Genomic DNA, 144,179 nt, shown 5'->3' on the forward strand with positions numbered 1-144,179 from the left:
TATTCATTAGGCCACTCCCCACCATAGTGGGTAAACTGGGGGTCAGGCAGGAAGTTAGAGGAGAAGGCTGACTGGATTGAACGAAGCAACACCTTGTGGCAGAGGGTGTTGTGGAGGAAGAGACAGTAGGGTCTCTGTCAGGGGTGGGATCCTGGCAGAGGCTTGGCATTGGAAAGAACGTAACGGGTCCGCGCCAGCTCCGGGAAGCGGCGGGATCCAAGAAAGGACTAGAAGCGAGATAGATTGTGCTGAGTGAGAAACGAGATCAAGCGATAGGAGAATTCCAGCAGGGGTCGTGCTGTAAGACCGAAGCAACACCCTACTGAGGCGCACTACCGGTGGCCGGAACGCCGAGGGAGTATTATAACATTCAGCTTCAAGCAATACTCTAAACAGCGGCAGGACAGTCAGTTTAAGGCGGGCTGTCTAACACATATCACCTATGAAGTCTTGGGAGGCAATTGCGGGAGAGGGGCGTCTCTAGGGTCCCGGAAGAACTCCAGGCCTACCCGACAAACGGGTGCCGTTCTAACCGTAACATCAGGGAGGGACAGACGATTAGAAGAACATCATTTAATCGAGTTGTGAGGGAACTTAAGAAACAGACACAACAGTTGTGGGGTACTTTCCGTAAGCACAGCAGGGGAGGACTACAACACATAGCGCTAAGAAGGAAGGCACCGATTTCCACCTGTGAGGAGGACTCTGGAGGTGCCATTGGACCGGCCGGACTTGCGCAGCCTGGTGAGCCGTGCTCTGGACTGAGGACTCAGAGATCTCCAGTAAAGAGGTAAAGAGACTGCAACCTGGTGTCCTCGTTATTTACCGCGACCTGCACCCCACAACTGCACCGTTACAACACCACTTATTGCACCGGACGTCCCCCACTGACAGACAGGGCCACGGACCGGGTCTAGCCACCGTGACAACCCCAGAACTGAGACCCAGAGGCCCGGCTCCGGGTACCCCTCGGCCCTGCGGCAGTGTGGGGGCGCTCCATTAGGTCTAATGCACAGCGAACGGTGCACAGCTGTGCATAGACCTCCATTGCTAACGCATGCTGATGCAATGGTATCATGCGTTAGCGCACTCGTAGAAAAAAGAGATTTTGTGCATCGGCGTTAGCGCATCCATTTAACGGATCCGTTACACGGATGGCACTAACGCGATGTGAACCTAGCCTTAGCCCATCATCTGAAAGGGGTAGAAAATTGAGTGCCACATTTTCTAAGTCAACACCATCTGAGCCAGGGGGAGTGGATTTTCAGCCAGTCAGTGTTCAACCAGATTGTTTGTTTATCTTTCTGGGGCAAGCCAGTGATAGACCTATTTGCTACCCACAAAAAAGTGAAAGGTATTCATTAGTTTCCCTAAATCCAAGGAAATTCCCTTGTGGAATGGATGCTCTGAACCAGAAATGAGATTTCGGTCTGGCTTATGCCTTTCCCTCTTTTTTTAATCCCTGCAGAACTAAAGAAGATTTGGATAGGGCCAGGGTGATAGCGTTAGCCCTTGTCAGGCCAAGAGCTGCCTGGTTCACCTGACTCAGAGTCCTGTCAGTGTCCATCTGAAGGTTCAGGCTCTACACCTGGTGACTTCAAATTTGAAGAGTAGTTCCTGAGATCTAGACGTTTTTATTCCAAATTAGTCTTCACTCTCATGAAAAGTTGGAAATCAGTCACTACCCGAATAAATGCCAGAACTTGGAATTTCTTCAGGTTCCTTATGATACGTATGATCCCTTGTGATATACTTCCTTTAACTTCTATCCTTGAGTTTTTGCAAAAAAGGGCTAGGAAAAGGTCTCTCCACCAGCAAAGTCAAAGTCCAGATTGCAGCTCTGGGAGCCTTGTTTGACAATAAAATAACTGACCACACCTCAATTGTGAGATTTGTTAGAATAATAAAATAACAATAAATAACAATAAAATAAATAATAAATACCGACCCATTGCAGGGCCAAGAGTAGTGCCATGGGAGCTTAACCAAGTCTTGAGGGTTATTATAACATATCAATATATCTTCTCCTTTGCATAAAAGTAAAGACCCTTCAAACAGTTCTTTTAATAGCTGTCTGCCAGGAATATTAGTGATTTACACTCTATGTCACAACTATGTTGTTGGGTGTCCCGGGACCAGGGGCTCCTTTCCTGTCCCTAACGCTAGGGGTGCCCTAGCTCACCCTGTTCCCTGGATTACTTCTGTTGGTGAAGATGCCGGTTGCACATACCTTGCCTTAGCTCCTGAGTGTGTCCTCAGTCTGTACCCTTCTCCCACCCAGGGAAGAGGGGAGTAGTAGTGTACTGTAATACACCAACATAACAAGGTAATACGAACAGGAGTAACGAAAAATTCCGAACATACAAATATACACACATAAACAACAGGGGTATGCACCGCGGAGTGGCGGATGGGGTTAAACTAAAGTAGGAGAAGAAAGGAAATTATCACACACTCAAAACCTAGCAACAGTCACAGATAAATCCACCAAATTCCTTCTCCAATAACAGCCACCAACAACCACCAGCTATGTAGCATAAGCTATGTGCTATCAAGTGCCCAGATTATATAGCAGATGGGAGTGGCTAACAGTGCACAGCTGAAAGCCTTAGCGCAGGAAAGCCTCCAGGAGCTCTCAACTGAGCAGATTAACCCCTGCACTACTAAAAGAAACTTACACCATTTAATATGAAGGTGAAGTGCTTCTAATCACTGTAGGAGTAGCAGAAATCAGAACTTGCGTCTGGCCATTTTGGAGCTGCTGGGGTCAGTGAGCAGGTCTGCAATTGAGCGGCTTACCGGCTGTCTTTATTTTGTTTTGCTCAATGATTGGACCACAGTTTTAAAATCATATATATCACATATATTTCTTGTTTTATTCTTTTTGTGTTTACATCACTAATACTGTCTTTGCAGTTGTTATTTCACACAATAATGTATTTTTATATCTTTTTTTTAATTTATATCACGATACACAGTCCATACATTTGTTCAGCATAACTTTACCATGCACATGTATATATCCTGAAGATTTGATGTATATACAGTACAGACCAAAAGTTTGGACACACCTTCTCATTTAAAGATTTTTCTGTATTTTCATGACTATGAAAATTGTATATTCACACTGAAGGCATCAAAACTATGAATTAACACATGTGGAATTATATACTTATATACTTGCTGCTTTTTTCTTGCCATAGTACAAATTCTAAGTCTATTCAGTAGGACTATCAGCTGTGTATCCACCAGACTTCTGCACAACACCACTGATGGCCCCAACCCCATTTATAAGGCAAGAAATCCCACTTATTAAACCTTACAGGGCACAAGTGAAAACCATTCCCGGTGACTACCTCTTGAAGCTCATCAAGAGAATGCCAAAAGTGTGCAAAGAAAAGGTGGCTACTTTGAAGAACCTGGAATATAAGACATATTTACAATTGTTTCACACTTTTTTTTGTTAAGTATATAATTCCACATGTGTTAATTCATAATTTTGATGCCTTCAGTGTGAATGTACAATTTTCATAGACATGAAAATACAGAAAAATATTTAAATGAGGTGTGTCCAAACTTTTGGTCTGTACTGTATATGTTAGAGAAGGGCCAGAAGATCGCAGCGTCTGATTGATCCTACTCCTGCGCTGAAAAGAAGCACTTCACTTTGTTTTTAAATGGTGTTAATTTATTATGGCAAAACAGGGGTTAATCGGCCATGTTGAGAGCTCTGGGATTCTGAGCTCTCAGCTGAGCCAAGTTAGCTACTAACATCCCTTTATAATCTGGGTCCTGATTCAGATCCAGGTCAGAGTTAGCATTTGCTGCATGGCTAAGGAGGAGTGGTGTTTATATGATGAGTCTGGAGGAGTTATCTGTGACTGTTGTGTGGTTTGTAAGTGTGATAATTCCCTTCCCTCCTCTATTTTTTTTCTCCGTCCTCCACTCCCTGATGCATTACTGTTATATGTGAGTGAATATGTGTATGACTGGAGGTTTCAGTTACACTTGTTTGTGTTGCCTTGTTCGCCGGCATCTTCACCTTCAGAAGTGTCCCGGGGAAAAGTGCGAGCTAGGGCACAGATGGATACCTAGATTTTTACATGCAAATTGTCTCTTCAGAGAGAAAGAGTACTTGAACTCTATAGTGCCACCTGTTGGAAGTAGCGATCCTACAAGCCACAATCAACCCTTTAACGAGTTTTGCAATATGACTTAGGATAAAAGGATAGGATAGATTTTTATACATATTCAATGAGATGCAGAAAATAACTTGCCATGTTTCATTTCACATACATACTCCTACCGAAGCATTAACCATAGAGGCATAATCTAGCAGCATACACATATAGTTCTGTAGTCAAAGCTGCCATACAGCGCCAGCTTTATTATATTATCTGTTAATCATAAAATTACGTTTTCAAAATTTGGACCTCTGTGGCTGTCATATGTAGTGGTAAACTTGATGAGAAGTATTGCTTATTTACATGTTCATATGTATGGCATCTGCAGGGGGATGTCACAATTTGGCTTTCTGGAACCATCATAATAATAGTTTATTGATAAGATGATATTCTATGGATAGACATACCTCAATATTTTGGACATTTTCCTGATAATTTAAAAACACCACTTGCATATTCCATTCATTAAAAATTGGCCATTTGCCCAATTTGATGCCAGTATTTATGCCCGGAGCCAATATGGACAAGTCAAGAGTGGAATTAATTCGATGCTGGACATCCCTATCTGTGTCGATTGTGTGGGATCAGTGGCCCAAAGTGTTTAACCCTTTAAAAACATGATTTACTTATTTGAATCTGTTAAAATTGATGCCTAAGGCTGGTTTCACATTTTTGGTTGTGTCTGCAGTGTTTATGCCGCAATTTTCCGCATGCGTTCTGTATTCCTATCTTTAACATTAGGGACGCAGGTGCCTGCGATTGTGTGCGTTTTGCCACGTTTGATGACGCATGCGTCATTTCGTTGTCTGCGGCTTGGCGCGGTAAACACTACATGTTGTAATTTCAGGGGCGTGAATTTGCCACCTCGAAACGTATGCGGTTGTTAGCGAAAGGAATGCAGCGAAAAAAAGCATTACAGTCTATGAGAACGCATGCGTTTGTGAGCGCATGCGTTTTACCACAGGAAAACATGTCTAGACACTGATTAGCCACCCCCCACATACAAACTGATAAAAGGAGGGAGTGGGCATTTGCAGGTCACAACTCTGCAGACTGGACGAAGCTCTGAGACTGGAAAGAATCTTGAGGAATCTCCACTTTGGACAATGTGAGTATCATAGCCAATGTCTTTATTTTCTTTTTTCTCTCTCTATATGTCCTAATAATTTCAGTCTCTTTTTTCTTGCTGCATGTGCAGCGCCCCAGAGTCCTGGTCGTTGCAGTACTGTGGCTCCGCCACTAAGGGGAGCTATGGTACGTCTGATGGCACTGAAGGAGTTCATCTGACCAGGTATCACATACACCAATACATTTCACAGTCGGGCCTCCAGGGGGAGCTAAGGGTGCTATTTATTAGGCCACTCCTCACCACTGTGGGTAAAACTGGGGGTCAGGCAGGAAGTTAGAACAGAAAGCTGACTGGGTTGAAACCAGGCAACACCTTGTGGCAGAGGGTGTTGTGGGAGAAGATTCGGTAGGGTCCCTGTCAGGGGTGGGATCCTGACAGAGGCCTGGCAACTTGAGAGAACGTAACGGGACCGTGCCTGCTCAGCATAGCGGCGGTGCCCAAGGAGGGATTGGAAGCGAGTTAGATTGTGCTGAGTGAGAAACGAGATCGAAGCAAGAAGGAGAATACCAGTAGGAGTCGTGCTGTGAGACCGAGGCAACATCCTACTGAGGCGCACAACCGGAACGCCGAGGAAGTATTCATACACCTAGCTTCAAGCAATACTTCAAACCAACGGCAGGACAGTCAGTCATAGGCGGGCTGTCTCACCTAAATCACCTACGAAGACATAGGGGGCAACTTGTGGAGAGGGGCGACTCTAGGGTCCCGGAAGAGCTCCGAGCCTACCCGTCATACGGGTGCCGTCCTAACCGTAACATCAGGGAGGGACGGAAGATTAGCAGAACATCATCTAATCGAGTTGTGAGGGAACTTAAGAAACGGACACAACAGTTGTGGGGACTTTCCGTAAGCACAGCAGGGAAGGATCGCAACACATAGCGCTAGCAGGAAGGCACAGATTTCCACCTGTAAGGAGAACTCTGGAGGTGCCATTAGACCGGCCGGACTTGCGCAGCCTGGTAAACCGTATTCCGGATTGAGGACCCAGAGATCTTCAGTAAAGAGGTAAAGAGACTGCAACTTGGTGTCCTCGTTATTTACTGCACCGCACCACCACCACCATCCACATCTATCATTCACTGTACGCCCCTCAGCAGGGTCATGGACCGGGCCTAGCCACCGTGACAACCCCAGAGCAGAGACTCAGAGGCCCGGTACCGGGTACCCCTCGGCCCTGCGGCAGTGGGGGCGCTACAACTTGGCGTCACGAACAGGATCTACTTAAGCCTGAGGAATCGGGTCATGTGTGCCTTGGAATTGTGATTTATTTTGCTTGAACTGTGACTTATTGCAAAGACTGTGTATTGCCACTTGCCGACAGAAGTTCCCGCCAAAACCGCCGCCATTACAGAGCTAAGGAGAGCGCAGGAGAAGAAGAAGGGCGTGGAGTGGGCGTAGACGAGCTGGAGAGCGCGAAAGACAATGGCCGCCCAGTCTAAATATTTCTGCACCTTGAGGACGTGTCCGTCAGCAGCCGAGATCCGCCTCCTGATTCTCAATGGTGGGCGGAGACAGAGAAAACGAAACCGCCCACGAAGGAGAGAGCGGGAAAAGGACCAGGAAGAAGAAGTGAGTGACATGGAGGACGCCATGGCCAGCCGCCCGGAGCCGGAGCGTGGGGTCGGAGCCGAGGACTCCCCCAGCTACCCGGAGAGGCACTGCAGCCAGACCTTCATAGTTGACGATGACCTCCTGCAGACCGGAGCGGACGAGCTGATCCACCAACTCCCGCAGACGCAGCTGAGCACTGAGGCCGGGTGGAAGAAGACCATCATCGGGAGCCTCACCAGACATCTGTCGGCAGTCTCGTCTGGTCCGGAGCAAGGAAGAAGTTCCAGCGCTCCGAAGCCAGAAAGCAAGGCCCTGCCGGAAAGCGAGATGCTGCGAGCAGAGATGACAACGTCGCAGCACGAGGCCCTGCAGCCAGCATTCCAGACCCCAGCGGAGGCAGAGCAGACCGGCACCGGAGGGACCGCATCTGAAGCAGGTATGAAGGACGACCCTGCCCTGATGACTGACACCACTCCCGCGACTGCTAGTGCCACAGCTGCTGACTCCGTTCCAGTGACTGATCTTGCAGCAGCCGCTACCTCTGCTGCAGCAAATGCCCCTACTCAAGCTGTGCAGACCTCCATCGCTGTGCATGACCTAACCGTACATGAAAGACGGATTAACGGCGTTTGTCCAGCACTGGGTGCAACCCTGGACTTCACCCTTCCCGGGCCAAGAGGGGTTAAGTGCCAGGTGCAGCCCTGGAAGCCATCCAACTACACCTCAGAAACCTTAAACTGTAAATAGTTAACTGTTTGTTTTCCCTGCTTTTTGCTGCTTTATACCCGTTCAGGGTTAACTCTTAAAGGGATCCCTTTGTTGACCCGGGATCCCTATTGCTCTTTGTTTGTTTTTCTACTTTTTGCTCCGTTACTAAGAAACTGCTGAATCATGAACAATGCATGATACAAACTTCTTGTAAATAGTTTGCACCTTCTTAAAGGTGCTCCCTACTGGTTTTACTTAAAGAAGGACTCTTTGTGAAGATACCGCACCGGAGCCTTTGCTGGGTATGGACTGGTAGCTTGAGAAGATGTGCTACCTCGTAAAGACTTGGTCCCCTCTTAAAGGGGATGTTCACTTGTTGCACTTAAAGAATGGTATTGCTTTAAGACTGATAGATAGCAATAATGTCTTGACAAAAAGAAAGTGATGATGATGCTTACATGAAAAGTTATATGTATCCAACCAGTTGATTGTAAGAAATGACTGATAATGTTGATAGAAAAATGAGGACAGAGAGTGAACCCGTACGGGGTTAGTCAGTGAGTCCTCTTGGGAGCTATGTAAGGATGGCTGTTGTGAAATTGGATTTTGGGCTCCCCCGGTGGCCACTGGTGGAATTGAACTGGTGTGCATCATCCTCTCTGTTCACCTGTTTCCATCAGGATGTGGGAGTCGCTATTTAGCCTTGCTCCTCTGTCACTTCCATGCCGGTCAACATTGTAATCAGAAGCCTTTCTGTGCATGTTCCTGCTGCTAGACAACTCCCAGCTAAGTTGGACTTTAGTCCTTGTTTGTTTTTGCATTTTGTTCCAGTTCACAGCTGTAGTTTCGTTTCTGTGTCTGGAAAGCTCTTGTGATCTGAAATTGCCACTCTGATGTTATGAGTTAATACTAGAGTCTTAAAGTAATTTCAAGATGGTGTTTGGATAGGGTTTTCAGCTGACCATGAAAGTGTCCTTTCTGTCTTCCTGCTATCTAGTAAGCGGACCTCAATTTTGCTAAACCTATTTTCATACTACGTTTGTCATTTCATCTAAAATCACCGCCAATATTTGTGGGGGCCTCTGTCTGCCTTTCGGGAAAATTTCTCTAGAGGTGAGCCAGGACTATATTTTCCTCTGCCAGGATTAGTTAGTCCTCCGGCCGGCGCTGGGCGTCTAGGGATAAAACGCAGGCTACGCTACCCGGCTACTGTTAGTTGTGCGGCAGGTTTAGTTCATGGTCAGTTTAGTTTCCATCCTTCCAAGAGCTAGTTCTTATGTTTGCTGGGCTATGTTCTCTTGCCATTGAGAACCATAACAGTTTGACCGGCCCAAAAGGGTTAAATTAATTGACAGAGAAAGGAGAGAAAAGAGAAGTCTGCTGAAGTTTTTTTTTTTTTTTTCCCTTCAGTTCTGAGTGTGCTTGTAATTGAATCTCTTGCAAGTCTGCCTATATTGCAGCCTTTCTATCTCTCTCTCCTTCTAATCCTGGAATGGCTCTGTGTTCACCTGTTTAAAATGGATATTCAGAGTTTAGCTGCAGGTTTGAATAATCTCACCACGAAAGTTCAAAATTTACAAGATTTTGTTGTTCATGTTCCTATATCTGAACCTAGAATTCCTTTGCCTGAATTTTTCTCGGGGAATAGATCTTGCTTTCAAAATTTCAAAAATAATTGCAAGTTGTTTTTGTCCCTGAAATCTCGCTCTGCTGGAGATCCTGCTCAGCAGGTCAGGATTGTGATTTCCTTGCTCCGGGGCGACCCTCAGGATTGGGCTTTTGCATTGGCTCCAGGGGATCCTGCGTTGCTCAATGTGGATACGTTTTTTCTGGCCTTGGGGTTGCTTTATGAGGAACCTCAGTTAGAACTTCAGGCGGAAAAGGCCTTGATGTCCCTATCTCAGGGGCAAGACGAAGCTGAAATATACTGCCAGAAATTCCGTAAATGGGCTGTGCTTACTCAGTGGAATGAGTGCGCCCTGGCGGCGAATTTCAGAGAGGGTCTCTCTGATGCCATTAAGGATGTTATGGTGGGGTTCCCTGTGCCTGCGGGTCTGAATGAGTCCATGACAATGGCTATCCAGATCGATAGGCGTCTGCGGGAGCGCAAACCTGTGCACCATTTGGCGGTTCTACTGAGAAGACGCCAGAGAATATGCAATGTGATAGAATTCTGTCTAGAAGTGAACGGCAGAATTTTAGACGAAAAAATGGGTTGTGCTTCTATTGCGGTGATTCAACTCATGTTATATCAGCATGCTCTAAGCGTACTAAGAAGCTTGATAAGTCTGTTTCAATGGGCACTTTACAGTCTAAGTTTATTCTATCTGTGACCCTGATTTGTTCTTTATCATCTATTACCGCGGATGCCTATGTCGACTCTGGCGCCGCTTTGAGTCTTATGGATTGGTCCTTTGCCAAACGCTGTGGGTATGATTTGGAGCCTCTTGAAACTCCTATACCCCTGAAGGGGATTGACTCCACCCCATTGGCTAGCAATAAACCACAATACTGGACACAAGTAACTATGCGGATTAATCCGGATCACCAGGAGATTATTCGCTTTCTTGTGCTGTATAACCTACATGATGTGTTGGTGCTTGGATTGCCATGGCTGCAATCTCATAACCCAGTCCTTGACTGGAAAGCTATGTCTGTGTTAAGCTGGGGATGTAAGGGGACGCATGGGGACGTACCTGTGGTTTCCATTTCATCATCTATTCCCTCTGAGATTCCTGAATTCTTGACTGAATATCGTGACGTTTTTGAAGAACCTAAGCTTGGTTCATTACCTCCGCACCGGGAGTGTGATTGTGCCATAGATTTGATTCCGGGTAGTAAATACCCTAAGGGTCGTTTATTTAATCTGTCTGTGCCTGAACATGCGGCTATGCGAGAATATATAAAGGAGTCCTTGGAAAAGGGACATATTCGTCCTTCGTCATCTCCCTTAGGAGCCGGTTTTTTCTTTGTGGCTAAGAAAGATGGCTCTTTGAGGCCGTGCATTGATTATCGGCTTTTGAATAAAATCACGGTTAAATATCAATATCCGTTGCCACTGCTGACTGATTTGTTTGCTCGCATAAAGGGGGCCAAGTGGTTCTCTAAGATAGATCTCCGTGGGGCGTATAATTTGGTGCGAATTAAGCAGGGGGATGAGTGGAAAACCGCATTTAATACGCCCGAGGGCCACTTTGAGTATTTGGTGATGCCTTTTGGTCTTTCAAATGCCCCTTCAGTCTTTCAGTCCTTTATGCATGACATTTTCCGTGATTATTTGGATAAATTTATGATTGTGTATCTGGATGATATTTTGATTTTTTCGGATGACTGGGACTCTCATGTCCAGCAGGTCAGGAGGGTTTTTCAGGTTTTGCGGTCTAATTCCTTGTGTGTGAAGGGTTCTAAGTGCGTTTTTGGGGTTCAAAAGATTTCCTTTTTGGGATATATTTTTTCCCCCTCTTCCATCGAGATGGATCCTGTCAAGGTTCAGGCTATTTGTGATTGGACGCAACCCTCTTCTCTTAAGAGTCTTCAGAAATTTTTGGGCTTTGCTAACTTTTATCGTCGATTTATTGCTGGTTTTTCTGATGTTGTTAAACCATTGACTGATTTGACTAAGAAGGGTGCTGATGTTGCTGATTGGTCCCCTGCTGCTGTGGAGGCCTTTCGGGAGCTTAAGCGCCGCTTTTCTTCCGCCCCTGTGTTGCGTCAGCCTGATGTTGCTCTTCCTTTTCAGGTTGAGGTCGACGCTTCTGAAATCGGAGCTGGGGCGGTTTTGTCGCAGAGAAGTTCCGATTGCTCCGTGATGAGACCTTGTGCTTTTTTCTCGCGTAAATTTTCGCCCGCCGAGCGGAATTATGATGTTGGGAATCGGGAGCTTTTGGCCATGAAGTGGGCTTTTGAGGAGTGGCGTCATTGGCTTGAGGGGGCTAGACATCAGGTGGTGGTATTGACTGACCACAAAAATCTAATTTATCTTGAGTCCGCCAGACGCCTGAATCCTAGACAGGCGCGCTGGTCGTTGTTTTTCTCTCGGTTTAATTTTGTGGTGTCCTACCTGCCGGGTTCTAAGAATGTTAAGGCGGATGCCCTTTCTAGGAGTTTTGAGCCTGACTCCCCTGGTAATTCTGAACCTACAGGTATCCTTAAGGATGGAGTGATATTGTCTGCCGTTTCTCCAGACCTGCGGCGGGCCTTGCAGGAGTTTCAGGCGGATAGACCTGATCGTTGCCCACCTGGTAGACTGTTTGTTCCTGATGATTGGACCAGTAAAGTCATTTCTGAGGTTCATTCTTCTGCGTTGGCAGGTCATCCTGGAATCTTTGGTACCAGGGATTTGGTGGCAAGGTCCTTCTGGTGGCCTTCCCTGTCTCGAGATGTGCGAGGCTTCGTGCAGTCTTGTGACGTTTGTGCTCGGGCCAAGCCTTGTTGTTCTCGGGCTAGTGGATTGTTGTTGCCCTTGCCTATCCCGAAGAGGCCCTGGACGCACATCTCGATGGATTTTATTTCGGATCTTCCTGTTTCTCAGAAGATGTCTGTCATCTGGGTGGTGTGTGATCGTTTCTCTAAGATGGTCCATTTGGTTCCCCTGCCTAAGTTGCCTTCTTCTTCCGAGTTGGTTCCTCTGTTTTTTCAAAATGTGGTCCGTTTGCATGGTATTCCGGAGAATATCGTTTCTGACAGAGGTACCCAATTCGTGTCTAGATTTTGGCGAGCATTCTGTGCTAGGATGGGCATAGATTTGTCTTTCTCGTCTGCTTTCCATCCTCAGACTAATGGCCAGACCGAGCGGACGAATCAGACCTTGGAGACATATTTGAGGTGTTTTGTGTCTGCAGATCAGGATGATTGGGTTGCTTTTTTGCCTTTAGCGGAGTTTGCCCTCAATAATCGGGCCAGCTCTGCCACCTTGGTGTCTCCCTTTTTCTGTAATTCGGGGTTTCATCCTCGATTTTCTTCTGGTCAGGTGGAATCTTCGGATTGTCCTGGAGTGGATGCTGTGGTGGAGAGGTTGCATCAGATTTGGGGGCAGGTAGTGGACAATTTGAAGTTGTCCCAGGAGAAGACTCAGCTTTTTGCCAACCACCGGCGTCGGGTTGGTCCTCGGCTTTGTGTTGGGGACTTGGTGTGGTTGTCTTCTCGTTTCGTCCCTATGAGGGTTTCTTCTCCCAAGTTTAAGCCTCGGTTCATCGGCCCGTACAAGATATTGGAGATTCTTAACCCTGTGTCCTTCCGTTTGGACCTCCCTGCATCTTTTTCTATTCATAATGTTTTTCATCGGTCATTATTGCGCAGGTATGAGGTACCGGTTGTGCCTTCCGTTGAGCCTCCTGCTCCGGTGTTGGTTGAGGGCGAGTTGGAGTACGTTGTGGAAAAAATCTTGGACTCCCGTGTTTCCAGACGGAAACTCCAGTATCTGGTCAAATGGAAGGGATACGGTCAGGAGGATAATTCTTGGGTGACTGCCTCTGATGTCCATGCCTCCGATTTGGTCCGTGCCTTTCATAGGGCTCATCCTGATCGCCCTGGTGGTTCTGGTGAGGGTTCGGTGCCCCCTCCTTGAGGGGGGGGTACTGTTGTGAAATTGGATTTTGGGCTCCCCCGGTGGCCACTGGTGGAATTGAACTGGTGTGCATCATCCTCTCTGTTCACCTGTTTCCATCAGGATGTGGGAGTCGCTATTTAGCCCTCTCCTCTGTCACTTCCATGCCGGTCAACATTGTAATCAGAAGCCTTTCTGTGCATGTTCCTGCTGCTAGACAACTCCCAGCTAAGTTGGACTTTAGTCCTTGTTTGTTTTTGCATTTTGTTCCAGTTCACAGCTGTAGTTTCGTTTCTGTGTCTGGAAAGCTCTTGTGATCTGAAATTGCCACTCTGATGTTATGAGTTAATACTAGAGTCTTAAAGTAATTTCAAGATGGTGTTTGGATAGGGTTTTCAGCTGACCATGAAAGTGTCCTTTCTGTCTTCCTGCTATCTAGTAAGCGGACCTCAATTTTGCTAAACCTATTTTCATACTACGTTTGTCATTTCATCTAAAATCACCGCCAATATTTGTGGGGGCCTCTGTCTGCCTTTCGGGAAAATTTCTCTAGAGGTGAGCCAGGACTATATTTTCCTCTGCCAGGATTAGTTAGTCCTCCGGCCGGCGCTGGGCGTCTAGGGATAAAACGCAGGCTACGCTACCCGGCTACTGTTAGTTGTGCGGCAGGTTTAGTTCATGGTCAGTTTAGTTTCCATCCTTCCAAGAGCTAGTTCTTATGTTTGCTGGGCTATGTTCTCTTGCCATTGAGAACCATAACAGATGGCTCAGTGATTTCAAACTGAAAGTAAATGTTATGTTCTATACTGTGTATAGTAGTTGAAAAGGCAGAAGGCCCGGGCTGAAAGGGGCGGTCCTGTAAAGAAAGGAGAGGCAGTAGGCCTGGAGCAGTTAGGACAGGCGGTCCTGCAGATCTAACGAAGGAGAATGAAAGAGAAAGAGTTAATTAATATTATAATGTTTTATAGTAAAGTCTTTACTGGATAGGGAGTATACGTCCTTAAAGGCAATGTTAACTTAATATTCAAAAGTTTGCACTAAGTAGAATACCCGGTTGGGTAACAGGAGTTATTTATAGCCTGTAATTTATAATGTTTAACCATGTTTGTAACGTTCAAGTGTCCTCACCTCCCATAAAGGGAAGCTCTGTTCAAGCTTACTTATTGTTAATGTATTTTCAAAATTGTATGTCTTTTTGCTAACCTGTATTGTTGTTTTCTTCCCAGTCCAGGAGTACTGGATTTAACCGGGGGGGAGTGCAGCGCCCCAGAGTCCTGGTCGTTGCAGTACTGTGGCTCCGCCACTAAGGGGAGCTATGGTACGTCTGATGGCACTGAAGGAGTTCATCTGACCAGGTATCACATACACCAATACATTTCACAGTCGGGCCTCCAGGGGGAGCTAAGGGTGCTATTTATTAGGCCACTCCTCACCACTGTGGGTAAAACTGGGGGTCAGGCAGGAAGTTAGAACAGAAAGCTGACTGGGTTGAAACCAGGCAACACCTTGTGGCAGAGGGTGTTGTGGGAGAAGATTCGGTAGGGTCCCTGTCAGGGGTGGGATCCTGACAGAGGCCTGGCAACTTGAGAGAACGTAACGGGACCGTGCCTGCTCAGCATAGCGGCGGTGCCCAAGGAGGGATTGGAAGCGAGATAGATTGTGCTGAGTGAGAAACGAGATCGAAGCAAGAAGGAGAATACCAGTAGGAGTCATGCTGTGAGACCGAGGCAACATCCCACTGAGGCGCACAACCGGCGGCCGGAACGCCGAGGAAGTATTCATACACCTAGCTTCAAGCAATACTTCAAACCAACGGCAGGACAGTCAGTCATAGGCGGGCTGTCTCACCTAAATCACCTACGAAGACATAGGGGGCAACTTGTGGAGAGGGGCGACTCTAGGGTCCCGGAAGAGCTCCGAGCCTACCCGTCATACGGGTGCCGTCCTAACCGTAACATCAGGGAGGGATGGAAGATTAGCAGAACATCATCTAATCGAGTTGTGAGGGAACTTAAGAAACGGACACAACAGTTGTGGGGACTTTCCGTAAGCACAGCAGGGAAGGATCGCAACACATAGCGCTAGCAGGAAGGCACAGATTTCCACCTGTAAGGAGAACTCTGGAGGTGCCATTAGACCGGCTGGACTTGCGCAGCCTGGTTAACCGTATTCCGGATTGAGGACCCAGAGATCTTCAGTAAAGAGGTAAAGAGACTGCAACTTGGTGTCCTCGTTATTTACTGCACCGCACCACCACCACCATCCACATCTATCATTCACTGTACGCCCCTCAGCAGGGTCACGGACCGGGCCTAGCCACCGTGACAACCCCAGAGCAGAGACTCAGAGGCCCGGTACCGGGTACCCCTCGGCCCTGCGGCAGTGGGGGCGCTACACATGCATCACAATGTTGTCGTTGTCTTCTTTTGAGGAGCAACGTCCTGGGCCTGAACAAGGTGGAAATTACAGTGAAGTGAGTACTCATCTCTTCAGATTGGTAAGTATTCTCTGTCACATCTACACATGTGACAATTTTTTTTTTCTTTTTCAGAACAGTTCTTCAACTGCAGCAGAGGCCGAGCAGGAGCAGCGTGGACACGGTCGTGTGGCAAGGTGGCGTGTAAGTATACCTGACTGATTGTACTCTGCTTATTGTATCCTGACTTTACTATTCTTGACTGTTTTCTCTTTCTTTACCTTTTTCCTCTTGACTCCTTTTTTTTCTTGACTTTGAATATTCTTGCCTGTTTTCTGTCTCTGTTTTTTCTTTCTTTTCCTTATGTTAATGTCTCCAAAATTAATGTATTTTTTTATTTTCTAGGTTCCAGAACGGGATGAAGACCTCATTGATAACGATATCCTCATCTCCCTGGTCCATGAGCGAGTCCCGTTGTGGTACACCCGGGTTCCGCAGCACTTGGACAACGTGATAATCCGGTGGCTATGGAATGAGGTGGCCCAAGCGATGTGGGATGGCTGGGACAACGCCCCGGCTTGGGTCCGCAAGGCATTTCGTAAATATTGCAATGCGATGTGATGCAGCAGTGACATTGGCCGGGATCACACAACTGTGTGTGATGAGAGAAACTCCTAAGAGTTTCTCTCATCACACACAGTTGTGTGATCCCGGCTAAAGTGCATTGTCTAACCATTATTTTTATTTTTCAACAGTGCTCAATGTCAGAACACTGTGATGCAGTGACCCCTGTTACAGCTAAGGGGCACTGCATGTGCTCCTCAGGATATGCATGGAGGCATATCTGTAGTTGTAATGGTTGAACTAGCCACACACACCTCCCACCTATGGGTGTGGCTACAAGTATATAATGTGACCATGTGGATCACATGGGAAAGATGGATGGATGGACCTGAGTAGTCTGTGTGCCAGGTCCTGGAGGGCCTCTGTGTTGGGAGGTCCTGGGAGTAGGACTAGATCCCTGAAGAGCACATGGGGGAGGCCTTGGACCTGTGTGTGTTGGACGGTCCCAGGTGGGGATGGACATCCTGAATAGTGCACAGAGAGGACGCATGTGCAGAGTCCGTGATGGCACTGTGTTTGGGAAAGCTACAGCCCGTCTGAGGATCTGGACTGTCAGGTGGCCTGGTGAGCAAGGCATTGCCCGGGACAGTGATCCCAGTTCGGCAGCTTCCCTGAGAGTACTGACAGGTGTCAGCGTATGGAGCAGGAGCTCCTGGAAGGTAACCCAGCGTATGGGTTACCGTGCAGTCACCCATGGTAACTGGACGGAGTAAGGTCCAGCATGATTAATGACTAAACAAAAAAGCAAGGAGCCAGCACACCGAGGAAATGCAGGAAGCACGGATCTCCATCCTGACGTGACGTGAAAAGTATCCAAAAAGAAGAGATGATCCAGCTTCCAAATAAAATGTAAAAGTTTAATCCAACATATTAAAATGAGGAGACAACTCCTGGGACGGCATCATACACATAGTAAGGCGAGCGACGCGTTTCGACCAAGCGGTCTTTATCACAGCTGATCTGCTAAATGACATATCCGGTATATATACAATATAACACCAATCAAATGTTAAAGAAATGTCATGTGATACAAAGGCTCAATAGATTCAAAACAATAATGTGCAGAAAAATATATATACAATAAATAGTGAAATGCACAATATATAGAATTAAAACCATGAAAAAATTAAATAAAGAAATGAAAAACACATGAAAAATCAAAAAGAAAAGAAAAGAAGGGACATTGCTAGTAATGGAACATTAATTCATTTAGTTTGTTCAGACCACCTGGAAACCTTGTACCTAGATTAAAGATCCAGAAAGCTTCTCTAGTGAGAAGCGCTCTATGAATATCTCCACCGCGCGGAGGTTTTTTAATTTTCTCAATACCTGTTACCTTTAAAAAAGCTGTATTGCGAGAATGAAGATCTATAAAGTGCCTTGCTACCGAAGAAATGGTGCGGCTATTATTTATAGTAGATTTAATGTCATATAAATGTTCCGATATGCGGTTTTTTAATTTACGGGTAGTACACCCGATATATGATTTATCGCAAATTGTACAGTCAATTTTATAAACCACAAATCGTGTATTACAGTTTATAAATGTTTGAATTTTATATTGATTTTTATTTTCTCCGGTACCAAAAGACTTGACAGTGGTAAGATGTCCACACGTAGTGCAATTAGTTATATTGCATTTATAGCAACCTACACAATGCAGCCAGGTGTTAGTAGAATATTCAGAAGAAAAATGATTAGGAGATATTATGTTGCCTAAAGTAGGCGCTTTCCTAGCTACTATATTACATCCTTCAGACAAAATTTGAGCAAGAGTGGGATCTTCACGTAAAATATGCAAAGCTCTATTAATAATAATAGTTTTAATTTGGTTAAATTGTGGACTGAATTGAAAACACACGTATGGTTTATTGCCTATATTATTTCTGTTCTTCATTTTCTTTTTTTTATTATATATATCGCTTGTTCCACTACCGATAACTAAAGGAATAAGACTAGACTGCTCCTTCCGATTTACTATGTGTGTTGCTCTATCTAACATCCAATGCGAATAACCACGTTTTAAAAATTTATTTCGTGATTGAACTAGATCTTTAAATAAATCATTATTATTATTGCAGTTTCTCTTCAGTCTCGTGAATTCGCCCACAGGAATTGCTTTAACTGTGTGCCTGGGATGACTACTTTTGGCATGAAGCAATCCATTGCCTGCCATTGGTTTTACAAAAGTTCATGTGGAAATAAGTTCATTAGGAACACCTGTTAGCTCAGGATCCAGAAAAGCAATTTTAGACACAGCCTGAACATATGTAAATTTTAAATTAAGATTATTGTCATTGATATAATTTACAAAATCTTGTATGGCAGATACATCTCCACGCCAAATAAACAGCGTATCATCGATGTATCTGCCATACCAATAAATGCATGCAGAAAACGGATTGGAAACTGCAAAGAGGTGTGAATACTCCCAATAAGACATGACCAAATTTGCTAGGGAAGGTGAAAATTTAGCCCCCATGGCCACACCTGTACATTGTAAAAAATATTCAGAATCAAAAGAAAAAAAATTATGCGTCAAAAGAAAATAAGTTACCTGTAACATAAAATTAATTAAATCACCTGAATAAGAACTATACTTGTTTAGATGGAATTGTAGCGCTTGTATTGCAACATCGTGAGGGATGCAGGTATATAAAGAAACAACGTCGCAACTTAACCAAGTATATTCTGATTTCCATTTTTTGTTCGTTATAATGCCCAATAAATCTTTGGTGTCTTTAATATGACCTGGGGTCCTGCATACCAATGGCTGTAATAACGAATCTAGCCACTGACCAAGAAATTCATTGAGAGATCCTACACTAGAGACTATCGGTCTCATAGGTGGAAAAGTGGCTTGTTTATGAATTTTGGGGAGCCCATTAGTGTTGAGCATTCCGATACCGCAAGTATCGGGTATCGGCCGATACTTGCGGGTATCGGAATTCCGATACCGAGATCCGATATTTTTGTGGTATCGGGTATCGGTATCGAAACAACATTAATGTGTAAAATAAAGAATTAAAATAAAAAATATTGCTATACTCACCTCTCCGACGCAGCCTGGACCTCACCGAGGGAACCGGCAGCGTTCTTTGCTTAAAATGCGCGCGTTTACTTCCTTCCATGACGTCACGGCTTGTGATTGGTCGCGTGCCGCCCATGTGGCCGCGACGCGATCAATCACAGCAAGCCGTGACGTAATTTTCAGGTCCTGAATGCCTAATTCTAGGCATTCAGGATTTTAAAATTACTTTCCGGCTTGTGATTGGTCGCGTCGCGGTCACATGGGCGACGCGACCAATCACAAGCCGTGACGTCACGGGAGGCAGGAAACGCGCGCATTTTAAAATTACGTAACGGCTTGTGATTGGTTGCGTGCCGCCCATGTGACCGCGACGCGACCAATCACAGCAAGCCGTGACGTAATTTCAGGTCCTGAATGCAGAATTAGGCATACAGGACCTGAAATTACGTCACGGCTTGCTGTGATTGGTCGCGTCGCGGTCACATGGGCGGCACCCAACCAATCACAAGCCGTGACGTAATTTTAAAATGCGTGCGTTTCCTGCCTCCCGTGACGTCACGGCTTGTGATTGGTCGCGTCGCCCATGTGACCGCGACGCGACCAATCACAAGCCGGAACGTAATTTTAAAATCCTGAATGCCTAGAATTAGGCATTCAGGACCTGAAAATTACGTCACGGCTTGCTGTGATTGGTCGCGTCGTGGCCACATGGGCGGCACGCGACCAATCACAAGCCGTGACGTCACGGAAGGAAGTAAACGCGCGCATTTTAAGCAAAGAAGGCTGCCGGTTCCCTCGGTGAGGTCCAGGCTGCGTCAGAGAGGTGAGTATAGCAATATTTTTTATTTTAATTCTTTATTTTACACATTAATATGGATCCCAGGGCCTGAAGGAGAGTTTCCTCTCCTTCAGACCCTGGGAACCATCAGGGATACCGTCCGATACTTGAGTCCCATTGACTTGTATTGGTATCGGGTATCGGTATCGGATTAGATCCGATACTTTGCCGGTATTGGCCGATACTTTCCGATACCGATACTTTCAAGTATCGGACGGTATCGCTCAACACTAGAGCCCATATAAAATGGGCATCACTGGATGAGAAACTCGTAAAAAATCAGCCTGTTTAATGGTGATTTAGCAGATCAGCTGTGATAAAGACCGCTTGGTCGAAACTCGTCGCTCGCCTTACTATGTGTATGATGCCATCCCAGGAGTTGTCTCCTCATTTTAATATGTTGGATTAAACTTTTACATTTTATTTGGAAGCTGGATCATCTCTTCTTTTTGGATACTTTTCACGTCACGTCAGGACGGAGATCCGTGCTTCCTGCATTTCCTCGGTGTGCTGGCTCCTTGCTTTTTGTTTATACTCTGCTGATTACCGTGCACCCGTGATTTAACTCCTTAATTTTGGGACTGGCTACATATCATCACAAGTAAGTGCTTTTTCTGCTTTTAATATAATAAGTTTTTTCCTATCGCCACGACAGCACCCACAACGAGAGAGGGGATCCGCCCACCTTCCGGACAGGAACCTACAGGTTAAAAAGGGGCGGTCCCCCTCGCCCTCCAGTTTGGGTTCCTGTCCGGACGGCGGGAGCCTACAGGTTTTTCGTTCGTCTTACCCGGGTCCGCCAAGCCTCTGTGCAGTGTCCAGGTGAGAACGGCAGAATCGGGGGCCCGGAAGCAGCGTCGGGGGAAGTCCTGTGTTCAGCTTTCCCCCTCGTCTGGCAAGGAGCGGCATGACCGAGCGGTCGAGGGTGGCGTTCCCGGGGGAAGGCACGCCGCCCCGGGTCGTCCACGCGTGCGCGACGCTGCAGGAGCAGGTCTGCGCTTATGACCCGGAAGTGACCTAATGACTTCCGGAGGAGACCGGGAGGAGGAGCGCGGGACCTTTGAAAAGATGGCAGCGCTTGGTGAGTGGTGTGCGGCAACATGTCTTCCACAGGAGACGCCGAACACCGACAGTTAGGAGAACAGAGGAGCAGCAGCAGATCTCGTAGTGGAGATGTGGCACGCGGGCAGCAGGATCCTGGCAACCCGACGTCACGTCACACCTCACCCCCTCATAATCCGGTACTCTAATTTCATCAGCAGTGGTGAGTTTAATATCTGAGCCTTTGGCTGATTCAACTGTCTTCTATACTGTGCTTTGTTATAGGGGAAGAAAGTCTCAAAGTCTAAACATAAGCAGTGTGCGTTATGCACGGAGCCACTACCTGACACCTATTTAAAGAAATTATGTCAGTTGTGTATATGCCGTACGTTAGAGGAAGAGGCCCCCCTCCGTGTATCAGATTTGAGAGAAGTAATAAGGGAAGAAATAAAATCGTCCCTTAAAACTAGACGGCATGAGAAAACTACTATGGAGATGGTATCCGATTCCAGCCCTTCGTTACAGGAGGGTGAGTGCTCGGAGAGTTCATCACCATCCTCCTCAGATGAGGAAGGAAGGCCTTGCTTTTCCACCGACAATATGGAGGCTTTAATTAAGGCAGTCCGTGCAACTATGGGTGTTACAGAGAGTAAAGAACCGAAAACAACCCAGGAGATCATGTTCGCAGGGCTGAGTCAGAAAAGTCGCAAAGCTTTCCCGGTGGTAGATACCATTAAAGATCTGGTCAGACGGGAGTGGGACAAGCTGGATAAAGGGTTCTCACCTTCGGCCGCAAAAAGAAGGTACCCCTTTGAGGATGACACCTTATCCCAGTGGATGAAAATCCCGAAAGTAGACGCGGCAGTAGCTTCTACCTCGAAAACAGCCTCGCTACCATTAGAAGATGTAGGACTCCTTAAGGATCCTTCAGACAGAAAGGCTGACATGCTCCTTAAAAAGGTGTGGGAAGCATCGTCTGGAGCCTTTAAGCCCGCAATCGCAGGCACCTGTATGGCAAGATCGGTTATGGTCTGGGTAACCCAGCTGGAAGAACAACTTAAAGCTAAAGGACCAAGGGATAAATTGTTTAACTCCCTGTCTCAAGTCAGAGAAGGAGCAGCTTATCTAGCGGATGCCTCGATTGATTCCCTGAAATTGGCTGCAAGATCGGCGGGTCTTTCAAACGCAGCCCGACGGGCACTTTGGCTAAAGACCTGGAAGGGGGATGCTCAGGCAAAAGCCAAATTGTGCTCCATTCCGTGTAGGGGTGAGTACCTATTCGGCCCGGTGCTGGATGACATCCTTGCAAAGGCAGAAGACAGAAAGAAGGGATTTCCTAAAACTTTTAATCCCACTTTTAGGAATGCCTTCCGGAGACGCATGCCCTTCAGAAAATTTCAGTCAGATCAGCAGGGATACAATCGTGACTGGGAGACGTTGGATCAAAAGAAGAAAGGTGGATACTATAAAAACCCTTCATCTTTCTCAAGATGTAGACGTAATTACAAATAAAACAGATCTACCAGTAGGGGGAAGACTAAGGTTCTTCTCAGCGGAATGGAAAAGAATAACTTCTAGTGCCTGGATAATGGGGGTAGTTGAGTCAGGATTAAAATTGGAATTTTTGAGAACTCCCCCAGATCATTTTGTTATCACATCACTGGACACTCCGGCCCAACAACAGGCCTTAGAATTAGAGATTCAACAATTGCTTACAAAGCGAGTTATTGAAGAAGTACCAGAACATCAGGAGAAGACAGGGTTTTATTCCCCGCTATTCTTAATCTCTAAACCTGATGGGTCCTTTAGGACTATCATAAATTTACGTAAATTGAATAAATATCTTCAATACCACGCTTTTAAGATGGAGTCTATTAAATCAACAACTAAGCTTTTATTTCCTAGGTGCTACATGTCGGTTTTGGATCTAAAAGATGCGTACTACCATCTTCCAGTTCACAGAAATCACCAGCAATTCCTCAGGATGGCAGTATGGGTAAACCATCAAATTAAACATTTCCAATTTTTAGCAATGCCCTTTGGCCTGTCCATGGCACCTAGAGTTTTTACAAAAGTTGTGTCGGAAGTAATGGCCCATATCAGGGAAAAAGAAACCCTTGTAGTGCCCTATCTGGACGATTTTTTAATAGTTGGAAATTCAATTGCTCAGTGTACGTCTAGGGTAAATGCCATAATATCATCCCTACAGGAACTCGGATGGATAATCAACTGGGAAAAGTCAAAACTGGAACCCACAAGACGTCAATTGTTCCTGGGAGTTCTTCTAGACTCCGAAGATCAGTCATCCTTCCTACCAGAAGAGAAGAAGCAGAAGATCATTCAAAGGATCACGGCCGTAAGAAAAGCTCCAAACTTAAGTTTAAGAGACGCAATGTCTCTACTAGGATCTTTGACTGCGTGTATTTCGGCGGTGAGATGGGCTCAGGCTCATACCCGAATGCTTCAATACGAAGTTCTTCAAGCAGAAAAAGATCTTCACGGTGCTCTGAGCAGAAAGTTCAGCCTATCACCTGCCACTCTTCACGATCTGAGATGGTGGCTCAATCCTGCACATTTATCAAAAGGAGTTCTCTGGACCATCACTCCGGGCAACGTAGTTACAACAGATGCCAGTCCGTTCGGTTGGGGAGCCCATATGGGAAACATTCTAATCCAGGGGTGTTGGTCGATTCAAGAGTCCCAGAATTCCTCAAATCTAAGAGAGCTGGCTGCAGTCAATCAGGCTCTTCTTTGCTTACTACCTTCCCTGAGGAACTCGCATGTGCAGATACAATCAGACAATATGACTGTAGTAGCCTACATCAATCATCAGGGGGGGACAAGATCACGATCCCTAATGACCACTACAGCACAAATATTGTCTCTGGCCGAGAATCACTTACAATCCCTGTCGGCAGTTCATATAAAAGGGGAACTCAATACAGAGGCGGACTACCTCAGTCGCCATTCCCTTCGTCAGGGAGAGTGGTCCTTAAACCGACACATATTCGATCAGATAGTCAAGCTGTGGGGATTGCCGATAATAGATCTGTTTGCTACGAGGGAGAACAGGAAGGTCAGGAGGTTCGCATCCTTAGACATAGCAGACCAACCATTCATAGTGGATTCCCTTCGTGTCCGTTGGGACTTCCAGCTGGCATACACCTTTCCCCCTATGTGTCTAATTCCGATAGTTCTCAGGAAGATCCGGGAGGAAAGAGCCAGGGTGATTTTAATCGCCCCCTTCTGGCCCAGGAGGCCTTGGTTTTCTCTCCTCAGGACAATGTCTGTGACCGATCCCTGGATATTGCCAGTGGTTCCGGAACTCCTTTCTCAAGGTCCATTTCGTCATCCAAATTTGGAGACTCTTCACTTAACGGCTTGGAACTTGAGAGGGAGCTTCTGAGGGAGAGGGGGTTCTCTGATGCTTTAATAGCTACCTTATTGAAAAGCAGGAAGGAAGTTACTACAAAGATCTATACGAAAATTTGGAAAAAATTCCTTATGTTTTATCAGCAACCGTTAGAAGATAATGCTCCGATTTCAGCTATTTTAGAATTCCTTCAAAAGGGCTGGAAATTGGGTTTAGCAGTCAACACTCTAAGAGTTCATGTTTCAGCCTTGGGAGCTCTATATAACAGGAATATAGCTGGTAATAGATGGGTTGCTAGGTTTATTAAGGCTTGTCAGCGTTCTAACCCAATCCATATTGTAAGAATACCTCCTTGGGATCTAAATTTGGTGCTTGAGGCGTTGACCGAGCCTCCTTTTGAGCCATTAGACGCTATTTCGATAAAAAATTTAACCTTAAAGACAGCTCTACTTTTAGCATTAACGTCTGCCAGGAGGGTCAGTGATATACATGCGTTATCAGTAGATCCCCCCTATCTAATAATTCTCCAGGATAAGATTGTCTTAAAACCTGATTCTGCATACTTGCCGAAAGTAGCAACTAAATTTCATAGAAGTCAGGAGATTTATTTACCGTCTTTTTATGAAAATCCAGGTTCAGAAGAGGAGAAAAAATATCATACCCTAGATGTAAAGAGGGCAATATTAGAATACCTGGATAGGACACAAAGCTGGAGACAGAGTAGGGCTCTGTTTATTTCTTTCCAGAATCGGAAAAAGGGTTCTGGTGTCACGAAGAACTCTATCGCTAGATGGATTAGAGAAGCGATATGTCTTGCCTACTCTGCCAAGGGAGTAACACCACCAGAAGGCATCAGGGCGCACTCCACTCGGGCCATGGCATCATCCTGGGCGGAGAAGGCAGATGTCCCCATTGAAATGATATGTAAGGCGGCAACGTGGTCATCACCTTCCACCTTTTATAAGCACTATCGCCTTGATCTATCTGCTAATTCCAGCTTACAGTTTGGCCGTTCAGTACTTAGTGCTGTGGTCCCTCCCAGTTAAATAGTCTTTGAAAGTCTCTCGTTGTGGGTGCTGTCGTGGCGATAGGAAAACCGGTTTTTACGTACCGGTAATAGGATTTTACAGAGTCCACGACAGCACCCATACATTCCCCCCCGTATTTAGTTACTTATTCCTGCACTCTGTTGGAAGGTGTGCCTTAGAGATCACTCTATAGAGGTGGTGGTATTTAGTAGTGTTTAAGATAATATTGTCATGTACTGATTCATTGGCGGTATCCCTTGTACTCTGGAACACAAACTGGAGGGCGAGGGGGACCGCCCCTTTTTAACCTGTAGGTTCCTGTCCGGAAGGTGGGCGGATCCCCTCTCTCGTTGTGGGTGCTGTCGTGGACTCTGTAAAATCCTATTACCGGTACGTAAAAACCGTTTTTTGGGGACATTGCACCATGTCAGACATCACTACAAACTGCATGCAAAAAGCAGCCAAGGTTTTTTCTGGCACTCCTGAAGGCAATGTTGTCACATCCGAAATCTCCAATTCATGGTCTGCATTGAAAAAACTCATGATTCAAGAAACTAAAGCTTGGTGGGATTTGACCACACTTCAGAATTATATCTCCAGAAGCATGGTGCCAAGAGGTCTGCGAATAAAGAAAAAAGCTACCACTGATTTAGGCACTTCATTTTCAGAGGAGTGGAATGAAATATTAAGCACCTGTTCACTTAATCTCATGCGTTTAATTGTGAAATACGAGGATACAAAACTTAATGATATACAAAAAGAAATTGATGTATCCAAAGCAAATTTGCGGAGTATGGACATTGTTTTAGATAATAACGTCACATATAAGAAAATTCAGGAAGATGTTACAATATTAGAAGAAGAAATTATACAACGGAAAAAACGCAAATTTCAACGAGATCTGGATGATTATGCAACCAACAAAGTGTTCAATTGGAATGAAGATATAGATTCCACTAAAACACCCAGATCTATTCTGCGGTTTTCTAATCGCCGCAAGAAACGGAATAAGCGTTTTGTTAGTTTTAGCTCAAGAGAGGGGGATTCTGACGACAATGGTTGCAGTACATCGGATGCCTTCCTCAATGAGCTTACAGACAACAGCTCCATTGGACATGTGAATAAGGCAAAAAACGCAAAAGGCGCGGTGGGAGGAAGCACAGAAAGTCTCTATGGTGTGCAGACCCGCCGCAGGAAGGGTGCAATGAAATAAATAACAATGTTTTGAATCTATCATCTAGATCCTTCACACAAGATCAATTGGAAGTATTGTCTTTTGGTTTAAATTTTGCACCAGATCAAGACTTTAATCTTTTTGCAACAATCTTGGACATAAACAAATTTATTCGGAATCTCACAATTAAAAAACATTTTTTTTCAGCTGAAAAACAAGAATATGTGTCTGAAGAGAATTATGGAACAATAAATGCTTTCCATTCTTTGGATTTCCATGAACAAGTGTCCCTATTGATTCTGCAGGATTTACAAGATCAGGATATTGAATCTGATAAATTTGTCAATCAATCTTTAAATTTAGTAACAAAGAATCCCTTTTTTTATCCTTTGCAGTCTCGGGCTGAATGTATGAATAAATTTCAAGAAATAGTGGAGCGAGATCTCAAAACTCTGCAGAATCAAAGGGTTCCAGTTAAATATAATTTATCTATAAATCAAAAACGAGCTATTCAGGAGATAAAAGATATGAATGATGTAGTTATAAAAACTAGTGATAAAGGAAGCTTGTCATCATGAATTCCTCTGACTACAAAAATTAAATTTTAAAATCTTTAATGGACACTAATATTTACAAAAAATTAACTTCTGATCCCACTTGTTCATTTAAATCTGAAATTGACAAAATTATTGAAGAGGGAATATCTTTGGGGGTCCTGACCATTAAACAGGCTGATTTTTTACGAGTTTCTCATCCAGTGATGCCCATTTTATATGGGCTCCCCAAAATTCATAAACAAGCCACTTTTCCACCTATGAGACCGATAGTCTCTAGTGTAGGATCTCTCAATGAATTTCTTGGTCAGTGGCTAGATTCGTTATTACAGTCATTGGTATGCAGGACCCCAGGTCATATTAAAGACACCAAAGATTTATTGGGCATTATAACGAACAAAAAATGGAAATCAGAATATACTTGGTTAAGTTGCGACGTTGTTTCTTTATATACCTGCATCCCTCACAATGTTGCAATACAAGCGCTACAATTCCATCTAAACAAGTATAGTTCTTATTCAGGTGATTTAATTAATTTTATGTTACAGGTAACTTATTTTCTTTTGACGCATAATTTTTTTTCTTTTGATTCTGAATATTTTTTACAATGTACAGGTGTGGCCATGGGGGCTAAATTTTCACCTTCCCTAGCAAATTTGGTCATGTCTTATTGGGAGTATTCACACCTCTTTGCAGTTTGCAATCCGTTTTCTGCATGCATTTATTGGTATAGCATATACATCGATGATACGCTGTTTATTTGGCGTGGAGATGTATCTGCCATACAAGATTTTGTAAATTATATCAATGACAATAATCTTAATTTAAAATTTACATATGTTCAGGCTGTGTCTAAAATTGCTTTTCTGGATCTTGAGCTAACAGGTGTTCCTAATGAACTTATTTCCACGCGAACTTTTGTAAAACCAATGGCAGGCAATGGATTGCTTCATGCCAAAAGTAGTCATCCCAGGCACACAGTTAAAGCAATTCCTGTGGGCGAATTCACGAGACTGAAGAGAAACTGCAATAATAATAATGATTTATTTAAAGATCTAGTTCAATCACGAAATAAATTTTTAAAACGTGGTTATTCGCATTGGATGTTAGATAGAGCAACACACATAGTAAATCGGAAGGAGCAGTCTAGTCTTATTCCTTTAGTTATCGGTAGTGGAACAAGCGATATGTATAATAAAAAAAAGAAAATGAAGAACAGAAATAATATAGGCAATAAACCATACGTGTGTTTTCAATTCAGTCCACAATTTAACCAAATTAAAACTATTATTAATAGAGCTTTGCCTATTTTACGTGAAGATCCCACTCTTGCTCAAATTTTGTCTGAAGGATGTAATATAGTAGCTAGGAAAGGCTACGTTCACATTTGCGGTCGGCGCCGCAGCGTCGGGCGCCGCAGCGTCGCCGCATGCGTCATGCGCCCCTATATTTAACATGGGGGCGCATGGACATGCGTCGCACTTGTGTTTTGCGCCGCATGCGTCCCTGCGGCGCACGCGTCCGGGCACATTGGACGCAGCAAGTTGCATTTTTGCTGCGTCCAAAATCAATAAAAAAAAGGACGCATGCGGCGCAAAACGCAGCGTTGTGCATGCGTTTTGCTGCGTTTTTGTTTGCGTTGTGCGTTGCGGCGCCGACGCTGCGGCGCACAACGCAAATGTGAACGTAGCCAAAGCGCCTACTTTAGGCAACATAATATCTCCTAATCATTTTTCTTCTGAATATTCTACTAACACCTGGCTGCATTGTGTAGGTTGCTATAAATGCAATATAACTAATTGCACTACGTGTGGACATCTTACCACTGTCAAGTCTTTTGGTACCGGAGAAAATAAAAATCAATATAAAATTCCAACATTTATAAACTGTAATACACGATTTGTGGTTTATAAAATTGACTGTACAATTTGCGATAAATCATATATCGGGTGTACTACCCGCAAATTAAAAAACCGCATATCGGAACATTTATATGACATTAAATCTACTATAAATAATAGCCGCACCATTTCTTCGGTGGCGAGGCACTTTATAGATCTTCATTCTCGCAATACAGCTTTTTTAAAGGTAACAGGTATTGAGAAAATTAAAAAACCTCCGCGCGGTGGAGATATTCATAGAGCGCTTCTCACTAGAGAAGCTTTCTGGATCTTTAATCTAGGTACAAGGTTTCCAGGTGGTCTGAACAAACTAAATGAATTAATGTTCCATTACTAGCAATGTCCCTTCTTTTCTTTTCTTTTTGATTTTTCATGTGTTTTTCATTTCTTTATTTAATTTTTTCATGGTTTTAATTCTATATATTGTGCATTTCACTATTTATTGTATATATATTTTTCTGCACATTATTGTTTTGAATCTATTGAGCCTTTGTATCACATGACATTTCTTTAACATTTGATTGGTGTTATATTGTATATATACCGGATATGTCATTTAGCAGATCAGCTGTGATAAAGACCGCTTGGTCGAAACGCGTCGCTCGCCTTACTATGTGTATGATGCCGTCCCAGGAGTTGTCTCCTCATTTTAATATGTTGGATTAAACTTTTACATTTTATTTGGAAGCTGGATCATCTCTTCTTTTTGGATGATTAATGACTGCAGCACTAATGTCGTGTGTTGGTGCCTGTTGTGCTCCATGTATATTAATGAACTTTATGGCATGCGGTCACCCATGATAACTGGACACAGAGGTTCAGCGTGTTTAGTGACCGCGTTTCAAAGCCATATACTATGATGTGAAGATTGATGTAAAGACTGTTTGCTTGTTGTTCATATTTCTGTGGCTTATGACTCCATAATAAACCACATGGACTGTTAAATTGAAAACCCGTGCCTGACTACATTAATCCGCTGCCAAATGAGTGTCCCCCAATACACTCAGTAAGTGCAATCTTACAACACGTTGACGTTCGATGAAGGATCGCTTCAACAAGGACCTTCGTCAAGAGAGCCGGGTTCCCAGTGGTTCTGGAGCAAGGATCAGAAAATATAAGTGGATCGCCCCCACGTTAAGGGCAATGGGGTACTCGGTACCGGATCCTTCGGTTCGGGGGATGTCACGGTGGCCCGACCCGGTCCGTGGCCCTTTGAGGGGCGCCCAATAAAAGGTGTAGCTTGTATAATGTTCCTGACGCCACCTGTGGTATTCGGTCAGGGTGACCGACGCTGCTTAGGGGTCCGCTGGGGTGATGTTATGGCAGCTAGATGGTATACCTTCCCACGGGTGAAGTGTGTCCCCAGGGCTTCCCAAAGTGTAGATGGTGGATGGTGAGAGGCGCAGTAAAGAATGAGGACACAAGGTTGCAGTCTCTTTACCTTTACTGAAGGCTTCAGTGTCCACAGTCCAGGGCACCGGATCACAGGGTAGGCAGAGTCTGGCCGGTCTGAAGGCAAATCCAGAGTCTCCTTGTCCAGGTGGAATGCAATAGCCTTCCTATGCGCACAGTAACACAGTAGGTCCTCACTTGCTTAAGCTCTAATAAGGTCATCACTGTTATTACTCTTCTCTCTCTGTTCCCCGTGGTCAGATAGAACAAAACCCGTATGACTGATGGCCTGAGGCTTGTTTATAGGGAACCTAGAGACACCCCGACCCCCACAAGTTGCCACCGTGTCTTCTTAGGTATTAAGGTCGGGCAGCCAACTTGGAATTGACTGTCCTGCCAGTCTCTGAAGCAATGGCATAGAGCACTTTACTCCCTCGGTATTCTGGCTACCGGATCGCGCACCAGAAGGATGCCGCTTCTCTCAGCCACTATTCTCTCTGGTATCCACTTGTTGCTATGCCTTCGTTTCTCACTCACTACAACACGCTTTCTTTCAATGTCTCTTTCCTAGGATGCTGCCGCACGTGGGGCAGGCGCAGCTCCGTGGACCCTCGTCCTCCTCAGACCGTAGTCTGGATCTGACTGGAATTCCCTCCAGCCAGCTCGATCTGGAGACCTTTCTCTCTCGGTCTCCAGCCAGGAACTCTCTAACTTTCCCTCCAACTACCAGTTTTACCTAACTGTGAGGAGTGGCCTAATAGATAGAACCTTTGCTCCCCCTGGTGGCTGGAGTGTGAAGTGTGTGGTGTGGTTGTGATACCTGGACAGAAGATCTCCTTTATTACGTTCAGACGTAATATCACTCCCCCTGGTGGAAGAATGACACTACTGCAACGACCAGGACTCTGGGGCGCTGCATAAGCAACAACGCATGCTGGCATTTTTGAGACCGGTCCTTGCCCAGAGAACGTAAGTATTTTTGTATTGCATTGGATTGTGTTGTATTCCCTAATCTATATTTTTAAATTCCACAGGAGTTGGCGCTTTTACTATTATAAATGTTTTGTACTAATGTTTTTTTGTTTGTTTTGTTCACAGCACCTGGAGAAGCACTCTTGACCCTGGTTCTGGAGCGGTCCTTCATCAATCAGCCACGGACCCATCCCAGCCATCCAGCAGTGCAGCAGCAAGTGGGCTTGCAACACAGACTGGAGACCAGGAAGCTGGTTCATCAGGTGTTCCCCTGTCCCAGTCCTCTGCCTCTTTTTTTTGGACTCCTCCCAGCAGCGGCAGAGGGCCTCGGACAGGTCACTCATGCCCGAGTTTTTGCACTTGAGCTCGATCTTTCATGATGGACTCAAGGCGATGGGAGACAGACTGGATCGTGGCTTAAACCATATGAATACACTTATCCAGGATGTCACGAGAAGCCTTGTCCAAGTGAAAGCCGACCTCCAGAGGCCAGCACATAATTTTTTCAATCAAATTGAACAGGGCATGTCAGAACACCTTAGTTCTGATATCCAGCTTAGTGTCATGCAGGCCTGCAATGCTGCTTACGTGCAGGCTATACAGCAGACTCGGTATTTTCAGCAGCCAGTGGTGGCATTTCCACCTGTGCCAACACTGTCACGCTTGACCTCAATGCCGAGCTCTTCTGCATACCACTGCACGGCCACCACCATTCCAAGCACTGCCGGACTCCACTACAGCACTACCACCATGCCGAGTGCTGTTGGACAGCCCACCGCCACCACCATGCCAACTGCTGCTCCTGCTTGGACATCCTCCACTGCCACCACCATGCAGCTGCAGCACCCGGATCAGGACAGGTCGGCCACCATCACCAGGTCCCAGCTGCAGTAGCAGAAGCACCCGGACCCTGGCAAGCTTTACACCACCAGCATGCAGCAGCAGCACCCGGACCCTGGAATGGCTTTCACCACCACCAGGATGCAGCAGCAGCACCCGGAGCCTGGCATGGCCTTCCCCACCACCACCATGCTGCAGCAGCCGGACCCTGGCATGGCCTTCCCCACCACCATGCAGCAGCAGCACACGGACCATGACAGGTCGGCCACCATGACCGGGCCACCGAGGCTCCCCAGACCATAGCGCCGATCCCAAAAAGGGAAAAAGATGCGGACTATCGCTATCCTTCCCCCCCACCTCCCAATGTGTCTGTGATATCAGGTTTGTCTCACCCTTCCAGTGTGTCTCTGCCTTCCCATGCCTCTAGCACCATCCCTGAACTCCCTGACCCCACTAGTTTAATTGCCCCTTCTCCTGCAACCCCTGCATTGTCTTCAGTCAGCCAGGCCTCATAGCTACACACACCCCAGTTCCGTCACTCTACCCCAAGCAGGCGCAGTTAATTTTTTTTTGGTTTAAATAAATGTTAATAGTTTTTTGTCCCAATACTCCATGCGCCGAATAAACACACTGCACCGTACACTTTGTTTTTTTGACACCTCATAGCTCCAGGAGTTATTAAGTAGAACACTGCAGCTTTGTGTGTTTGGTATGGAGCTATGAGTTGTCAAAAACTAATATTACTTGCATTTTCTCCATAATCTCTTCAGCCTGCTTAATCTATGTGACGCAGACTGAAGAGACAATGGCGGTAATACAAAGCAGATCTATACTTAACAGGTCATGTGTCATAAATAGTGAGTTCATGATGCACAAAACTCTGCGTCTTGAACTCATTATTTATGACACCTGACCTGGTGAGTAGAGAACTGCCATGTATAACCTCCATTTTCTCTTCAGTCAATGTAATCTATTTCACACAAACTGAAGAGACGATGGAGGTCATACAAGGCATATCTGTACTCACCTGGACAGGTGTCAGAAATAGTAAATTCATGAGGCTGGATTTTGTGCATCATGAAGTCATTATTTCTGCAACTCAGGAGAAAGGGTGCACTCTAGCTGTATACTTTTAATGCGTGCGGGTGCGGTGCCTAGTCCAATAATAGATATAACCATAGCAAAAAAAGAAGAAAGATTGGACTAAAATAGGCTCGCACAACCTCATTATATGCAAAAATATGAAAAACATTTATTGGAACACCACAGCAAAACAATATAAAAACATTTAAAAAATGCACATATAAGTACACAACACCCCAATTAGACTCAGTATGTGGAATAACAATACACTGATAAGCTCAGCTGAACCAACATGTACATACCAATATCAATATCATGGTCAGGACCCAATACAATAAACCTGGGTCCCACTAATCTATGGCCAAAAATAGATGGAACTCTAAGTAGCCAGAATGACACTGCTGGATAAGCGGAAAAACAGCAAAATGCCGTACCTAATCCATTGAATATGGATCGCAGGTTAGAGCTACTGAAAAGTAGGGCAATAGAAGTCACCTAAAGCCCACGCGCCAGGGTTGGTCTGCTGAGGATAAGGATGGGGTGTAAGGAACTGGCCCCACGCGTATCGCCGCCGCAGCGGCTTCGTCAGGGGAAGTGGGTTTGTGTGGTGAGCCACCAATGTTATATACTATAAGCCCAATTACCTAAAGTGCCGGCTGCTGAGTCTCGTTGGAGCAGAGAAGCGTGGACCGCAACACAACCGCCGACCGGAAGTAGAGGGAAGCGGGCGGAAGTCAATGAGATCTCCATGGAGAAGAAGCTGCGCACGCGCACACACGGCTCTCGTAATGAGCCATGTTGCGCAAGCGCTGGGAAAAAAGGAACAGATCAGATGGAAATGATGGAAAGGGATAGGGTGGCACACAGTGCAGCCGCCGCAAAGGATAAAACAGAGAATAGTACAGAATGAGGACTCCAAACAAAGCGGAGAGCCAAGGGGCAGCCTATGGAGTACGGGAAAAAGGTGTATAATTAATGCAGCAACATAAAAATGCACAAAGACATATACTAACCAGATAACCATATGTACATATATAAATAAATACAAAAACAGGAGAGACAATGTGGAAAACCCCCCAATGCATTTCGAGACTAGCCACATAACAATATATTTCCCCTTTGTCTTTTTATATATATACACTTTCATTTACGGTGCCGGATTCCCAGGAAGGCACTAATCCCACTAATAGTGGCGCATATGTAGTTCACTTCTTGTATGTCAAAGACTATACATAATGGTGTCCACAGGAATCAAGTCCAGAAAATCCATTGTTAATAGAATAAATAAATATCTCCATTCTCTGTTTCATGGATGCTGCTTGAGGACAAATCTTGGTGGTGACATATCCCGTAGTCACATACTTTCAAATGAACCCGTAGATGTCAAGAAATACTAAGCCCCCGGTTGATAGGGAAGATAAGAGAAAACCATCATATCCGAAGGTCATGTACAGGAGAGCGTGTAATTCCCCACATGTGGAAGTGTAGATCCAAATAGGCTGATGTGTCTGCCAGAGGAGGCTAAAAAGAGAGAACAAAAGTACATGGCATTAGTGCAACATGGGTAAAACCCTAGATGTACTTAGAGAGGTTCAATTGCCCAGAAACCCTGTGAAGAGGAGCTCTTCATTAAGGCCTGAGGGGGACACAGATTGTAGCTCAAAAATCCATTTGGACTCCATTTGTAAAAGGAGTTTACGACTGTCTCCTCCTCTCTCATTGGGGGCAAGTTTCTGTAGGCCCACCATCCTGAGATTAGCAGAAGAACCCCGATGTTGATTTAAAAAATGCTCAGCCACTGGGGTTAGTATTCTGCCCTTCTTAAGGTCTGAAGTTGCTAGATGTATCGTGGAAATGTGCTTTTGAGCACGTTTCCGCAACTCCTGCGAGGTTTGCCCCACATACACCCTTTTACACGGGCAAATAAGGGCATAAATTACATCCCTGGACCGACAATTGATGTATGCTTTTAAAGGATGTCTACTCGACAGTGTGGGATGAATAAAAAAATCACGAGTTGGAACCATGTGGGGGCAGACATTACAACCTCCACATGGGAATGAACCCCTTAGAATAATGCCTCTGTTCAGCCTCACCGTAGACCTTTTAAAATGGCTCCTCGTGAGTATATCTCTCAAATTTGGTGCCCGTCTGGCTGTTATAGACGGTCTGTCGCTCGTAACTTCCATGGTTTGATGATCTGCTCTCAAAATGGGCCAATGCTTTGAAAATATGTCACTGACCTGCTTCCAGCTGTTGTTAAAGTCGGTGATAAATCTGGTCTGCGTCTCCTGACGTTGTCTTCCAGATGGGAAGCGAGTTCCAGTGATGATTTTTTATCTCCAACCGGGAGCGAGGTCGACCACGGACCAGACGGGGAGGAAAACGTAAGAAATGTACAAAGAAGATCAACCTGTTACAGGGGGCACAGATCCCCTTACCGTCACAAATATCCGACCAGACGGAAGTAATGAATCGGGATGACCCCTGTCGTAACATCTCAGAACAGGAGTTTACCTCTTCAGCATTACAGGTAATCAATCTTTCTGAGCATCATCTTACACCTGTTGAGCTGTCAGTTCTCCAAAAGGGTTTGTCATTTGTACCTACTCATTCTGCAGATAAATTTACCCTTATAAAAGATCTATATCTTTTCTGCAGAAAACTTACTTTCCAGGTCATGTACAGGAGACCGGACATTCTCCAGACGTTTCCCTCGGATGAACGCCAGACGTTCCAGGATTTGTTGGCTCTGTTAGAAGAAAATGAAATTGGCTCTACTGGAAGGAGATTCCCTTGTCGGAACAAATCCATGAAAACACCGTCCTTTTACCTAGTGCCGGCCATAAAGATTTTTTTCGAGGTGGTCAAGCGGGATATATTGGCTATGCCGACTCTGGTAAGTGGTCCTTCCAACTTAACATCAGAGGAGAGAAGAGCTTTAACTGCCCTTAAGAATAACAGTGGGTTTACCATCAAAGAGGCAGATAAAGGGGGTAATGTGGTGTTGTGGTCTACTCAGTTATATGAGAGTGAAGCCAAACGACAACTTGGCAACATTCAGTACTATCAAAAGCTTCCTTCTGACCCTACATCTGTATTCCTCTCAAAATATGATCGACTTCTTTGCAGGGCTGCACAGCTTGCCATCATTACCCCACAAGAGAAGCAGTATTTGTGGGTGGAAAACCCAGTGACGGCAACATTTTATATGTTCTTGAAGATCCACAAAGACAGCACAACACCTCCCGGTAGACCGATCGTCTCAAGTGTCGGCAGCATGTGTGAAAGGGCGGGTGAGTACCTGGATTTCTTCCTCCAACCTATTGCCTCTTCCCTACCGTCATATGTCCGGGACTCTTCACATTTTATTGAGCTATGTGATCGGGTTGAACTCCCAGAGGATTTCCTGCTTATAACATGGGATGTGGAGTCCTTATATTCCAACATTGGACACACAGAGGGTATAGAGGCGGTAGCTCATTTTTTGGATAACAACAGTTCCACTAATAGAGGGCATGATTCCTTCTTGCTTGATCTTTTGACATTTGTCCTCCACCATAACTTCTTTCTTTTTGACAGAGTCTATTATCTGCAGCGATCAGGCGTGGCGATGGGTGCGAAGTGTGCGCCAGCCTATGCCAACACCTTTTTAGGCTGGTGGGAGGAGAAATTTGTATATCCCTTACCCTCTTTCGCGGCCCACGTACACGCCTGGTTTCGCTTTATAGACGACGTTTTCATTCTCTGGAAGGGTACAGAGGGGGAATGTATAGAATTTTTTAAGGTCTTAAATTCTAACTCTTTTAATATCTTCCTTACTTATACCATCTCTGACAGAGAAATCACATTTTTGGACTTGAAAATCTTCCCCTATCAGAATGGCCTGGCGACAAGTCTATTTCGCAAACCAACGGCGACCAATGCGCTTCTGGAATTCTCCAGCTTTCATCCCTGGCACACCAAGGTGGGTGTGCCTACCGGGCAGTTTTTGCGTATAAGACGTAACTGTACCTGTGATTCTGACTTTTCAACTCAGGCCCGGGACTTGTCTTCCCGCTTTAAGCAAAGGGGCTACCCCCGACGCATTATCTCTACAGCCTATCAAAGAGCGAGAAGACATGATCAGAAGTCCTTGTTATCATCTGGAAGACAACGTCAGGAGACGCAGACCAGATTTATCACCGACTTTAACAACAGCTGGAAGCAGGTCAGTGACATATTTTCAAAGCATTGGCCCATTTTGAGAGCAGATCATCAAACCATGGAAGTTACGAGCGACAGACCGTCTATAACAGCCAGACGGGCACCAAATTTGAGAAATATACTCACGAGGAGCCATTTTAAAAGGTCTACGGTGAGGCTGAACAGAGGCATTATTCTAAGGGGTTCATTCCCATGTGGAGGTTGTAATGTCTGCCCCCACATGGTTCCAACTCGTGATTTTTTTATTCATCCCACACTGTCGAGTAGACATCCTTTAAAAGCATACATCAATTGTCGGTCCAGGGATGTAATTTATGCCCTTATTTGCCCGTGTAAAAGGGTGTATGTGGGGCAAACCTCGCAGGAGTTGCGGAAACGTGCTCAAAAGCACATTTCCACGATACATCTAGCAACTTCAGACCTTAAGAAGGGCAGAATACTAACCCCAGTGGCTGAGCATTTTTTAAATCAACATCGGGGTTCTTCTGCTAATCTCAGGATGGTGGGCCTACAGAAACTTGCCCCCAATGAGAGAGGAGGAGACAGTCGTAAACTCCTTTTACAAATGGAGTCCAAATGGATTTTTGAGCTACAATTTGTGTCCCCCTCAGGCCTTAATGAAGAGCTCCTCTTCACAGGGTTTCTGGGCAATTGAACCTCTCTAAGTACATCGAGGGTTTTACCCATGTTGCACTAATGCCATGTACTTTTGTTCTCTCTTTTTAGCCTCCTCTGGCAGACACATCAGCCTATTTGGATCTACACTTCCACATGTGGGGAATTACACGCTCTCCTGTACATGACCTTCGGATATGATGGTTTTCTCTTATCTTCCCTATCAACCGGGGGCTTAGTATTTCTTGACATCTACGGGTTCATTTGAAAGTATGTGACTACGGGATATGTCACCACCAAGATTTGTCCTCAAGCAGCATCCATGAAACAGAGAATGGAGATATTTATTTATTCTATTAACAATGGATTTTCTGGACTTGATTCCTGTGGACACCATTATGTATAGTCTTTGACATACAAGAAGTGAACTACATATGCGCCACTATTAGTGGGATTAGTGCCTTCCTGGGAATCCGGCACCGTAAATGAAAGTGTATATATATAAAAAGACAAAGGGGAAATATATTGTTATGTGGCTAGTCTCGAAATGCATTGGGGGTTTTCCACATTGTCTCTCCTGTTTTTGTATTTATTTATATATGTACATATGGTTATCTGGTTAGTATATGTCTTTGTGCATTTTTATGTTGCTGCATTAATTATACACCTTTTTCCCGTACTCCATAGGCTGCCCCTTGGCTCTCCGCTTTGTTTGGAGTCCTCATTCTGTACTATTCTCTGTTTTATCCTTTGCGGCGGCTGCACTGTGTGCCACCCTATCCCTTTCCATCATTTCCATCTGATCTGTTCCTTTTTTCCCAGCGCTTGCGCAACATGGCTCATTACGAGAGCCGTGTGTGCGCGTGCGCAGCTTCTTCTCCATGGAGATCTCATTGACTTCCGCCCGCTTCCCTCTACTTCCGGTCGGCGGTTGCGTTGCGGTCCACGCTTCTCTGCTCCAACGAGACTCAGCAGCCGGCACTTTAGGTAATTGGGCTTATAGTATATAACATTGGTGGCTCACCACACAAACCCACTTCCCCTGACGAAGCCGCTGCGGCGGCGATACGCGTGGGGCCAGTTCCTTACACCCCATCCTTATCCTCAGCAGACCAACCCTGGCGCGTGGGCTTTAGGTGACTTCTATTGCCCTACTTTTCAGTAGCTCTAACCTGCGATCCATATTCAATGGATTAGGTACGGCATTTTGCTGTTTTTCCGCTTATCCAGCAGTGTCATTCTGGCTACTTAGAGTTCCATCTATTTTTGGCCATAGATTAGTGGGACCCAGGTTTATTGTATTGGGTCCTGACCATGATATTGATATTGGTATGTACATGTTGGTTCAGCTGAGCTTATCAGTGTATTGTTATTCCACATACTGAGTTTAATTGGGGTGTTGTGTACTTATATGTGCATTTTTTAAATGTTTTTATATTGTTTTGCTGTGGTGTTCCAATAAATGTTTTTCATATTTTTGCATATAATGAGGTTGTGCGAGCCTATTTTAGTCCAATCTTTCTTCTTTTTTTGCTGAAGTCATTATTTCTCACACATGAACTGGTGAGTAAAGATCTGCTTTGTATTATACCTCCATTGTCTCTTCAGTCTGCGTCCAATAGATCCTGCAGAAGAGATTCAGGATGTAATGACGTCAACTACCTTACCACTAACAACATAAGTGGTTTTTAGAAGAAAGACAGAGGAGACTTGGTACAGGTATCAAAACACGTTGTTTATTAACAAAAAATATTAGTAACATTTAAAACATAACTGGTACAGACCCAAACCCAACAGCACATTTTACACAATATTATCTTGCCATGGCACATGTCCGATGTCAGAAACAAAATAGGCAGCAAATTGGTCCCGCATGTGGGCAACTTCAACAGTTGACCGCAGAGGGTGATGCTGGTAATCTGGCAATGGGTTTGCAACTGGTTCATCCAGTTCAATGTTGGGTCGCTCCTTACCCATTATGTAATTGTGGAGAACCACACAGACTTTGACAACCTCATCGACTGTCTCCATTTTTAGATTAATGGCTGTCCCAAGTATGCGCCATTTTGAGACAAGAATCCCAAAGGTACACTCAACTGTTCTTCGGGCCCTGGTCAGTCTGTAGTTATAAATCCTTCTAGTGTGGTTCAAGTCCCGACTGGAATATGGCTTCAGTAGGTTTGCACACATCTGAAAGGCCTCATCCCCATCCATAACAAATGGCATCGGTGGGCCTTGAGTGTTGGAGAGAGGTCGTGGCAGGGGAAAATTAAAATTTTTGCCATACAAACGTCGGCCCATATTCAAGTTCTTAAAAGTCTGGGAATCATTGCCACGGCTAAAAGCTCCAATGTCGACGGCGATAAAGCAATAGTCCGCATCTGCTATTGCCATGAGCACTAGAGAAAAATATTTCTTTAAGTTAAAGTTCTCGGATCCAGATCTGGTGGGTTTGGTAATCCGTATGTGCTTTTCATCCACTGCTCTCAAACAGTTGGGGAAATTACACACACTCCAGAATTTGTTGGCAATTTCCATCCACATGTCCGCGGTGGGTAGGGGGATAAATTCATCCCGGAGAACTTTCCACAAAGCCCGGCAGGTGTCCACAACTATTCCAGACAAGGTGGAAATTCCAAGCCGGTACTGAAAGTGGAGCGATGATAAGCTCTCTCCGGTAGCCAGGAATCTGAAACAAAAAAAAAGAAAAAATTACAAACAATTCTATTTATGGTGGTGTTTAGCTAAACACATAAAGGAAAATACAAATAATACATGGCAGATCAATAATAATTATGACTGGCATTTGTTTAGAATTATTACGTACCTTAATGTAACCAGGAGACGTTCCTCTGCTGGAATCGCTCTACGGAGCTGGGTGTCCTGTCTCCGGATGGCTCCTTGGACACGACCAAGCAAATCCTGAAAAGTCTTGAGACATCCTGGTATATTCCAGGAATTTGTCCGGGTTGGCAGTAAGCTCGCCATATAGCGTGTGGTAGGCTCCACAGCTCTCCCGGAGTTCAATAATGGGGTGTCTCCAAAAACACTGATGCCGTGTCCTTCTCTATCTTTCTCGATTTCTTTGTTGCTCCCAAGCAGACACACAGGCAAGAAACAGCTTGATACTTAAATCCAGGTTGAAATAAAAGCTCTCCATGCGAAGATCCATCATGACACAGGATACAGTAGCAAACTGTGAAGATTTCAGCAGTACAAGGGTCTATATAAAGATATCCCATAACACACGCCCACTGTTGTCCCATTGTCGGTGTCTGTTTATCTAGATTTTTCTCCTGTTAAATTTTCCAGCATGTGCACAGAAAACGCAAACGCATGCAAAATGCATGGAAAAGCGTGTAAACGTTGCGTTGCGTTGAGTTTCATGTGGGGAATCTCTGTGTGTCTGCACTGTGAGATCTGTGGTCCAAAGTCATGGACCACTATAAAACCACATGTGGGAAACTCAGTACGATTAACCCCTGAGCCCAAGGAAGAGAACCAAAAGATACCAATAAAATATCATAGTTTATTAACAAAGGTTAAAAAGCAGAACAGGTATGGTACAAAAATACAAAAAATACCCAGGGGACCAGAATAACACCCTAAATCACATTATATAAATATATGCCACAGAATGCAGCAGAGGAAATAAAAAGGTAGCAGTCAAAACTGCCCAGTATATGAGGCGAAAATTAACCATTAAACAGTGCCCTAACAGGGCATACAGCATAGACCATACTCATATAAGGCAGAGATCCTAGAAAATATATTACCTCTCAGGCTGTGAAACGTAAGTACTTTGGGGTAGTGAATCCGATGATATCGGGTGATTCCGTGCTCCCCTGTCGCCCCGACGCGCGTTTCACCCTTGGCTTCTTCCGGGGGAGCACGGAATCACCCGATATCATCGGATTCACTACCCCAAAGTACTTACGTTCTCCGAGTATCTTGGGCGTGCTCAGAGATTATGTTTATTATTATGTATATTATGTTTGAATCCCCGCCGCTACATGATTTGCGGCTGTTAGACAACCTGAATACACATGGGGGTTGCCCGTTAGGGAATCCCCACATGGTCAGGCTGTCTGGCAGCTGCAAATCATGTAGCTGCCAGACTGCCACAATAATAATAAACAATCTCTGAGCACGCCCAAGTACTCGGAGAACACCCGAGCATGCTCGGACATCTCCAGTAACGCACTCACTCATCCTAATCCGTCTGTGCGTCCATAGTGTGACATCAGGAGACCAAAGTCATTTAACCCTTTCGATAACACTTCCCTCTTTTCTATTTTGTAGCCTCTTGTCAGCATTATACACGTCAGGGCGCCTGTATTTTGTTATTGTACGTCAGGGCGCCTGTATTTTGTTATTGTACGTCAGGGCGCCTGTATTTTGTTATTGTACGTCAGTGCGCCTGTATTTTGTTATTGTACGTCAGGGCGCCTGTATTTTGTTATTGTACGTCAGGGCGCCTGTATTTTGTTATTGTACGTCAGGGCGCCTGTATTTTGTTATTGTACGTCAGGGCGCCTGTATTTTGTTATTGTACGTCAGGGCGCCTGTATTTTGTTATTGTACGTCAGGGCGCCTGTATTTTGTTATTGTACGTCAGGGCGCCTGTATTTTGTTATTGTACGTCAGTGCGCCTGTATTTTGTTATTGTACGTCAGGGCGCCTGTATTTTATTGTACGTCAGGGCGCCTGTATTTTGTTATTGTACGTCAGGGCGCCTGTATTTTGTTATTGTACGTCAGGGCGCCTGTATTTTGTTATTGTACGTCAGGGCGCCTGTATTTTGTTATTGTACGTCAGGGCGCCTGTATTTTGTTATTGTACGTCAGGGCGCCTGTATTTTGTTATTGTACGTCAGTGCGCCTGTATTTTGTTATTGTACGTCAGGGCGCCTGTATTTTGTTATTGTACGTCAGGGCGCCTGTATTTTGTTATTGTACGTCAGGGCGCCTGTATTTTGTTATTGTACGTCAGGGCGCCTGTATTTTGTTATTGTACGTCAGGGCGCCTGTATTTTGTTATTGTACGTCAGGGCGCCTGTATTTTGTTATTGTACGTCAGGGCGCCTGTATTTTGTTATTGTACGTCAGGGCGCCTGTATTTTGTTATTGTACGTCAGGGCGCCTGTATTTTGTTATTGTACGTCAGGGCGCCTGTATTTTGTTATTGTACGTCAGGGCGCCTGTATTTTGTTATTGTGATTATCTATAATAAACTTGCAAATGGAACGAAAATCTTGCAAATAAGATGCTGCTAAGGACCCCGACTTCAGTATGGTGTAACATATGAGGGGGAGACGTCACGGCGGCCTCAGTACAGGGAAGTCAATAGGAGCAAGAAAAACAGGGTCTGCCTCCACGTGGTAGTATACGGTTACAACACCGAAGGTCCGTCACCCCTCCTCATTAGTCGCCCCCCATATGACATCATCACAGGTCCTTCAACCCTCCTTATACACGCTCATAAGCTCCGCCCCCTCACGTGACATCCCCGCAGGTCCTTCATCCCCTCTGAATTTAGGCTCACGAGCTCCACCCCTCATGTGACTAGTGACATCACCGCAGGCCCTTTACCCCCTCCTTATTCTACTCTCATGAGCTCCGCCCCCTCATTTGACTAGTTACATCCCCGCAAGTCCTTCAGTCTTCCTGCTTATATTCGACTGAGCTCCGCCCTCCTCATGTGACTAGTGACATCACCGCAGGTCCTTCACCCTTCCTTTTCATACTTTCAAGCCCTCCGCCCCTCATATGACAAGTCACATGGCAGTGACATCACCACAGGTCCTTCGCTGCCATATGCTCCACCCCCTTATGTACCTATCACGTGACAGCGACATCACCACAGGTCCTTTAGCCACTCTGTGATTGAGCAGCTCCAGCGTTTAGGACACCGCTAAGCCTCTGCTCCGGGTAGGTATCGCCTGAGCTGCTGCTGTGCACAGTGTGAGTGGCCTGTCTGCAGCACAGCTGTACTGACTGTATGTGTGCAGTTATACATGGTCGTGGCTGTGTACAGGACAGCTGTGCTAATCTTTCTCCAGGAATAAGCTGTCAGACCGCTCTCTAGTCCTGATAACCTTTTCTGCTCCTACAGTATTAGTTGCCATTATGGAGATGGGCTGGTTACTGGGGTCAGCTTTCCCTAACAGCCTACTAAATGCACAATCCACCACACCCCTCCTGTGCCATCCAGGTACGATGTGACCAGAGGCTGGGTAACCTCGGGATTACTGTGCCCCAGTCATCATTTCAGCTCAAAGCTATGGCTATGTATCATCTCTACTTAATGTATTTACTATGTGTGTATGTACAATGCTGTGCAAATGAATTGGGACAAAGCAAAAAAAAAAAATGTTATAATGCACTGTTACATACTAATTCTGAAAATTACTTTTTTCCACTGGCTAGTTGACCAAAATTTATTATATATTAAAACTGGTTTGAATCACTGACTGGTAACCAACTTACGATTTTACTCTTAAAAAATGCTTTGTCCTAATTAATTAGCACAGCACTGTGTGTGTGTGTGTGTGTGTGTGTATGTATATATATATATATATATATATATATATATATATATATATATATATACTGCTCAAAAAAATAAAGGGAACATTTAAGCAACAGAATATAACTCCAAGTAAATCAATCTTCTGTGAAATCAAACTGACCACTCAGGAAGCAACACTGTTTGACAATCAATTTCACATGCTGTTGTGCAAATGGAATAGACAACAGATGGAAATTATTGGCAATTACCAAGACACACTCAATAAAGGAGTGGTTCTGCAGGTGGGGACCACAGACCACATCTCAGTACCAGTGCTTTCTGGCTGATATTTTAGACACTTTTGAATGCTGGTTGTGCTTTCACACTCGTGGTAGCATGAGATGGACTCTACAACCCACACAAGTGGCTCAGATAGTGCAGCTCATCCAGGATGGCACATCAATGTGAGCTGTGGCAAGAAGGTTTGCTGTGTCTGTCAGCGTAGTGTCCAGAGGCTGGAGGCGCTACCAGGAGACAGGCCAGTACACCAGGAGATGTGGAGGGGGCCATAGGAGGGTAACAACCCAGTAGCAGGACCGCTACCTCAGCCTTTGTGCAAGGAGGAACAGGAGGAGCACTGCCAGAGCCCTGCAAAATGACCTCCAGCAGGCCACAAATGTGCATGTGTCTGCACAAATGGTTAGAAACAGACTCCATGAGGATGGTCTGAGTGCCCGACGTCCACAGATGGGAGTTGTTCTCACAGCCGAACACTGTGCAGGACGCTTGGCATTTGCCACAGAACACTAGGATTAGCAAATTCGCCACTGGCTCCCTGTGCTCTTCGCAGATGAAAGCAGGTTCACACTGAGCACATGTGACAGAGTCTGGAGACGCCGTGGAGAGCGCTCTGCTGCCTGCAACATCCTTCAGCATGACAGGTTTGGCAGTGGGTCAGTAATGGTGTGGGGTGGCATTTCTTTGGAGGGACACACAGCCCTCCATGTGCTTGCCAGAGGTAGCCTGACTGCCATTAGGTACCGAGATGAGATCCTCAGACCCCTTGTGAGACCATATGCTGGTGCGATTGGCTCTGGGTTCCTCCTAATGCAGGACAATGCCAGACCTCATGTGGCTGGAGTGTGTCAGCGGTTTCTGCAAGATGAAGGCATTGAAGCTATAGACTGACCCACCCGTTCCCCAGACCTGAATCCAATTGAACATCTCTGGTACATCATGTCTCGCACCATCCACCAATGTCACGTTGCACCACAGACTGTCCAGGAGTTGAGGGATGCTTTAGTCCTGGTCTGGGAGGAGATCCCTCAGGATACCATCCACCTCCTCATCAGGAGCATGCCCAGGCATTGTAGGGAAGTCATACAGGCATGTGGAGGCCACACACACTACTGAGCATCATTTCCTTGTCTTGAGGCATTTCCACTGAAGTTGGATCAGCCTGTAACTTCATCTCCCACTTTGATTTTGTGGTTAAATATATTTTTATTAAAGAGAAGAGAATTTTACAAGAAAAACAGTAGTTGACAACTACGTCAATGATCAAAGTACTTTTTCTTATAATATACAATTCGAGAAGAGTAACACAAAAAAACACTCATTCACAAACCTTGCATAAATCTTACAAAAAAGAGAGAGAGAAAAAAAAAAAAAATTAGAGGGAGTAAACCCTCAAGAATAACTACGGTATCTTTAACATATAAGCAATGACTCCTTGCCCCCGCAACAGGCGAGGACTTTCATTACCGTAAATAAAGTAAAGCATACCTAAAATCAGTTCGCCCATGTCCCCTAAAGCGAGACATGCACGCAGATAGTATCATTATAAAAGTAACTGGTAAATCATGGTACAGACCTATCACACCGAGCTGGTGGAAGGTGAACAGCTCACCCAGGGGGGAGATAGAAAGAAGAAAAAATAGAGGGGGGAGCCCAATTAGGTGGGGCTCAAGAAAAGATATATAAAATGAGAACACGAAAAGAAAGGAAGAGTAGCTTAGTAATCGACTGTAGAATAGACAGGTGTATTCATGTAAACAGGTCAGGGAAACGAGCAGAATCTTTAAATAGAATCCATTCAGTCCAGGTACCTAAGAAGGAGACCCTTGTCTGTGAAAGGTCTGCTTCAATTTCCTCCATCCTAAAGATGGTTTCAAATTCTGAAAACCACTCCACAACATCGGGGGGAACCGGGTCTCGCCATCGGCGGGGGATGACCGTTCTAGCAGCTGCTAGGCAAAATTTAAGGATGTCCTTTTTTTGGGATCTCACCGAACCGGGAATCATGGAGAGCAATGCTATCTCCGGAGTACCGGTGATGTGCTTGCCTGTGATCAAACCATAATTTCGGAACATTTGGTCCCAGAATGTTCTAATCAAGGGGCAGTCCCACCAGATATGCAAAAGGGAGCCAATGCCATTTCCACACCTCCAGCAGCAGTTTGAAATTGAGGGAGAAAATTTGTGTAACCTGTCAGGTGTGAGGTACCACCTATATTGCAGTTTATACCCCTTCTCCGAGGCCTCACTGGAACTCGGGAGTTTATGGTTCATCAGGAAGCAACGCTCCCAATCCTCATCCGACAGAGTCCGCCCTAAATCCTTCTCCCAAGCAGACTGGAAATAGAGCCTTGCGTCAGAGTCAGGTGTTGAAAAAATTGAGTAGAGGGAAGAGATTCCCCTGCTCGGGGCGTCACCACCGGCAAACAACATTTCCAAGGGAGAGAGTCTACAGTTCGAACCCCTAGGCAAATTCAAAGAGGCCAGGAAAGACCGGACCTGCAAGTACTCCCACCATAAAAGTTTAGTGGAGGGAGATTGGGTTTGGAGGGAACAGAGGGTGGGAATCTCGCCACGCTGTAAGATATCACCAACCCGTATGTCATCCTCATATTTCCATCCCATGAAGGCTTTCCTGTGAATGCCCGGAGGAAATGCCGGGTTGCAAAAAATAGGTGTAAGAAGGCTGGCCCCAGAAGGAGCGGACCCCTTCACCCCACTGCAGTGCCATGCCCTCATAGCCTCTGAGGTTAGGAAGGAAAATCTCCCCTGTTGAAGAACATATTGCTTTGGGATCTACTGAAGAGGCAAATCGGACCATTCTTGTTCCAACTCTACCCATTTTTTAAATTTAATTTTATATTTCCAGTCCAAGAGGCGAACTAATATGGCCGCCCTGCAATAGTTTCGGAGGTTGGGTAGACCAACCCCACCAAACTGGCGTGGCCTAGATAAAACCTTGTAACTCACCCTCGGTGTTTTCCCCTTCCAGATAAAACGGGAAATCAAGGACTGTATTTTAATAAAAAACGATTTATGTGGCCAAATGGGAATTGCCTGAAAGATATAAAGAAATCTCGGCAGGATATCCATCTTTACCACCTGAATCCTACCGAGCCACGACAGCCTCAATGGGCCGTAAGACTCCAGAAGGGATCCCACCTTGTTCAAAATGACCTGATGGTTCAAAGAAAATAATTGAAGAGGATCCGAGGTGAGGTTCACCCCGAGATATGAAATCTGATCCCGTTGCCATCTGAAGGGGAAGGCCTGCTTCAAGGAAGCCACCACGGAAGAAGATAGAGAAATGTTTAGGACCTCAGTTTTGGAGTAATTAATCTTGAAGTTACTTAAATCCCCGAAGGATTCAAACTCCTTCATAAGCACTGGAAAAGAGACGACTGGGTTAGAGACAAAGAGGAGGATGTCGTCGGCAAATAGGGCCGTTTTATGGTTAGAGTTTCCAACCTGAATCCCTGAGATACTGTCATTAACTCGGATAGCCTTAGCCAAATGCTCAATAACTAAAACATATAATAGGGGCGACAACGGGCAGCCTTGTCTAGTACCGTTCTGGATATAAAAACGATCGGACAAAGATCCATTGACTCTAACACGAGCTGAGGGTTTTGAATATAATGACATAATTTTCCCCAGGAAATTGGATTGTAAGCCAATATGGGTCAGGGTCTCCCGTAGAAAATCCCAATGGACTCTATCAAAGGCCTTTTCCGCGTCAATCGACAGAAGACAAAGAGGGGACTTTTGCATCTTGGTCCTCTCAATAAGGAGAAGAGACCTGATAATGCTGTCCCGCGCCTCCCGGCCCTTGACAAAGCCCACCCATCAATGTCGATAATAGATGGGAGAAGTCCCGACAATCTGTCAGCCAATATCTTAGCAAATAATTTTACATCGACGTTGATCAGGGAGATTGGCCTATAACTCCCGGCCAGTAGGGGATCTTTATTAGGCTTTAGCAGAACAGAAATATGAGCCTCTAGAGACTGGGGGGTAAAACTGTTCTCCTCAGAAATCGCATTAAAGGTGAGGACCATTTGGGGAAGCAAGTCAGATAGAAGGGATTTATAGAATAAGGGAGTGAACCCATCCGGCCCAGGACATTTAGAGGTGGACGTGGATTTAACAGCTTCTGACAGCTCCTCAGGGGTTACGTCCTTTTCCAGGACAGCCAAATCCGCCTCAAGGAGGGACGGGACCTTGATCCTATTCATATAAGATTTAATTTTATTTTTCAACGTGGTGGGATCCAAATCAGCGAAACTGCCCCTAATGTTGTATAGAGATTTATAGAACTTTTGAAAGACCTCTAGGATCTCCTCATTACTATGGACCAGTTGGCCCTTATCATTTTTGAGTGATGAGATAAGGGTGGGACCCGATCTGGGATGAAGCAGTCGTGCTAGAGGGCGCCCGCAAACATTAGCTCTTTTGTAGAAAAACCCTTTAGTTCTTTCCTTGTCACCCATAAACCGTCTATCCAGCAGGCCTTTAAGTTAAAGCCTTTTTGTAGTGAGCTCGACCAAAGTCTCAGAGGACCTCGAATTCTTATGCCTGCTTTCCAGGGTCTGAATTTGTGACAACAAAGCGTCTATTTCCTCAGTCTGAAGCTTTTTGATTCTAGCCCCATGTTTGATTAGGGTGCCTCTCATGACGCACTTCAGTGCTTCCCATTTAATTGCCTGAGGTGTGGGATCTGTCGCATGAGTATGGGCGAACGCTGCAATGTCAGATTTCAAATCACTCAAACAGGTTGCGTCTCGTAAAAGGTTGCCATTCAATTTCCATGAGAATTTTTTCATAGCCAGCCCAGGTATCTCCAAGGATAAAAAAATAGGGCAATGATCCGACTGAACCATATTACCAATCCTGGCATCAGGCCTCCAAGATAAGACCCCCCTGCTGACCAGAAAAAGGTCAATTCTGCTGTAGGAGTTATGTGGAGTAGAATAGAAAGTATAATCCTTACCTCTAGGATTGAGGATTCTCCAGACATCTATCAGATGTAGTTTAAGTAAGAATTTTTGTAGGGCTCTCACCTTTTTCGATGGGACCGCCCCCCGACCAGAGGAGGTATCTAGTTTGGGATCAAAGACAAAGTTAAAATCTCCACCTATCACAACCTGGCCCTCCGCAAATGAAGACAGTTTCAACAATAGAGACTTGCAGACCTTAACTGGTATCTCCCGAACCGGGAACAGCCTAACAAGGGTCAGGATCCGTTCGGCAACTTTAACTTTCATAAAAATATAGCGTCCCCCTTCATCTATGACCGTGTCTATCAATATGATATTTAAATTCTTACAAAAGGCTATTGAGACACCTTTTGTCCTCGATTCGGGGTTGGAACTATGGGACCATCTATCATAAAGTCTACCCCCGATAACTGGTAGGAGACCGGGTCAGAGGAGAGCAGAGGATGCAGATACAAATTCCTCAACTTAACGCATAATATGCAATGCGGTAATACCCATATCGCTTATCTCAGTGCTTTCATCTATATTTTATTCCATATGCATACATCGGGGGGGGGGGGGGCGGAGTACAGGGAGCTACACATAAATGACATTACAAAAAAATGGACATATCTGTCCTGTCATTAAAGCCAGCGGGCCCAGTCGCTTTAGTTCTCATAATCCACCTGGCTTCTCGTTGTAATAAGATTTTTCCTAGATCACCTCCCTGTACGGTTGAAAACACTCTTTCCACCCCTGCATAGGTAAGAACTGTGGGGTCACCTTGATGGCAATCTTTGATATGGCTAATAAGCCTCGGTACCCCTTTGCCCGTGGAGATCGATTTGAAATGCTCTCTGAACCGAATATACAATTTCCTGATGGTTTTCCCTACGTAGAAGCGTTTGCAAGGACAGTAAAGTACATAGACGACGTATTCAGTTTTACATGAAATAAAATGGGGAACATGGTGTGAAATCGGTCCAATAACCAAATTCTGACCTGTTTCATGATATTGACAAAACGGACAATGTCCACACCGAAAATTGCCCTTTAAGGTGGTTTTATCTAGCCAAGTCCCTTTTTTTATTTTTGTTATCCTATTACGTACTAGGACATCTCTGATTCGAGTGCTTCTTCTGGTGGATATCAGGGGTCCTGACATGATTTTGCTGGCGAGATCTTTATCTCTCTCCAGTATGTGCCAATGTTTACGGATGGTGGAACGTATCTCACCATCCATAGGGCCGTACTGGAAACAAAAAGTGAATCTCTGTTGGGAAATATTAGGGGCACTCACATTTTTACAGGGTGTGGTATTAATTCGTTCAACTGCAGATTTTAACACCTTTTCAGGGTACCCTCGCTCTTGAAATCTCTGGAGAATCTCTTTAGATTGACTTTGAAAACTATCTGTTGTATTATTCACTCTCTTGGCTCTTAACAGTTGACTGTAAGGAAGGGATTGTTTTACATGGTTGAGATGATAGCTATTGAAATGTAATAAAGAATTGGCAGATGTGGGTTTGCGGTAAATGGCGGTGTTGATCTCCCCCTCTATTACCTTTACTGTTACATCTAGGAAATCTATATTCTGATCTCCAAAATTGTATGTGAAGGACATGCCCATCATGTTCTCGTTGTTAAGATAGCTGACAAATGCTTCGAATTCAGTTTTTGTCCCGTCCCAAACCAATATCACGTCGTCTATGTATCTCATATATAATTTAATGTGTTCCAAAAAAATGTTCCTATGAGAGTATATATAATCTTCTTCAAATACAGCCATAAAAAGATTGGCAAAAGTACATGCAACCGGGGTCCCCATGGCGGTCCCTGTGGTCTGTCTGTACCAGTTGTCGAGAAACATGAACGCATTGTGCGTGAGTATGAAATTTAACCCTTCACAAACAAAGTCTATGTATTCTGGACTCTTATCAGTGGTGAGAAGCACCCTTCTGATAATATCCACACCCATAGTCTGGGGGATGTTGGTATACAGACTGACCACATCGATGGATGCCAGGGAGAACCCCGGCTGCCAAGAAAAATTGTGTATTTGTCTCAAGAACGAATTGGTATCTTTGAGATATGCTGGAACACTGGTAAGCAAAGGACGTAAAAGCCAATCGATGTACTGGGACAGGGGCTCCGTGAGAGACCCTATCCCAGACACGATTGGCCTACCAGGTGGGCAAGTGGTGGACTTATGAATTTTTGGTAGGTAGTACCAGTGAGGTTTAGTGGGGTGATTGTTGAAGAGCTTCTCTGCCTTCTTTTGTGTCAAAATTCCGCTTTCCACTGTTTTTCTAAGAAAGGTGTTAAGATTATTTTTATATTTTAAAGTGGGATCGCCTAGTAATTTGGTATATGTATTAGTATCCGACAATTGCCTTTCTGATTCCATTAGATAAGCTTCCCTGGATATTAAGACTGTTTTACCCCCTTTATCCGCGGGGCGTATGATGACATCAGTCCAGCTAGCTATCTCATCTAATGCTTTTTTCTCATCCGCTGCCAAATTAGGGAGTGCTTTTTTGTAATAGAGAGCTTCTATATCTTTAATTACTAACGTTTCAAACAGGTCGATGTTATTACCTGGAGATATAGGGGGCATGAATGTGGAGGGAATTCCCCCCATAAATGGAGTTATATCTCTGGAGTTGATTAACTCGGATTTTACTGGTTCTGGGTTCGTGAGGCTCAGTAACTCGCAGGCTTCCTGCTGGAAGTCTGCAAGAACTTCCTCTCCTGAACCTGCCATAAATCCCAGCGGACCTATAAAGCATGGTTTTTCCCCTTCATGCATATTAATGTTAGTAGTATTATTCAAAAAATGTTTGTATAAATGAATCTTTCTGACAGACTTAAATAAATCAATTTGAAAGGAGACAAAGTCAAAATTATTAGGGATGCAATAATTTAAACCTTTGGACAGTAAAGATAACTGTGCCGGGGTCAATTCACGTTGTGTTAAATTAAGGACAAAATTCTCAGGTCCGGAGTTTATGGTCGTTCCTGTCTCCAGGACACGAACTTCCTTTTCTGCTGGCGGTAGGAGCTTTGATTTGCGTCTGCCCCTCTGCGTCTTCCTCCTAAAGGGAGAGGTGCGGTAGTTGAAATTTCTCCAGTAGTATTGTCAGCAGAATCAGCAGTCACAGTGGGACCTTCACTTAAACTCGAATCAGATTCCGTCGTTAAATAATCATGTCTATTATGTTGGTTCCGTCTTCTTCTGGAGCTACGTTTTCTTTGTTTAAAATTACTTCCTCCATTGGCTCCGCTTTGGTTCCAGTTATTTTTATTAATTTTATTCCAGGAAAAAATGTTGCCAGAGTCATAATCAGTCTTATCCCGGAGGAATTTGTCTCTCTTCCTCTGTTTGATCTCCGCTTGTATAGGGATAAGTTTAGCATCTAGTTTTTTATTAAAACTTATCCATTGGCTCTCGGTTAATCTACTTTGTAGTTCAGTTTGTGCTTTAACAATTTCGGAGCTAATAAGCTCATAGTTCTTTATATTAGATTTAAGAACTAGTTGTAATAAGTCCTGTGAGCAGCGTAGCATAATTTGTTCCCATTCAGTTTTTAAAGCAGTATCATTGCTGAAATGAGACATTTCTTTCCATACTCGGAGGCCCCTGGGGACTCGTCCGTTCTCCACATAAGACCTTAATGAGTTGTTGGTCCAAAATAATCTAATCTCTCTTTCCGAGAGGTTGGTAAGTTTAAATTCCAATGATTTAGTGCTTAACATCTGCACTTCGTCCGCCTGTTCACAGTCCTTAAAATAATTGATTACATCCTCCCGGCCGGCTTGTAAGCTCGTGCGCACAGGTGCTACGTCTGGGTCCATTATGCACTATAGAGTGTGCATTAAATAGTGTTGTAACTTCTGCCTCTTACTTAGAGTGTGCACACAACAAAGTAGAAAAACTGATGCGATACAATAAATAGAAAAAAGTGAAGTGGCACAACTCCGCTTCGGAGTTTCTTTGCAGGTTACATACCCATAGACGTTTCAAAAACAGCGGTGCTAGCGTGAGAAAGCAGTAACAAGTCCTGAGTACAAAATAAGAAAAAGACGCTGCACTCACTGTTAGTCGGTAGTCTTCTTTATTGCGACATACAATTATGCATCTTCACGGCACGGGGGAGTGTTGGTGGAAAAGGACGTGTGAGGCGGGACGACGGCCGTTTCGCGCTAGGTGATTGCGCTTCTACGGGTCTGAATCCGAGGGGAAACCACGCCAGAGAAAAGGGGGAGGAAACTCCTCCTCTCCAGCGTCATCTCCGATCGGACTAAAAAAAGTGCAGCGTGCAAAGGTGAGTTTAAAATTAATTAAAAACAACATCGGAATAACTTTAAATTCACAAGGTCTACATTAGTACTCAGGCGCCAAAGGGAGAAGGAAGAAATATAACAATATGCTCATGATTTTAAGCATTTTTTCTCTTTTCCAAGAATAGATACGTTTTCCATATAACTATCATGCTGTTTAGCGGTTTAAATGAGACATTATTCTATATGCATACAAACCTATTTTATCATAGGAGACCGGGTCAGAGGAGAGCAGAGGATGCAGATACAAATTCCTCAACTTAACGCATAATATGCAATGCGGTAATATCCATATCGCTTATCTCAGTGCTTTCATCTATATTTTATTCCATATGCATACATCGGGGGGGGGGGCCGGAGTACAGGGAGCTACACATAAATGACATTACAAAAAAATGGACATATCTGTCCTGTCATTAAAGCCAGCGGGCCCAGTCGCTTTAGTTCTCATAATCCACCTGGCTTCTCGTTGTAATAAGATTTTTCCTAGCTAGCTAGCACCGCTGTTTTTGAAACGTCTATGGGTATGTAACCTGCAAAGAAACTCCGAAGCTGAGTTGTGCCACTTCACTTTTTTCTATTTATTGTATCGCATCAGTTTTTCTACTTTGTTGTGTGCACACTCTAAGTAAGAGGCAGAAGTTACAACACTATTTAATGCACACTCTATAGTGCATAATGGACCCAGACGTAGCACCTGTGCGCACGAGCTTACAAGCCGGCCGGGAGGATGTAATCAATTATTTTAAGGACTGTGAACAGGCGGACGAAGTGCAGATGTTAAGCACTAAATCATTGGAATTTAAACTTACCAACCTCTCGGAAAGAGAGATTAGATTATTTTGGACCAACAACTCATTAAGGTCTTATGTGGAGAACGGACGAGTCCCCAGGGGCCTCCGAGTATGGAAAGAAATGTCTCATTTCAGCAATGATACTGCTTTAAAAACTGAATGGGAACAAATTATGCTACGCTGCTCACAGGACTTATTACAACTAGTTCTTAAATCTAATATAAAGAACTATGAGCTTATTAGCTCCGAAATTGTTAAAGCACAAACTGAACTACAAAGTAGATTAACCGAGAGCCAATGGATAAGTTTTAATAAAAAACTAGATGCTAAACTTATCCCTATACAAGCGGAGATCAAACAGAGGAAGAGAGACAAATTCCTCCGGGATAAGACTGATTATGACTCTGGCAACATTTTTTCCTGGAATAAAATTAATAAAAATAACTGGAACCAAAGCGGAGCCAATGGAGGAAGTAATTTTAAACAAAGAAAACGTAGCTCCAGAAGAAGACGGAACCAACATAATAGACATGATTATTTAACGACGGAATCTGATTCGAGTTTAAGTGAAGGTCCCACTGTGACTGCTGATTCTGCTGACAATACTACTGGAGAAATTTCAACTACCGCACCTCTCCCTTTAGGAGGAAGACGCGGAGGGGCAGACGCAAATCAAAGCTCCTACCGCCAGCAGAAAAGGAAGTTCGTGTCCTGGAGACAGGAACGACCATAAACTCCGGACCTGAGAATTTTGTCCTTAATTTAACACAACGTGAATTGACCCCGGCACAGTTATCTTTACTGTCCAAAGGTTTAAATTATTGCATCCCTAATAATTTTGACTTTGTCTCCTTTCAAATTGATTTATTTAAGTCTGTCAGAAAGATTAATTTATACAAACATTTTTTGAATAATACTACTAACATTAATATGCATGAAGGGGAAAAACCATGCTTTATAGGTCCGCTGGGATTTATGGCAGGTTCAGGAGAGGAAGTTCTTGCAGACTTCCAGCAGGAAGCCTGCGAGTTACTGAGCCTCACGAACCCAGAACCAGTAAAATCCGAGTTAATCAACTCCAGAGATATAACTCCATTTATGGGGGGAATTCCCTCCACATTCATGCCCCCTATATCTCCAGGTAATAACATCGACCTGTTTGAAACGTTAGTAATTAAAGATATAGAAGCTCTCTATTACAAAAAAGCACTCCCTAATTTGGCAGCGGATGAGAAAAAAGCATTAGATGAGATAGCTAGCTGGACTGATGTCATCATACGCCCCGCGGATAAAGGGGGTAAAACAGTCTTAATATCCAGGGAAGCTTATCTAATGGAATCAGAAAGGCAATTGTCGGATACTAATACATATACCAAATTACTAGGCGATCCCACTTTAAAATATAAAAATAATCTTAACACCTTTCTTAGAAAAACAGTGGAAAGCGGAATTTTGACACAAAAGAAGGCAGAGAAGCTCTTCAACAATCACCCCACTAAACCTCACTGGTACTACCTACCAAAAATTCATAAGTCCACCACTTGCCCACCTGGTAGGCCAATCGTGTCTGGGATAGGGTCTCTCACGGAGCCCCTGTCCCAGTACATCGATTGGCTTTTACGTCCTTTGCTTACCAGTGTTCCAGCATATCTCAAAGATACCAATTCGTTCTTGAGACAAATACACAATTTTTCTTGGCAGCCGGGGTTCTCCCTGGCATCCATCGATGTGGTCAGTCTGTATACCAACATCCCCCAGACTATGGGTGTGGATATTATCAGAAGGGTGCTTCTCACCACTGATAAGAGTCCAGAATACATAGACTTTGTTTGTGAAGGGTTAAATTTCATACTCACGCACAATGCGTTCATGTTTCTCGACAACTGGTACAGACAGACCACAGGGACCGCCATGGGGACCCCGGTTGCATGTACTTTTGCCAATCTTTTTATGGCTGTATTTGAAGAAGATTATATATACTCTCATAGGAACATTTTTTTGGAACACATTAAATTATATATGAGATACATAGACGACGTGATATTGGTTTGGGACGGGACAAAAACTGAATTCGAAGCATTTGTCAGCTATCTTAACAACGAGAACATGATGGGCATGTCCTTCACATACAATTTTGGAGATCAGAATATAGATTTCCTAGATGTAACAGTAAAGGTAATAGAGGGGGAGATCAACACCGCCATTTACCGCAAACCCACATCTGCCAATTCTTTATTACATTTCAATAGCTATCATCCCAACCATGTAAAACAATCCCTTCCTTACAGTCAACTGTTAAGAGCCAAGAGAGTGAATAATACAACAGATAGTTTTCAAAGTCAATCTAAAGAGATTCTCCAGAGATTTCAAGAGCGAGGGTACCCTGAAAAGGTGTTAAAATCTGCAGTTGAACGAATTAATACCACACCCTGTAAAAATGTGAGTGCCCCTAATATTTCCCAACAGAGATTCACTTTTTGTTTCCAGTACGGCCCTATGGATGGTGAGATACGTTCCACCATCCGTAAACATTGGCACATACTGGAGAGAGATAAAGATCTCGCCAGCAAAATCATGTCAGGACCCCTGATATCCACCAGAAGAAGCACTCGAATCAGAGATGTCCTAGTACGTAATAGAATAACAAAAATAAAAAAAGGGACTTGGCTAGATAAAACCACCTTAAAGGGCAATTTTCGGTGTGGACATTGTCCGTTTTGTCAATATCATGAAACAGGTCAGAATTTGGTTATTGGACCGATTTCACACCATGTTCCCCATTTTATTTCATGTAAAACTGAATACGTCGTCTATGTACTTTACTGTCCTTGCAAACGCTTCTACGTAGGGAAAACCATCAGGAAATTGTATATTCGGTTCAGAGAGCATTTCAAATCGATCTCCACGGGCAAAGGGGTACCGAGGCTTATTAGCCATATCAAAGATTGCCATCAAGGTGACCCCACAGTTCTTACCTATGCAGGGGTGGAAAGAGTGTTTTCAACCGTACAGGGAGGTGATCTAGGAAAAATCTTATTACAACGAGAAGCCAGGTGGATTATGAGAACTAAAGCGACTGGGCCCGCTGGCTTTAACCCCTTAAGCCCCGAGGGTGGTTTGCACGTTAATGACCAGGCCAATTTTTACAATTCTGACCACTGTCCCTTTATGAGGTTATAACTCTGGAACGCTTGAACGGATCTTGGCGATTCTGACATTGTTTTCTCGTGACATATTGTACTTCATGTTAGTGGTAAAATTTCTTCGATATAACTTGCGTTTATTTGTGAAAAAAACGAATATTTGGCGAAAATTTTGAAAATTTTGCAATTTTCCAACTTTGAATTTTTATGCCCTTAAATCACAGACATATGTCACACAAAATACTTAATAAATAACATTTCCCACATGTCTACTTTACATCAGCACAATTTTGGAACCAAAATTTTTTTTTGTGACGGAGTTATAAGGGTTAAAAGTTGACCAGCAATTTCTCATTTTTACAACACCATTGTTTTTTTAGGGACCACATCTCATTTGAAGTCATTTTGACGGGTCTATATGATAGAAAATACCCAAGTGTGACACCATTCTAAAAACTGCACCCCTCAAGGTACTCAAAACCACTTTCAAGAAGTTTATTAACCCTTCAGGTGTTTCACAGGAATTTTTGGAATGTTTAAATAAAAATGAACATTTAACTTTTTTTCACACAAAATTTATTTCAGCTCCAATTTGTTTTATTTTACCAAGGGTAACAGGAGAAAATAGACCCCAAAAGTTGTTGTACAATTTGTCCTGAGTACGCTGATACCCCATATGTGGGGGTAAACCACAGTTTGGGCGCATGGCAGAGCTTGGAAGCAAAGGAGCGCCATTTTACTTTTCAATGCAAAATTGACTGGAATTGAGATGTGCAAAATTGACTGGAATTGAGATGGGACGCCATGTTGCATTTGGAGAGCCCCTGATGTGCCTAAACATTGAAACCCCTAACAAGTGACACCATTTTGGAAAGTAGACCCCCTAAGGAACTTATCTAGATGTGTGGTGAGCACTTTGACCCAACAAGTGCTTTACAGAAGTTTATAATGCAGAGCCGTAAAAATAAAAAATCATATTTTTTCACAAAAATGATCTTTTCACCCCCAATTTTTTATTTTCCCAAGGGTGAGAGAAGAAATTGGACCCCAAAAATTGTTGTGCAATTTGTCCTGAGTACGCTGATACCCCATATGTGGGTGTAAACCATTGTTTGGGCGCAGGGCAGAGCTCAGAAGGGAAGGAGCGCCATTTGACTTTTCAATGCAAAATTGACTGGAATTGAGATGGGACGCCATGTTGCATTTAGAGAGCCCTTGATGTGCCTAAACATTGAAACCCCTAACAAGTGACACCATTTTGGAAAGTAGACCCCCTAAGGAACTTATCTAGATGTGTGGTGAGCACTTTGACCCAACAAGTGCTTTACAGAAGTTTATAATGCAGAGCCGTAAAAATAAAAAATCATATTTTTTCACAAAAATGATCTTTTCACCCCCAATTTTTTATTTTTCCAAGGGTAAGAGAAGAAATTGGACCCCAAAAATTGTTGTGCAATTTGTCCTGAGTACACTGATACCCCATATGTGGGTGTAAACCATTGTTTGGGCGCAGGGCAGAGCTCAGAAGGGAAGGAGCGCCATTTGACTTTTCAATGCAAAATTGACTGGAATTGAGATGGGACGCCATGTTGCGTTTGGAGAGCCCCTAATGTGCCTAAACATTGAAACCCCCCACGAGTGACACCATTTTGGAAAGTAGACCCCTTAAGGAACTTATCTAGATGTGTGTTGAGCACTTTGACCCAACAAGTGCTTCACAGAAGTTTATAATGCAGAGCCGTAAAAATAAAAAATCATATTTTTTCACAAAAATGATCTTTTCACCCCCATTTTTTTATTTCCCCAAGGGTAAGAGAAGAAATTAGACCACAAAAGTTGTTGTGCAATTTGTCCTGAGTACGACGATACCCCATATGTGGGTGTAAACCATTGTTTGGGCGCATAGCAGAGCTCAGAAGGGAAGAAGCGCTATTTTACTTTTCAATGCAAAATTGACTGGAATTAAGATGGGATGCCATGTTGCGTTTGGAGAGCCCCTGATGTGCCTAAACATTAAACCCCCCCACAAGTGACACCATTTTGGAAAGTAGACCCCCTAAGGAACTTATCTAGATGTGTTTTGAGAGCTTTGAACCCCCAAGTGTTTCACTACAGTTTATAACGCAGAGCCGTGAAAATAAAAATTATTTTTTTTTCACAAAAATGATTTTTTAGCCCCCAGTTTTGTATTTTCACAAGGGTATCAGGATAAATTGGACCCTAAAAGTTGTTGTCCAATTTGTCCTGAGTTCGCTGATACCCCCTATGTGGGGGGGAACCACTGTTTGGGCGCATGACAGAGCTCGGAAGGGAAGGAGCGCCATTTGGAATGCAGACTTAGATGGATTGGTCTGCAGGCGTCACGTTGCATTTGCAGAGCCCCTGATGTACCCAAACAGTACAAACCCCCCACAAGTGACCCCATATTGGAAACTAGACCTCCCAAGGAACTTATCTAGATGTGTTGTGAGAACTTTGAACCCCCAAGTGTTTCACTACAGTTTACAACGCAGAGCCGTGAAAATAAAACATATTTTTTTCCCACAAAAATGATTTTTAGCCCCCCAAATTTTTATTTTCCCAAGGATAACAAGAGAACTTGGACCCCAGAAGTTGTTGTTCAATTTGTCCCTAGTACGCTGATACCCCATATGTTGGGGTAAACCCCTTTTTGGACGCACGGGAGAGCTCGGAAGGGAAGGAGCACTGTTTTACTTTTTCAACGCAGAATTGGCTGGAATTGAGATTGGACGCCATGTCACGTTTGGAGAGCCCCTGATGTGCCTGAACAGTGGAAACTCCCCAATTCTACCTGAAACCCTACCCCTAACCTCACCCCTAACCGTTTACTGAACATTTTCTGACAGTCATAAGTGCCACGTATATAAGTGCCACGTATATAAGTGCCACGTATTTAAGAGCCACGTATTTAAGTGCCACGTATTTCAGTGCCACGATATTTCAGTGCCACGTATTTCAGTGCCACGTATTTCAGTGCCACGTATTTCAGGCACTGAAAAATACGTGGCACGTAAATACTTCAGTGCCACGATATTTCAGTGCCACGATATTTCAGTGCCACGATATTTCAGTGCCACGTATTTCAGTGCCACGTATTTCAGGCACTGAAAAATACGTGGCACGTAAATACGTGGCACGTAAATACGTGGCACGTAAATACGTGGCACTTAAATACGTGGCACTTAAATACGTGGCACTGAAATACGTGGCCACTGAAATATCGTGGCACTTATATACGTATATACGTATATAAACGTATATTTCAGTGCCACGTATTTCAGTGCCACGTATTTCAGGTTAGGGGTAGGGTTAGGGTTTTTTGTTTTTTTCTTGTTTTCTTGTGTTTTTCTATAAAAACGCATGCGTTTTACCGCGTTTACATGCATTTTTTCACACATGCGTTTTTTTTAAAAAACGCATGCAGATAAAAACGCAAGTGTGAAACCAGACTAAAAGACGCTTTTTATAGCAAAAAAGTTTTTGCGTCTCCACATTTTGAGACCTATAATTTTTCCACATTTTGGTCCACAGAGTCATGTGAGGTCTTGTTTTTTGCGGGACGAGTTGACGTTTTTATTGGTAACATTTTCGGACACGTGACCATTTTTGATCACTTTTTATTCCGATTTTTGTGAGGCAGAGTGATCAAAAACCAGCTATTCATGAATTTCTTTTGGGAGAGGCGTTTATACCGTTCTGCGCTTGGTAAAATTGATTAAGCAGTTTTATTCGTCGGGTCAGTACGATTACAGCGATACCTCATTTATATCATTTTTTTATGTTTTGACGCTTTTATACGATAAAAACTATTTTATAGAAAAAATAATTATTTTGGTATCGCTTTATTCTCAGGACTATAACTTTTTTATTTTTTTGCTGATGATGCTGTATGGCGGCTCGTTTTTTGCGGGACAAGATGACGTTTTCAGCGGTAACATGGTTATTTATATCCGTCTTTTTGATCGCGTGTTATTCCACTTTTTGTTCGGCGGTATGGTAATAAAGCGTTTTTTGCCTCGTTTTTTTTTTTTTTTTTCTTACGGTGTTTACTGAAGGGGTTAACTAGTGGGCCAGTTTTATAGGTTGGGTCGTTACGGACGCGGCGATACTAAATATGTGTACTTTTATTGTTTTTGTTTGTTTTTTTTAGATAAAGAAATGTATTTATGGGAATAATATTTTTTTTTTAATTATTATTTATTTAGGAATTTTTTTTTTTTTTTTTTTTTTTTTTACACATGTGGAATTTTTTTTTTTTACTTTTTTACTTTGTCCCAGGGGGGGACATCACAGATCGCAGATTTGATAGTGTGCACAGCACTCTATCAGATCCGCGATCATACTTTCATCGGAGCAGGCTGCAGCTTTCATCTGCAGCCTGCTCCGACCTGGAAGTGCTCCCTGCAGGACCCGGATACAGCCCCTCGGCCATTTTGGATCTGGGGCCTGCAGGGAGAAGACGTTCGGTACGAGGTGAGTACATCACCTTGTACCGATCGTCTCAGGGAAGCACGCAGGGAGCCCCCTCCCTGCGCGATGCTTCCCTGTACCGCCGGTACACCGCGATCATGTTTGATCGCGGTGTGCCGGGGGTTAATGTGCCGGGGGCGGTCCGTGACCGCTCCTGGCACATAGTGCCGGATGTCAGCTGCGATATGCAGCCGACACCCGGCCGCGATCGGCCGCGCTCCCCCCGTGAGCGCGGCCGATCGCGTATGACGTACTATCCCGTCACCGGGAATTAAGGCCCACCCCACCTCGACGGTATAGTACGTCATACGGGCTTAAGGGGTTAATGACAGGACAGATATGTCCATTTTTTTGTAATGTCATTTATGTGTAGCTCCCTGTACTCCCTGTATGCATATGGAATAAAATATAGATGAAAGCACTGAGATAAGCGATATGGGTATTACCGCATTGCATATTATGCGTTAAGTTGAGGAATTTGTATCTGCATCCTCTGCTCTCCTCTGACCCGGTCTCCTATGATAAAATAGGTTTGTATGCATATAGAATAATGTCTCATTTAAACCGCTAAACAGCATGATAGTTATATGGAAAACGTATCTATTCTTGGAAAAGAGAAAAAATGCTTAAAATCATGAGCATATTGTTATATTTCTTCCTTCTCCCTTTGGCGCCTGAGTACTAATGTAGACCTTGTGAATTTAAAGTTATTCCGATGTTGTTTTTAATTAATTTTAAACTCACCTTTGCACGCTGCACTTTTTTTAGTCCGATCGGAGATGACGCTGGAGAGGAGGAGTTTCCTCCCCCTTTTCTCTGGCGTGGTTTCCCCTCGGATTCAGACCCGTAGAAGCGCAATCACCTAGCGCGAAACGGCCGTCGTCCCGCCTCACACGTCCTTTTCCACCAACACTCCCCCGTGCCGTGAAGATGCATAATTGTATGTCGCAATAAAGAAGACTACCGACTAACAGTGAGTGCAGCGTCTTTTTCTTATTTTGTACTCAGGACTTGTTACTGCTTTCTCACGCTAGCACCGCTGTTTTTGAAACGTCTATGGGTATGTAACCTGCAAAGAAACTCCGAAGCTGAGTTGTGCCACTTCACTTTTTTCTATTTATTGTATCGCATATATATATATATATATATATATATTTCCTTTGTGAGAATTGGAACAACACAAAAAAACTTAATATTTGGTTGCACACCCTTTGGAATAGATAATTGCAATCAATCGCAATTATTTGTTTTCTCATTTTGACTCATAGTTGTGGTCTACCTATGATGTCAATTACAGGCCTCTCTCATCTTTTTAAGTGGGAAAGCTTGCACAATTGGTGTCTGACTAAATACTTTTTTTCCCTACTGTATATCTAAATATTTATTTTTGTCTCTTAAAGGCCAAAATAAAAGACATTTGGAGGTCTTATAGGGGTTCTCACGTGAAGAGAGGTTGTCACTTACCCATAAAATAGACGGTAACTTATAGACCAATGGAAATCCTCGTTAGAATGGAGCGACAGTGCGCCAGCTCAGATGTTGCTCTATTAATTCTCTCTTTTGGGTTCATATCGAAAGAATGCAGCAGCGGTTGGGGATACACGATGCCATTCCGTTATAAAATGTTAAGTGTCCTCCTCCTACAATTAGTGAGGTTCACAACTGTTATACTCCCACCGATTAATCCTGTAGATAGGTGATAATTTTCTCTTCATTCACCAGAAAACCTCTTTAAATTGAACCTATCAGTTGTTTAGCCTTATTCCTGCATTAAAATGATGCATTCCTTTTATTATATAAATGCATTTATTTGAGAAAAATCAACTTGTATACTGCCGCACACAAAATGAAAATTGATGCGGACTAGTCTGGTTTGGCACTTACTCCCACGGACTAAACCTCCCCCAGTGATTGAAGTACAGTGCCGTGTCTGCACGTCGGCCCTTGAACTCTCGTGCATGCATGCTACATGGCGCAGTGATGCCAGGTGTACTGCCCCCGACTTCATCAGTGCACTATGCCAGTCCCGGATTCAGTGTTCTCACACCCTGCTCACTGCTGTGGTGGAGCTCGGCACTGAGCCCAGAGAATGTGGGGACACTCATGCAGCCCTATCATGCCCACAATTTTAATAAATCTGTCCCCTTAGCCTCCAATGTCACCTTTCTATGTATGCACATGTAACAATGTTGCTTTATGTTGCATGCATATGTTTACATAGTTCTATGCAGCTTAATGGTGCTGGTATAACAGGATTTGGGGACCTGGCAGGTTCCCTTTATATGATATTAATTTATCTGTTTTATTGTTTCACTCTACGCTGTTCTATTGTAGCTGGGATACATTTTGTAGGCAGCTGTTCATATCATAGAACTATCCAAGCAGCTGGTACAAGGTCATGAGGTTTTCAAGGCTAACAGTTGTTATTTCCAGAGATCATGTTTCCATTCTCTCGAGTCCTGATGCCATTCTCCATGTCAGAGGCATTTCTCATTTACTGTGGGTACGGAAAGTATTCATACCCCTTTACATTTTTCCCTCTTTGTTTCATTGCAGCCATTTGGTAAATTTAAAAAAAGTTAATATTTTCTCATTAATGTACACTCTGCACCCCATCTTGACTGAAAAAAAAACAGAAATGTAGACATTTTTACAAATTTATTAAAAAAAGAAAAACCAAAATATCCCATGGTCTTAAGTATTCAGACCCTTTGCTCAGTATTGAGTAGAAGCAACATTTTGAGTTAGTACAGCCATGAGTCTTCTTGGGAATTATACAAGTTTTTCACACCTGTATTTTGGGATCCTCTGCCATCCTTCCTTGCAGATCCTCTCCAGTTCCGTCAGGTTGGATGGTTAACGTTGGTGAACAGCAATTTTCAGGTCTCTCCAGTGATGCTCAATTGGGTTTAGGTCAGGGCTCTGTCTGGGCCCGTCAAGAATGGTCACAGAGTTGTTCTGAAGCCACTTCTTTGTTATTTTAGCTGTGTGCTTAGGGTCATTGTCTTGTTGGAAGGTGAACCTTCGGCCAAGTCTGAGGTCGAGAGCACTCCGGAAGAGGTTTTCATCCAGGATATCTCTGTACTTAGCCGTATTCATGTTTCCTTCAATGGCAATCAGTCGTCCTGTCCCTGCAGCTGAAAAACACCCCCATAGCATGATGCTGCCACCACCATGTTTCACTGTTGGGATTGAATTGGGCAGGTGATGAGCAGTGCCTGGTTTTCTCCACACATACCACTTACAATTATCACCAGAAAGGCCTATCTTCGTCTCATCAGACCAGAGAATCTTGTTTCTCATAGTCTGGGAGTCATTCATGTATTTTTTTTAGCAAACTGTGGGCTTTCATATGTCTTGCACTGAGGAGAGGCTTACGTCGGGCCACTCTGCCATAAAGGCCTGACTGGTGGAGGACTGCAGTGATAGTTGACTTTGTGGAACTTTCTCCCATCTCCCTACTGCATCTCTGGAGCTCAGCCACAGTGATCTCGGGGTTCTTTTTTACCTCTCTCACCAAGGCTCTTCTCCCACGATTGCTCAGTTTGGCTGGACGGCCAGGTCTAGGAAGACTTCTGATGGTCCCAAACTTCTTCCATTTAAGGATTATAGAGGCCACTGTGCTGTTGGGAACCTTGAGTACTGCAGAAATTCTTTTCTAACCTTGGCCAGATCTGTGCCTTTCCACAATTCTGTCTCTGAGCTCCTTGGCCAGTTCCGCTGACCTCATTTTCAGGTCTATCCAGAGATGTTCCTGGACCCCTGAAAAATGTAAAGGGGTGTGAATACTTTCCATACCCACTGTATGGTTTTTTTTTATCTTTTAGTTGCTCTAGGTCAGGGATGTCAAACTCAAATACACAGAGGTGCCAAGATGTAAACGTTTGGACAAAGTCGCAGGCCAACCTTGGTATTTATTTAAAAAAAAATGTTTACAATGGATGAAGTTATTATTTTTCATCACATATAACAAACTTTTTCATATGGAAACCAACTTAAAGTGGTCATTCCACGAACAAAGTACATTTTACTTAAAAGATCTTAGAATAAAATATTGGAATACTATGTCATGAAAAAGCAGTAGAAAGCATATGGCAGAATGGCCTAATTGAAATGTGCAATAACGAAGAATAAAAAACCTTAAATATTACAGATAATAAACTATGATGCAAACCAAAGTTCCCCCAAACACAGTATGATATCTCCAAAGTAAATTCCTCCACAGTAGCTTCCACTTGCATGGTATGATGTTCCCTACTGAGCCCCCTTCCCTCAATCCCCCCGACAAAGAATGGTGACCCCATCACAGTATGATTCTTAAACTGTAATCCCTATGCAGCCCTCCATACAGTATAATGGCCACAAAAAGTTCTCAATACAGTGTAATGGGCCCCATATAATCCTCCATACAGTATAATGCGCCCCACATAGTCCTTCATACAGTATAAAGGGCCCTACATAGTGCTCCATACAGTATAATGGGCCCTACATAGTGCTCCATACAGTATAATAGACCCTGCATAGTGCTCCATGCAGTATAATGGACCCCACATAGTGCTCCATACAGTATAATGGGCTCCACATAGTGCTCCATACAGTTTAATGGGCTCACATAGTGCTCCATACAGTATAATGGGCTCCACATAGTGCTCCATACAGTATAATGCGCCCCACATAGTCCTTCATACAGTATAAAGGGCCCTACATAGTGCTCCATACAGTATAATAGACCCTGCATAGTGCTCCATGCAGTATAATGGACCCCACATAGTGCTCCATACAGTATAATGGGCTCCACATAGTGCTCCATACAGTATAATGGGCCCCACATAGTGCTCCATACAGAATAATGGACCCCACATAGTGCTCCATACAGTATAAAGGACCCTACATAGTGCTCCATACAGTATAATGGACCCCACATAGTTCTCCATACAGTATAATGGGCTCCACATTGTGCTCCATACAGTATAATGGCCTTACAAAATGCTCCATACAATATGATGGCCCCACATAGTGTTCCGTGTAGTATAATGGGCCCCACATAGTCCTCCATACAGTATAAAGGGCCCTACATAGTGCTCCACACAGTATAATGGGCTCCACATAGTATAATGGCCCCACATGTTAGGTGTTGAGTTCCCAACGCTGCACAGGGGGAATCTTGAACCATGTCCGCTGCGGTCTCCCATTCTCCCTCAGCCACAGTGGAGCCTGCTTAGCAGAGACGTCGGTTCCAGCATCTGGCTCAAGCAGATACTGTGTGTTTAGTTACAACTGCCATTCCAGGCTCAGCCTTTGTAACCAGCATTGATCAGCGACGAGCAGATTTTCCAGGGACTAAGTGCTGCTTTCTTCTACTGAGCATGCCCACGGGACGACCTCTCATTGGTGGTCGGGGGTCACATGCTCAGGTCCTGTAGCAGCTCCAATTGGAGCACTAGGAAGGTTCTGGAAGGCTACAGATATAAAAGGTTCCCATGGCCGCTCGGCCATGCGCTAGTATAAAACTGAAATTGTGTGTGTGTGTGGATGTATGACTGAATCTGGTGAAAGCGCCTTAATCATTCCCATCCCTAGTGTTGTTGAAAGTACTTGGGTGATTGAGCTACCTAGCGACAGACTGTGCCATCCAGCACTAGGCACAAGCTACAGCGTCTATTAGCAGCGACCGCCAGTGCGGCGGCGTGCGCAGTCAGTGCGCTTTCCTGACAACCGGTCAGTGTAGGTTGGGAATTCCCGCTTGGACTCAGCATCTAACTCAGGGCGTCCTCAGGCGCGGGCTCAAAAGCCACCGAGGGTCAGCGAGTCCAATCACCAGTTTTGTGGGGGTGATTCATAGGGATCCCACTAGCATCTTTCAGCTGCACCCTGTGACTGCTAACAGGGCGCAGCGTATATTTGACGACTCTGTGACGCAACAGAGTTCGCTTCCATTCACACTGGGTGAAGTCTAAACCCATGAGTGAGCAAGCGTCCATCCGCCATTACTCAGCAGCAGGTTCCATCTCTGCACTGTGGATCCGGGCTGCGAACGCACCTCTTATCTCCCTTTATATTATTTGGTGCGTCCTGCTAGCCCTAACACCACATAATGCTCCATACAGTATGATGGCCCCACATAGTGTTCTATGTAGTATAATGGCCCCCACATAGTCCTCCATACAGTATAAAGGGCCCCACATAGTGCTTTATACAGTATAATGGGCCCTACATAGTGCTCCATACAGTTTAATAGGCCCCACATGGTGCTCCATACAGTATAATGGCCCCACATAATGCTCCATACAGTATAATGGGCCCCACATGGTCCTCCATACAGTATAAAGGCCCCCACATAGTGCTCCATACAGTGTAATGGGCCCTACATAGTGCTCCATACAGTATAATGGGCCCTACATAGTGCTCCATACAGTATAATAGACCCTGCATAGTGCTCCATGCAGTATAATGGACCCCACATAGTGCTCCATACAGTATAATGGGCTCCACATAGTGCTCCATACAGTATAATGGGCCCCACATAATGCTCCATACAGAATAATGGACCCCACATAGTGCTCCATACAGTATAATGGACCCCACATAGTTCTCCATACAGTATAATGGGCTCCACATTGTGCTCCATACAGTATAATGGCCCCACAAAATGCTCCATACAATATGATGGCCCCACATAGTGTTCCGTGTAGTATAATGGGCCCCACATAGTCCTCCATACAGTATAAAGGGCCCCACATAATGCTCCATACAGTATGATGGCCCCACATAGTGTTCCATGTAGTATAATGGGCCCACGTAGTCCTCCATATAGTATAATGGGCCCCACATAGTCCTCCATACCGTATAAAGGGCCCCACATAGTGCTCCATACAGTATAATGGGCCCTACATAGTGCTCCATACAGAATAATGGACCCCATAGTGCTCCATACAGTATAATGGACCCTACATAGTGCTCCATACAGTATAATGGACCCCACATAGTTCTCCATACAGTATAATGGGCTCCACATTGTGCTCCATACAGTATAATGGCCCCACATAATGCTCCATACAGTATGATGGCCCCACATAGTGTTCCATGTAGTATAATGTGCCCCACATAGTCCTCCATACAGTTTAATGGGCCCTACATAGTGCTCCATACATTATAACGGGGTCCGCATAGTGTTCCATACAGTATAATGGGCTCCACATAGTGTTCCATGCAGTATAATAGGACCCACTTAGTACTACATACAGTATAATAGGCCCCACATAATGCTCCATACAGTATAATGGCCCCACATAGTCCTCCATACAGTATAATGACCCCCACATAGTGCTCCATACAGTATAATAGGCCCCACTTAGTGCTACATACAGTATGAAAGCACCTCATAGTGCTACATACAGTATAAAGGGCCCACATAATGCTACATACTGTGTAATAGACCCCACATAGTGCTACATGCAGTATAATAGGCCTCACATTGTGCTCCATACAGTGTAATTGCGTCACATAGTGCTTCATATAGTATAACAGCCTCATACAGTGCTTTATACAGTATAAAGATCCCACATAGTGCTTCATAAATAATAAATAATAATAGGCCGCACATTAAAAAAAAAAAAAATACTCACATCTGCCCATTCCTCCGCTGCTCCAGTCTCTTCATGGTGTCTTCAGATCCTCTGCACATCTAGTTACAGCAGGTACATTGTGTCTCGCACCCTGTGCGCGGAGACATCAGGCACAGAGATGGATTGATGGAAGAGGGAATGTCAGATGACGCTCCCTCTGCCTCCTCCATCATTGATTTCAACTGTATCGGCATTTAGGGTGCAGATATAGTTGAAAGTGAGATGCCATGCGGGGGACCAATCGCAAACCAAATATACTCAGGGGACCCATCTGGCGCCTCGGGCCAAATATACTCACCCTGCGAACCGGAATTTAACATATGTGCTCTAGGCCCTTAGACTCGCTTGCCACATGTATAACCTCAGACATGTAGTAAAATCTCTGTCCACTTATTTCCCGTATGTTTGTCTATAATGGAGGGCTCCAGTTATGACTTTGACATTTGTTGAAATGTTTCCCGTTATAATTAGCAGTTAGTGGCAGTATATCACACAAGGCAAGAGGGAGACTTTGCAGTGATGCAGCAGTTGTCCACAGCACAAATCACATTCAGACTTTCATTTTTCAGAGTATCCTTAGTGGCTACAAGCAACTGCTCCACACTTTGATAAATCTCCCTTATTGTCTATTATGTGATTTTAGAATTAGTGCTCTTTCTCCCAATCATGTTCCTACAGTGTAGGATCCTTCACAGGATAATGGTCCTTTTTCTGCCTGATCCACCGAGGATGGACCAGAACAAGAGCTTGATGACTGAGAAGATATTAAACCTCACCCTGGAAATTATCTGCCTGCTTACTGGAGATGTAAGGGATACCGGGAATTAAGTCTCATGGCATCAGTATAATCTCTAAATATAATGACATGACCATAGAGGTTAGCAATAGCGTGAATGTATGAAGCTATATTTATCAGGGTCTTTCTTCATACACAGAATTACAAATTTGTGAAGAAGACATTTGGAGAGGCTCTTGCCACCAGCAGCTATCCTATTGTGTTAGGAAAATGGAAAAAGACCAAGCTTCTCGTCGGGAAACCTCAGTCTCAATCACTGATATATGAAAGAAACAAAGAGCAGAAGATCCTAGACCTCACCAACAAGATCATTAAGCTGCTGACCGGAGAGGTGAGGCTGCTGGGAATACTAATGTAAAACACAATTTACAGACCAACAAAGAACAATCAAAATGCCAGAAGTCAGTAAAAGGGAACTTATTTAATCTTGAAGGGGTTGTTCACTACTTTTATATTGATGGCCTATCCTTAGGCTATGTGCACACACTGCGGATTACTCTGCAGATTTTTCCGGACTGATTTTGGTAAATCAGCAGGTAATCCGCACTGTGGATTTTTCCTTCCCCATGACAGCACCGTTACGTGAGAGATGGCTCCCACCCCCAGGAACAGGAAACCTACAGTGGAGATAAAAGATGGGGGCAGTACTTCTCTCCTCAGTTTGGTTTACTGTTCCTGCGGGGAGCCTGCGACGCTGAATCCGGAGGGATCTTTCTCTGGCAGTGCTGGTCCGGAGACCAAGGTCCGTGGTGGGAGCAGCAGGGTCGGCGCACGCGTCACTTACAGACCCGGGAGCTGTGTCTGAGGCGTCCTTCCCGCTGCGGGCTCCCCGGCGTCCGCTCCTGGCCGGAGGCTGGGCCGGGGTAGGGGCGTTTCCATCACGAAGCTGGCACTAAGTGAATGGGACGACTTCCGGTTCAAACCGGAAGTGACGTCGCATGCCGGGGGGTGGGGGAGAAGTTTCAGGGACGCATGCACCGCTCCCACCCTACAATATTTAAGGAAGCAGTGTGGCAAGCAGCGCTGGCAATAGCCTCCTGACAGAATGGCTTACCCTGTGGAATCGGCCGTTCCATCAGAGAACAACCCACAGCCTGTCGTGGTATTAAGGTTCTGGTGGGTGAATGCCTTTGTAAGGCAAAACGTATTAGTAACATTGTCTTTCTGTGTCATGTATGCAGGGAAAGAAAGTTACATCTAAACAAAAGAATAGAGTATGTGCACTCTGTGATAAAGCCCTCCCTAAAACATACGAGAAGCGGATCTATCGTCCATGTATAGAAAGAACTTAGGCCGAGGAGTTGTCATCTTTACTCCAAAATATAAAGGCTATTGTTAGGGACGAAGTAATAATCACAGTAAAGCAGCAAATGAAACAACATGGGTTGCATAACTCCGAAAATCCACCTTCTACCCCAGCCCACATCTCTGACATAGAATCTGAAGGTGAGCAGGGGGAATTACCGCCCAGTGATGACTCAGATTTAGACTCTTCAGATGAAGAGTGTGGTCGCCTTTTACGTATTATCTGAAGACGTTGGTTGCTTAAACTGGTCAGGTCTACCCTGGGGGTTGAAACTCCAAAAGAACAACAATCAATCCAGGAATCTATGTTTAGTAATCTGGAAGGAAGGAAACGGAGAGTTTTTCCATTTCATGATAATGTGTTAAACCTAATTAAGAAGGAACGGAAAAAGCCGAATAAAAAAATGTCAGTTCCTCAGGCCCTAAAACGGAAATATCCTTTTGACGATGAAATCTGCGAAAAATGGGGAAAAGCGCGTAAACTAGATGCGGCCATTGCGAGTACCTCCAAGGGCATAGCGCTTCCCTTTGAGGACATGGGCGCCTTAAAGGACCCCCTTGACAAAAAGGCGGATGCCTTCCTTAAATCAGCATGGGAAGCATCATCTTGGGCGTTTAAACCAGGATTAGCTGCCACTTGCACGGCATGTGCCATGGTTAAGTGGTTAGAAGAACTAAGTGAGCAAATAAGAGACAAATGTCCAAGAGACAGACTCCTGGAAGTAATACCTTTGCTACGAAACGCGGCGGGGTTTCTAGCAGATGCGGCCATTTATTCAGTACGATTTGCTGCCCGGGCAAGTGCCCTCTCAAATTCAGGCAGAAGAGCATTATGGTTAAAAAATTGGAATGCTGACTTCCAGTCCAAGGTAAAACTCTGCGCAGTACCCTGCGAAGGACAGTATTTATTTGGAAAGGCGCTGGACGAAATTTTAGAGAAAGCAGCGGATAAGAAAAAGCATTTCCCTCCGCCCCCCTTCTTTAAACGCCGTTGGAGTGACACTCGACGATCCTTTCGGGGACCAGTGAAAGCAGGCCGAGGCCGGCCAGGGGATAGATCCATGCGAGGAAAGATCTGGAACGAAAGAAGAGAGAGGGGATTCCTCTTCAATAAGCCCCCTCATAAATCAGACCCTAAAGAACAATGATGCCATGTTCCAAGTGGGGGGAAGGATTTGGGTTTTTGGTTCATCAGTGGGTGAAGCTACCAACCTCACGATGGATAATCAACCTATTATCCGAGGGCCTACGGTTAAACTTTATCACCCAACCTCCTCAGCGAGTGAAAGTCACCCGCGTGGCCAAAAAAGAACCAAATAATATTAGAGAGGGAAGATCATCTCCTTCTGGAAAAAGTCCTTGTAAGAGTATCACCACAAGAGATAGTAAAGGGGTTTTACCGCACCCTGTTCCTCACGCCAAAACCGGATGGTTCACTAAGAACGATTTTCAATCTAAAAGCAGTGAACCAATACATCCGAGTAGAACATTTCAAAATGGAAACTCTAAAAACGGCAGTAAAGTTACTGTATCCGGGCTGTTACATGGCGGTAATAGATCTCACAGATGCGTACTACCATGTACCAATCTGTGTAGAGCATCAACAGTATCTGAGGTTGGTGGTACAGCTGGAGCAAGTTTACACCCATCTACAGCACCTACACTCACCGGCCACTTTATTAGGTACACCTGTCCAACTTCTTGTTAACACTTAATTTCTAATCAGCCAATCACATGGCGGCAACTCAGTGCATTTAGGCATGTAGACATGGTCAAGACAATCTCCTGCAGTTCAAACCGAGCATCAGTATGGGGAAGAAAGGTGATTTGAGTGCCTTTGAACGTGGCATGGTTGTTGGTGCCAGAAGGGCTGGTCTGAGTATTTCAGAAACTGCTGATCTACTGGGATTTTCACGCACAACCATCTCTAGGGTTTACAGAGAATGGTCCGAAAAAGAAAAAAAATCCAGTGAGCGGCAGTTCTGTGGGCGGAAATGCCTTGTTGATGCCAGAGGTCAGAGGAGAATGGGCAGACTGGTTCGAGCTGATAGAAAGGCAACAGTGACTCAAATCGCCACCCGTTACAACCAAGGTAGGCCTAAGAGCATCTCTGAACGCACAGTGCGTCGAACTTTGAGGCAGATGGGCTACAGCAGCAGAAGACCACACCGGGTACCACTCCTTTCAGCTAAGAACAGGAAACTGAGGCTACAATTTGTACAAGCTCATCGAAATTGGACAGTAGAAGATTGGAAAAACGTTGCTTGGTCTGATGAGTCTCGATTTCTGCTGCGACATTCGGATGGTAGGGTCAGAATTTGGCGCAAACAACATGAAAGCATGGATCCATCCTGCCTTGTATGGAGCATCTTTGGGATGTGCAGCCGACAAATCTGCGGCAACTGTGTGATGCCATCATGTCAATATGGACCAAAATCTCTGAGGAATGCTTCCAGCACCTTGTTGAATCTATGCCACGAAGAATTGAGGCAGTTCTGAAGGCAAAAGGGGGTCCAACCCGTTACTAGCATGGTGTACCTAATAAAGTGGCCGGTGAGTGTATGTCTTCCCTTCGGGGTATCAGTGGCCCCTCGTATCTTCACAAAGATAATTTCAGAGATAGCATCCTTCGTGAGGAGGGAAAATATTCTACTAGTACCCTATTTAGACGATTTTCTCCTTGTAGCAGACAATCAGAAAGACTGCGTAAAGGCAGTTACAAGAGTACGAGAGGTACTGTCCAAGTTGGGATGGATAATAATTTTAAAAAATTAAGAATGGTTCCAGTCCAGATACAGGAGTTCCTCGTGATCCAGTTAAACTCAATCAGACAAGATTGTGTCCTTCCAGACAGGAAACTCGAGGCCATAAAACAAAAGATAAAGCAAACACAGGTGGCCCAGTCCATCTCGGTGAGGGAGGTCATGTCCCTCTTAGGTATGCTGACGGCAACAATTCCGGCGGTCCAATGGGCACAACTACATTCAAGAGAATTACAGTGGCAGATCTTGGCAGAACAAGCAAAAAACCCCTACAACCTAAATCAGAAAATCACCTTATCACCACAAGTTCGGGACTCTCTAAATTGGTGGCTAAAATCCAGAAATTTAAAAATGGGGGTGCCATGGTCGGTCCAGAATCCATTAGTACTAACCACGGATGCGAGCCCGTTAGGCTGGGGAGCGCATCTACCAGATCAAATCTTACAAGGCCTATGGGATCCTCAAATGGAGGCAGCTTCCTCAAACCTGAGAGAACTAATGGCAGTAAGACAAGTAATTCTTCAAGCAGCAGAAGACATCAAAGGAAGGCATTTAGTAGTGTTGTCCGACAACAGCACAACAGTCTCGCACATAAATCGGCAGGGGGGGAACAAGATCGAGATCTCTGCTGGAAGAGGCAAAAAGACTGTTTTGCTGGGCAGAAAACCATCTCTTATCTCTAACGAGCACACACTTAAAAGGGTCGGACAACTTTGTTTCAGATATCTTGAGGCGACACGGGCTGCACTAGAGCGAGTGGTCCTTAAGGCTAAGTTCACACGTTGCAGAATTGCTGCGGAAATTTCCGCGGCAATTCTGCGCCTCCTGCCGCGGGTATATCGCATGCAGAATTAGCATGCATATACCCGCAGAAAACTAGCGTTTTGCAAGCATAATTAGCTTGCAGAATGCTAGAGTTTTCCAAGCGATCTGTAGCATCGCTTGGAAAACTGACTGACAGGTTGGTCACACTTGTCAAACATAGTGTTTGACAAGTGTGACCAACTTTTTACTATAGATGCAGCCTGTGCAGCATCTATAGTAAAAGATCGAATGTTTAAAAATAATAAAAAAAATAAAAAACATGGTTATACTCACCTGCAGACCTCAGCGGCGTCCGTTCCTATAGCTGTTGTGCGGTGAAGGGCCTGTGATGACGTCACGGTTGTGATTGGTCACGTGACCGGTCACATGCGGTCTCGCGACCAATCACAAGACCGTGACGTCATCGCAGGTCCTTCACCGCCCAGCAGCTATAGGAACCGAAGGGGCAGCGTGCAGCGGAGAGGCCGGAAGACTGCGGGAGACATCGAAGGTGAGTATATCGCTATTTTTTATTTTAATTCTTTTATTTTTGACCAATTATATGGTGCCCAGTCCGTGGAGGAGAGTCTCCTCTCCTCCACCCTGGGTACCAACCGCATATAATCTGCTTGCTTCCCGCATGGTGTGCACAGCCCCGTGCGGGAAGTAAGCAGATCAATGCACTCCTATGGCTGCAGAATTGCCGCGATTCCGCAATTTTAATGAACATGCTGCGTTTTTTTCTGGAATGCGATTCCGCTCAGGAAAAAAATGCAGCATGTGCACAAAAAATGCGGAATGCATTCTGTTACATAGGATGCTTAATGGTAGAGTTTTTTTCACGGTTTTATAGCGTTTTTATAGCGAAAAAACGCAAAAAAAAACCGCGAAAAATATGCTACGTGTGCACACAGCCTAAATCAAGAAATTTTTGGAGAAATCTGTGCCGTCTGGGGTGTTCCACAAGTGGATCTGTTTTCCACGAAACAGAATCGAATGGTAAAAAGATTCTACTCCCTGAACCCAAGGGAAAACCCAGAAGGAGTGGATGTGCTGCTGCATCAATGGAAATTCCAAACTGGCTTCCACGTTTCCCCCAGTTCCTCTAATTCCTCGAGTCCTGAAGAAAATCCGAGAGGACAAGGCACGAATAATCCTAATCGCACCCTTCTGGCCAAAGAGGGCATGGTTCACTTGGCTCAGACTTATGTCCATCTCGGACCCTTGGATCCTTTCAGACGTCCCAAATCTCCTACACCAGGGTCCAGTAACACATCCTCAAGTAGACAGTCTGCATCTCACTGTCTGGAACTTGAGAGGGGACTTCTGCTTGCAAAAGGGTTCTTGGATCCATTAGTTGCTACTCTGCTATCACAACTGATAAATACCAAAAAGTATGGGGAACATTTCTAGAATTTTCAGGACGACGCCTGTCAAATACCATCCAGAAGGTTCCAATAGCCAATAATTCCTCCAAAAAGGGTTGGAGAGAGGATTGTCTACCAGCACCCTAAAGGTGCAAGTTTCGGTGCTTAGCGCCTTGTTTGACTAAAAATTGGCTGATCACCCCTGGGTGTGTAGGTTCATCCAAGCCTCCTTTACGGCCAGACCATTCAAACCTCGCCCAAAGGTAGCTCCCGGGGATCTAAATTTAGTGTTGAATGCCTTAACCTCCTCTCCTTTTGAGCCTCTTTCTTCCATCTCGGTGAAAGCTCTAACTTTAAAAACAGTTCTCCTGATTGCCCTTACGTCTGCCAGACGTATTAGTGAGCTCCAAGCTATATCTGTGGATCCCCCATACACTACTATTTGGATGACAGAGTGGTTATTAAAACCGACCCGGCCTTCCTACCAAAGGTCAATTCAAAATTCCACAGGGATCAGGAGATAGTTTTACCCTCATTTTGTGCTAACCCAAAATCCCAGGGAGAAGAAACCTTTCATTGCCTAGACGTCAGACGTTGCCTACTTCAGTATCTAGAAGTATCAAAACCATGGCGACAGTCTCCAGCCCTTTTTGTCTCCTACCAGGGGGCAAATGGGAAAAAAGGCCACAAAATCAACCTTTGCATGGTGGCTCCGTATGGCTATCTCATTTTCCTATTCCTCTTCGGGGCAAGCTCCTCCACTCGGTGTAATGGCCCACTCTACAAGGGCCATCGCCACATCCTGGGCAGAAAGGGCAAATGCATCTATAGAACAAATCTGTAATGCAGCAGTATGGTCTTCACCCTCTACTTTCTTCAGCCACTATAGGCTAGGTCTGGGGTTATCAAGTCTTGCCTTTGGAAGAAAAGTTCTATCTGCTGTTGTCCCACCCTAGGAGTCTTTTTCTATTTCGTCCTCTCACGTAACGGTGCTGTCATGGGGAAGGGAAAAAATGATAATTACTTACCGGTAATTTGATTTTCCAGATCCATGACAGCACCGCACTAATTCCCGCCCTATCTTGGTGATGGTTGTGTGATTCACAGAAAAAAACAAAAGAAAAAACTGATGAAATAATATCCATATAAATGTATAAATAAATAATAAGTAAATAATCCTTGGAAATGAGTGTAATGTACATATATCCAAACTAATAAAGCGGTTACCTTGCATACTCTGTAAACAAACTGAGGAGAGAGGTACCACCCCCATCTTTTATCTCCACTGCAGGTTTCCTGTTCCTGGGGAAGGGAGCCATCTCTCACGTAATGGTGCTGTCATGGATCTGGAAAATCAAATTACCGGTAAGTAATTATCATTTTTCCTGGTTTTACACCTGCGGATTCCTATTATGGAGCAAGTGTAAACCGCTGCGGAATCCGCACAAAGAATTGACATGCGGCGGAATAAACAATGCAGCGTTTCCGCCCATGTGCACTGCGGATTTTGTTTTCCATAGGTTTACATGGTACTGTAAACGCATGGAAAACTGCTGCGCATCTGCAGCGGCCAATCCGCTGCAGATGCGCAGCAAAATCCGCAGCGTATGCACATACCCTCAGGTGGGGATGAGTCACTCACTGGTACCTTTGCCGATCAGCTGTTTCTGATGCTGGTCTGATATGCTCAATTGTGAAGCTGAACAGCACAGTTTCATCAACTGTACAGTAGCTGTGACCAAGCACTGGACCTCTGCTCCTATTTCAGTGAATAAGAGTTGATCTTGATCACCCTGCTGCAGGTAATATACTGTTCATGGAGCTGTGCTGTTCAGCCTTGCATGTGATCACATCCGATTGGTGACATGTCAGTTGTCTCATTCCCTCAAAGCTGATATTGATGATCTATTTGAAGAATAGACCATCATTTTAAAAGTAGTGGACAACCCCGTCAAAATCTGTAACTGCAGTAATTGTCCGTAAAGATACACTAGGGAATAAAATAAGGAAGAGGTAAATGAAAGCAAATGATCAGAATCATAGAATGTTAGAGTTGGAAGGGACCTCCAGGGTTCTCATGTCCAACACCCTGTTCAATGCAGGATTCACTAAACCATCCCATACAGATGTCTGTGCAGCCTCTGTTTGAAGCCTTCCATTGAAGGAGAACTCACCACCTCTCGTGGCAGCCTGTTCCGCTCATTGATCACCCTCACTGTCAAATATTTTTTTTACTATTCTGTATCCTCTCCCTTTCAGTTTCATTCCATTTCTTCTTGTGTTTCCATGTGCAAATGAGAATAAGGATGATCCCTCTACACTGTGACATCCCTTCAAATATTTGTAGACAGCTACTAAGTTTCCTCTTAGCCTTCTTTTTTGCAGGCTAAACATTCCCAGATCCTTTAACCGTTCCTCGTAGGACATATTTTCCAGTACGCTCACCATCTTGATAGTTTTTCTCTGAACTTTCTCCAGTTTTTTTCAATGTCTTTTTTTAAATCTGGTGCCCACAACTGGACACAGTATTCCAGATAAGGCCTCGCCAAGAAGGAGTAGAGGGGGATAATTACTTCACGTGATCTAGACTCTATGCTTGTCTTAATACATCCCAGAACTGTATTTGCTTTTTTTGCTGCTGCATCACACCTTTGACTCATGTGCAGTCTGTGATCTATTAGTATACCCAAGTCTTTTTCACACGTGTTGTTGCTTAGTTCTTTTCCTCCCATTTTATAGATGTAATTTTCGTTTTTGTTGCCCAGATGTAGAATATTGCATTTCCCCTGTTAAATACATTCTATTAGTCGCTGCCCATTGTTCAAGCTTATCTAGATCCTTCTGAATCCCTTCCCTGGCTTGTAATTTCCTGGCTCCATCTTCTTTCCTTTTTTTTGTCATGGGGACAACATTTGCCCTTCTCTAATCTTCTGGGACTTCTCCTGTTCTCCAGGATTTTTTAAAGATTCTGGCTAGTGGTTCTGCAATATCGTTTGCTAACTCTTTCAGTACCCTAGGATGTAAGTCATCTGGACCAGGAGATATAAATTCATTTAAATTACGTAAGTGTTCCCTCAACATCTCTGTTTATGGATAGTGTGGATTCTTTTATTCCTTTGATTGCACCGTGAAAATCAGTTGATGGTATAATTGTTTTCTTAGAGAACACAGATGCAAAAGAGGAATTTAAAAGTTCAGCCTTCTCAACATCATTTTTCCCACCTCACCCTTTTCAGCCTGTAAAAAGCCTATAGCATCTTTGACTTTTCTTTTGCTTTTGACATACCCTCAAAATCCTTTATTATTGCTTTTGGTCTCCCTTGCACTCCTCACTTCATCACTGGCTTTAGCTCTTCTAACTCTTGCCCTGCATTCCCTGCAGACAGCATTATTTTGTTTTTAGATATGTCCCCTCTTTCCATTTGATATACATTTTTTTTTTTTTACTTTTTAGCATGTGATTTAGTTCTGTGTTCATCGATCCTGGTCTCTTTAAATGCTTCTAATTCTTCCTTTTTGGGATTGTTACTGCTTTTGCAGTGAGAATTTAATTTAACAAAATCTTCCATCCTTCTTGGACATTTCTGTCCTTTAGAACATCCAGCCATTGAACATTTCCTACCCTCTTTCTGAGTCTATTAAAATCTGCCTTTCTGAAGACCAACCTTAAAGTCTGAATCCTCTCTCTAGCTCATTGATCTCTATACATCAGTTAGCTGCTAACCTCTTTCCCCCTTAAGGCCCCGTCACACTTAGCGACGCTGCAGCGATACAGACAACGATGCCGATCGCTGCAGCGTCGCTGTTTAGTCGCTGTGTGGTCGCTGGGGAGCTGTCACACAGACAGCTCTCCAGCGACCAACGATGCCGAGGTCCCCGGGTAACCAGGGTAAACATCGGGTTGCTAAGCGCAGGGCCGCGCTTAGTAACCCGATGTTTACACTGGTTACCAGTGTAAAATGTAAAAAAACAAACACTACATACTCACCTTCGCGTCCCCCGGCGTCCGCTTCCTGCACTGACTGAGAGCCGGCCCTAACAGCAGAGCGGTGACGTCACCGCTGTGCTGTGCTTTCACTTTACGGCCGGCAGTCAGTCAGTGCAGGAAGCAGACGGCAAGGGACCTGACGGACACCGGAATGTGAGTATGTAGTGTTTGGTTTTTTTTACATTTACGATGGTAACCAGGGTAAACATCGGGTTACTAAGCGCGGCCCTGCGCTTAGTAACCCGATGTTTACCCTGGTTACCAGTGAAGACATCGCTGAATCCGTGTCACACACACCGATTCAGCGATGTCAGCGGGACCTCAACGATCAAAAAAAGGTCCAGGCCATTCCGACACGACCAGCGATCTCACAGCAGGGGCCTGGTCGCTGGTACGTGTCACACATAGCGAGATCGCTACTGAGGTCGCTGTTGCGTCACAAAACTTGTGACTCAGCAGCGATCTCGCTAGCGACCTCGCTTAGTGTGACGGGGGCTTTACTCTCAGCTCCTGACAAGCTGCTGTTATAAATATTGCAAAATCAACAGCGAAAGGCATATGCAACTTACAGAGCAGTTCTTCTACTCGTGGCTCCGGCGCTGCCTGCAGCTGTGTGTTTGTTCAAGTGCCCTGTGATCACTGTGTGTTAATACAGGGATAACTATGTAGTCTCCAGAAAAGAAACATTAATAGCTGAATGTGTTACAACTGAACTTGGGCTGATCTTTATAGTTCTACTAATGCTACTGCTCTGCCTCTCACCAGAGCTGTCACTCTAGGAGGAGAGCCCGCCCTGCTAGAAACCAGAAATAGATGAGACTGCATAGCTCTGAGATGTTCAAGAGCCAACTTAAGAATAACCATTTAACTCCAGGTAAGGCTGAATTCAGTTGTCCATGTTTCACAATACCATTACCAGCCATGGGCCTCCTGACATGAACTGATTAGCCTCATAAATGTCTGTTTGTTTTCGGTCAGGAGACACATGGCCGGTCTGAGAATTGATGTCTGTATACGGACCGTAGAACATGGATGTCTTAATTCAGCCTAATTCTGAAATCCCACATCTTGGATCTTGCAAATCTGTGCAGAGGTTGTTCATAGATGGCGAGTCAGGATTACTTGTTATGTTATCTGTTACTATGATTGCTAATACTAAAAAAAAAACCTACCTGTTATTCTTTGGTCACAGACAGCGATGCTCTCAGTTGGTGAGTCTGGATGACTCTGTGTCTGTTACTTTATCGTTTCAACACCAAACCCATGTGCTGTATGTTTGTCACAAACAGAAGGTCCTGAAGGTATCAATAGGTAAATGGTGTCTGCAGTCTGTCCCACTCAGTACCACCCTATCCTGTCACTACGCAAAACATGCCTTGAAAAGGACAACCCTGTAGGCTATTTCACATGAAATCCTGAGATTAACTCTTGTATGACATCCCAAACACATTTTAGCTGGCACAGTGACCAAAAGTTGAATAGAGCAGATGCTTATCTGAAGGTTTTAGAACTTACCAACAAAATCACTGATCTGCTGACTGGAGAAGTGAGCGCTGCCGGGAATAATGGGACATTATACAGTAACACAAGGGTTAATGTGTCTGGATGATGACTGTATCATTGTGTGTCAGGTTCCTATACGGTGTCAGGATATAACCATCTATTTCTCCATGGAGGAGTGGGAGTATATAGAAGGACACAAGGATCTGTACAAGGACACAGTTATGGAGAATCATCTACTTCACGCAACTTCGGGTAAGAACATTTTGTAAATGATAAAGGTGCAGACAGTTTTGAAGGGTCATGGAGACCATAGATGCATCCACCATATAAGATGTATGGAATGGATTTATTCACGGTGTAGACTTGTTTCCTACAGATAAATCCAGTAAGGGAAATCCAGTAGACGAATTTCCTAATTCTCAGTATTCCCTGGACTATACAGCTGAAGATCTCTCACAGAATCATCAGGTACATCGAGCAGAGATCTCAACTGATTCTTAATATATTCTCAATAGCAGCCATGTACCTCTTATTGTCTATTGTTTTTAAAATGCATAATACAGCATGAAGGTTCCCTTATTATAAAAATAGAAGATTTCGATGATGAAGACGACACATGTTTTACGGATATGGAGCATTCTTCTGATAACATCACTGATGACACCACTGGTAAGTGATAGAAAAATATACAGAACAGAATATAATATTTCCAAAGATTCATATTTTAAGAACCAAAATGAGCAGCTATTGGCCTGGCCATAGATTGACAGGACATTTAACCAGTTAAGCAGCGATTGGTGGTAGCTAGCACAAAATCTGGCAAGATTTCTCTTCTCTAGAAGATATCAACTGTGAGGAGGAGATGAACAAGAAGGTGGCATTCTTGAGTTTAGATGTGTCATTATAGTTAGGGTTAATCAGACATTCAGGACAGGTCACAAGAGTCCCTTGTTCTTCCCAAATCTAGGAGAATCCACTGTCACATGTACACAGGTTATTTTTTTTTGTTTTAACAGATGGATCCAGTAAGAGAGATCAACCAGAAACATGCTCCAGCCCGCTGTGTCCAAAAAAAGATCTAGATGAAGATCTTAATGCTTTGGAGGATCATCAGGTACTTACTTCTGGGGTCTTACTTTAAATAATCTGTAGAGCATCTGTGTAGGCCTTTTGGTCAGTCCTAGTTCAATACATCTGACGTGATAATTCTAATCTTTGGATGAGAAGGGGTGGCATTGTTTAGAGATGGCGAAAATTATGTCTGTTTATTGCTTGTAACTAGTTGTTATAAAGTGTTTGACTATTCTGTTGTTATATAATCTGTACTTTTTCTTTTACTCTTTGAATCAGGATGATGATTTGCTTAATATTAAAGTTGAAGTTGTCGATGAAGAAGAAGATATGTGTTGTATAGCTGATCCTCAGTGTAAAGAAGAGCAAGAAGAAATTCCTGTATTTATTGATATAGGTGAGATATCAAGTGATTTTAAGTTAGGAGGAAAGTATTTCCTTTCCCATATCACACTGCCAACTTAAAATAGTAAAGAGAGACTGGCACACAAGAGGTCAAATCTATAGCGAGTCGTAATACTAGGCACTGCCACTACTAAAAGTATGGTGCCTTCAATAGCAGGTCAGATGGGATACCCAGAATTGGACCCAGTGATCTGATATTTATTGCCCATGCATGTGATGGGCCATGCTGAAGTACTGTTAAAATAATAGTGTAACTCCATCATCCCTGCATGATTCTTCTCCCTCCCCCTGACAGGGACGCCGACATGCTCACATCACAGCTGCTCTGCTGTTCCTCCTACTGTGGCTTCCGCCACAGCTCCAAGGCCCCAGAGTCTGCGTACACCGCGCAGGGCTCCTGGCAACGCCCTTAGGGCAGGCGCGCGTTCCCCAGACCAGCATTCCGGAAGTGTCCCTAGCCTATTGCTGGGAGGCATCATATGTATTTAAGGCACCCTCCCCTGTAGGGAGGTGCCTGAGCAACTTTAGTGTCTAGTTTGTCTTCAAACCTTCCAGTCCATTGTTGGGTCACCGTCCTGTCTAAACCGGCCATTCTGCCTGAACCAGTACATGTGATCCTGAAGCCATTCTGTCTAAACCAATATCTGTGATACTGAACTCGCAGTACCTGTCCAATCTGAACAGCACCTGTATCCTTTCTGCCAGTGATCTTGCCCTTGTCCCGCCTGACTCTCCAAGTACGTAACTGCATTACTAACCCTTGAAGTTGTTGAGGGAGGATCTAAATTGATCCTTCACGGTTGACTCAGTGATTTCCAAATTTATCTACAGGGCGTTGCCGGCAGCTGAAAATGACCAGACGGAGACGTGTGCCTCTGTATGGGGGATCGAGCAGATCTCTGGCCCCCGTTTTATTGTGTATCGCTTTTCATAATCATAGAAATTATACTTCAACCAATCAGCATAAGAACACGCTCACAGTTCTTAACCTATAAGAATGCAGGAAAAACTTAACCCATAAGAATACAGAAAAACCGGAAACTACATATATGGTCATATCTTCATATCTTCTTGGCATAGAAAAACACATAGTAACAGGTGCCTCAAAGTCTTATCTAGCTTGATACACCCCCGAGTCCCTTCCCTGGCTCGAGTCAGAAGACTCAAGGTCTTTATACCAATTATGAACCATAGCCTAGTTGAATAACAGGCTTGTGAACAACAAGATAAAGTTACTTCATGGCAGCTATAACCTTTTACCTAATTAACAGAATTTATCTTTAAGCAACAGGAAAATGGAGTCGAAAAGCACAAAATGGAGAATCTTTCTTAATTTGTCCCTTCACATTCCCCCCTAGATAAATTTTGTTAATTAATGTCCAGCATCAGAGGTACTATCCCAAGCTCTAAGCTCGAGGGGTACTGGTCTTCACATGACTGGTGCCATGTTACCAGCCATGGCTGTTGCGGCGTACCCGTCCCCCCTGTATACTAGAATTTACGAATAACAATTGTTGATAACAGTAGTGGGGATCTTTTGAAGATAGCCATGCGCTTGGCTCCAACATCTTCATCAGGTAACTTTGTGAAATCGGTGTAGAGAAGAGCAGGGGTGGCAACGCTTTTGGTATCATCATTAGTTGTCTTAGTGCAGAGTTTCCTAATACATACAGAAATACACCAAAGAACAAGTTTTAGTATTACATACATGACAAGGATAAAGGCAACAATATATAACAAACTTTGAAAGATTTCAGCTATCCAGCCCCCAGGTCCGTCAAACCAATTGGCTGGATTAAGAAAGGAGAAGGTGTCTGCCCACCAACTGTCCTTATTACAGTCATTGTCTTTATCATATTGATATCTGAGTCTTTGAATATCCTCTAACTTTAACTTCATAGTGCTATTGGGATCTGTATAATGACAGCAAGCGGGTCCAATTACCTGACACATACCATCCTGTGCTGCTGTTAAGTAATCCAGTACTATAGTATATTGATTAGTGACTATGATAAGTTGGTTTTGGACAACAACAGTAGTATTAAGTATATCAAATATATCCCAAATATGATCATCTAGATAGTCTGTTGCCCTAACCAATTTATCCCACATTTGTGTAATCATAGGGTAAATGAAAACAGAACTGACAATTTTATTGGCTATACCCATCTGTACTACTAATCTTTCATGATATTGTACAAACTTATTATTCAAGGATGTTGGGGAATTTAGGCTGTCCCATGAGGTTACCAATATTATTATATGGCAATACGTAAAACCAAAACATTATGTCCCCTTATTTGCTACTAGTCTGTTTGACCAGCTTGCAGTGCGATACGTGGATCCACGTCGACCTTCCTTCCAGCTTTACTGACGTAATGAGGAGGACTTGGTAGGGACCGTCATACAAGGGTTCTAGTCCGTGTTTTCTGACATGGCTTTTCACGACCACGAAACCACCAGACTTCAAAGTTGTGACAAGTGTCGGTTTCTGCTGAATCTGGAAGGGAAGAAAAAACTAAAACATGGATGTTAGCAAGATTTTTACTAAGCTGAATAACATATTGAACAGCACTGTCAGTTTATTCTGATAACTACTGAGACTGGAAATTTGCAACTGAGGGCCTAGCACCAAATAATATCTCATATGGGGACAGGCCATGTTTTGCCTTAGGGGTAGTACGAATGTGGTACAGTACAATGGGTAGGAGCCCTGGCCATGGAGCCGTAGTCTCCTGCATCATTTTGGTCAATTGTCTCTTCAGTGTGCCGTTCAGCCTCTCAAATTTCCCACTGGATTGTGGATAGTACAGAGTATGGAGGACTACAGTGGATCCAAGCATTGTCAAAACCTCCTGATACACATAAGAAGAAAAAGCCGGACCTTGGTCACTTTCGACGACTTCTGGAACACCATATCTGCATATAACTTCCATCACCAGTTTCTTCGCTGTGGTTTTTGCAGTAATGTTGGTAACCAGGAATGCTTCAGGCCAACTGGAGAACATGTCGACAACCACCAGACAATATTCATACCTTCCAGACTTGGGCAACGTGATATGGCCACTTGGAGCCTTTGGAAAGGATAGTCGGGCTTAGCAAGGTGCTTCGAGGGTACACATTGAAGTTGACCGGGATTGCAGGTCTGACAGATATTACATGCATGGTTGAGTGCTGTCAGGACCGTAGAAATACCTGGAGCCCAGTAGAATTTTTGTACATTTTTTTTCCTCGATGTGTGGGCCATGTGCCCACGTGGCAATAGCAGGGTACATCCGCTTAGGGAGACACACAAGTTGGTCCTTTTTCCAGAGACCATGTCCATACGTGCTCCATCAGCCTTCCACCGCTTCACTTCTTCCTTTGGAGACATTCTCTGCATCGTCATTAAGCGGTCTCACGGGGTCCGACAGAAAACCTCAGTCTGTTGTCGATCATCAGGTTCCTGTAGAGTCAGTGTTTCTTGTAACTGTTTACGCTGAAAGCGTGTGGTCACCATAGCTGGTATGGTTTGTTCAATGTGTAGGAGAGCAGCAGCTTTTGCTTGCATATCCACAAAGGCGTTACCAACAGTGTGTGGACTTTTCCTAGGACCGTGCGCCTTAATTTTGATAATGGCCACCTGGGTAGGTAATTTGATTGAGTCCATGAGGGTTTTAACAGCTTCAGCATTCTTCACTGGAGTCCCGGCGGTGGTAATAAACCCTCGATTGGCCCATAGGGCTCCGAAATCATGAGCAATACCAAATGCATACTGTGAGTCCGTTTATATATTAGCCCGCCTGTCTTTGGCCAGAACACATGCAGTAGACAGAGCCTGAAGTTCTACTTCTTGTGCTGACAGTGAGGGAGGGAGTGCAGCTCCGTGCACTACAGTGTCTTCTGTAGTAACAGCGTATCCGGTGTGGAATCTGCCAAAATAATCAGCATATCTTAAACCGTCTTCCAGGGCATTGTAGAGAGGTTGCATTATGCGGGATGCGTCCGGTATCCACTGACGACAATAAGTACATAGTCCAAGAAAACGCTGGAGTTCAGTCTCATCTTTTGGTAAAGGAAGGGAGCTGACGGCTATTTTTCTTTCTTTTGTGAGGTGTCTAACACCCTGAAGGAGACAGTGACCCAAAAATATCACTTGACCAAGGCAGAACTGAAGTTTTGAGGCCGAAACCCGACACTTCAGGTCTGCCAGATACTTGAGGAGGCTAACAGTGGCAACAATGGCTTCCTGCTCTGTTGTCGTCCCTGATAAATAAATGCAAACAGAAACTGGCAATTTGGGTGTAATGGAATGCTGAAGAAGGCATTGGCGAGGTCGATGACTGAACCAAGCAGCATCCTGAGGTATCTGGGACAAAAGAGTATGTGGATTAGGCACTGGAGTTTCCAGAACAGTAGCTGCATTAACTGCCCGTAGATCTTGTACCAGCCGGTACACAGGGGGTTGGCCGGGTGAGGTCTTTTTCTTAACGGGAAACAAGGGCGTGTTACATGGGGAAACACAGGGTACCAGGGCACCATTATCGAGTAACGTTTGTATTTGCCCCTTGAGGCACCGCTCCTGATCATGTTTCAAAGGGTACTGATGGACTTTGGGAAAAGGGGCACCAGGTTTGAAAAACACTTTTACTGGTTCTACAGGCATTATTGGGGGTGGATCTGGGCCTATCAGGGCCATCATAACCGTGGGAAGGGCGTGTAGGATACAGATCTCATTGTGTTCATCTGCATAGGGGTTATATAACGTAGGAACCATCTGACCATCATCTTGGAGTTGTATTCTGGAGCGGAACTGTGATAATAAATCTGCCCCCAGTAAATTTACCGGACATATAGGAGAGATTACGAACTGAGCAGTAACTTCAGGGAAAGGTCCCACAGGGATGGGTTTTGTGAGAGTATATTTATTGGGTCTGCCATCTACTCCAATTAAAACAAGCTCTTGATCTGAGAATTGACATGGCGGGGCTGGGGAGGGAGATTCCCAGACATAGGGTTAAAAAGGATATTGGATTTGTGTAAGGTGGGGAGGGCAGGAGCTGAAGTCTGTTACATGGGCCACTGATAAGGAACAGAGCTGTGTCCTTGCAGCTGTGGGGGGGGGGGGTGAGATTGGAGTAGGAATCACTGCAGCCACTGATTTAACCTTTAATTTCCCTGCTGATGCAGAACGGGCTAAATTCTTTTGAAAACTCTTTACTATTTTCAATGCATCATCCGGAGTGGAAGTCTCAATATCGGGTCTGACTGACATTATTGCCTCTTTCAATTCAGATTTAAGGCCGGACATCAAAGCTGCCACAAAAATGTGTGAATGGGCTTTATTTTACAATGAGAATCCCAGATCTTTAAATACTACCATAAGACGCCCATAGAACTTCTCGGCAGTCCAGGATATATTGGTGCCTTGGGTTTAAGGGGCATAGGGCTTACAGTAGGGAGTAAAGGCTTAATTTCCTGGGGAGGGACCATATTATCTAGCAGGGAGACCCCCTGTCCCAAATTGTTGATTGTTTGCTTTCCCGACACATTAATCTCAGTCACTTTCTCAGTTCCTTCTTGCACCACAAAACATCCAGTTTTTTGTCATAGTAATAGACAACTTTCCTTTTTCAACGTAATTCACTTCCTGTGTTGATCCTCAATTTGCTATATATCAACCACTCAACTTGAAGCAGGTGAATCTTTACCAATCTTTCAATTACACTGATAATCAAACAATCTCTTACAAGTTTCCTTCTAAAACCAGGTACCATATTTCACTTTCAACTATTCTGTACTATTGTTTAAACACAAATCTCCCAGCGCGACAGAAAATATAGAGAAACTTAGAACGCAGCTACGTGCCCCCTCCATACCAGACACAAAGTCGAGATAAGAAAATCACAACATTCCTCAACACAGAGAAAGCAATACCGCAGCTGTTTGACTCCCCCCTCCCATCGGGTATTTTAGAAAGGTTTCACACAGAAACAGAATACAGCAGTTCTCAGACTTAATTTCTACAAAACCTTCATCACACAATTCACGTGCCAGACCACCTTAGAAAAACCCATGATTGAGAATATTTTCCCCATCTTTGGGCTAACCATATCAGATTCATCACACAAATTCAAAGTCTTCTTTTCCTTCCACGGAAACTGATTCTCCTTTAGAGCTAAATATCCTTACTTTAGTTGTGCACAATACCGACGGCCTTACGGTTTTGTTCCACTGGGTCTCTCTGTCCCCCGCTGGGACAACCCAAAAACGCAGTACTCAGTGAAAGGAGGAGGGCGTCTTAGACTTTCCCTCCGGACACCTCTGGACAGATATAAATATATATAATTCCTGAGTTACGCATCCTACCCAATCTTCGATCACCTCACCGCGCCTGATTCTAACAGTGATCAGGAATTCAGGATATTTTGACTGTAAAGAGAATTACATCACTGGTCAATCCGGGGTGTCCGTCCCTTATGAGGTACGGTTCAAGCACTGGGCTCCCAACAGACCTACACCTCTACAGGTCCTTCTCAAAAAATTAGCATATAGTGTTAAATTTCATTATTTACCATAATGTAATGATTACAATTAAACTTTCATATATTATAGATTCATTATCCACCAACTGAAATTTGTCAGGTCTTTTACTGTTTTAATACTGATGATTTTGGCCTACAACTCCTGATAACCCAAAAAACCTGTCTCAATAAATTAGCATATCAAGAAAAGGTTCTCTAAATGACCTATTACCCTAATCTTCTGAATCAACTAATTAACTCTAAACACATGCAAAAGATACCTGAGGCTTTTAAAAACTCCCTGCCTGGTTCATTACTCAAAACCCCCATCATGGGTAAGACTAGCGACCTGTCAGATGTCAAGAAGGCCATCATTGACACCCTCAAGCAAGAGGGTAAGACCCAGAAAGAAATTTCTCAACAAATAGGCTGTTCCCAGAGTGCTGTATCAAGGCACCTCAATGGTAAGTCTGTTGGAAGGAAACAATGTGGCAGAAAACGCTGTACAACGAGAAGAGGTGACCGGACCCTGAGGAAGATTGTGGAGAAGGACCGATTCCAGACCTTGGGGAACCTGAGGAAGCAGTGGACTGAGTCTGGTGTGGAAAGGCGTGTGCAGGAAATGGGCTACAGGTGCCGCATTCCCCAGGTAAAGCCACTTTTGAACCATAAACAGCGGCAGAAGCGCCTGACCTGGGCTACAGAGAAGCAGCACTGGACTGTTGCTAAGTGGTCCCAAGTACTTTTTTCTGATGAAAGCAAATTTTGCATGTCATTCGGAAATCAAGGTGCCAGAGTCTGGAGGAAGACTGGGGAGAAGGAAATGCCAAAATGCCTGAAGTCCAGTGTCAAGTACCCACAGTCAGTGATGGTGTGGGGTGCCATGTCAGCTGCTGGTGTTGGTCCACTGTGTTTCATCAAGGGCAGGGTCAATGCAGCTAGCTATCAGGAGATTTTGGAGCACTTCATGCTTCCATCGGCTGAAATGCTTTATGGAGATGAAGATTTCATTTTTCAGCACGACCTGGCACCTGCTCACAGTGCCAAAACCACTGGTAAATGGTTTACTGACCATGGTATTACTGTGCTCAATTGGCCAGCCAACTCTCCTGACCTGAACCCCATAGAGAATCTGTGGGATATTGTGAAGAGAAAGTTGAGAGACGCAAGACCCAACACTCTGGATGAGCTTAAGGCCGCTATTGAAGCATCCTGGGCCTCCATAACATCTCAGCAGTGTCACAGGCTGATTGCCTCCATGCCACGCCCCATTGAAGCAGTCATTTCTGCCAAAGGATTCCCGACAAAGTATTGAGTGCATAACTGAACATTATTATTTGATGGTTTTTTTGTTTGTTATTAAAAAACACTTTTATTTGATTGGACGGGTGAAATATGCTAATTTATTGAGACAGGTTTTTTGGGTTATCAGGAGTTGTAGGCCAAAATCATCAGTATTAAAACAATAAAAGACCTGACAAATTTCAGTTGGTGGATAATGAATCTATAATATATGAAAGTTTAATTGTAATCATTACATTATGGTAAATAATGAAATTTAACACTATATGCTAATTTTTTGAGAAGGACCTGTATATGATTCCACCCAAGAATCACCCCACCATCGGGGACAAACCTCAGATCCTCTTTGCAGCAACAAACACAGGAAAACCACACCAAACGGTCAGTCTGGACAGTATAACTGCCAACTTACCGTGGTTGTTGTGGGGGATGATCAGTCCCAATTTTCCAGTGCCTGTGTCCGGTCCGAGGGTCCTTTGTCTTGTTGTCCTCCGGGGGGGCAGAGGCGTTCCTGTTTGGGGCCCTACGTTTTCGGGTGCCAACTGTTGAGGGAGGATCTAAATTGATCCTTCATGGTTGACTCAGTGATTTCCAAATTTATCTACAGGGCATTGCCGGCAACTGAAAATGACCAGACGGAGACGTGTGCCTCTGTATGGGGGATCGAGCAGATCTCTGGCCCCCGTTTTATTGTGTATCGCTTTTCATAATCATAGAAATTATACTTCAACCAATCAGCATAAGAACACGCTCACAGTTCTTAACCTATAAGAATGCAGGAAAAACTTAACCCATAAGAATACAGAAAAACCGGAAACTACATATATGGTCATATCTTCATATCTTCTTGGCATAGAAAAACACATAGTAACAGGTGCCTCAAAGTCTTATCTAGCTTGATACACCCCCGAGTCCCTTCCCTGGCTCGAGTCAGAAGACTCAAGGTCTTTATACCAATTATGAACCATAGCCTAGTTGAATAACAGGCTTGTGAACAACAAGATAAAGTTACTTCATGGCAGCTATAACCTTTTACCTAATTAACAGAATTTATCTTTAAGCAACAGGAAAATGGAGTCGAAAAGCACAAAATGGAGAATCTTTCTTAATTTGTCCCTTCACAAAGTCAGCTGCTACAGTACCAGGGACTGCCCTAGAGTGGTACCTGCAGCTCAAGCCTGACCTCACCATCAGAGGCTCTAGTGAAGACCAGGTAGCTGCCTAGTTTTGCCCTTCTAGGGTAAGCCCTGCCCGTGGTGCAGTGGGTCCACACATACCAGCGTGACAAATAGTAATGTAATAAGACACAATGGAGTATGAAAAGTCCATAAATAGAGAGGGTACAGAAATTATTCAGACCCTTTTAAATGTTTCACTCTGTTTCATTGCAGCCATTTTGTAAATTCAAAAAACTTCATTTGTTTTCTCATTAATGTACAGTCTGCAGCCCATCTTGACTGAAAAAACACCCAGAAATATTGAAATTTTTGCAAATTTATTAAAAAAGAAAAACCAAAATATCACATGGTCATAAGTATTCAGACCCATTGCTAGGAAGACTTCTAGTGGTCCCAAACGTCTTCCATTTAAGGACTACGGAGGCCACTGTGCTCTTAGGAACCTTGAGTACTGCAGAAATTCTTTTGTAACCTTGGCCAGATCTGTGCCTTGCCACAATTCTGTCTCTGAGCTCCTTGGCCAGTTCCTTTGACCTCATGATTCTCATTTGGTCTGTAATGCACTGTCAGCTGTGAGGTCTTATATAGACAGGTGTGTGCCTTTCCAAATCAAGTCCTATCAGTTTAATTAAACACAACTTGACTCCAATTAAGGAGTATAACCATCTCAAGTAGGATCACAAGGAAATGGACAACATGTGAATTAGATATCAGTGTCTGAGCAAAGGGTCTGAATACTTATGACCATGTGATATTTCAGTTTTTCTTTTTTAATAAATTGTCTACATTTCTGTTTTTTTCAGTCTAGATGGGGTGCAGAGTGTACATCAACGAGAAAAAAAATGAACTTTTTTGAATTTACCAAATGGCAGCAATGAAACAAAGAGTGAAAAATTGAAAGGGGTCTGAATACTTTCAGTACCCACTGTATATTCTGGAACGTGACCAAAGGTACCTTCACACTGAACAACTTAACAACGATAACGATAGCGATCCGTGACGTTGCAGCGTCCTGGATAGCGATATCGTTGTGTTTGACACGCAGCAGCGATCAGGATCCTGCTGTGACATCGTTGGTCGGAGCTAGAAGGCCAGCACCTTATTTCGTCGCTGGATCACCCGCTGACATCACTGAGTCGGCGTGTGTGACGTCGATCCCAGCGATGTCTTCACTGGTAACCAGGGTAAACATCAGGTTACTAAGCGCAGGGCCGCGCTTAGTAACCCGATATTTACCCTGGTTACCATTGTAAATGTAAAAAAAAACAAGCACTACATACTTACATTCCGGTGTCTGTCGCGTCCCCCGGTTTCCGCTTCCCTGCACTGTGTCAGCGCCGGCCGGCCGTAAAGCAGAGCACAGCGGTGACGTCACCGCTCTGCTTTACGGCCGGGGCTTACACAGTGCAGGGAAGCGGACGCCGGGGAACGCGACAGACACCGGAATGTAAGTATGTAGTGTTTGGGTTTTTTTTATATTTACACTGGTAACCAGGGTAAACATCGGGTTACTAAGCGCGGCCCTGCGCTTAGTAACCCGATGTTTACCTGTGTGACAGTTCTCCAGCGACCACACAACGACGAAACCGCGACGCTGCAGCGATCGGCATCGTTGTCTATATCGCTGCAGCGTCGCTTAATGTGACGGTACCTTAAAGCCATGTGCACACGTTCAGGATTTTTCCCGTTTTTTTCGCTATAAAAACGTGATAAAAACGCGAAAAAAACGCTAACCTATACTTCCTATTATTTACAGTGTATTCCGCATTTTTTGTGCAAATGTTGCGATTTTTTTCCGCGAAAAAATCGCATCGCGGAAAAAAAAGCAACATGTTCATTAAAAATGCGGAATTGCGGGGATTCCGCACACCTAGGAGTCCATTGATCTGCTTACTTCCCGCACGGGGCTGTGCACACCATGCGGGAAGTAAGCAGATTATGTGCGGTTGGTACCCAGGGTGGAGGAGAGGAGACTCTCCTCCACAGACTGGGCACCATATAAGTGGTAAAAAAAAAATAATTAAAATAAAAAATAGTGATATACTCACCTTCGATGTCTTCCCGCCTCTCAGGTGCATGCTGCCGCTTCGGTTCCTGTAGCTGGTGTGCGGTGAAGGACCTGCGATGACGTCACGGTCCTGTGATTGGTCACGTGACGCGACGTCATGGAAGGTCCTGCGCGCACACACCATCTATACGGAACGGACGCCGCTGAGGTCTGCAGGTGAGTATAAGCATTTTTTTTATTTTTTTTATTATTTTTAAACATTCTATCTTTTACTATAGATGCTGCATAAGCTGCATCTATAGTAAAAAGTTGGTCACACTTGTCAAACAGTATGTTTGACAAGTGTGACCAACCTGTCAGTCAGTTTTCCAAGCGATGCTACAGATCGCTTGGAAAACTTTAGCATTCTGCAAGCTAATTACGCTTGCAGAATGCGAAAAAAACCGCGAAAAAAAACGCAAAAAAAACGCAAAAAAAAAAAATGCGGATTTCTTGCAGAAAATTTCCGATTTTCTTCAGGAAATTTCTGCAAGAAATCCGGACGTGTGCACATACCCTTACACTTCTTGCTTTGATCTGGTGTGATTTTTATCTCCTTGCCGTGGTACTTTCAGATGACATTCATTTAGTGATGTGACCTCCAGCTTCTTTCTTCCTGCTACAGTCCATTCAAAGCACAAACTTCAGAGATTTCTTTTCTGTGTTTTCAGCCTTCTAGTCAAGTACATTCTTGCATGCAGTGTGTTCTAACAATGATGTCATGGGGAAAGTGGCCTGTGATCCTAGTTAGGGTATGTGCACACGTCAGGATTTCTTGCAGAAATTTCCTGAAGAAAACCGGAAATTTTCTGCAAGAAATCCGCATGTTTCTTTTTGGGTTTTTTCCCATTTTTTTTGCGTTTTTTTTAGCATTTTGCAAGCGTAATTAGCTTGCAGAATGCTAAAGTTTTCCAAGCGATCTGTAGCATCGCTTGGAAAACTGATTGACAGGTTGGTTACACTTGTCAAACATAGTGTTTGACAAGTGTGGCCAACTTTTTACTATAGATGCAGCCTATGCAGCATCAATAGTAAAAGATGGAATGTTAAAAATAATTAAAAAAATGGTTATACTCACCTTCTGCAGACTACCGATCTCCTCAGCGGCGTCCATTCCTATAGATGGTGTGTTCAGGACCTTCGATGACGTCATCGCAGGTCCTTCACACACACCAGCTATAGGAACCGAAGCGGCAGCGTGCACCTGAGAGGCGGGAAGACTGCAGGGGCCATCGAAGGTGAGTATATGACTATTTTTTTATTTTAATCCTTTTTTTTTTCCAATTATACGGTGCCCAGTCCGTGGAGGAGAGTCTCCTCTCCTCCACCCTGGGTACCAACCGCACATGATCATAGCCACATGCGGAAAGTAAGCAAATCAATGCATTCCTAGTTGTGCGGAATCCCTGCAATTCCGCAAATTTAATGAAAATGTTGCTTTTTTTTCCGCGATGCGATTTTTTCACGGAAAAAAATGCAACATTTGCACAAGTTATGCGGAATACACTGAAAATAATGGGAGGCATATGTAAGCGTTTTTTTCTCGTTTTTATAGCGAAAAAACGCGAATAATACTTAACGTCTGCACATGGCCTTAAGTTTTACAAGGATTAGAAAGAGCAGAGACCATAGAGGCTGTTCACCGAGAACAATAGTAATCTTATAAATTAGTGATTTTGGCCAGAGAGGATGGATCTGGGTGTTCCTGAGTGCTAGATTACGTTACAATAAATTAATATGTTATATATACTTATAGGCTGTGTGGTGTCAGTGCCTGTAACATTATTTACTGTGACGTCACAGACTGCAGAAAAGTCTTGGTATAGACTATACTGAATGAACTGTGAGGAGTGTTAGGAGGGAGAAATTTTATCCATCTTGGGACTGTGTAGGAGTCTCAGGATGGTGCTCTGTGGGTTAGGTAGAGTAGGCAGGCACTGAGGGTGGTAATGTGTTAGCTGTAGGTTGGATACACAAGCCAGAGTGCACTCCTATTTGGGACATATACCCCAGAGATACAGTCTGAGTGTTCAGAATATAAGCAATAAGTGACAACAAGGATGGCTGAAAAGTAGATATGGGAAAATAAAGATAATAGGGGAGTTTGTGGAATCATTATGGAGTGCAAAATAATTTTTTTGCTTTTTTTTCTTGTTTTATTTTGTGCCCTGAGATTAACTGTTGAAAAGGAAATTGGTTAAAAAAAACTCGTTTTTTTAAGCTGAAAAAGTTAGTGTATAAGAGTATGGAATGATACAATAAAAATTCAGCAAATCATTGTTGCAGTGTTAAGGAGTTAAAGCTAGAATGTTAGAGAGTTAGTTGACAAGATTAGTGCACACTGGTTGTTGTAGTAAGTTAGAAAATATAGGAAAGTTAACATTGGGCCATTGTGATTGTGGAGTTTGGGTAAAGTGTGGGGCTCATGAGGTTTAGAGTGGCTTAACCCCTTAACCCCCGGTGGTATTTTCTTTTTTGTGTTTTCGTTCTTTGCTCCCCTTCTTCCCAGAGCAATAACTTTTTTATTTTTCAGTCAGTATGGCCATGTAAGGGCTTGTTTTTTGCGGGACAAGTTGTACTTTTGAATGGCATCATTGATTTTAACATATCGTGTACTGAAAAATGGGAAAAAATTCCAAGTGCAGTGAAATTGAAAAAAAAAGTGCACACATTTGTTTTTTTACCTTGTTTATTAAATGCTAAAACTGACCTGCCGTTATGATTCTCTGGGTCATTAAGAGTTCATAGACACCAAACATGTCTAGGTTCTGTTTTATCTAAGTGGTGAAAAAAAATTCCAAAGTTTGTTAAAAAAATAAATAAAATTGCGCCATTTTACGATACTCATAGCCTCTCCATTTTTCGTGATCTTGGGTCGGGTGAGGGCTTATGTTTTGCGTGCTGAGCTGACGTTTTTCATGATACCATCTCGATTCAGATACGTTCTTTTAATCGCCCGATATTGCTTTTTAATGCAGTGTTTCGGTGACCAAAAAAAGTAATGGTGTTTTGACTTTTTTTCTCATTACGCCGTTTAGCGATCGGATTCTTTTTTTACATTGATGGATTGAGTGATTCTGAATGTAGCAATACCATATATGTGTATGTTTGATTTTTTTTTTTTTTTATTTTGAATGGGGCGAAGGGAGGGGGGTGATTTGAGCTTTTATATTTTTTTTACTGTTTTAATATTTTTAAAAACATTTTATTTACTTTTGGCATGATTCAATAGTCTCCATGGGAGATCGGCTCTGCTACATACAGGCGGTGATCAGATCGCCTGTATGTAGCAGAATTGCTCACTTGCTATGAGCACCGACCACCGCGATCACATGACGGGGTCACCAATGGGCAAGATTTCCGGTGCGCTTGCCGGAAGCTCGAGTTAAATGCCGCTGTCAGAGATTGACAGCGGCATTTAACTAGTTAAGTCACAAGTGCCGGACATGTGCCGGAAAAGATGTGGGCTCAGCGCCGAAGCCCACATCAAAGGGAGTGAGTCAGACATCAGCGTACTATTACGCCCGATGTCGGAAAGGGGTTAAAAAAATTAAAATTCTAGATGAGAGAAGTTATAATGGTTAGTTAAATATGGAATAACCGTGATGAAGCACAAACCAGATAATGGGGAATGGAATGAAAAAGACACATGGTAGGGAATCTGTCACCCCCCCCAGGCGTTTGTAACTAAAAGAGCCACCTTGTGCACACTAATGCTGCATTCTGTCAAGGTGGCTCTTTTAGTTCTTGTCCCTGCCAATGCTGAAATAATCGGTTTTAGAATTTGTCCCTCATACCTTGAATTTGTCGTGGGGGCAGGTCTTTCCCCCCAACACAGACGTACCACAGCCGTCAGTTATTTCCTCATTTCTCCCTGGCGCCGCCTCCTCAGCGTTATGGCATTTTCCCGGCACCTGCGCTGTAATCTTAGTCCTTGGGCATGCGCAGTTAGCGCTGCCCGTCCACCGACATCACATGATGTCTTTCTTATTGCGCCTGCGTGGACATGCGGCCCGAAATCCCGCCCCGCAGTCTCTTCTGATTTATTCACACTGCGGGGCTGGGAATCTTGGGCATGTGCAGTACTTATGTGCGGCTCTCCCTCATCTCCCGCCGCCTCTTTCCTACTGTGCAGCGTCATAGAAATCGTCAGATATCGTCAGATTCCTATGTCGCTGCACAGTAGGAAAGAGGCGGAGGGAGATGAGGGATCACCCAGCAAACACTGGAGCAATCTGACAGGTCATAACCAACAGAAGGCAACCTGTGCGACACCGAGAAGAGCAGAAGACAGTGGCTAGTAATTGTAATACTGCTGCCAGGGAGCTTACATTAGTGACACCACTCCAGCGGTGAAATTTAAAAAACAAAACGCTGGAGTGGTGCTTTAAGATCACTATGCCAATGAATGATCAGATGCCAATGAATAACAGGACATTTTGGTACACGGTGCACCCTTGGAAAACAATTGGATACCTTATGGTGTATTTGAATACATTTGTTTAAAGCGAACCTGGCACCAGGTTTGGCCGATATAAGGTTCTATAATGCTGTAGATAAGCCCCCAATCCGACCTGAAAGATAAGAAAAATAAGTTTTATTATACTCACCCGGAGGGCAGTCCGGTCCGATGGGTGTCGCAGGTCCGGGTCCGGCGCCTCCCATCCTCTTATGATCGCCACCCTCCTGCTTGCTCCATGGGTCCCCGGCATCGCGCTCCTGCGTGCAGGCATACCTATTTGCCCTGTTAAGGGCAGAGCAAAGTACTGCAATGCACAGGTGCTGGGCCTCTCTGACTTTTCCTGGTGCCTGCGCACTGCAGTACTTTCCTCTGCCTTGAACAGGGCAGATAAGTCCTCTATAGCCCTTTGTTTTCAAACCGAAAATTCTGCAGTAGGACTATGGACTCATTATCCTGTGAGGGGAAATTAGTATGAATGAGCTTAAATGGGAACTGTACTTTAACAAACTTGCAGTGATCAAGAAAATGTAATATGTCAGAAAAATTGGCTTTCTCCACTTATCAACCATTTCTTAACCTGCCTCTTGAATGCACCATCCACTCTGGGGGGGAAAAACTTCTCAACTGTAATGTAAAGAAATAGCTTCAGTTTAACTAAAGAAACATTTTTCTTTTCTCCCACAGATGGTCACAGCAAGGATCAATTTTTATCCCCCAGTTGTGTTGAAGATACAGATATTACTCAAAATTCTACGGAAAGAAATACATTTTCATGCATGGAATGTGGGAAATGGTTTGTACACAAATTAGATCTGGTTAAGCATCAAGAAATTCACAGTGGAAAAAAACCATTTATGTGTATGGACTGTGGGAAAGGCTTTGCCAGAAAAGCAAATTTAGTTCAGCACCAGAGAACACACACTGGGGAGAAGCCATTTTTATGTTCTCTTTGTGGGAAATGCTTCAGCCAGAAGTCAGGACTCCTAGGGCATCAAAAAACCCACACCGGTGAAAAACCATTTTCATGTTCAAAATGTAGCAAATGCTTCACCCAGAAGTCATGTCTTATTGAACATCAGAAAATTCATACTGGGGAGAGGCCATTTTCATGTTCAAACTGTGAAAAAAGTTTTATCCATAAATCAGATCTTGTGAGACATTACAGAATTCATACAGGAGAAAGGCCATTTTCATGCACTGAGTGTGGAAAATGTTTTACCCAGAAGCAAGATCTTGCTAAACATGAAAAAATTCACTCAGGGGAGAAGCCATTCTCCTGTTTGGATTGCAGAAGATGTTTTACTCTTAAATCTGATCTTGTTAAACATCAGAGAATACACACAGGAGAGAAACTGTTTTCTTGTTCAGACTGTGGAAAATGCTATACCCAGAAATCCGGTCTTGTTGACCATCAGAAAATGCACACCGGGGAGAAGCCATTTTTATGTTTGGACTGTGGTAAACGATTTACAAAGAAATCAAGTCTTGTGGATCATCAGAGAACGCACACAGGGAAACCATTTTCATGTTTGGAATGTGGGAAAACTTTTAATAGAAAATCATCTCTTGTGGAACATCAGATACTTCACACAGGGGAGAAGCCCTACAAATGTCTGGAATGTGAAAAAGGTTTTAATCAAAAGTGGGGTCTTGTTGAACATCAAAAAATTCATAGAGGAGAGAAGCCCTTTTCATGTTTGGAATGTGGGAAATGTTTTACCCAGAAGTCAGGTCTTGTTGACCATCAAAAAACTCACACAGGAGAGAAGCCATTTTCATGTTTGGATTGTAGTAAATGTTTTACCCGGAAATCAGTTCTTGCAGAGCATCAGAGAATTCACACAGGGGAGAAGCCGTTTTCATGTTTAGAATGTGGAAAATGTTTTTCAAAGAAATCAGTTTTTGTTGACCATCAAAAAATTCACACGACAACAAAACGGTTTTCATGTTTAGAATGTGGAAGAGGTTTTAACAGGAAATTAGATCTTGTTGAACATCAAAGGAGTCACACAGGGGAGAAGCCGCTTGTATGTTTGGAATGTGGCAAGTGTTTTTCAAAGAAATCAGTTCTTGTTGACCACAAGAAAATTCACACCAGAATGAAGCTTTTTTCCTGTTTGGAATGTGGAAAGATTTTTTCAAAGAAATCTGTTTTTGCTGACCATCAGAGAATACACACAGAGGAGAAACCAGTCCTTTGTCAAAATCCAGAAAATGATATGCGCAATGATCAAACTATTTAGGACAGTAGACTCTTTGGCACAATCAGGCATCTTAAAGTTTCTGAACTTTAGTTTGTCATTGAATTTCCTTTCCTTGATCGTCCACTATAACATTGAATTTTTGTGAGTTCAATGGTGGCTAGAATCAAAGAACGCATAGGGAATCAAAAAGAGCCTAACTGTGTTTCGAAGTGGTGACACTTTGCCTTCTGATCAAATAACCAGGAAATTGCCATCATTTTGCTGTGTGTCCTGGAGATTTTTTTTCTGTAATTTGAGAGAGTTTTGTTACAACATGGGTAACAATTGCTATTCTGTGTGCACTCCATTAATCGAGCAGTACAAGACTGGGCACTGCCCACAATATATTTGATAGTCCATGGAGAAAATGTTAACACTAATATGTCAAAAACAATTTGCTAATGACTATCCAATGGGGAAAACGTATTGCAATTTGTGTTAGATCAAAGTCATAGTTTTGAAATTCCTACAAATTTTAAGGTCAAATACAATTTGATAGATCAGACAGCTCGTCGATTTGCTGACGTTTTCCACACGCCAGTAAAGTTTTTTATTACTCTGATTATGCCCAAAATTTGTCTATAAATTGCCCTCAGCTTGGTCTTCATAGAATGTTGTTGCGTTGGGCCCAATACTGAATTCTGAAGTGCTATTATCCAAGTGGCTTCAGCATTTAATAATGATTAACTTGCCTTATTAAGGCATCACCAATACGGGAACATTTCAGCCCCTAGTACTGGTCTGAGTCCAGCTAATACGGTAGTATACAGCCCTTCTATTTAGCCATATAGTGACCAAGCCTAATTAGACTTGTCACTTGGTGAGAATAATTTACAAATGTTTCTTTCAGCATATCCCAGTGTTCTGAAATCAGTGTTTTGTTTTTGACACATTGTACTTTATTTGCAGATGTATGTGAATATGTTGTTTTTGTGTGTTTCTTTAAACAAAAAATCAGAAATTTGACAATTTGTTTGAAAAAATTAGCAATTTTCAAACTTTGAATGTTTATACCCTCAAAGGGAATCTGTTGCCTTCAAAACGGAAATTAAACCATTAATACAAGGGGATTTTGCCCCTATAAAAATACCTGTTGTACAGATTTGACTTATTTTATGTTAAAACAATTTTATTATATATGTACGAATTCGGGGACTTCATGACACGCTTGGTGTGGCAAAATGCTCAGCATACTATTCCGCTTCCCTCAATTGCCATCCTCCACCCTCCTATCATATTTGTCATAATTTACGCAACAAAAGTTGCTTAACTTATTCCACAAATGTACACCAGCCCTCAAATAGCATACATTTCTGGCCGAGTCGCATGCTGAGTATTAGGCGCTCCTGATTTATTAGTGAATCAGGTCAATGTACTTCAGCAAGCACGTTATTAAGACTGGCTCTACGGCATTCTCAGTGAATCGCCCCCATATTGTGCTGCTGCACACTTTGGTTTGTCTTTAAACCAGATAGTCATACTACACATAAAAAGTTAACAAATAGCATTTACCATCAATTTCCAAACACACTTTTAGTTTGTTAGGATGTTAGAAGGGTTAAAAGCTTAGCACGGTTTTTCTTTTTTTTTTTTTTTCTCTTAGAAATGTGCAAATCTTATTTTTTAGGGACCTATTCATTTTTTAAGTGACTGGCTGGCCAAGAAATTGGAAAACTCCCAAAACTAATATTTTAAATATACAACACTCCTCAAAGCAGGGATGTACATAGCAATGATGGGGCCTCTTCGTAAAAGTACACATTTTTGAAACATTCCAATTTATTCAGTATTGAATATGAGTGCCACACACAGAAAAACACACACTTACGCTTTAACATGCCAGGCCGCGTGTTGCTCTTGGTACTGTGAGTAGCTGGCATGACCTAAACATGCTTCTAAAGCCTGCAGCGTCTCCAGACTTGTCTTCCATCAAGCACATCTGGTCTTCCATCAAGCAAATCTGGGATGTCGTTGGTCAGCAGTATAAAACGAGCTGCCAGCAGCCGATCTTGATGACTTCCGTGCCCAAATGCATTCAGCGTGGCAGGACATTCCGCAGGCAACAGTTTTTCTCATCATTTTAAATTGCCTTAATCATTTAGACAGCATGGAAATAAACAAGTTTGCAATTGACTTGCATTTTTCTATCTGCTGTAATTCTCTTGCAATGACAGCTTTTATCTTTTATAGTGTACAGCTCGTTTCCATGGATCTCAGTCACAAGAGTGCACCACAGTTACAGTACAGGACAGGAGTTAACTCCTAACATCACAGTCAACTCCATTGATTTCTAAAAATCCGTTAGCTGTTTAGCCCCCTCCCTCTCAGCTCTTGACAGGGCTGTTATCAGGTTGGCAAAGACTCAGATCTATAATAGGGGTCAAAATGTTGCTGCTGTTTCTCTGTGCCATAATAAAGCAAGTAGATCATGCCATGTTTGACGTTCCTGCTTCTATATGGTGTTGAAGCTTGAAGGTGTCTGAAACACAACGATTATTACGCTGATAAAAGGTTACAGAGAATCTGTCATTAGGACCAACTCTCGTAAACCATCTATGTGGGTATGTAAGTCATAGAAACTGAATAAAATGATATTTTTATATGTGATTCGATGTCTTATTCCAGAGATATCCATTTCTTTCTTATATGTAAATGAGCTGATGAGATCTATAGCCAAGACACTGATCTGCAGGAGAATCTGCCTCCAGAGATTATTTTTAATAGACTGGTGAGTTACCAGTGTGAGTGAGACCTGTAACTAACACAGCACAGGAGAACTGAACTTCATCTTCTTACAAACTGATTTGCTGCAGCTCTACAGTATTGCATCCCTGTCTGCCTGTGAGATGGAAGCTAAAGCACCGAGAGGCCTGCAGATGTGTTAGTTCTAATCACACACAGCTCTGCAGTGAGATCAGACTGTCAGTCAATACATTGCAGCACAAAAATGGAACAGCATCCAATCCAGGTGATTAAAAAAATCACAATACTTTATTCTGCCTTGATGCAACGTTTTGACCTAAAAAGGTCTATGTCAAGCTTGTCTACAACCCACAGAAGTTGCTCAGGTAATGCAGCTCATCCAGGATGGTGCATCAATGTGGGCTGTGGTAAGAAGAGTAGCTGTGTCTGTCAGCACAGTGTCCGGAGCATGGAGCAGATACTAGGAGACGGGCTAGTACACCAGGAGATGTGGAGAGGGCCATAACAACCCAGCAACAGGACCGCTACCTCCTTTGTGCAAGGAGGAGCAGTGCCAGAGCCCTGCCAAATGACCTCTAACAGGCCACTAACATTCATACGTCTGCTCAAACTGTCAGAACCAGACTCCTTGAGGTTGGTATGAGGACCCAATATCCACAAGCGGGTGTTGTGCTTACAGCCCGACACCGTGCAAGGCAATTGGCATTTGCCATAGAATACCAAGATTGGCAGATTCGACATTGGTGCCATGTGCTCTTCACGGATGAGAGCAGATTCACACTGAGCATATGTGATAGAGTCTGGAGATGCCATGGAGAACGTTCTGCTGCCTGCAACATCTTCCAGCATGACTGGTTTGACAGTGGGTCAGTAATAGTGTGGGGAGGCATTAATTTTGAGGGCCCCACAGCCCTCCATGTGCTAGCCAGAGGTACCCTGACTGCTATTAGGTACCGGGATGTGATCCTCAGGCTCATTGTGAGACCATATGCAGGTGCAATGGGCCCTGGGTTCCTTCTGATGCATAACAATGCAAGACCTCATGGGGCTGAAGTGTGTCAGCAGTTCCTGCATGATAAATGCATTGATGCTATGGGCTGGCCTTCCAATTGAGCATATCTGGGACATCATGTCTCATTCCATCCTCCAACGTGGCGTTGGATCACAGACTGTCCAGGAGTTGACTGATGCTTTCATCCAGATCCCTCAGGAGAACATCCGTCGCCTCAAAGAAGCATGCCCAGGCGTTGTATTGAGGTCATACAGGCACGTAGAGGCCACATGCACTACGGAGCATAATTCCTTTGTCTTGAGGCATTTCAACTGAAGTTGGCTCAGTCTGTAATTTGTTTTCCACTTTGATCTTGAGTATGATTCCAAATCCTGACCTCCATGGGATATTAATTTTTATTTACATTAATCATTTTTATGTTTTATTGTTCTCAATGCATTCCAATATGCAGGTGGTGACTACAGACCACTTCTCTGTTCTCCTTTTTGGCTGTTGTTTAGATCACTTTAGCATTTTTGTCATTGGTCTCTCTCTTAGAGGTACTGTACAGCAGCATGAGGTTGTGTATACAACCCACAGAAGTTGCTCAGGTAGTGCAGCTCATCCAGGATGGTGCATCAATGTGATCTGTGGCAAGAAGAGTAGCTTTGTCTGTCAGCACAGTGTCCAGAACATGGAGCAGATACCAGGAGACAGGCTAGTACACCAGGAGATGTGGAAATGGCTGCAACTGGAATATTTTATTCAGTGATATCTAAGATGTGGTATTTTAGTGTTTCCTTTATTTTTTTTTGAGCAGTGTAGTAAAAACCGTGGTCTTGTTACAAGGGCACTGTTCGTGGTCACTTGGCAGCTCCAAAATCGCTAGCACAAACAGGCTTGGCATCAGGTACTTTGTTTTCCAGATCCCAGTGGTTGTCGTGGCCTTCACCGTTTAATCCATGATGTAGATTTACACAGGGACCCCTGGCTGGACCACAGAGTCAGCTGTTGTTTTTTTTGGTGCAAGCTGGCAAGAAAAATAGTCAGGTAGCCAGGTTAGAACCAGGAGGTACGGGAGGTACAAAATTGTCATGCAGGAGAAACAACAATAAGCTAGCCCAGGTCAGAGAATGATATAAATCAAGATGAATTAACAGAAGAACAGTACAAATGTAAGGTATTACAACACTTGACTGGCAGTGGGAACTGTCTCTCAGGGGTTTACATAGTAAGCAGCCCCATCCAGTACTGGCAGCAGGAAGAAACCCAAACTAACAGGATTAGCCGCATAACTTCTGGACTAGCCAGAGCCCTCTGGACTAGAGGTTTGGCCCTCCACAACGCCAGGGACTGTTGTGGAGGGCCAAACCAATTGGCTGATCATAATTTTCCTTAAGGCTATGTTCACATTCAGTGTTTTTGCTGCATTTTGTTTCTGTAGCCAAAACCTGCTCTCTTGGCAGTAAAACTACTGTGTTCAAAACCCCAGTTTTGCTACATTTTATTTGGTGTGGATTACACGTGTGCTCTGTCTACATAATTTGTTTAATAAAGTTGATTTCATTTCCCCAAAAAATGCTGCAAAAACAGTTATTGCGTATTCTGCAGCATTTTTGCAACTTTCTATGGGGGAAACAGTGAAAAACGCAGAAAGAACTGACATGCTGCAGCTTAAAATAACGAGTCCGTTCTCAAATTCAGTCAGAAAAAAAAAAAGTGTGTGCTGGAGATTTCTGAAACCTCGTAGCTTCGGCTCATACTGTAAAAGCTGCTTTTAATTTGCATTGAAAAATGCCACTCCATCTGAACATAGCTCAACGCTGATTTTATCAGTTTATAAAAAGCAGCAAGTTATATGTTCTTAATTTGCAGCTAAGACCCATAGTAACATGTATTAAAGAGGTTTTCCAATTTCAGAAAACCCTTCTCATTAGCTGCAGTTCTAAAAAAGTTTTTTTCCTCCTCTTCCTGAGACTACCGCTGAGTCTCTGTGACAGTTCCTGGTGCCTGTTATTGTATGAAGTGGTCACGTCACGTCTGCAGCGCTGCAGCCAGTCGGTGAGCTCATTGGCTATGGGCGACTCAAGGCGTCAGTGCACGTGAAGCTGCTGAGCTCAGGTATTGAATCCAGTGGTGTTGACATGACGTCAGTTGTGCAGACAATAACAAGCAGCGGAATCAGCGGATGAACCTGGAAAGAGCGAGTAAGAGCTCATTCAGACGGACGTTTTATTCATATATGAGAAGATCAGTCCTTGTTTCATCAGAGATTCTGTTCAGAGTTTCGTCAGTTCTTCCACAATGTCAACATTTCATCTGTTTGGTCTGCGTTTCATCAGTTTTTTTTTTCCAATGAGAAAAAAATAAGTCTCTCCACCTTTTCCTACATTTTTACCACCAAACTTTTGTTTTAGCCAACGATTTTACATTTTCAAGCAAGAAGTGGGTAAAAATGGCAACATTTGTCTCACAATTTCTACTGAAAGTGGCAATACCCCATATGTGGCTGTACAGTACTACTTAGCCATGTGGTGAGAATCGGGAAGAACGGAGAGCTATTTTCCTATTCAAGTGAATGGGTCTGTACACATTATTACTATTTATTTATATAAGACCATGGATTCCATGGTGTTGTATATGAGAAGGGGTTACATAAAAATTACAGACATCACTTACAGTAAGCAAATTAACAATGACAGACTGATACAGAAGAGCGAGGACCCTGCCCTTGCGGGCTTACATTCTACAGCATGATGGGAAAGGAGACAATGGGTTGGGGGGTTGCGGCAGCTCCGGTGTTGGTGAGGAGGTAGTTCCGGTGGTGGTGAGGAGGCAGCAGCGGGGTCATTGCAGGCTGTAGGCTTTCATGAAGAGGTGGGTTTTCAGGTTCCGTCTGAAGGATCCGAATGTGGTTGATAGTCCAATGTGTTGGAGCACAGCATTCCAGAGGATGGGGGATATTCGGGAGAAGTCTTGGAGGTGATTAGGTGAGGAGCGAATAAGTGTGGAGGAGAGAAGGAGATCTTGGGAGGACCGGAGATTACGTGAGGGAAAATATCAGGAGATTAGGTCAGAGATACTCGTATATGGAGGAGACGGGTTGTGGATGGCTTTGTAGGTCATTATTAGTAATTTGAACTGGATACACTGAGGGAATGGGAGCCAGTGAAGAGATTTGCAGAGGGGAGAAGCGGTGGAGTAGCAAGGAGAGAGATGAATTAGTCAGGCAGCAGAGTTAAGGATGGACTGGAGAGATGCGAGAGTGTTAGCAGGGAGGCCACAGAAAAGGATGTTGCAGTAGTCTAGTAGACTGAGGGTTTAGGAAAGGATGGATTCTGGAGATATTTTTGAGCAGGAGATGACAGGAGCTGGAAAGAGCTTGGATGTGCGGTTTAAAGGACAGGGCTGAGTCAAGGGTTACTCCGAGGCAGTGGACTTCTGGTACGGGTGAAAGCTTGATGTCATTAATGGTGATAGATAGATCAGGTGAAGAAGACCTGTGAGATGGAGGAAAGATGATGAGTTCAGATTTGTCCACATTGAATTTGAGGAAGCGAGAGGAGAAGGAGGATATGGCTGATAGACACTCCGGGATTTTGGACAGCAGAGAGGTGACGTCTGGGCCAAAGAGGTACAGTACAGACCAAAAGTTTGGACACACCTTCTCATTCAAAGATTTTTGTGTATTTTCATGACTATGAAAATTGTACATTCACACTGAAGGCATCAAAACTATGAATTAACACGTGGAATTATATACTTAACAAAAAAGTGTGAAACAACTGAAAATATGTCTTATATTCTAGGTTCTTCAAAGTAGCTACCTTTTGCTTTGATGACTGCTTTGCACACTCTTGGCATTCTTTTGATGAGCTTCAAGAGGTAATCACCGGAAATGGTTTTCACTACAGAGGTGTGCCTTGACAGGTTTAATAAGTGTGATTTCTTACCTTAGAAATTGGTTTGGGACCATCAGTTGTGTTGTGCAGAAGTCTGGTGTAGTCACAGCTGATAGTCCTACTGAATAGACTATTAGAATTTGTATTATGGCAAGAAAAAAGCAGCTAAGTAGAGAAAAACGAGTGGCCATCATTACTTTAAGAAATGAAGGTCAGTCAGTCTGAAAAATTGGGAAAACTTTGAAAGTGTCCCCAAGTTGCAAAAACCATCAAGCGCCACAAAGAAACTGGCTCACATGAGGATCGCCCCAGGAAAGGAAGACCAAGAGTCACCTCTGCTTCTGAGGATAAGTTTATCCAAGTCACCAGCCTCAGAAATCGCAGGTTAACTGCAGCTCAGATTAGAGACCAGGTCAATGCCACACAGGGTTCTAGCAGCAGACACATCTCTACAACAACTGTTAAAGGGAACCTGTCACCCCCAAAATCGATGGTGAGGTAAGCTTACCGTCATCAGGGGCTTATCTACAACATACCGTAATGCTGTAGATAAGCCCCCGATGTTACCTGAAAGAGGGGAGAAAGACATTAGATTATACTCACACAGGGGCGGTCCTGCTCCGATGGGCGTCGTAGGTCCGGTCCGGGGCCTCCCATCTTCATTCCATGACGTCCTCTTATGGTCTTCACGCCGCGGCTCCGGCGCAGGTGTACTTTGTCTGCACTGTACTGCAGTGCGCAGGCGCTGGAAAGGTCAGAGAGGCCCGTCGCCTGTGCACTGCAGTACTTTGCTCTGCCCTCAACAGGGCAAACAAAGTACGCCTGCGCCGGAGCCGCGGCGTGAAGACCAGAAGAGGACGTCATGGAATGAAGATAGGAGGCGCTGGAGCGGACCTGAGATGCCCATCGGACCGGATGGCAGCGGGACCGCCCCTGGGTGAGTATAATCTAACCTCTTTTTCTCCTCTTTCAGGTAACATCGGGGGCTTAGCTACAGCATTACAGAATGCTGTAGATAAGCCCCTGATGACGGTGAGCTTACCTCATCATCGATTTTGGGGGTGACAGGTTCCCTTTAAGAGGATACTTTGTGCAGCAGGCATTCATGGTAAAATAGCTGCTGCTAAGGACAGGCAACAAGCAGAAGAGACTTGTTTGGGCTAAAGAACACAAGGAATGGACATTAGACCAGTGGAAATCTGTGCTTTGGTCTGATGAGTCCAAATTTGAGATCTTTAGTTCCAACGACCGTGTCTTTGTGCGACGCAGAAAAGGTGAACGGATGGAAGGGCCGGACTGGGACTAAAATTCAGCCCTGGCATTTAAAGTTACACAGGCCCACTCGTCACATGGTGACTGTATAATATCTTTGTACACTTGTAGGTTACAAGAAGTGAGGGTAGTGTAACACAACTATATAACATACTAGATGGTGGGCCGATTCTAACGCATCGGGTATTCTAGAATATGCATGTCCACGTAGTATATTGCACAGCCCACGTAGTATATTGCCCAGCCACGAAGTATATTGCCCAGCCACAAAGTATATTGCCCAGCGACGTACTATATTGCACAGCCCACGTAGTATATTGCCTAGCCACGTAGTATATTGCCCAGTGACGTAGTATACAGCACAGAGCCACGTAGTATATTGCACAGCGACTTAGTATACAGCACAGAGCCATGTAGTATATTGCCCAGCCACGTAGTATATTGCACAGTGACGTAGTATACAGCACAGAGCCACGAAGTATATTGCCCAGCCATGTAGTATATTGCACAGTGACATAGTATACAGCACAGAGCCACGTAGTATATTGCCCAGCTACGTAGTATATTGCCCAGCCACGTATGTCACAGGTTAAAAAATAAACATATACTCACCTTCCGAAGGGCCCCTTGTAGTTCTGTCGCCTGTGTGCAGTGCAGGTGGCAGCTTCCGGTCCCAGGGTGTGATGACATCGTGATGGCAGGTCCTTCTCGCACAGGCGCGCAGGACTTATGATGATGTCGCAGTCACATGACCGTGACGTCATGGCAGGTCCTTGTCGCATACCATCCTTAGCACTGGAACCTGCCGCTTGCATGGAGCGGTCACCGGAGCGTCGCGAGCAGCAGGAAAGGCGGCGGTGAGTATATAATGATTTTTAATTTTTTAAATTATTTTTAACATTAGATGTTTTTACTATTGACGCTGCATAGGCAGCATCAATAGTAAAAACTTGGTCACACAGGGTTAATAGCGGCAGTAACGGAGTGCGTTACCTGCGGCATAACGCGGTCCGTTACCGCTGGCATTAACCCTGTGTGACCGGGGACCGGGCACTGACTGCAGGGGAGTAGGGAGGGACTAATCGGACTGTGGCCGTCGCTGATTGGTCGCGGCAGCCATTACAGGCAGCTGGCGAGACCAATCAGCGACTTGGATTCCATGACAGACAGAGGCCGCGACCAATGAATATCCGTGACAGACAGAAGGACCGACGGAAGTGACCCTTAGACAATTATATATATATATAGATAATTACAGCTGTATCCAGCATTACAGCTGTCCTATTTATTGCTTTTAGTTGCAGTACCAAGAAAAGTCGCTACTTTACCTACATAACTGGATCTCGTAGATAATGAAGGGATTGAGACGACCAAAGGCTCTGGAACCTCATTCTGATGCTCCACAAACTTTGCCTACAGCAACTTTTGGTTCCACTGCGCAGCACGAGACCCGGTGACTCTGAAAAGTGGTGACATCAGTAACGTCACCGCTCTTCAGATATTCCGGGTCTTGCGCTGAGCTCGGCGACTGTGAAGAGCGGTACTGTTACTACCGTCACCGTTCTTCAGAGTCCTTGGGTCTCGCCAGGTCTGGGCTAGTAGTGGGAGTGTCTGATAGACACCTCTCCATTACTTACATCAGGGATTGATAGCAGCTGACATAATACACTTCTCATAGTGCTCCATATAGTATAATGCACCGCCATTGTCATCCATGTAGTACAGTTCACTTCCCATAGTTCTTCATATAGTATAATGTAATCTCCATAGTCCTCGATACAGTATAATGCAGCCCACATATAGTATAATGATACCACTCCAGACTATAATGCAGCCAACCCACAGAATATATCCCCTTAATCCCATATGACTTACTATCCCGTCGAGGTGACCTGGGGCTTAATTCCCAGTGACGGGATAGTACGTCATATGCAATCGGCCGCACTAACGGGGGGAGCGTGGCTGATCGCGGCCGGGTGTCAGCGGACTATCGCAGCTGACATCCGTCACGGACCGCCCCCGGCACATTAACCCCCGGCACATTGTGATCAAACATGATCGCAGCGTTCCAGGGGCATAGGGAAGCATCGCGCAGGGATGGCGATCTGCTCACCTTGTACCTAGCATTTCCTCCCTGCAGGCCCCGGATCCAAAATGGCCACGGTGCTACATCCGGGTCTGGCAGGGAGGTGGCTTACAAGCGCCTTCTCAGCAGGTGCTGGTAAGCCAGGAGCAGTGCACGTCAGATCGCTGATCGGACACAGTGCTCTGCAAAGTGTCAGATCAGCGATCTGTTACTATATAGTGATGTCCGCCCTGGGACAATGTGAGAATGTAAAAAAAAAAATATTTAGATGTGTAAAAAAAATTAAATAAAATAATTCCTAAATAACGAAAAGAAAAAAAAATTGTTCCCATAAATACATTTATCTAAATTAAAAAACACAATAACAATACACATATTTATTATCACCGCGTCCGTAACGACCCGACCTATAAAACTGTCCCACTAGTTAACCCCCTCAGTGAACACCGTAAAAGAAAAAAAAAAAGAGGCAAAAACCAACGCTTTATTATCATACCGCCGAACAAAAAGTGAAATAACACGCGACAAAAAAGACGGATATAAATAACCATGGAACCGCTGAAAACGGCATCTTGTCCCGCAAAAAACGAGCCGCCATACAGCATCATCAGCGAAAAATTTAAAAAGTTATAGTCCTCAGAATAATGCAATGCAAAAATAATAATTTTTTCTATAAAATAGTTTTTATCGTATAAAAGGGCCAAAACATAAAAAAATGATATAAATGAGGTATCGCTGTAATCGTACTGAACCGAAGAATAAATCTGCTTTATCAATTTTACCAAACGCGGAACGGTATAAACGCCTTACACAAAAGAAATTCATGAATAGCTGGTTTTTGGTCATTCTGCCTCACAAAAATCGGAATAAAAAACGATCAAAAAATGTCACGTCTCCGAAAATGTTACTAATAAAAACGTCAACTCGTCCTGCAAAAATCAAGACCTCACATGACTCTGTGGACCAAAATATGGAAAAATTATAGCTCTCAAAATGTGGAGATGGAAAAACTATATTTTTCAATAAAAAGCGTCTTTTAGTGTGTGACAGCTGCCAATCATAAAAATCCGCTAAAAAACCCGCTATAAAAGTAAATCAAACCCCCCTTCATCACCCCCTTAGTTAGGGAAAAATAATAAAATTACAAAAATGTATTTATTTCCATTTTCCCGTTAGGGTTAGGGCTATGGTTGGGGCTACAGTTAGGGTTGGGGCTAAAGTTAGGGTTATGGTTGGGGGTGTGTTGGAGTTAGGGGTGTTGTTAGGGTTGGGATTACGGTTAGGGGTGTGTTGGGGTTAGAGGTGTGTTTGGGGTTAGGGGTGTGGTTGGGATTAGGGTTATGGGTGTGTTTGGGTTAGGGTTTCAGTTACAATTGGGGGTTTCCACTGTTTAGGCACATCAGGGCTCTCTAAACGCGACATGGCTTCCGATCTCAATTCCAGACAATTCTGCGTTGAAAAAGTAAAACAGTGCTCCTTCCTTTCCGAGCTCTCCCGTGCGCCCAAACAGGGGTTTACCCCAACATATGGGGTATCATCGTACTCAAGACAAATCGGACAACAACTTTTGGGGTCCAATTTCTCTTGTTACCCTTGGGAAAATAAAAATTTGGAGGCTAAATTTTTGTGGGAAAAAAAATATTTTTTATTTTCACGGCTCTGCGTTATAAACTGTAGTGAAACACTTGGGGGTTCAAAGTTCTCACAACACATCTAGATAAGTTCCTTGGGGAGTCTAGTTTCCAATATGGGGTCACTTGTGGGGGGTTTCTACTGTTTAGGTACATCAGGGGCTCTGCAAATGCAACGTGACGCCTGCAGACCAATCCATCTAAGTCTGCATTCCAAATGGCGCTCCTTCCCTTCCGAGCTCTGCCATGCGCCCAAATGGTGGTTCCCCCCACATATAGGGTATCCGCGTACTCAGGACAAATTGGACAACAACATTTGGTGTCCAACTTCTCCTATTACCATTGTTAAAATAAAAAAAGTTTGGTCTAAATTAAATTTTTGGTGAAAAAAAGTTAAATGTTAATTTTTTTTACACATTCACAAAATTTATGTGAAGCACCTGAAGGGTTAATAAACATCTTGAATGTGGTTTTGAGAACCATGAGGGGTGCAGTTTTTAGAATGGTGTCACTTTCTGGTATTTTCTATCAAATAGACCCCTCAAAGTGACTTCAAATGTGAGGTGGTCCCTAAAAAAAATGGTGTTGTAAAAATGAGAAATCGCTGTTTATATTTTAACCCTTATAACTTCCTAACAAAAATTTTAACTAAATTTCTGTTTTTTCCACAAATAAATGCCAGTCATATGAAAGAAATTTTTCCACTAACATGAAGAACAATTTCTCCTGTTACCCTTGGGAAAATACTAAACTGGGGGCTAAAAAATGATTTTTGTGGAAAAAAAAAAGAATTTTTATTTTCACGGCTCTGCGTTATAAACTGTAGTGAAACACTTGGCGGTTCAAAGCTCTCACAGCACATCTAGATAAGTCCCTTAGGGGGGTCTACTTTCCAAAATGGTGTCACTTGTGGGGGGTTTCAATGTTTAGGCACATCAGGGGCTCTCCAAATGCAACATGGTGTCCCATCTCAATTCCAGTCAATTTTGCATTGAAAAGTCAAACGGCGCTCCTTCCGAGCTCTGCCATGCGCCCAAACAGTGGTTTACCCCCACATATGGGGTATCAGCATACTCAAGACAAATTGCACAACAACTTTTGGGGTCCAATTTCTTCTCTTACCCTTGGGAAAATAAAAAATTGGGGCGAAAAGATCATTTTTGTGAAAAAATATGATTTTTTATTTTTACGGCTCTGCATTATAAAATTCTGTGACGCACTTGGTTGATCAAAGTGCTCACCACACATCTAGATAAGTTCCTTAGGGGTCTACTTTCCAAAATGGTGTCACCTGGGGGGGGGTTCAATGTTTAGGCACATCAGGGGCTCTCCAAACGCAGCATGGCGTCCCATCTCAATTCCAGTCCATTTTGTATTGAAAAGTCAAATGGCGCTCCTTCGCTTCCGAGCTCTCCCATGCGCCCAAGCAGTGGTTTACCCCCACATATGGGGTATCGGCGTACTCAGGATAAATTGTACAATTATACAACAACTTTGGGGTCCATTTTCTCCTGTTACCCGTGTTACAATAAAACAAATTGGATCTGAAGTAAATTTTTTGTGAAAAAAAAGTAAAATGTTAATTTTTTGTAAATATTTCAAAAATTCCTGTGAAACAGCTGAAGGGTTAATAAACTTCTTGAATGTGGTTTTGAGCACCTTGAGGGGTGCAGTTTTTAGAATGGTGTCATACTTGGTTATTTTCTATCATATAGACCCCTCAAAATGACTTCAAATGTGATGTGGTCCCTAAAAAAAAAATGGTGTTGTAAAAGTGAGAAATTGCTGGTCAACTTTTAACCCTTATAACTCCCTAACCCAAAAAAATTTTAGTTCCAAAATTGTGCTATTGTAAAGTAGACATGTGGGAAATGTTACTTATTAAGTATTTTGTGTGACATATCTCTGTGATTTAAGGGTATAAAAATTCAAAGTTGGAAAATTGCAAAATTTTCAAAATTTTCGCAAAATTTCATTTTTTTATAAACAAACGCAGGTAATATCAAAGAAATTTTACCACTATCATGAAGCCCAATATGTCTTGAGAAAATATTGTCAGAATCACTGGGATCCATTGAAGTGTTCCAGAGTTATAACCTCATAAAGGGACAGTGGTCAGAATTGTAAAAATTGGCCAGGTCATTAACATGCAAACCACCCTTGGGGCTTAAGGGGTTAATGATGCCACTCCAGAGTATAATGCAGCCAACTTACAGAATATATTGTAGCCCCCTGAGTATAATGTAACCCCCCCAGAGAATATAATGCAGCCCCCTTATATAATATAATGCAGCCCCTGCATATATATGGTAGCCCCCTCATAGATGATAATGCAGCCCCCCATAGAATATAATGTAGCTCCTCCATAGAATACAATGCAGCCCTCCTCATATAGTGTAATGCAGCTCCCCATTGAATATAATGTTTCCCCCTCATAGAATTTGATGCCATCACCCCTCATAGAATATAGTACAGGCTGTGTAAGGGCTATTTGACCAAGAAGGAGAGTGATGGGGTGCTACGCCAGATGACCTGGCCTCCACAGACACCAGACCTGAACCCAATTGAGATGGTTTGGGGTGAGCTGGACCGCAGAGTGAAGGCAAAAGGGCCAAGTGCTAAGCATCTCTGGGAACTTCTTCAAGACTGTTGGAAGGCCATTTCCGGTGACTACCTCTTGAAGCTCATCAAGAGAATGCCAAGAGTGTGCAAAGCAGTAATCAAAGCAAAAGGCGGCTACTATGAAGAACCTAGAATATAAGACATGTTTTCAGTTGTTTCACACTTTTCTGTTAAGGATATAATTCCACATGTGTTAATTCATAGTTTTGATGCCTTCAGTGTGAATGTAACATTTTCATAGTCATGAAAAATCTTTGAATGAGAAGGTGTGTCCTAACTTTTGGACTGTACTGTAGAGTCTGAGTGTCGTCAGCATACAGATGGTACTGAAATCCATGGGACTTTATGAGTTGTCCCAGGCCAAGTGTATAGATTGAAAAGAGTAAGGGACCTAGAACAGAGCCTTGGGGGACTCAAACAGAGATAGGGTGGGATGAGGAGGTAGTGTGGGAGTGGGAAACGCTGAATGTGCAGTTGGAAAGGTATGAGGAGATCCAGGATAGGGCGAGGTCTTTGATGCCAAAGGAGGAGAGGATCTGTAGTAGGAGGCAGTGGTCAACTGTGTCGAAAGCAGAGGACAGGTCTAGAAGGTGGAGTATAGAGTATTGTCCATTAGCTTTCGCTGTAAGTAGGTTGTTAATAATTTTGGTCAGGGCAGTCTCAGTGGAATGATAAGGATGGAAACCAGATTGTAGAATGTCAAAGAGCAAGTTAGATGAGAGGTGGGAGGAAAGTTCAGCATGGACGTGCTGTTCCAGGAGTTTGGAAGTGAAAGGGAGCAGCGATAATGAGCCATAGCTGGACATAGCGTTTGGGTCTAGGGTTGGCTTTTTAAGGATAGGCGTGACTGTAACATGTTTGAAACCAGAAAGGAAGGTACCAGACATTAGTGATAGGTTGAAGAGATGGGGTAGGGATAGTATAAGTGTGGTGGTGAGGTCGGGGAGGAGGTTGGATGGCGTGTGTCCGTGGGCAAAACACACTGACATGTCCATTTTTTTATGTCAGCACGGGCCATGAAACGTCCCGCACACATGCATACACATAACACACATGGATGTCATCCATGTGACACGCATCGGCACTGAGGAAGAAGTGTTACAGTAAGCGCTGTTCCTTGGCGCCAGGTGCTTAATACGGCTTTCCTCATTCTTCCCTGCTCTGCCGGCAATCGGCGCAAGCAAGGGAGAATGATGAGAGTTATGTATAAGTAATAACAGAGACAACAGGCGGCGGCTGATGGGACTATTACTCCCATCAGCCTACCCCTGCTGCTGCTAATAGCATTGACAACAGGAGCGGCAGATGGGAATATTCATCTGCCGCTCCTGCGCTGTAAATAAATACGGTTCCCCCTATTTTTGATAATCAGCCAGACAAAACTCACAGCTGGGGGCTTCAACCCTCAGCTGATAGCTTCAGCAAGGTTGGATATCAAGAATAGAGGGGTCCCCACGCCATATATTTTTTAAATTATTTAAATAAATAATTTTTAAAAAATGACGTAGGGCCCTCCTATTTTTGACAACCAGCCTTGCTAAAGCTCACAGCTGGGGGCTGGTATTCTCAGGCTGGTAAGGGGCCATGGATATTGACCCCTCCCCAGCCTAAAAATAGCAGCCCGCAGCTGCCCAGAAAAGGCACATCTATTAGATACGCCAATTCTGGCACTTTGCCCGGATCTTCCCATTTGTCCTGTAGCGGTGGCAAGTGGGGTAATAGTTGTAGGGTTGATGTCACCGGTGATGTCAAGCCCATGGCTTATTAATGGATAAGCGTCTATAAGACACCTATCCATTACTAATCCTATAGTTGTATGGTAAATAAAGACACAGCCAGAATAAAGTATTTTATTTTAAAAGCAAAACACAGTTTAACATTTTTATTATTACTCCTAATCCAAGCGAAGCCCTTGATCTCCTGTAATAAAAGTAAAATAGTAAAACAACAATATACCTTACTCGTCCGTCGTTGTGTCCTAGGCAGTAATCCATATCTGGGGGATATACACTGAGCTCCATTCCCAGCTGGGCTGAGCTGCGGTGACTTCTGTGAGATCCCCGCTAGCACCGTGAGCCCTGAGCGCTCACTGTGCTAGCGGGGATGTGATCGCAGTTCAGCCCGTCTTTTTGATCGCGTGTTGCTCCACTTTTTGTTCCGCAAGATGACGATAAAGCATTGTTTTTTGCCTTTTTTTTATGGTGTTCACTAAAGGGGTTAACAAGTGGGAAAGTTTTATAGGTCTGGTCTTTGCAGATTCGGCGATAACAAATATGTGTACTTTTATTGTTTAGATTTTTTTCATTAAAATATTTATTTATTGATAGAATAAATATTTTTTTTGTTTGTTTGTTTTTTTATATTTTCAAAATTATTTTAAATAGTTTTTTTTACTTTTTTCTAACTTTTTTACTTTGTCCCACTATGGGACAATCATTTTTTGCAGGCTGATCACTTCTATGGCATGCAGATGAAGCAGTATCTGCATGCCATATAAGCTGACAAGGAGACTTGGTGATCATGCACTTGATCACCAAGTTTCCTAGCTCCGGTGACCCGGATGTCGTCATGACGACATCAGGTCACCATGGCAACATTGGGACCCGCGTCACGCCTCGGGGTCTCCGATGTAAAGGCAGAGGGGCTGTTTGCAGCATTCCGGAAGCCGGCGCAGGAGCTATCGTGTTCGCAGCACTTCAGGGGTTACAGTGCTGGGAGCTGTCTGTGATTGCTCCTGGAACCTAGTATCAGAATCACCTGACACTCAGAGGCGATCGGCCGCGATCACAGGGGGATCAGCCGATTGCTGAGACGTACTATTCCGTCCATCGTCAAATTGGCCCTGGACACATGGTTGGAATACATGGCTTAGTACAGTCACGTTGCACTTCACTCTTTATGTATATGCCAGCTCCTTTAAGCACATTCTGTGCTTTTAGCCTCCCATCTGCTGAGTGCGCATGCGCGCCGGCGCTCCGTTGCCGGGTAACGATGACGGCGTCTTTTCAAGGGATGGTGGACTTGTGTTTCTGTTCCCGCTCACACGTTGGTGTGGGCGTGTCCGGATGACGCGGTCCGCCTCCCCATGACGCCCTCGTTGTTGCCTGACATGGATTGCGTACTGACTGCGCATGCGCCGTTCTAACGCAGACCTTTTCACAATACGAGCAGTTTGATTGGCCCTTTACTGTGGCTATTGGCTGGCTTATGGAACCAATTGCGCATGCATCGTTATTTTTTCACATTTCTGTAAAGGGCATCCTGATTGGTTTATCCTCCTTTAAATATTCCTCCCATTCCCATGGTGCCATACCCCCAGATGAAGGCACTAAGCCAAAACGTGCATTGGGGCAGGCGGCAACGCAGCTCTCCAGGTAATTTTACTACCAGCCCACATTAGTTTTGCCTTGTACCCTCTGTTACTCCATAACAACTGCACTGAGCATGCATACCTTTGGTTTATATACCTTGTGATTTGGTGCCTTTGGTGATACTATTGTTATATTGAAATGCACAAATGCACTTGCACTTTTTGGAGTTAACTATATGTTTACAGTTCTTTTTGATATTGTGGGACATTACCTGGTGGGCATGAGGTTGCCGCTGTTTGGGGAATGATTGTCATTCATGCTATCCCTTTGTATACATTTCCTGTGATTTTACTTATTGATTCAATAAAATAATTAGTTTTACACTGGTTCTTGTAGTGCTGTTCTCTTGTTGGATTTCTGCTATCTCTCTCGCACTGAATTACCTTTATATGTCCTTGCACCCACTATTGCTCTTGAGGTGCTTGTGTGGTCTGGTACATAAGCTTTCACATGGTTGGAATAGTACGTGTGATGTCAGAAAGGGGTTAAGAAAAACAAATTAAGGGCATTAGAAAAATTAATTGCTCACCACTCATATGTGGGGAGGAGGTGACAGACAAGCGGTAAAAAGTATTCCTTTCAGCGCATGGAGTGGAGAAGAGACAGACAGACACACGCACACAGACTAGCCACCAGAGTACATGGGACACACATGCAGACACACATGCACACACGGACCAGGCACCAGAGTACATGGGAGACACATGCGCACACACAGGCACGCGCACAGACACACACACACATACACATGCACACAGACACACATACACACGCACAGAGACACACCAGCCACCAGAGTATATGGGACACACATGCGCATACACATGCACACACACCAGTCACCAGAGTACATAGGACACACATGCGCACACACATATACACACGCGCACACACACCAGTCACCAGAGTACATAGGACACACATGCGCACACACACATACACACGCACACACACACACCAGTCACCAGAGTACATAGGACACACATGCGCACACACACATACACACGCACACACACCAGTCACCAGAGTACATAGGACACACATGCGCACACACACATACACACACACCAGTCACCAGAGTACATGGGACACACATGCGCACACACACAAGCACACGCACAGACACATTTATCTGAATGTTGATAAATGTATAGTGCTTGGCAGCTTTTTAAAATCCACAGAGGAAACTTCTCTTTAGATTAGACTTAGGTGGGAATATTGTGAATATAGATGCTTATGGGATACCATTCCCTTTTTGGCCACCATTTGATAAATATACACTTTGACCAAATGAAGCTTTGGGTATGATTAATTTATTTATTTATATGAACTTGACAGTGTAATTTGATATGTAATCACTCTCCCTTTACAATATTTTCCTATTACCTATGCCAACAAGTTTATTGGTGTATTCCCCCTCTAGTATGCAACCTTCTTTTATAATCTTCTAAAGGGGATATATTCTGAAGTCCTTGCATGTATAATTTAAAGGCAAAGTCATTATTTATTTTCTATGTAAAATAATAAAGATTTTTTGGTGTAATGGATTGGAACCACTTTCTCATTAGAGTGTACCTTGTGTTGTCTCATCATGTACTATTGTGTAACCCTTATGTTTTTATAAGTATTGTATTAATAAAGATGTTTAAATTGTTTTAAATAGAGCTCTCCATGATTTCTACATATGTAAACCCCTGCATACACACGCTACCGGCTTGTGCTGTACATGTCAAGTGGATATCAGTGAGAAGTTAAAAGGAATCTGTCACCTGGTTTTCGCCACCAAATCTGAGAGCAGCAAGATGTAGAGGTAGAGACCCTGAGTCCAACAATGTATCACTTACTGGCCTGCTTTCTGCAGTTTTGATGAAAATCACAGTTTTATCTGCTGCAGATCTACCAATTCTATAAATGATTAGCTCTGTATAGCCCGCCCACATCACTGATTGGCAGTTTTCTGTAGAGGCGGCACTGGGAGGGGGATAGAGCTGGAGTGACAAAGGTTCATATATATAAACAGTTTCTCAGCCTCATTTGCATATCATTTGAAATGCTGATTTCTCTGTAACGGAAAAAAAAATGAACTGGTCATGTAAAGGTATTGTTGGACTTGTCTTTGAAAGAGCTACATGTGCATATAAAGGGTATGTGCACACGTTGCGGATTTGCTGCAGATCCGCAGCGTTTTTTGAGGTGCAGAAATGCTGCAGATCCACAGTTGTTTACAGTACAATGTAAATCAATGAGAAAAAAAAAATGCTGTGCACACTTTGCGGAAAATCCGCTGCGGAAGCGCTGCGGTTTAAAAGAAGTAGCATGTCACTTTTTTTTTGTGAATCTGCAGCGTTTTTGTACCCACTCCATTATCGAAAACCGCAGGGGTAAAAACTGCAGCAAATCCGCAAGAAAACCGCAGCAAAAACGCACAAAAAAACGCTGCGGAACCACACAAAAAAACGCTGCGGAACCGCACAAAAGAACGCAGGTGCGTTTTCTGCCTGGAGAGGCAGAATCCGCACCAGAAATTCCTAAACCTAATCCGCAACGTGTGCACATAGCCAAATAGTTTTGGGGGGTTGAAATCCTGCTGACAGATTTCCTTTGATGTATAACTTTTTACAAAGATCAGAAAGCCCTCAGTGATTTAACCTTTTTTCCACTGTGGCTCAGTGGTTAGCACTGCAGCCTTGCAGCGCTGGGGTCCTGGGTTCAAATCCCACCAAGCACATCTGCAAGGAGTTTGTATGTTCTCCCTGTGTTTGCGTGGGTTTCCTCCGGGTTCTCCGGTTTCCTCCCATATTCCATGGACATACTGATAGGGAATTTAGATTGTGAGCCTCATCGGGGACAGCAATGACAATGTGTCCAAACTGTAAAGCGCTATATAAAAATAAAGATTATTATTATTTAATATAACTATGGTGTCTTAACATAGCGCAGAAATACGTGATCAGCTCACTCATTCAACTTAAAGCACCACTCAAGCTTTCTTTTTCAGCGCTGGAATGACGTTTTAAATCTAAGCCCCCTGCCCCCAGTCATATACTCACCCTCCAACATCTTTATAATTTTTTCCTACCGCGCCATCTGAAAGTCCCTTCTGACTGGAAGGAATACACGCTCTCAATACAATAAATGAACATAATAATCTCAAAGAAACCAATCTCTTTGTTCAAAACGAGGTAATACTCTACATAAGCTGAAACATACTAGCCTCTAAAATAACTTATAGAGGGCAAAAAAGTGCTTTTTACACACAAATATATTGATAAAATTCTTTATTAATTTATTTAAATATAATAAAAAGTATTAACTAAAAGGGTGCCTCTAGCCCCAAAGGGAACACAACTCCAAATCACTGTATCATCTATACAATATTGCAATATACGATTGCAATAAATGCACATTCTTGGAAAAAAACATCCCAGATCAATAAATAAATGCCAAATATACATGAATCATAACAGCAGAACGTGATTGGAAGTATCCAGATTAAAAATACATGCATTGACTATGTGAGAAAGATTACACAAAATAAATGCCTGATATACCTTTGAATTAATATGCTGTTGATATATGTTTATCTCTCATGACAAAAAAGGTGCTTTAAATATCAAGAAACAAATGGCAATTAGAAACATATAATATGAATATCCATGTAATGGATATTCAAAAATCTAAGCATAAAAGTCAAAGTACATATGTTAGCTGAGCCAAGCCATTTAGACCAGTGATGTATAAAGATAAATGTGGATATAATACCTAAAGTTTTGATGTACTGGTCTCATAAGTTCAGTGTAGGTAGGAGCTGCATTCCTCCACCCCGACGCGTGTTTCACCATCCCTTCTTCTGGGTGGGGTGTCTGGATGAGAGACCTCACTGCTATTTAAACTTATGCTGACCAATCAAAGGGTCCGGTCTACAATTGGGTACCATCCCTTTTTCAAAGTATATTCCAATCAGTTATTCCCTCGTCAGAAAGTAAATGATTAAGGACCTATAGGGATCACTCTTATCTATTGGATTATACCAACAGGAAAAACCCACGTCATAGGTACGAGTGTACGTGACTCATCAACACATCCGCCTATCAAGCCTCCATTTGAATCTGACTTCCATCCCATGACTGTGGTGGAAATGCAAGGTCTGTATCCGACTACTGGAGATGCGGAGAAATCCAGCATCACCAGTTGCCATGGGACGGACAGTCTAATGGGTAGCTCGATTTTAGCGCATGCGCAAAGTCACAGAGCTGATCTAACGTAAGAAGTGTACAAATATATAGGAAAAAACAATCATGATGCCTGTGGTATAACTTGAGAAGATCATTAAAAAAATTAACAAATATTGTAAAGATGAATAAAGCATTAAATTATTTGAATGCTTGTTACTAAAACCAAGAACATGTTTGAAAGTGCAAATTGTATAGGTTAACTGTAATTGTATCTTCTATTGCATTAGTGTGATTATATCTCCTATTATGTGATTGATGTGATTGTATATCATATTGGACATTGTAAAATAAAAAGTGCAGAGTTCTATAATTGTTGAAAAGGATGTAATAAAGTGTGCAAAAAAGTGGTGGAGAATATTAGGAAGATATTGTATAATAAACTTCAAAAGTGCAAAGTATGCTAAGATGCTGGTGCTTGAATTAAGGACCATGTTCAGTTAGAATTAAGGGCAAAAGTGTTATAATTAAATGAAAAGTTTAATAAAAATTGTATATAAAGTGCAATTGAACAATGAAAGGTGCAAAGTGCAATATATTGATGAAAATACCCAGATCACCAATTTACCATCTAGAGGCATACAAGGAGTCTATGTTAATCAGGTGCCATGTTCCATATGAGTAAGGGAGAATCATTGCAAAAACAGGAAAGTGCTGCTAAAATACCGAAATGTTAAAGTGCTAATGCTTACGCCACATGGTGTGTTCGTTTGAAGCTGTTGATATGTTTGTTTTAGTTGTGTATTGTATTATAAAACAATACAAAAATTGAATAAGAAAGTGGTAATGCTTACAAGTACATGAAGATATGCTCTAATTAAGTACCAGATTGCTTATAGAACATTTGTCATCAGATATCAAGGAAATGCATTCTAAATAAACTATATGTAGCTGGAGTTCAAACAATAAAGCTGAAGACTATTTACCAGTTGGCAAACAATGTAGGTAAATATTAGCTTTTTAATATTTACATATTGCAATGGGTTAAGAATATATAGATGCTTCCTGATTAGTAATAGGTGAGATATTACTTGAGAAGTTTATTATAGAAGACTCCGTTATTGTGTATAGATTCCAATAATGAGTTGTTTGGCAAGGCGGTATTTTAACCCCTTCACACCCAGGCATTTTACGTTTTTTTTTGCATTTCTGTTTTTTGTTTTCTTTATTTTTCTGTCAATATGGCCATGTGAGGGCTTATCTTTTGCAGGACGAGTTGTACATTTGAACGACACCATTGGTTTTATCATATAGTGTACTGGAAAACGGGAAAAAATTCCAAGTGCAGTGAAATTTCAAACAAAGTGCAATTCCACAATTGTTTTTTTTAATATTTATTTACCATGCTCACCAAATGCTAAAACTGACCTGTTATTATGATTCTCCAAGTCATTATGAGAGATAATGTAGATACCAAACATGTATAGGTCGGTTTTTTCTTTAAGTTGTGAAAAAAAAATCCAAGGTTTGTTAAAAAAAAATAAAAAATTGCGCCATTTTCCAAGACCTGTAGCGTCTCCATTTTTCAGGATTTGTGGCTGGAGGAAGGCTTATTTTTTGCATTCCATGCTGACGTTTTTATTGATACTATTTTGGTGTAGATAACATGTTTTGATCACCCGTTATTGCATTTTTATGCAATATTGTGGTGACCAAAGAAAACGTAATTCTGGCGTTTTTACTTTTTTTTCTCGTTACGCCGTTTACCCATCTGAATAATTTTATATATTGATTCTAAATGCGGCAATACCAAATTTGTGTTTTGTTTTTTTTTCTTTGTTTTATTTTGAATGGGGTAAATGGAGGGTGATTTAAACTTTTATATATATTTAAAAAAAATATATTTTTAAAAAAACATTTTTTCTTCACTTTACACTTGCTTTGATAGTCTCCATGGGAGACTAGCAGCTGTGATCATCTGTGAAGACACCGCATTTAATCTGAATTATCCAGACATATTATTTCAGTAGGCCCAGAAACATGAGCTAGAGTTCATGTGAGAATAACTGCTGGCCCTTATTGTTACTAAATTATTGTTCACTGGCTGCAATTTGTTGACTGGCTGCTGATTAACTATTGTATCTGTCCTTGTATTGCAGTCCTAGTATTATTCTACTATCTATGGGAAACAAAGGCACAATGTTTGAATGTTTGTTAATATGTTGATGACCCATTGGTGTTCTGCAATATGAAGGAAAATCTATGCATGTTGTTGGCACACTCCTGCAGCAAGGGATGGCCTCCTACCTCATCCCCCAAGCCTGGTAGAAGGACCAAATGAGAAGTTGTGACCTAAAAAAAGGAGGAACTGCCTGTCTTCAGGGAGTCTACAGTACAGAAGTCATGGCATCATCACTCCAACTGAAGCCCCAGCTGCTATTATCCCGGCAAGTCAGCGGAAGGGTGAGACTAGGTCTCTCCAAGCTGCTATAATGAAGTTCATATGGAGCGAAAGACACCATAGAATATCCAAAAGTGTTCTCACATCTTATAGATCACAAGGGGGCTTGTCTGTTCCAGATATCGTTAAATACTATTGGGCAGCACACCTAAGGAGGATTCCCTCGTGGGCTTCATTATGGGCTTACAATATTTGGACTGAAATAGAAAAGATATGGTTGGCTCCGATCCATCCGAACTCCCTTTTATAGCCGACTGTCTATTAATATACCATTCACTTTGTTGGACCCTGTGCAATTTACGACGGATCTGAGGCTCTCATGTGCAAGGCGGTTTGGTTTGGTCTCTCCCAATTCCCCAATGATATCTTTTATATACCAGCCTCTGATACCAAACAGTTTGGAACCCACGATGGTCCACCCGTGGATTTCAGCATGATTATTTAGATTTGCAGATTTGGTGGATGGAAACACACTGGAAGTTCTCTCGTCTGATGATATAAAATCTAAATTTGCTATAACTAATAGAGAGTTCTTCCAGTTCATGCAGATTAAGCACCTGGCGTTTCTCAACCAACAAAATTTGAGAGGCTTTGTAAGAAAAGGAACGTCAACTAAAGGGTTAATATCAGATATTTACAGGATCTTGGGTTCTCCTCGGACTGACCCCCGTTGCAACATCTGTACATGGTTAGATGGGAGTCTCTTCTGGGAAGGATGTTGTCCCCCCAATGCTGGCAGAATATATGGGAAAAGACACCCAAATCCTCTATGTGCACCCTTTATAAGGAAAACCAATATAAAATTTTGATGTTTTGGTATCACACTCCAGAGCTTCTTCATAGACTGAACCACCAGCTCCCAAATATTTGCTGGCGTTGTTGCTCAGCACCGGGTTCTCAGTTCCACATTTTCTGGTCTTGCCCTGGGCTGGCTGGATTTTGGGAAAAGGTGAAAACCTTAATACAAAAGGTACTATATGTGGAGGTTGAGCTGGACCCTGCTATATATCTACTAAATGTTTCCCCTAGAGGGTTGGGGAAGAATTTGCCCAGACTGCTGTTACCGCAGCTAGATGTTTGATTACCCTTCATTGGAGACAGACTACTCCCCCGTATTATCAGAATTTTTTGGACAGAATAGCCGACATCCACAGGATGGAGCATATGACAGCCTTATTAAATGCAAGTTTGGACAGATTTGAGACTGTCTGGGCTCCCTGGGACTATTTTAGAGCCCAAAACAAGTTAGGAACATGCTGGTTTTTGAACAGGTTTCTTCTTCCCTTCTCTTCCCTATGTGTATCTCTCGTCTTATTTAGTATTGTGGTTTTATAAAAATTGTAATATGAGTATGGGGATGGAGTCATCTTAACTTGGCATCATTTAGAACTGCTGTTGGACTTTGTCTTTTTCTGTTCTATTGCACAGTATGTTTTGATGCCACTGGGGGAAACGTCTTTCAAGAGTTCATTCTAATTGTCCTCCATTCTTTTTGACCCTTCAATTTGTAAGCCAAATTGTGATTGTTTTATCTTATTTCTGATTGTAAAATTTTATAAAGTTTAATAAAAGATACAGTTATTAAAAAAAAAAAAAGGAGAGCGGGCATTCGGTGGGACGATCCCTGGTCCATGTGTTTCCGGCTAGCGGACCTGGGCCCCCACCGATCCTCCATGTTTCCACATCATCTGATCGCTTGTGCTACACAGACGAGGGCTGTAGCCCTGCTCAATGAAGTAGAAATGCTCACTTGCTGTGAGCGCCTACTGCTGGGTGGTGCTCATAGCTATCCGGCAATGACAACTACAGGGGTCTCCTGCAGACCCCGGATTGTCATGTCAACCCATCGGCGACCCGTGATCATGTGACACGATGGGTGGGATTAGTGACGTGCTTCAGGTATGTTAAATGCCGCTGTCAGAGATTGACAGCGGTATTTAACAGGTTAAGAGCTGCGGGTGGATCGCGATTCCACCCACGGCTGTTTGGGGCACATGTCAGCTGTTGAAATCAGCTGACATGTGCTGGAAAAGATGTGGGCTCAGCCCGCAGCAAAGGGGGAGACCCAACATGTGCTGTATATGTATTACAGATGTTGTGAAGTTGTTAAGAGGGTTAATTCCTACCTCGATCTGAGTTAATGTCATCATCCATTTAACAAGTCCAAATGCTTACAAGTACAGTGGGTATGGAAAGCATTCAGACCCCTTTAAAATTTTCACTCTTTGTTTCATTGCAGCCATTTGGTAAATTCAAAAAAGTTAATTTGTTTTCTCATTAATGTACACTCTGCATCCCATCTTGACTGAAAAAAAACCCAGAAATGTAGTAATTTTTGCAAATTTAATAAAAAAGAAAAACTGAAATATCACATGGTCATAAGTGTTCAGACCCTTTGCATAGAAACACATATTTAAGTCACATGCTGTCCATTTCCTTGTGATCCTCCTTGAGATGGTTCTACTTCTTTGTTGGAGTCCAGCTGTGTTTAAGCTGATAGGACTTGATTTGGAAAGGCACACACCTGTGTATATGTCAGTGAGAATCATGAGGTCAAAGGAGCTGGCCAAGGAGCTCAGAGACAGAATTGTGGCAAGGCACAGATCTGGCCAAGGTTACAGCAGAATTTCTGCAGTACTCAATGTTCCTAAGAGCACAAGTGGCCTCCATAATCTTTAAATGGAAGAAGTTTGGGATCACCAGAAGACTTCCTAGACCTGGTCGTCTAGCCAAACTGAGCAATCATGGGAGAAGAGCCTTGGTGAGAGAATTAAAGAACCACCCCAAGATCACTGTTGCTGAGCTCTAGAGATGCAGTAGAGAGATGGGAGAAATTTTGTGAATTCTGCTTTTGGGTTCCCTCCAGTGGTAGTAGGTAGTAATGCAGTTGTCCCTGGGTTGCAGTCCTGGTCAGGTGTGTCTGCTGATTGCAGTTCTGACTGGGGTATTTAGGTGTGCAGGATTCATTAGTCCTTGCCAGTTGTCAATTGTTGTTGGGAGGTGTTGGACCTCTGCCTGGTTCCTCCTGCCTTTCTGCCAAATCAGCAAAGATAAGTGTCTGGTTTTTTTTCTGTGGCACACATGCTGTGTGCTTCACAATTCAGTGCTATTCTTTGTGTTTTCTTGTCCAGCTTAGATTGTGTCAGTATTTTCTCAGTCTTGTTGGATTCTCTGGAGTGGCAGATATACATTCCATGTCTTTAGTTAGATTGTGGAACTTTTTGTATTATCTGCTGTGGATATTTTTGGAAGGGTTTTAATACTGACCGCCTAGTAATCTGTCCTATCCTTTCCTATTTAGCTAGAGTGGCCTCTTTTGCTAAATCCTGTTTTCTACCTGCGTGTGTCTTTTCTTCTCCTACTCACAGTCATTATTCGTGGGGGGCTGCCTATCCTTTGGGGGTCTGCTCTGAGGCAAGGTAGAATTCCTATTTCCATCTATAGGGGTATTTAGTCCTCCGGCTGTGTCGAGGTGTCTAGGTTTGTGTTAGGCACACCCCACGGCTACTTCTAGTTGCGGTGTTAGTTCAGGATTTGCGGTCAGTACAGGTTCCACCGACTCCAGAGAAAGTTTCATGCGGCTCCAAGGTCACCGGATCATAACAGTACAACTGGTCAATAATGAGTTAAATGCATCTCAGAAGAAGGGAAGAAAGGTGTTGAGCCATTTTTTTTTCTGCAGTCTGTTTTGTCTTTTCTTCCCTCTTTATCTATGGGTGGCTGAGGAGTCTTGTGCCAGCATGGATGTTCAGGAATTAGCTTTTCGTGTAGACCAGCTTGCTGCTAGGGTACAGGGTATTTCTGATTATATTGTTCAGACTCCTGCTTTAGAGCCGAAGATTCCTACTCCTGATTTGTTTTTTGGTGATAGGTCCAAATTTTGGGGGTTTAAAAACAATTGTAAACTGTTTTTTGCTCTGAGACCGCGATCCTCCGGTGATTCCATTCAGCAGGTTAAAATTGTCATCTCCCTGCTGCGTGGCGATCCACAGGATTGGGCATTTTCCCTGGAATCTGGGACTCCGGCCTTGCTTAATGTAGATTCCTTTTTTCAGGCTTTAAGATTATTATATGATGAACCGAATTCTGTGGATCAAGCGGAGAAAACCTTGTTGGCCCTGTCTCAGGGTCAAGAGGTGGCAGAATTGTATTGTCAGAAATTTAGAAAATGGTCTGTGTTGACTAAATGAAATGATGATGCTTTGGCGGCAATTTTCAGAAAGGGTCTTTCTGAATCCGTTAAAGATGTTATGGTGGGGTTTCCCACGCCTTCCGGTCTGAATGATTCTATATCTCTAGCCATTCACATTGATCGGCGCTTGCGGGAGCGTCAAACTGTGCGCGCTGTGGCGTCGTCCTTAGAGCAAAGTCCTGAGCCAATGCAGTGTGACAGGATTTTGTCTAGAACGGAACGACAAGGATTCAGATGTCAGAATAGGTTGTGTTATTATTGTGGCGACGCTTCTCATGTCATTTCAGTCTGCCCTAAGCTGACAAAAAGGATCGCTAGTTCATTTACTATCAGTACTGTACAACCTAAATTTCTGTTATCCGTGTCCTTGATCTGCTCATTGTCATCATTTTCTGTCATGGCGTTTGTGGATTCAGGCGCAGCCTTGAACTTAATGGATTTTGAGTTTGCCAGGCGTTGTGGTTTTCCCTTGCAGCCTTTGCAGAACCCTATTCCTTTAATGGGGATTGATGCTACACCTTTGGCTAAGAATAAGCCCCAGTTTTGGACACAGGTGACCATGCACATGGCGCCAGCCCATCAGAAAGATTGTCGATTTCTGGTGTTGCATAATTTGCATGATGTTATCGTGCAGGGTTTCCCGTGGTTGCAGGTACATAATCCTGTGTTGGATTGGAAATCTATGTCTGTGACTAGTTGGGGTTGTCAGGGGGTTCATAATGATGTTCCTTTGATGTCAATCTCCTCTTCTGAAATTCCAGAGTTTTTGTCTGATTTTCAGGATGTATTCGATGAGCCCAAGTCCAGTTCCCTTCCACCGCACAGGGACTGTGATTGTGCGATTGACTTGATTCCAGGCAGTAAGTTTCCTAAGGGCCGACTTTTCAACCTGTCTGTGCCTGAACATACCGCCATGCGGAGTTATGTTAAGGAGTCTTTGGAGAAAGGGCATATTCGGCCATCTTCTTCACCGTTGGGAGCAGGTTTTATTTTTGTTGCTAAGAAGGATGGCTCCTTGAGACCTTGTATTGATTATCGCCTCTTGAATAAGATCACGGTCAAGTTTCAATACCATTTACCTTTGCTTTCCGATTTGTTTGCTAGGATTAAGGGGGCTAGTTGGTTTACGAAGATTGACCTTCGGGGGGCATATAATCTTGTACGTATTAAGCAGGGTGATGAATGGAAAACTGCGTTTAATACGCCCGAAGGCCATTTTGAATACCTTGTGATGCCATTCGGGCTCACTAACGCTCCATCTGTTTTTCAATCCTTCATGCATAATATCTTCCGGACTTATATTGATAAATTCTTGATGGGTATATTTGGACGATATTTTGATTTTTTCCGATGATTGGGAGTCTCATGTGGAACAGGTCAGGATGGTATTTCAGATCCTTCGTGACAATGCTTTGTTTGTGAAGGGGTCTAAGTGTCTCTTTGGGGTGCAGAAGGTTTCTTTTTTGGGCTTTATTTTTTGGTCAGGATGGTATTTCAGATCCTTCGTGACAATGCTTTGTTTGTGAAGGGGTCTAAGTGTCTCTTTGGGGTGCAGAAGGTTTCTTTTTTGGGCTTTATTTTTTCTCCCTCATCTATGGAGATGGATCCGGTTAAGGTTCAGGCCATTCATGATTGGATTCAACCCACATCCGTGAAGAGCCTTCAGAAATGTTTAGGTTTTGCAAATTTTTATCGCCGTTTCATTGCTAACTTCTCCAGCGTGGTTAAACCCTTGACTGATTTGACAAAAAAAGGCGCTGATGTGGCGAATTGGTCCTCTGCGGCTGTCTCTGCCTTTCAGGAGCTTAAACGCCGATTTACTTCTGCTCCGGTGTTGCGTCAACCAGATGTTTCTCTTCCGTTTCAGGTTGAGATTGATGCTTCTGAGATTGGGGCAGGGGCCGTTTTGTCTCAGAGGGATTCTGTTGGTTCTTTGATGAAACCGTGTGCCTTCTTCTCCCGCAAGTTTTCGCCTGCTGAACGCAATTATGATGTCGGCAATTGGGAGTTGTTGGCTATGAAGTGGGCGTTTGAGGAGTGGCGACATTGGCTTGAGGGAGCTAAGCACCGTATTGTGGTCCTGACCGATCATAAGAATTTGATTTACCTCGAGTCTGCCAAACGGCTGAGTCCTAGACAGGCTCGCTGGTCCTTGTTTTTTTCCCGTTTTGATTTCGTGGTTTCGTATCTTCCGGGTTCTAAGAATATTAAGGCTGATGCCCTTTCTAGGGGTTTTTTGCCTGATTCTCCTGAGGTCCTTGAACCGGTCGGCATTCTGAAAGAAGGGGTGGTCCTTTCTGCCATTTCCCCTGATTTACGGCAGGTTCTTCAGGAATTTCAGGCTGATAGACCTGACCGCTGTCCTGTGGGGAAATTGTTTGTTCCTGACAGATGGACTAGTAGAGTGATTTCTGAGGTTCACTGTTCTGTGTTGGCTGGTCATCCTGGTATTTTTGGTACCAGAGATTTGGTTGGTAGGTCCTTTTGGTGGCCTTCGTTGTCACGTGATGTGCGTTCTTTTGTGCAGTCCTGTGGGACTTGTGCGCGGGCCAAGCCTTGTTGTTCCCGTGCTAGTGGGTTACTTTTGCCATTGCCGGTCCCTGAAAGGTCCTGGACGCATATTTCTATGGATTTTATTTCTGATCTTCCGGTTTCCCAGAGGATGTCGGTTATCTGGGTTGTTTGTGACCGGTTTTCTAAGATGGTTCATTTGGTGCCTTTGCCTAAATTGCCTTCCTCTTCAGAGTTGGTTCCGTTGTTTTTTCAGCATGTGGTTCGTTTGCATGGTATTCCGGAGAATATTGTGTCCGACAGAGGTTCCCAGTTTGTTTCTAGGTTTTGGCGGGCCTTTTGTGCTAGGCTGGGCATTGATTTATCTTTTTCTTCTGCATTTCATCCTCAGACAAATGGCCAGACCGAGCTAACTAATCAGACTTTGGAGACTTATTTGAGATGCTTTGTGTCTGCCGATCAGGATGATTGGGTGGCCTTTTTGCCATTGGCCGAGTTTGCCCTTAATAATCGGGCTAGTTCTGCTACTTTGGTTTCGCCTTTTTTTTGTAATTTTGGTTTTCATCCTCGTTTTTCTTCTGGGCAGGATGAGCCTTCTGACTGTCCTGGTGTGGATTCTGTGGTTGACAGGTTGCAGCAGATTTGGGCTCATGTGGTGGACAATTTGGTGTTGTCTCAGGAGGAGGTTCAACGTTTTGCTAACAGTCGTCGGTGTGTTGGTTCCCGGCTTCGGGTTGGGGATTTGGTTTGGTTGTCTTCCCGTCATGTTCCTATGAAGGTCTCTTCCCCTAAGTTTAAGCCTCAGTTTATTGGTCCTTATAGGATTTCTAAGATTATTAATCCGGTGTCTTTTCGATTGGCGCTTCCGGCCTCTTTTGCTATCCATAATGTCTTCCATAGATCTTTATTGTGGAAATATGTGGTGCCCGTTGTTCCCTCTGTTGATCCTCCGGCCCCTGTTTTGGTTGATGGGGAGTTGGAGTATGTGGTTGAGAAGATTTTGGATTCTCATTTTTCGAGGCGGAGGCTTCAGTACCTTGTCAAATGGAAGGGTTATGGCCAGGAGGATAATTCTTGGGTTTTTGCTTCTGATGTCCATGCTGCTGATTTGGTCCGTGCCTTTCATCTGGCTCGTCCTGATTGGCCTGGGGGCGCTGGTGAGGGTTCGGTGACCCCTCCTCAAGGGGAGGGTACTGTTGTGAATTCTGCTTTTGGTTCCCTCCGGTGGTAGTAGGTGGTAATGCAGTTGTCCCTGGGTTGCAGTCCTGGTCAGGTGTGTCTGCTGATTGCAGTTCTGACTGGGGTATTTAGGTGTGCAGGATTCATTAGTCCTTGCCAGTTGTCAATTGTTGTTGGGAGGTGTTGGACCTCTGCCTGGTTCCTCCTGCCTTTCTGCCAAATCAGCAAAGATAAGTGTCTGTTTTTTTTTTCTGTGGCACACATGCTGTGTGCTTCACAATTCAGTGCTATTCTTTGTGTTTTCTTGTTCAGCTTAGATTGTGTCAGTATTTTCTCAGTCTTGTTGGATTCTCTGGAGTGGCAGATATACATTCCATGTCTTTAGTTAGATTGTGGAACTTTTTGTATTATCTGCTGTGGATATTTTTGGAAGGGTTTTAATACTGACCGCCTAGTAATCTGTCCTATCCTTTCCTATTTAGCTAGAGTGGCCTCTTTTGCTAAATCCTGTTTTCTACCTGCGTGTGTCTTTTCTTCTCCTACTCACAGTCATTATTCGTGGGGGGCTGCCTATCCTTTGGGGGTCTGCTCTGAGGCAAGGTAGCATTCCTATTTCCATCTATAGGGGTATTTAGTCCTCCGGCTGTGTCGAGGTGTCTAGGTTTGTGTTAGGCACACCCCACGGCTACTTCTAGTTGCGGTGTTAGTTCAGGATTTGCGGTCAGTACAGGTTCCACCGACTCCAGAGAAAGTTTCATGTGGCTCCAAGGTCACCGGATCATAACAGAGAAAGTTCCACAAAGTCAACTATCACTGCAGCCCTCCACCAGTTGGGCCGTTGTGGCAGAGTGGCCCAACGGAAGCCTCTCCTCAGTGCTAGACATATGAAAGTCAGCATGAAGTTTGCTAAAAAACACAAGAAGGACTCCCAGACTATGAGAAATAAGATTCTCTGGTCTGATGAGACCTTTTTAGTGATAATTATAAGCGGTATGTGTGGAGAAAACCAGGCACTGCTCATCACCTGCCCAATACAATCCCAGCAGTGAAACATGGTGGTGGCAGCATCATGCTATGGGGGGTGTTTTTCAGCTGCAGGGACAGGATGACTGGTTGTCATTGAAGGAAACATGAATGCGGCCAAGTACAGAGACATTCTGGATGAAAACCTCTTCCACAGTGCTTTTGGACCTCAGACTTGGCTGAAGGTTCACCTTCCAACAAGACACTGACCCTAAGCACACAGCTAAAATAACAAAGCAGTGGCTTCAAAACAACTGTGTAACCATTCTTGACTGGCCGAGCCAGAGCCCTGACCTAAACCCAACTACGCATCTCTGGAGAGGCCTGAAAATGGCCATCCACCAACATTCACCATCCAACCTGATGGAACTGGAGAGGATCTGCAAGGAATAATGGCAGAGGATCCCCAAATCCAGGTGTGAAAAACGTGTTGCATCATTCCCAAGACGACTCATGGCTGTACTAGCTCAAAAGGGTGCTTCTACTCAATGTTGAGCAAAGGGTATGAATACTTATGACCATGTGATATTTCAGTTTTTCTTTTTTTAATAAATTTGCAAAAATTACTACATTTCTTTTTTTTATTCAAGATGGGGTGCAGAGTGTACATTAATGAGAATTTTTTTTTACTTTTTTGAACTTACCAAATGGCTGCAATGAAACAATGAGTGAAAATGTAAAGGGGTATGGATAATTTCCGTACCTACTGTATATATAATATTTACAGTATCTGTCAATATACAGGATTGAAGGGTAGTGAGGAAGTCATTTGAGGAGTCTGTAATGCCCAGTTTCCATCTCCTTGTGGAAGAAGAATGGAGAAGTTCACTGACATCTATTGTTAAGCCTTCACTTCACTCATTGATTTATGAGAGGAAACAAACAGAAGATCCTGGACCAACAAGGTAATTGCATTGCTGACTGGAGAGGTGAGCGCTACTGGGAATACTGGGACGTTGTACAGTAGCACAAGGGATAATGGCCCAGATTCATCAAGGTCAACTTTTTTCACACTGGTCTTGATGAAGGGGCGAGATTAGGTGCAAGCACCTGATTCATGAAGAGGCATACAACTCTTAAGGTACCTTCACACTAAACAACTTTCCAACGAGAACGACAACGATCCGTGACGTTGCAGCGTCCTGGATAGCGATATCGTGTTTGACACGCAGGAGCGATCTGGATCCCGCTGTGATATCGTTGGTCGGAGCTAGAAGTCCAGAACTTTATTTGGTCTTCAGATCGGCGTGTATCGTTGTGTTTGACATCAAAAGCAACGACGCCAGCAGCGATCATAGGGGACGTCCAAATGGAGACGCCCTCAGCCGCGACGGCCTGGGAGGGATCTTGCAGCAGGAACAATGGTAGCTTGGCGTCTCTCTGTCAACGCTGATAGGCCACTTCAGGATCATCTGTAGCTGCGTCCCGAAATATAAACCGCGACTCTACACCTTTGCAATCACTTGTGCGTCCTCCGCCATCTACGAGCCTCTCGTTAGCGTCCTGTTTGGAAATACAGAACTCTGCATCGTCTTCGTTCTGTAGCCTCCCGTGAGCGTCCTGTTTGGAGATCCGGAACTTTGCATCGTCTTCGTTCTGTAGCCTCCTGTGAGCGTCCTGTTTGGAGATCTGGAACTTTGCATCGTCTTCGTTCTCTATATCTCTTTCTGCTCATCAACGGTAAGTATATCTTTGTGCTGTTATTTCATCTGCCATGTAGCAATGCTAATTTATGTGTATTGTAGAGTGATGTATACTACATCTCTGCACAGATCTGTTTGAGCTTGAAAGTTTGTTAACAAATACGCTTTTTCGCTGGTTGGCAGTCATTTCTAGCTTACACTATTTGGAAAGGTAATCAAATACGTTTTTTCGCTGGCTGGCAGCCATTTTGAGCTATTGCTTTATGGATAGTGTATTGTACAGTGAGCTTGCAAGTTTGTAAACAAATACACTTTTGCGCTGTTGTACTGGCCGTTAGTGGTCATTACTGGGTAGCAAGGATTTGGTCATGTGGTGTGTTAGGATGTTAAGATGTTCACCAACAAAATGGCCACCGCCAAATTTTATTTTGCCATCCACAAAGTAGCCACCATTAGAATTAACACTTTTTCCACCCAAAAAATGGCTGCTAACAATAGGGAAAAGCACACGGCCCGGCCCATCCCGTCCACAAAATGGCTGCTAACAATAGGGAAAAGCACACGGCCCGGCCCATCCCGTGCACAAAATGGCTGCTAACAATAGGGAAAAGCACACGGCCCGGCCCATCCCGTCCACAAAATGGCTGCTAACAATAGGGAAAAGCACACGGCCCGGCCCATCCTGTGCACAAAATGGCTGCTAACAATAGGGAACAGCACACGGCCCGGCCCATCCCGTGCACAAAATGGCTGCTAACAATAGGGAAAAGCACACTGCCCGGCTCATCCCGTCCACAAAATGGCTGCTAACAATAGGGAAAAGCACACGGCCTGGCCCATCCCGTCCACAAAATGGCTGCTAACAATAGGGAAAAGCACACGGCCCGGCCCATCCTGTGCACAAAATGGCTGCTAACAATAGGGAAAAGCACACGGCCCGGCCCATCCTGTGCACAAAATGGCTGCTAACAATAGGGAAAAGCACACGGCCCGGCCCATCCCGTCCACAAAATGGCTGCTAACAATAGGGAAAAGCACACTGCCTGGCTCATCCCGTCCACAAAATGGCTGCTAACAATAGGGAAAAGCACACGACCCACCCACTTTCTTGCTTGCTGTAACTTAACTATTTCTTTCTTTTTTTCAGATGTCTGCCAATGAACAGGAGTTTATTCGGGCACTCATCGAGATGTACCGCTCCCTGCCCTGCTTATGGAAGATCAAGTCTGCGGATTACAGCAACCGCTACAAGAAAAAAGATGCATACGAGAAACTGGTGGCCCTCTACAAGCAGCATCATCCCACTGAGACAGTGGATGAAAACATTGTGCGGAAGAAGATCCAGGCTCTCCGCACAGTCTACAAAAAAGAACTCAACAAGGTGGAAAAGTCCGTGAAGTCTGGGGCCGGAACCGAAACCCAGGGTTTCCAGGTCTCCTGTTTCCCATTGCGGTAAATATACTTTGAGGTCTCTTTTCACGGTGCTCAGCATTTCACCATGTTTAGGCATTTGAGTTGAGCATATTAGCATGACCCTATGTTAGGGTTTTTCCCTCGGTACTGGTTTAATTGTGGCTCACCCAACATTTGCTCTACATAGGTGATTGTTCATATTTAGGGGTATACTCTTGGTAATGGTCACTGATGGCCTTCTCTACACTTCCCCTATAACGGTAGTTGTTCATATTTACATGTATGCACCGTGCACTTTACTTGTAGCCTCTTGTGATTATATTTGCCGCTATCATGTCGACTTATATGGTAATCAGCCACCTAGTGGCGTGCTGAAATAAATGTATTTGTATCGACATGTAGATACCTATATGGGTTTTCATTAGACCTGTGGTGGATCGGAGGTACTTTCTATACTGTGTGTGTATTTATGGTTGAGGTTTTTACCATTTTTTTGTTATAATAAAACATATAATTGTAACTATACATTCGTGTGGCCTGTCTTTAATTAATTTTCTTGGGAGGTTTTTGTGTTATCATTTCTGAATGTGTTATTCTATATATTAATGGACTAATTATGTATACCCATCTGTTATTAATGTATAGTATCACCCCACCACCCTTCTTCTTACCACACTTAGCTTTGTCTCTATCAGCCCGAACCATGTGAAACCCTGGAATCGAGACACTTGAATCAGGGACCGCCCCATGTAACCAGGTTTCTGTAAAGCACGAGACTGTATTCCTTTAACTCCGTCTGGGTTTTACACAGGGCTAGCAGGTCATCTGTCTTATTTCCCAGCGAGTGTACATTACCCATGATAATGGATGGGACTGCTGGTTTAAATCTTCTTCTCCTGGACCTCATCTTTTTTCCTGCTCTGCGGCCTCTGAAAGGTCTCCACACTTCACGAGGAATGTTTGGTATGGCCACAGCTGGAGTAGATTTCAACCTGCTCAGCTCCAGAAGTCGATCCCTTGAATATACAACACGTTTAGTGACAGACTTAGGAGCAAAAAGGCAGATCAGTGTCCCTGTCCTTCGCTCTACTCCGAGCCGTATCTGACTGTTTCCAGTGTTCTCCTCTGTACACGGATGGCTGCATCAGTAACCAACAAGGTAGATGGATTGCCCCCAGGCGCAGGGCAATGGGGAACTCAGTACCGGGTCTATCTCTCTCTCGGTTCTGGGGATGTCACGGTGGCCCGACCCGGTCCGTGGCCCTGCTGAGGGGCGCCCAATTAAAGGTGTAGGTTTGTACAGTGTTCGTGATGCCACCTGTGGTATTCGGTCAGGGTGACCGACGCTGCTGGGGGTTCGCTGGGGTGATGGAATGGCAGCCAGATGGTATACCTTCCCACAGGTGAAGTATGTCCCCAGGGCTTCCCAAAGTGTGTGGATGATGATAGTGGTCGTTGTAAGGCACGATGAATAACGAGGACACAAAAGTTGCAGTCTCTTTACCTTTTATTGAAGACTTCAGCGTCCGCAGTCCAGAGTACCGCTCACGGGGCTGGCTGAGTCCGGCCGGTCCGAAGGCACATCCAGAGCTCCCTTAGCCAGGAGGAAATGAGTAGACTTCCTACTGGCGCCTGTGTGTTGTATTACCTCCCTGCTGAGCACCACGGGAAAGTCCTCACAACCTTCGTGAATATTTCTGATGTTCTCTCTCTCTGTCCCCCAGATGATATGGATAGGACAACCCATATGACGGGGTAGGCCTGGAGTTAATTTATAGGGACCCTAGAGATGCCCCTCTCCCACAATTGCCTCCGTGTCTCCTTAGGTATTTAGGTTGGGCAGCCAACTTGGAATTGACTGTCCTGCCGTTGTCTGGAGTAATGCGTAGAGTCAGTACTCCCTCGGTGTTCTGGCCACCGGCTACGCGCCTCGGAAGGAGGCTGCCGATTTCGGGGCAGGACTCCTCCCGGTATTATCTCCTTGTGCTGTTACTTCGGTTCTCACTCTCCACAATATACTTTGCTTCGTGTCCTTTCATAGGATGCTGCCGCAATGATGTGCAGGCGCAGCTCCGTAACGTTCTATCTCTTGCTAGACCTCTGTCGGGATCCCACCCCCGACAGGACCTCTCTGGGTCAAACCCAGGCTGCTTCTCTCTCGATGTTATCTCGTCAAAGCCCAGTCTGCTTCTCTAACTTCCTATCCAACCCACCAGTTTTACCCGTGTGTGAGGAGTGCCCTAGTAGACAGAAGCTTTGCTCCCCCTGGTGGACTGGAGTGTAAAGTGTAGTGTGTGACTGTGATACCTGGTAAGGTGAACTCCTTTAGTAACATCAGAAGTAACATCACTCCCCCTGGTGGAAAAGCGACATTACTGCAATGACCAGGACTCTGGGGCGCTGCACAGAAGCTGTGTGTATTGTGGAACTGTAGCTGGTAGTGGTTGCATTAGATTCATGTCCATGGTGCGTCGCATCACTGGTATCCATTTAGGAGTTGCATGTACCTGTAGGGGGAGATGTACGTAGTATTGGCAGATCCAGGTGCTGATCCAGCGCTACTTGTCCAGAGGCAGTTGGTTGTATGGGTGAGTGGTTTCCACCTTCCCACAATGGTCGGTCATACAGGAACAGTGTGATCCACAGAGTATAAACCATCCATCAATCCGTGGTTACAAATTAGAAGTCCATAAAGGTACCAAAGCCAGTAGAAAGTCCAAAAGAACAGACAACATACAGAAACAAAAGAGTAGCTGCTGCTGCAAAGGGCTGCCAGTAGCATGGCGCCCTGTTATGTCCTCTGTCTCCTCCATCTTGCAGAGAGCAGATAGGCACGTCTGCTCACTCCGGAGACTAAAGAGAGAATGCAGAGACACAGCAAGAATAAAGTCCTTAATTAGAAATAAAACAAAATGCACTTTTACTTTTTTATTTAAAAATAACAAGCACAGTTATACTGACCAAACGCCTATTCCACCAAAGCCCTCGACTTCTGTAAGAAAGCTAAAATAAAAAACAACAATATCCCTCACCTCTCCGTCATTCTGTCCCATGCCATAATTCATGTCTGGGGGAAAAACAATTTTCAATCTGGACAATGCCAAAATGTGACCATCTAGGTTGAGAACCACTCGTGAATGAGCTGCTGCGAGCGCAGCCTCAGTGACCGGTGGTGACATCATCGACGTTACCTCTGGTCACTGAGGCTGCATTCCCAGCCAGGCCGAATGGCCGTGACCTCGGTGAGATCACCGCTAGTACCTTGAGAGTTTTTCCTCTTGTGGGGAGCAAGGATCTCATCTATGGCTCTCCGGAATGTTGCTGGGGCGCCTTCTAACCCAAATGGCTTCCTTGTGTAATGGAAGCATCTATCTGGCGTTGAAAATGCAGTCTTCTCCTTGGCATCTTGGGACATGGGAATTTGCCAATACCCTTTTGTGAGGTCAAGGGTAGTAATATACTGAGCCGGCCCTAGCCTCTCAATTGACTCATTGACCCGTGGCATTGGGTATGCATTGGACTTAGAAACCTCGTTCAGCTTCCTATAGTCATTGCAGAACCGGCATTCCCCATCTGGTTTTGACATTAAGACTATTGGGCTGGACCAGCCACTCTTGGATTCCTCGATGACTCCCAGGCTCAGGATCCACTTCAACTCCTTTGAGATCACCTCTCGGCGGGCTTCGGTAATTCGATATAGCTTTCAGTTGACCCGGACATGAGGCTCCGTCAGAACCTCATGCTCTATGACCTTCATACAACCTGGAAGATCCGAGAACAGATCTCTGTTACGCTGCAGCAATTCTCTGCACTGTTGCTTCAGCGAGCGGGACAAGGTGTCTGCCACCTTAACATCCTCCGCACTGACATCAGACTTGGCCAGCAGACAAGGAGCTTCCACGGGGTCTCTGTCCTGCCATGGTTTAATCAGGTTCTCGTGGTACACCTGGTAGGGTTTCCGCTTCCTCGGTTGGTGGACTTCGTAGTTGACCTCAACAACATTCTCTACCTCATAGGAACCTTGCCACTTGGCCAGGAATTTGGTTTCCACCATGGGCATCAGCACCAGCACTCGATCCCCTAGGTTGAACTGTCTCACCCTGGCTGATCTATTATAAGCTCTGGATTGTGCTTACTGAGCCTTGAGGAGATGCTTTTTCACAATGGGCATCACGTTGGCGATCCTCTCTTGCATCTGGGTGACATGCTCAACCATGCTTCTATAGGGGTGGTTTCAGCTTCCCATTATTCCTTTGCCACATTCAGGAGACACTGACGGTGTTGTCCGTAGAGCAGATCAAATGGGGAGAAGCTGGTGGAAGCTTGGGGAACTTCCCTGATGGAGAACAACAGGGAAGGAAGCAGTCTCAACCGTCCTTCTCCACTGCTTTTTTTAGCATAGCCTACAAGGTTTTTTTAAACCTCTCCACCAGTCCATCAGTCTGGGGATGGTATACTGAGGTTCTGAGCTGGGAAATCTGCAATGTCTTGCTCAACTCCCTCATGACCTTCAACATTAAGTGTGTCTTTTGTTCCGTCAGCATCTCCTTCGGCAGCCTGGTTCGGGAGAAGACATGGCTCAGCTCTCTAGAGATACACTTGGCCGAGGCATTTAAGGGTACCGCCTCTGGGTACCAGGTAGCATAATCCAGGACCGTCAATATATATCGATGTCCTCTTGTGGACTTTACCAGGGGTCCCACCAAGTCCATCACTATTCACTTGAACGGTACCTCGATGATGGGCAACAATACCAGAGGACTGTGGAAGTGGGCCACTGGGGAGGTCAGCTAGTACATGGGGCAGGGATGACAAAATGTCTCTGTAACACTCAGGCCAACAGAATCTCTGCAGAATGCGCTCCTGGGTCTTATCTGCCCCCAGGTGAC

General features: G+C 44.0%; 1 protein-coding gene across 4 annotated transcripts; it reads left to right on the plus strand.

The window, feature by feature from the left end:
• The first annotated feature begins 44,023 nt into the window (after window positions 1-44,023).
• On the plus strand, window positions 44,024-103,207 carry LOC143764904 (uncharacterized). Of its 4 annotated transcripts, none has more exons than XM_077250997.1 (9): window positions 44,036-44,135; window positions 71,061-71,189; window positions 71,318-71,509; window positions 83,036-83,159; window positions 83,284-83,375; window positions 83,471-83,576; window positions 83,924-84,021; window positions 84,258-84,375; window positions 100,560-103,207. In XM_077250997.1, exons 2-9 carry the CDS (start codon window positions 71,082-71,084, stop codon window positions 102,116-102,118), a joined length of 2,397 nt encoding a protein of 798 aa, XP_077107112.1. In that variant the 5' UTR covers window positions 44,036-44,135; window positions 71,061-71,081; the 3' UTR covers window positions 102,119-103,207. The 4 variants fall into 4 exon arrangements, with proteins under 4 accessions (XP_077107114.1, XP_077107112.1, XP_077107115.1 ...); XM_077250998.1 differs by having other exon boundaries at window positions 44,063-44,135; window positions 83,081-83,159; XM_077250999.1 differs by lacking the exon at window positions 71,061-71,189 and having other exon boundaries at window positions 44,024-44,135.
• Window positions 103,208-144,179: the final 40,972 nt, after the last annotated feature.

The sequence above is a fragment of the Ranitomeya variabilis genome, chromosome 4 (genome assembly GCF_051348905.1).
Source record: "Ranitomeya variabilis isolate aRanVar5 chromosome 4, aRanVar5.hap1, whole genome shotgun sequence".
In the NCBI taxonomy this organism is placed as follows: domain Eukaryota; kingdom Metazoa; phylum Chordata; class Amphibia; order Anura; family Dendrobatidae; genus Ranitomeya; species Ranitomeya variabilis.

Excerpts from the sequence above, each read along its gene's own strand:
- LOC143764904 (XM_077250997.1), top strand. The coding sequence starts at position 71,082 with ATGGTCCTTTTTCTGCCTGATCCACCGAGGATGGACCAGAACAAGAGC. Across the intron at positions 71,190-71,317 it reads TCTGCCTGCTTACTGGAGAT|AATTACAAATTTGTGAAGAA; the intron begins GTAAGGGATACC and ends CTTCATACACAG. Across the intron at positions 83,577-83,923 it reads CATCACTGATGACACCACTG|ATGGATCCAGTAAGAGAGAT; the intron begins GTAAGTGATAGA and ends TTGTTTTAACAG.